The 144,179-nt window shown below is 34.6% G+C and overlaps 5 protein-coding genes across 13 annotated transcripts; 1 reads left to right on the top strand and 4 right to left on the bottom strand.

Annotated features, from left to right (window-relative positions):
- Positions 1-5,293: 5,293 nt before the first annotated feature.
- Positions 5,294-36,896, bottom strand: LOC111051568. 3 transcript variants are annotated; one of them, XM_022338102.2, is made up of 9 exons: positions 36,189-36,896; positions 24,979-25,091; positions 22,997-23,259; positions 19,631-21,734; positions 15,917-15,973; positions 13,105-13,254; positions 11,865-11,977; positions 8,447-8,682; positions 5,294-5,678 (listed from the first exon to the last, which is right to left on the bottom strand). In XM_022338102.2, exons 1-9 carry the CDS (start codon positions 36,371-36,373, stop codon positions 5,633-5,635), a joined length of 3,267 nt encoding a protein of 1,088 aa, XP_022193794.2. In that variant the 5' UTR covers positions 36,374-36,896; the 3' UTR covers positions 5,294-5,632. The 3 variants fall into 3 exon arrangements, with proteins under 3 accessions (XP_022193794.2, XP_039294791.1, XP_039294792.1); XM_039438857.1 differs by lacking the exon at positions 15,917-15,973 and adding an exon at positions 14,577-14,633; XM_039438858.1 differs by lacking the exon at positions 22,997-23,259 and having other exon boundaries at positions 36,189-36,325.
- Positions 36,897-37,733: 837 nt separating this feature from the next.
- Positions 37,734-40,792, top strand: LOC111062141 (ferritin, heavy subunit). The gene is made up of 3 exons (XM_022349841.2): positions 37,734-38,155; positions 38,922-39,143; positions 40,341-40,792. The coding sequence occupies exons 1-3, from the start codon at positions 37,976-37,978 to the stop codon at positions 40,539-40,541; spliced, it is 603 nt and encodes a 200-aa protein (XP_022205533.2). The 5' UTR covers positions 37,734-37,975; the 3' UTR covers positions 40,542-40,792.
- A 64-nt stretch (positions 40,793-40,856) lies between these two features.
- LOC111051567 (DNA topoisomerase 3-beta-1) lies at positions 40,857-65,176 on the bottom strand. Its single transcript, XM_039438856.1, has 14 exons — positions 64,899-65,176; positions 64,139-64,281; positions 63,767-63,964; positions 62,111-62,278; positions 58,809-58,937; positions 57,586-57,704; positions 56,091-56,291; positions 54,755-54,959; positions 52,478-52,663; positions 50,899-51,108; positions 49,311-49,528; positions 46,504-46,621; positions 45,152-45,417; positions 40,857-43,064 (listed from the first exon to the last, which is right to left on the bottom strand). Exons 1-14 carry the CDS (start codon positions 64,987-64,989, stop codon positions 42,728-42,730), a joined length of 2,589 nt encoding a protein of 862 aa, XP_039294790.1. The 5' UTR covers positions 64,990-65,176; the 3' UTR covers positions 40,857-42,727.
- Positions 65,177-67,341: 2,165 nt separating this feature from the next.
- LOC111051566 (nose resistant to fluoxetine protein 6) lies at positions 67,342-135,087 on the bottom strand. Of its 7 annotated transcripts, XM_039438848.1 has the most exons (16): positions 93,675-93,966; positions 93,119-93,523; positions 84,661-84,867; positions 82,548-82,717; positions 79,599-79,810; positions 78,580-78,662; positions 77,005-77,198; positions 76,154-76,317; positions 75,238-75,406; positions 73,996-74,189; positions 73,249-73,372; positions 71,770-71,959; positions 70,612-70,754; positions 69,166-69,274; positions 68,443-68,466; positions 67,358-67,562 (listed from the first exon to the last, which is right to left on the bottom strand). In XM_039438848.1, exons 2-16 carry the CDS (start codon positions 93,210-93,212, stop codon positions 67,447-67,449), a joined length of 2,193 nt encoding a protein of 730 aa, XP_039294782.1. In that variant the 5' UTR covers positions 93,213-93,523; positions 93,675-93,966; the 3' UTR covers positions 67,358-67,446. The 7 variants fall into 7 exon arrangements, with proteins under 7 accessions (XP_039294783.1, XP_039294788.1, XP_039294787.1 ...); XM_039438849.1 differs by having other exon boundaries at positions 67,342-67,562; positions 93,119-93,965; XM_039438852.1 differs by lacking the exons at positions 75,238-75,406; positions 76,154-76,317; positions 77,005-77,198; ... (4 more) ...; positions 93,119-93,523; positions 93,675-93,966 and adding exons at positions 121,526-121,694; positions 123,165-123,328; positions 124,897-125,090; ... (3 more) ...; positions 131,637-131,843; positions 134,733-135,087.
- On the bottom strand, positions 102,031-114,490 carry LOC120353811 (O-acyltransferase like protein-like). Its single transcript, XM_039438855.1, has 5 exons — positions 114,370-114,490; positions 112,545-112,734; positions 110,406-110,548; positions 103,860-103,968; positions 102,031-102,224 (listed from the first exon to the last, which is right to left on the bottom strand). Exons 1-5 carry the CDS (start codon positions 114,472-114,474, stop codon positions 102,133-102,135), a joined length of 639 nt encoding a protein of 212 aa, XP_039294789.1. The 5' UTR covers positions 114,475-114,490; the 3' UTR covers positions 102,031-102,132.
- Positions 135,088-144,179: the final 9,092 nt, after the last annotated feature.

Below are 144,179 nucleotides of genomic sequence, written 5' to 3'. Positions count from 1 at the left end.
AAGAGGAGCGTCTGGATTAAATTCAGCTACTGAACTTCTCAAAACTCATTTAGCTACTATTACTATGTGCTCCACACGTACGGTACTATTACTATGTATGTTCTCCGGACTTCGGATACAAACGAATACACCGTATCTATATTATCCTGTATTCATAAATACAGGTGAGTGGTAACATATATGTTATATCCTATACTATTAAACGAGCAACTTCTGTTTATATGTTTAGATGTTCAGATGTTTGGATGTTTGTATTTCACCGGATCTCGAAAACGGCTCTAACGATTCTCACGAAATGCAGAACATATAGTAGGTTTATAATTATTAAGATTCGATTTCCTTAGGTCTCATCCCTGGAAAAACTAAAAAAATAATTATTATTCCTTGGGAAAACAACTGATAATAATTATTTTGTTCAGCGAGTTCATGTGTGTGGGACTGTGTCAAAATTATGACTCAGCTGTTGAACTTTTGTAATCATTCAACCAGGAACTTAGCGCCGGTTGCAAAAAAGCCGGGTTATTTTCAATCCTGATTAATTCCAGTAGATTCATCTTTTTGAAATGGTCTTCTCTGATTTGGTTCACGTGAACTTAATCGGGATTAAAATTTAACCGGCTTTTGTGCAACTGGGCCTTTGTGAGGGGAATTTTTGCATTATTCTGGGAATTAATATCAATTTACTGTGATTAGATAGAACATTTCTGTATGAATGTTCTTATGATTTCTTCTTTCGTAATAAACAGTTTACGGTTTTGTACTCCAGAGCGAAGCTCGGTCCCCGATATTTATACCTAAGTTGGTAAATAATTTATGTAGCCTATATATAAGTCGGTGTCTGACCTTTAGTTGAATGATAGCTTTAAGGTAATTCGTGGCTGCATGGGAAGGATAGGTTTATTTATATTGGAATTCATTTATGATGAATTGCAATCGATTTGCAGTTTTCTTTTTCTCCTATATATTTTTTGTACCTGATCATTTCTTTATAATAATCTTTAATTATTATAAACTTGATTCAGTACATTAACTTAGTAAGTTGAACAGTAACTTGACTTTGTACCAACAAAATACCGGTATCCCAAATGTGGAGTAAGAGAATGCTAAAGGATAGGATAGTATACATGGATGATAGATGAAACAACCTATACGCTCATAGCTACTCATATACATGTAAATTTGGCTAAAAATACATATCTTTCACGATCCATCCCTGTATAACTCACCTAAATGAAGCAAGCACCGTGTTAGTAAAATCATAGAGGAAAGATAGCATTAGAAGATATCTCATAATATAAGGCGTTTATAAGTTCCAAATTTCAAGCTGATTTTTTGTTAACTCAAGCCGATTACTGTCGTCTACAGTCCATTATTGTTTTGTCCGAGTGAGAGTGTAAGAACGGCACAGTATGAGAGACTACCAGCATCACATAGATTACGAAAGAGAACTACGTGGACTATCAGCTTCAGTTAACAGTAAATTTGGAACATAAACACACCTACCATGGGATATCTACTTATGCTCTCTTTTCTCAATGGTAAAATACACACGTACAGGGTGGGTGACAAGTCCGAGAACGGGTTAATATCTCATACACAAAGGTAATTTGATAGTGGGTGTGATTGGGGATCCTACTCGAATTGAAAATACTACTTTACTATGACTTAAAAAATCTGGTCCACCATCTTGGATCAGATTTTTGAACTCATAGTAAAGTAGTTTTTTTTTTTAATTTGAGTAGGATCCCCAATCACACCCACTGTCAAATAACCTTTTCGCCACACAGAAAGCAGCTGTTTTCCAGTCCCTACGTAGATCTGAAAGACATTGTTTGCAAACGACTCTCGTCTGACGTCAGAACAGGTTTCTTTCCGGCCGCTAACATGGAACTAAGAAAGGTGAGACTGCTATTCTACCTTTTTTGAAAATGTGTTTGGACAACTGTGTCATATGGTGCATTGTGTTCAGAAGGGTGAGATCGGAAATTTCCACCCCACTTTGAGTACCCTACGAAGTCTGGTTCTTGAGATATGAGACATCAAAATTTCCCCCCCCCCCTTCATAAAACATTCTTATTCAATTTATTATTCTTATATAGCTGATGCCAAAAAGTTAGGCGGCTTCATGGGTCACATGGTGTAACCTACTCACAGCTGATGCAATTCATCTATTTATTGTCTCTTTTGATTTAAAAATCAGCTGTTGGAACACACAAGAGACCCACGAAACCGCCTAACTTTTTGGCGTCAGCTATACCTGTAGTGTGGCGAAAAATATTGTACGCGACTCTCTCAGAAAGGTGTTTACGGTATTCGGATAACATTATTCCCGGGCGAGGCAAGCCTCGCCCGGGAAACTATCCTCATACCGTAAACACTAACTTTCTGTGCTTGTAGCGTAATATACTATTGTGTGTGAGATATTAAGCCGTTCTCGGACTTTTCACCCACCCTGTATAAATAAGCATAGGATATATGTATTAGCAACAAATACGCATGGTCACATAAATTACAGATGCATATCATGGTCAGAAGGTGCACGGTCAAATGTCAGAATTATTTAGAAGTGCATATATTTGCAGCCATTTTGAACTTTCAGCCTCTGAGTTCCGGCTTTTAGACCGGGGGCTGATATCGGCCACTGTAGTTGAATTCACTACAAACTGTCATTACTGATTGAATGAGAAACGTTGATATTATTCATATGGAATGCTGACATTTTCAAGTGAATCTCCCAGCAGCTGAAATTAGAAATGTCCTAGTCTCGTTTAATATGTGGAGACATCGGGGGTTGATCTTTGAACTTGACTAAAATAATTCAGGGTTCTCGAAGATAGGGTCGTATGGTGTGATTCACGTGAAACTGTCAGTATATTAAGCGGCTAGCTATCTCTGACTTATACGAGGCAGTTGCCAAAGTTCTATGTCACTCAAGCTCAGTGGTGTGGTCGATCAATCACCAACCATTTTTCAATTAAAAATAAAAAACTTGATCAAATTATTATAGTTTATATTATTGCCGTATATAGTCTCACATACGGCAGTTGCTAATGCTCTATCTCACTCAAGCTCAGTGGTGTGTTCGATCAATCACCAACATTTCCGGATTGAAATTTGAAAAAATTGGATTAAATTATTGTAAAAATCGAGTATTTTAATAGGGCTACTTGAATGTTTAATTATAGAGAATCACTTGTGTGTCAAGTGGAAGAGGGGGTTCTAATTGCCACAACTTCACTCTAAACACTTGTAATGTTTTAAAGTGCAAAAGTAAAAATAAAGGTATTTATCTATCGAGTACCTAGATTTTGTATAAATATAATATTTTAAATCAAACAAGACTATCACACTAAATTGTGATACACTTAGATATTATTATGATTCAACAAAATAATATTTAATTAGATCTCAATTTGAATTATTTTAAGAAAACGGTGTTGGTTTACAGAAATATATAGAAACATCAAATAACAATATGATAGTATTTATTAAACAATCTCACAAACTGATAAAGTATACAGCATCATATTTTTAAAATTATGTCTTTGATGAATGAATAATATTATGATTAATCAGTTAAATAAATAATATAAATATTTCATCGATATTTTTACAAATAGTATTAATTTATTAATAACGTGAGTATTAATTTATAGGATTTTCATTTACAATAATTTGGATTTTAAAAATCACAGTTTCATTAAAAAAATTAGTACGTTTCAGTCAAGTGGTTTAGGATGATGGTAAAATAGGTAGGCCTACTAAAAACTATTATTGATTGAAAATATTATTATAGTAACAGTTCATATTAGTCTTAATATTTTGAGCAGAATATATTATATCTTCTACATGAGGTTAATGCTTTTAATGCATGTGTGCGTTAAAAAAAGTTAAATGGATTTGAAAAATAATAAAACAGAAAAATTTAAAATATGTTAGGAGTAACAAATACGACGAGATAATATATTATTTTTAGAAAATTTTATGATTTTTTAATGAGAATGAAACATGAATGATTTATGGCATGAATAGAATGATAGATGATGGAATTTTCTAAATTGGAATTAAAACAAGTAAAGGATTTGCAACGTCAAACCTAAAACTACACAGTTCATATTATATTGAGCAAGGGATAATATTATTAATAATTATGCAGGCTAGGAAGATCTAGGATATCATTTGATAAATCAATAATATTTTGGATTTTGGAGAGAATTTTAGGATCAATTCTCTATCGAGCAAACTCCTATGGTAGGGTGCACAACAGTTCAATTAATTTCACTTAGCGGTTGAACAAAATCAATTTAAGAAATAATTTTATCGAAATGAATTTTATCAAGGAGAAATATCACTTTACACAGAAGTTAGCCTATTGAATTCAAAATTATTTTGTGATATTTTTTCTCCAAAATAAGAATGTGGAAAAAGAAAAATGTCAACAACGCCTTCCTATAATTTTCACTGACTTTATAACGTGAATCTCACTATAGATAGAATCAACTAAGTTGAATAAATAAAGCTAATCGACTTGATAGAAAATAAGTACTAATGTATATGTTTAACTAAATGGACGTGAATTTCTATAATAATTTTTCTAATAATGTAATTGTTGAACAAATTTCAAAGGTTTCTGTATTTCACAAGTTCTCATACAAATGCAAGCTGGTTTAATTTGATTTCAACTTAGAAATATTTTATGGTTTTAATCTTAAATATATTACTGAATTTATTTGAACTATAGAAACTAGATTGAATTTATTTGGATATCTGATCGTCAAGCTAGTTTTGATAGATGGATTGATTGAGAGAGAGAGAGAGAGAGAGAGAGTATTCCAAGTAAAGTTATATTTTCAGATAAAGAAGAAACTTCTTTTCAAGTTATTATAATAGTAGTCTATTGGTAGAAAACTTGCAATTTCATTAATTTTTCAATCTATTAAATTTTTGAAACGAGAATAAATAGTTTTATACATCGGTTTGACAATAATTGGGACTTCTAAAAGTATTCTTTATCAAAAAGAAGACTCAATTAAATCTCTAATTTTTCTACCCCCAATTATAGTACAAAAATATTCTTGGAGATCAACCAGTGATACAGTTATACATAAAGGTTATACCAGTTATACAAAGTAACTGAAAGTTTCATCATTCAATTTCAATAATTTTTTTACTATTAATAGAAACAAAGACTTTACGACATAAAAATTGAAAATGTTCTACAATTTTTCAACACAAGAAGGTACACTTGACTGATATTTGTACAAGCCACGGCCTAATTTTACACAAGCAGTAAAAAATTGTTAAAAACAAACAAGCAAACAATTTTCAAAAAATATTACAATCACAAGGCATCATTATCAACAAACAGTACAAGTCCTATAATTTATTCTGCTTTCTTCAAGTAAAAATCTAAAAATTCTACATTCAGACCAGTCTACTCTCACCACTTCATTATGAAATAATCCTACTAATCTACACATTATAATAGGGCTTTAGCACAATATTTTATCATAGTAAACCACAAATCTGGTTGAGAAGTCAACTTTGAGTTGAATAGAAGGCACTTTGGAATTTCTTCCCTTTTGCAAAGGAAAGAAAAAGTTGAATGAATTTTTTTCCAAAAAAATTGTCATCACGATTGTCCACTCGATTTACCGTTGTACCTTGGTAGACCAGTCCTGCAATAAAAACATCATAAATTATTAGACAAATTCTAATAGATTTTTTATGGTCTATAATATATAATTGGAGGGAGTAGGGTTGTGTTAGTACGTTTGTTCGCATCACAACATGTCAACTTGTGGATTGCATACTGGAATAACGGGAATGATTTAGATCTCCAAATTTTGCATATAGATTTTAAAAATATCAATCTCGTGCACCTCGAAGCCCAAATTTCAATTTTCCCTCTAGATTTTTCAGAGTCAATGTTCAAATTTCATTCATGGGACATGAAATTTCATACTGCATACATTGTTGTAAAATCTATTTGTATAAAGGAAGCTCATAGAGAAATTGATACGCTGGTAGCAAAGTGTAGCTATATGTGTTTCGATACAGGAAGCTCATGTTTCTATACAGGAGTTTTGATACAAATGCTGGCAGCCTATGTATCAATGATACTGATAAGATGTTACATGACATACACAGATAACAGGCCAAAGCAACATAATATTGGGGGTGTGGAGATATTAATAACAATCGGTAACTAAGTAACCTTAACAAATTTTTCTACTCTATGCCCTCTAACACAGATAATGTATTATTAATAGTCTACAGAAGATGAATTCGCGGACAAGACCGGGTAGAATGCTAGTAAGTAATAAAATTAACAATGGTCAGTGATTATTTTGTAAAATAGCATGATCAGTGCTGATTTGATAACAGACTGACAACGGAAACCAACAATTGTGAACAAACAAAGCAAAAATATGACTCTATTCCCCACTCTATTAACTCAAGATTACGCTTCAATTACTATTCCACAGGGCAGTTCCAAAACACTTTTAATACTTGATGATTTTTCTAATAGGTTTTCATCATATGTGCATCCTCGACTTGATACTAATCTAACAATAGCTAATACAACTAAATCTTGAAGGAAGTCATACTCAATTCTCAATTTAGTACTATCATAGAGAAATGATACCATATGAAACGGAGTGATATGTGGTCTAGTGGATAGAGTGCTTGCGTAGCAGCATAGAGATCCCGGGTTCAAACCCTCTCTTTACCGAAAGTTTTTTAACCAGATCACTCTCGTGTTATCGGATGGGCACATTAAACTGTCACGGCTCAAGAATGACAGTCGTAAGGCCCATTGACGGCTTAAATTATATATTTAGGCGGTGGGACCTTCCCGCAAGGGACTCCCCACCAACAAAAGCCATACGAGTTTACTTTGTTTTGATATCATATGAAGATATCCCATCGTAGAACATTCATGTTCCAAATTTCACTGTTAACTCAAGCCGATAGTCATACTAGAATCTTTTCTTGATGCTATGTGACGCTGGTAATCTCTCATACTAACTAATAGATAGTAGTCGACAGTAATCGACTCGAATTAACATAAATCGGCTTCAAATTTGGAACATAAACAACATATTCTTCTACTAGGTGAGGCATAATAACGAGCGATTTTTGAAAGACTGTTGAATAAAAAAATGGTAAAAAATATGTTTATATCACAATATTAAAATACATGAAAAATCATTTCCTGCAACAGTGAAATGTGTGTTATTTTTTGAAAATAACTCCGGTAAGATGGTGTCCGTTTAGACGCACACATTCCTCGAGCCGAGCTGAGCGATGAGGGCTTCTCAACGTTCAATGTTATCAGGTGTGCGGTGCGCACAGTTTTCGGTCTCCCTGTTTTCTTCCTTGTCGTTGACGCAGTCTCTTCAAAGTTCTCACCCACTTTTTAATCGCACATGCAGACGGCACCAGTGGCGGTTCTAGGCCTAGGCTGGGTAGGCGGCCGCCTACCCAGTTTTTATGAGATTTTTTTTAAATTTTTCATGTAAACCTAAAAATGTTAAATAAACAATTTTTATATTTATTAATACATCTTCATTTAATACCTATATGCTTTGACGTCTTTTTTACATGAATTACTTAAGTAGCCCTACCCTAGGTCTATGAATAGACCTACAGTATGATAAGTTTTGCCTACCCAGTTTTTTATGTCTAGAACCGCCACTGGACGGCACCGGCAAATTCGAAACGTTTGCGGAATACACGAGCTGCTAACTGGTATGAACTACCATTTTGATAAAATGCTTTGACAGCGTACGCACGATGCTGTGGGGTCCAGCGCTCCATTCTGACTAAATACTATTTCGCTCCAAAAGTAACTGACGCTATCCCCTCCACCTCCATCCAACGCAGCTTGGTTCACGCGCTTTTTTAAATCGCTCGTTAATATGCCTCACCTTGTATATTTTCTCTATGGTACTATCAACCTCACAAAATTAGACGGAACCTGGTCTGGCTTAGTAACTTAGCCGTAGCTTGTGTTATCTCCAGATGTTATTATTAAGCTCAGATAAATAAAATAGGTGTAATTGATCAGGAAGAGAGATTATATTAAAAAAAAAACCTGTTGTATTTTATAAGTGTTTAGAGGAATAGGCTCATTAGGTTAACTGTTTGTCTCTTTTTTGTGTAGTTGAGAAGTTGATATTGTGGTAATTATTTATATTAAATAAAACGACTAAAAAATAGTCAGAAACCACAGATTTAATTGATAGTTAAAAAGAAACTGAGTTTATCAGAGATTGACAATAGTGTAACAACCGAAACCGGTATTTCTAACTATCGATTAAATCTGTGGTTTTTGACAATTTCTTAGTCTTTTTATTTAAAATTAACTTTTTGTGTTATATTTTTTATTCGGTTATAATTTTTTTGAAATAATTCAATAATTATGTTCAAGTGAACTTACTTGATTTTGGGCGCAGGTAGCCTGGACACAGGACGCGGAATAGCGGTGGGAGGGCGGATGCCACTCGGCTTGGTCGGCGCAGTCGCACTAGGCGCTTGCAGTCGCGACAAGGGGGGCGCCATACCTGACGGAGCATGTTGTTGTTGCTGCTGTTGTTGTGGCAGGAAAGATGTTGTCGTGTTGTGCAGCGATTGTCTGCTCACCACTGTGGGTCGTTTCAGGCCGAAGGTGGATTGCTGTACAAACGAAAAGGAATGGTATATTGAAAGCAATTTATTTATTTTTATATACATTGATACATACAATATCATTCTAAACCATGAATGATTGGGAAAGGGACAACAGGCTTAAAGCCCAAAACTGTTCCTTTCCCAAATTTAGATAGAAATTGTCCAAAAACAGGTTATAATTTGGAGAATATAGATGGGGAACACCAAAAAGGTAAGTATTAGATTGATTAGCAACTAAATATAGTATTTTCCAGTTATCAGTAATGGTTTTGTGAAATATTTTAATTTAATTTCCTTTTCAACTTATATAAATTCTAAATTCCATTTTTATATACAGAGAGAGTCATATGGGAACGCTTCAATAAGTTGGAGACTTATTTTGGACTCAAATTTGGACAAAACTTATGAAATGATAAACATAACATTAAATAAAAATACTACGGACCGGTTTGGGTTGTTACACCATTGTCTCTGATAAACTAAAACTAAATACAAGAGCAGCAGAATGTCTAGCTGGGCCAATGACAGGCGTTCATGCCCTTAACCAATAGCAGTACTCGCCTACTAGTATAAATTCTGTTGCTCTTGTATTTAGTTTTAGTTTATCAGAGATTGACAATGGTGTAACAACCGAAACCGGTCTTTCTAAGTATCAATAAATCTGTGGTTTTTGACAATTTTTAGTATTTTTATTTAATATGAATAATTACCACACTATCAACTTCTCAACTACACAAAAAGATAAACATAAACTATTTTTAGACAATTTCTATCCAAATTTGGGAAAGGAACAGTTTTGGGCTTTAAGCCTGTTGTTCGATTCCCAATCATTCAAAGTTGAGAATTATATTGTATCTATCAATAGTTCCATAGTGGAGTAGGTCAATTTCCACACAGAAAAAACTAAACGAGTAGAGGACACATTATAAGATTTTTTTGTAACTAACTATTATATGTAATATTGTAATTTATCTAATATTTTGTGTAATTGATGTTGTAGTTTTAGTTTTTTTGGGAAATAAACATTTATTTATTTAAAAAAATTGATTGATTCAACTATTAATAGCTATTAATCAACTAAATGACCAACTTGAAACTCGTTTTCATTAGAACGTTTCATTATACTTGTTTCTTGGTTGATAATAGAGAGGACATTATTGTCCAAACTTTAAATACACCAGCTTAAACTTCAAATTGTTGTTAAACAAATAACCAGTAAAAACAATATAGAATAGTGTTCAGTCCACTTTGTTATTCAGGGATACTTTTATTCATAGTTGAAATATTAAAAAAAGTATTAAAAGGGTGCTATAATTAACCATTTTCATTGTAGTTGATACTTAGCACTATTATTATTAGCGTATAGCTTTGAATGGTGGGGAGACCCAAGGGTAGTTCCACCTCGCCGTATATAGTCCAAAGTTCCCTAATGGGAAACCGGACACTAAGGTTAGAGTAAGCACAATACTTTAAATCAGGGCTCTCCAACCTACGGCCCGCGAATAGATTTTGTCCGGCCCGCCGAGAGTTATTGCTGCAGATTTTTAAAAATATCTATTTATACACGTTTTTGACAACTGTGAGTTCAGTACTCTTCTCTTACTAGCCACTCCATTTCTTAATAAGTCCGACTGAGTCATTGTCAATATTGTAGAACCGCTCCATAATTGTGTAATTCTTAATAAGTGTAAAATAAGGTGTAAACAAGCAGCGATCAATCATTGCGAGATATTAGCAAATGGTCTGCACGGACTGTACATGTCTCTCCCAGTAAAAGACTCTAAAAACATAAAAAACCATGCTCAAGCTATGTTTTCTCTTTTTGGATCTACCTACAAGTGTGAGCAGACATTTTCAAAAATGAAGTTTGTTAAATCCAAATACAGATCTACCTTGTCAGATGAACATTTGAAAACAATTTTAATGATCAGAACCACAAGGTCTGATCCTGAATGAGCGGACATTCTAAGTGGAAAAGAAATGCAATCTTCTCACTAAAAATAAGTATTCTCTTTTAGCTTGGTAACTTTCTGTAAATTCGTGTATTGTCAAGTTGTCTTATTACTATTAAAAAAATTATTATCATTTTGTTTAACTTGCTAAATTTATGCATTGTCAAGTTTTCTTATGACCTTTCTACACTCAATAAATTGGACTTTGCATTGGAATGAAATGAATTGGTTTGTTCCTTCCTGTGTTTAAATTAAACCTACTTGAAACTCCTCATATTATTTAAATGGAAATATAATAATTTTACACCTCACAATTTCCCGTCGTGTGTGTCCCCACAAGTCAAATTCCACGTACATCCTTGTTATTGGCCCTCTTAGCCTCCCAAGAATTAACAATGTGGCCCTTGGATAAAAAGGTTGGAGACCCCTGCTTTAAATATACACTTTTCACTTTAGCACTTTTGAAATTAGCACTAACAAGGATTTACTAAATGTACATCCCAACCCCAATCATATCCGATGTAAGTTATGTGGATTCCATGACTTGTGCATGGTTAATGAGGTGATAATGAAAAAAGGCCAAACAGAATGGGAATGACCGGTGCATCGATAGCAGACTGAAGTTGCGATTCTCCAGACCACTAGGCTACAATTCGTTTAATAATTTGGGAGAAGAGCAGTTTTGGGTTAGGTCTTCCACTCTCACCGGGAGTGCCTAAGAACTCGAGTTTCAATTTATCTAGTGTATGAACATAACCTGAAAGGTTCTGTTTAATTAAATTTTCAAGTTAAAAGGAAAGGTTAGAGGATCAGGTTTTAGCTTTCAAATGACAATATGTTAATATTATTTGAAATTTGTTGAAGATTTTGAAAATTTGAAATACTCGCTTTTTTGAGACATAGCACTTACGATGATACATACGAATGACACCCTTCTCACACAGTCATATCTATAAGACTTGTAATATATTGCAAATTGAATACAAATTCAAATCAAATCAAACTGTTTATTTCCTCAAAAACACAATACATGTTATAGACAGCAATAAAACTTAAAATATTCACAGAATTATAATATAACAGAGTATAAACCTAGTATGTTGACAATCATATCATCGAGTTGGATAATTAAGTAGTGGTCAATGGAAGATAAATCAGGCTGTTAATAGCAATCAATCAAAAAAAATTGAAATAAAAAATGTAATAAATTGTATACCGTAATAAATGTGTACTAACCTTGGTACGAGCCAGTGACATCCCAGAAGGTAGCTGTTCTACAGATCTAGCATGCTGCATACTTAGACCTCCTGTTCTATAGCTCGATAATGGCTTCAGCTGAAGACGAGACACTGCAAATTGGAAATAAATGAGTCTGTTAATTATGGAAATGAGTAAATTGAGGCCCGGTTTCTAGGAAAGTAATTATAAATCTAATGGATCATTGAATCTACGTTTAATTTGAAGATTTTATTAGCTTTAATATGTGTTAGAAACCGACTCTAGAATAACATATAGTCACAGTTGGAGATTATTATTGGATTTTCGTTTAAAAATAATTATTAACATAATTATAGTCAATATATAAATTACAACAGGAGGATCATGTTGCAATGAACATACAATTTGATACCACGGATAAAAGAGATAGCGTTACACCCTTCAAGACGGATTCCCACATATCAGTAAGAGAGTCCGTGTCCGGTTCAGTGAAAATATTCTTCCCATGAGTCCTAATAAGACTATTCATACTCATTCAGTCAAGCTAAGTGGGAATAGTCCCATTGGAACTCATGGGAGAATTTTTTTCACTGAGCCGGATGAGGACACTGATATTGATTTGTGGGAATCCGCCTGGTCGTGGGTTCGAACCCCACCAGGCATGGACAATAACAAGTGTTGTTTGAAGTTGTGTTTTTTCTCATAATAGTGACTAGTTTATCCCACATTTTCAAAGTGCCGCTTGATATTATTCAAGAAATGAAAAATAGGTTATGTATCATAGTAATGAAACGTAGCAATTGAATTATAAGCAACGATGCAATTGCCCAAATATTTTTGGACAGAAAATTGTGTGGTGGAGTGGAAAATAAAAAGTGACTTAATTCTATTTCGATCTCATAATCTAAATTTGGGAGAGTAATATTAAGGGGTTAGCCTGCTTTTTCGCTTCCAATATAATTTTAATGATAAGTGATTTTGTATTAATGAATAGATAAATATTTAAGGGAGTGTGCACACAGAGACCGATCATTGGTCAGAGCTGTTTTAAGAGGATATGGATGATATATCCTTTGAAGACCGCTGGAACACTCTCTGTGTACACACACCCCAAATGCTTAAGTGAATGTGACAACTTTAGAACGTTCACCTTCACTGGAACGAAAATTGCTTGTAAAACAACAATTTCTAGTTGAAGGCATTTCGTTAAATTAGAAGCTGAGCCATGGTTACTGGTTACTGGCAACATTATACTTACCATTACGGAGATTATTATTCAAAGCAGTCGGACTGGATCTTTCTGACGAAGGACTGCATCTCTCGGAATGATCAGAGTGGTTTCCATCGTCCGACATTGTTTGCTTACGGAAAACCGTCTGATTTCCTTTCGTCAAATCACCGTCTCCAGCTGGAAAAACACAACAGTCACCAAATTAATTGATTCATTTGAATACAAGCACAAATCATAAACATTGATTTGGAGAGGACAAATATGTTCCTCTCCCATATGATGATTAATGAAAGTTTACAAAAATTGGGTTATGATTCAAGTTGATTTATACTCCACCAAGATCCCAATAAACATACAAAAGACATAATTATTATAGCCTACATGCAATGAAAATTGAAAATCTTAGCACCATTTTTAATACAACATGTTTCGTACTCTTTATAGTCATTTTCAAGTGTACACTGTAATGACTCTAAATAATAAACTGAGTTGAAATAAATATTAAAAAGATTGTTTGATTTTTTCATTTTTAGTCGACATATACAAGTAGCAATGGATGAACAAATTAATATCATTGCCTACAAGTCTCATAAACAGAAAACCAATTTTTTGTTTAAATTATAGAAAAACATCATTTAAAATCAATTAATGGCAACAATCTTCAAAATGTGAGAGAAGGGAATTGAATTTGAAGCAAGTGAACGGTAATCAATGTCTAGATAACTCAAGAAAATATATTATGTTCTAAATTTTTTTTGGAAGTGCACCTCACCTAGACCTTACACCTTACATACAATAGTACCTGCCAATGTCAATATTAGCAGAACATTAATACGGACAGACCTTTGTTTTTGTAAAAACTTCTCACTAACTTGCACCTACTAATCTATCAGTAGATGATTGAGTCATAATTAACAGTTGAAATGAGCTCACCATATTAGTCAATTATATGGTGTGAGTATGCATAACTTTACAGCATAATTAATTTTAGGAGCATATCCCACCGTCTATCTACTGCGTAGGCTACTGCCTATTCCAATAAAGCTTGATCTTATGAAATATTATAGAACAATTAAACCGCTTTCTTCAATAATACTCTGATGTGGTATATTTTTACATTTGAAGCAGTACTCACAAGTTCATTGAATGTGGAAATTTACTGCTGTAATGAATGAATCCTACATTCATATTTGTTCAATGAAAATCATTATACAGTATTGGAAATATAAAATAGGCGCCAGCCCGAAACTACTTATCTTCCTAAATTTAGTTCATTAAAATTGTCCAAAGTAGGGTTATCTTCACTCATCAACAATTTTATCTTTACAATACTCAATAGCATAGGACTAAATTCTAATTCACATATTATCGTCCAAGAGTTTAAGAGGGATGCATGAGCAATAATTTAAAATATATTTTTCCAGCATTTTAGTGGAAATATTTTAAATATTTAGTGAAAATACCGCAAATATTTAGTGAAAAAATAAAGAATTACTCACAGTCACTGCCACCCCAAGCTATTTTTCTCAATGCTGGATTGTTTTGTAGACTAAGACCTGTAAATGGAAAGATAATGAAATTTCAACAAATAGGCGGCAGGAAAGTGATGAGATAAAATTGTAGGTACTAATCTAATCTCTATGCAATATTCTATTATCCAATCATTGGAAGCGGATGAGGTTACGCTGATAAGCTACCGACATAGAGAAAAAACCAGTTAATTTACCATTAAATTATTCGTCTATGCTATCGATAAGTTAAGACACGTGTCGTACTCTTTATAGTCATTTTCAAGTGTACACTGTAATGACTCTAAATAATAGAACTGAGTTGAAATAAATATTAAAAAGATTGTTTGATTTTTTTCATTTTTAGTCGACATATACAAGTAGCAATGGATGAACAAATTAATATCATTGCCTACAAGTCTCATAAACAGAAAACCAATTTTTTGTTTAAATTATAGAAAAACATCATTTAAAATCAATTAATGGCAACAATCTTCAAAATGTGAGAGAAGGAATTGAATTTGAAGCAAGTGAACGGTAATCAATGTCTAGATAACTCAAGAAAATATATTATGTTCTAAATTTTTTTGGAAGTGCACCTCACCTAGACCTTACACCTTACATACAATAGTACCTGCCAATGTCAATATTAACAGAACATTAATACGGACAGACCTTTGTTTTTGTAAAAACTTCTCACTAACTTGCACCTACTAATCTATCAGTAGATGATTGAGTCATAATTAACAGTTGAAATGAGCTCACCATATTAGTCAATTATATGGTGTGAGTATGCATAACTTTACAGCATAATTAATTTTAGGAGCATATCCCACCGTCTATCTACTGCGTAGGCTACTGCCTATTCCAATAAAGCTTGATCTTATGAAATATTATAGAACAATTAAACCGCTTTCTTCAATAATACTCTGATGTGGTATATTTTTACATTTGAAGCAGTACTCACAAGTTCATTGAATGTGGAAATTTACTGCTGTAATGAATGAATCTTATATTCATATTTGTTCAATGAAACACATTATACAATATTGGAAATATAAAATAGGCGCCAGCCCAAAACTTCTTATCTTCCTAAATTTAGTTCATTAAAATTGTCCAAAGTAGGGTTATCTTCACTCATCAACAATTTTCTCTTTTCAATACTAAATAGCATAGGACTAAATTCTAATTCACATATTATCGTCCAAGAGTTTAAGAGGGATGCATGAGCAATAATTTAAAATATATTTTTCCAGCAATTTAGTGGAAATATTTTAAATATTTAGTGAAAATACCGCAAATATTTAGTGAAAAAATAAAGGACTACTCACAGTCACTGCCACCCCAAGCTATTTTTCTCAATGCTGGATTGTTTTGTAGACTAAGACCTGTAAATGAAAAGATAATGAAATTTCAACAAATAGGCGGCAGGAAAGTGATGAGATAAAATTGTAGGTACTAATCTAATCTCTATACAATATTCTATTATCCAATCATTGGAAGCGGATGAGGTTACGCTGATAAGCTACCGACATAGAGAAAAAACCAGTTAATTTACCATTAAATTATTCGTCTATACTATCGATAAGTTAAGACACGTGTCTGCTACTCCCGTTGTAATGGTGACCACTTCAAGAGACGAACTCTTCCAAATACCATTTGAGTTTAAAAATCAAATCTGTTCTCCCATCTTTCTTCAATACCATTATAATAACGTAGACCTCACTGTAGCCACGCACAAGCCTGCAGCTCATGTGAGCATCATCCTCAGTATAAAAAATTTAACATTTCAAGTCTCTTCAATTATTTATTTAGTAATCTCCTTGTATATCTTCTTATCCATGTTTCGGATGGACACGTCAAGCCGTCGGTCTCGGCTGCCTAAAAAGCAGTCGTTAGGTCATGTCAGAGGCCCTGAAATTGATCAGTTGCGACCTGAAAACTCTGACACCAGACCTGAGCCAGCCAGGTCACTCGATATTATTATTATTATTATAGTATAAAAATAGCTTACATCATTGAATGTTAACGAATCCTAACTTATATTCTGAATGAAACAAGTTGAAACATGAACAATGGACAAAATATCCGTGCGAAATTCCAATCTTTCCATGCAAGCCCATATGAATAATTAATCAATTATTGATATATCCAATTTGACAACACAGTCCATGCAGAGTTATCTAATTGATAAAACAATATAAAAATCTTGAAGCACCCTTTATTTTTTAGAAAAACTTTAAAATAGTTCAACAACTAGTTTATTTTTAAAAAATAAAGGGTGCTTCAAGATTCTTATATTGTTTTATTAATTTAAAAAGTAGCCCATGTGAATGAAGTGTTTTTATCTATTTGAATATATCCAGTCATATGGGCTTGCATGAATCGATTGAAATTTCGCAACTTGCTTCATTCAGACTAAAATTACTTATTTAGTCAAGTTTGTAGCGTGAATATTGATGTTGCGGAACTTTTCCATAATATTGAAGATACTTGAAATGTCAAAAATCCACTCTATTCTAATAAAAGTTATTACTTCACAAGAGGAGCATACTTAGCACACACGGAAACATGCTCCAGTGGAATAATAATTTTTATTGAAAAAAAGTGGAATTTTTGACAACATTTCAAGTCTCTTCAATTATTTATTTAGTAATCTCCTTGTATATTTTCTTGTACTAAATGTAATCGTTGTTCTCTAAATAATTGATCACTGGAAATTACACTATTAGGCCTATTCGATAGCTTTCAACATGGATTCAACATGTTTCTCAAAGCTAACACAGAAAACTAATTGGACATTAATATTTATTTATTTATTTACATTTCATAATCCACAAATCAAAAACACTTCACTCATATGGGCTACTTTTGTACAAATTAATAAAAACAATATGAAAACTTGTAGTACCCTTTATTATTTTAAAGTTTGTGATAATAAAGGGTAGGCTACTACATGTTTTCATACTGTTTTATTAATTTCTAAAAATCAAATACCTGATTAGAAAAGCTTAGAAATATCGAAAATTATGTTCATATCACCTAAAGAGTATGACTAATGGGAAGGATATTATTAATGGTATTTTAGTTTTAGGTGGAATCCAAACCACCAAGAAATCATTTTTAGACTCACAACTGTCAGTTATAGATAATTATACTAATTATCAGCCACCGACCTCCTTTTAAGCTTTTGGATATGGACTTGTCATTGATTCTATAATATAAAGTTGCTAGAGATGGCCTCAAACAGTAAAACTTTGAAGGGGAGGAGAACCAATAGGTTATCTAAGGGCTGGTTTCCGAGCTCGGGATTTAGCTAAGTTCTAGACTTTAAACAGCTGGAGTCAGAAAAATGCTTTTTCCTACAGATACCCTGAAAAGTGACCATTTGTGCACTGATTGCAGGCTGCAAAGAATCACTTTTCCGCACTAGTGCGCAAAGTGAGTACTTTGCGTACTCCAGATTTGCAGCATGACAACGCAAAATAGTTAGTAGGTTATATGGAGCACCAGTGCAGCAAAATCAAAATGAAGTTGGTAACAGTGACTGCTGTGGCTGCTATAGTGAGCAGAGGTGCAACCAAGCACAACGCGCTAATTATTAAGTAGATATTATAATGGAGGACAAGGACAGCACAGTGCCACCACAGCACACACCACACAGCTGCCCCCCGCCATTCAAACACACATACATTATTCAGGCAATTTTAGCCATAATTACCCACTTTTCATATTCAATGGTAACTGTAGGAAAAATTTAATGTGAAATACGTGCGCAAAGTTCGTTTGCTGCACTCAAGAAACCATTCCGCCCTCGCCTACGGCTCGGGCGTAAACGTTTCTTTCGATGCAGCAAACTGTCACTTTGCGCACTAGTTGCACAATAGTTATTTGTGCAACTAGTGCGCAAAGTAACAGTTTGCTGCACCGAAAGAAACGTTTACGCCCGAGCCGTAGGCGAGGGCGGAATGGTTTGTTGAGTGCAGCAGAGGAACTTTGTGCACGTATTTCACATTAAATTTTTCCTACAGTTACCATTGAATATGAGAAGTGGGTAATTATGGATAAAATTGCCTGAAATCCATCAAATGTTTTTCTGTGTAATTTTATTATTGATAAAAACCTTAATCCTAAAATCCTAAAGTCCTCGTTGTCCTTGGTTATAATATATATTGAATAATAATTAGCGCGTTGTGCTTCGTTGCACCTCTGCTCACTATAGCAGCCACAGCAGTCACTGTTACCAACTTCATTTTGATTTTGCTGCACTGTTGCTCCATATAACCTACAAAGTATTTTGCGTTGTCATGCTGCAAATCTGGAGTACGCAAAGTACTCACTTTGCGCACTAGTGCGGAAAAGTGATTCTTTGCGTTCTGTAATCAGTGCAGCAATGGCCACTTTTCAACGTAACTGTAGGAAAATAACTATTCCGAAACGGGGCGTAGTCGCAGTCCACGTTTAAAATGAATTTCGAAAACTAGAAAATTGAACACAAAATAAAATAAAGAGAAAATAGTGTTAAGTTTCAGCTATTTTGAATTATTTAGGAATGTTTTATTTCGTCAAGGAAAAACGTTTCCAAATATAGAAGTTAGAAAATAAAGATTATCATAAAAACTGCGACTACGCCCCGTTTCGGAAAGCCAATTTTCTGACTGCATGTGTTTAAAGTCAAGAATTTAACTGAATCCCTAGCTCGGAAACCGGCCCTTAGTTGAACGATTAGATATAGTTGGGTAAACTACAACACAGTAACTAGCCAAAACTACCCAATGGAGTTGGGTAAATCAATCTCCAAAATCAAATTGTGTTTGAGAGAGAACAAAGGGTTCGCATCATACAGTCCAACACAGAAAACCAGAGGTAACTAGCCTATGGATTCGTAGTTTTTTGTAACACTTCAGTTGATGTAATTGATAACATGACTCATACTAATAAATTACTCCCATTACTCGTACTCATTAATCGTTATTGATAACTTAGGTTGATAACTAAATTGATAACTAATTTGATAACTAAAAATTGTTTCGGTGTTTACTTACTCTCTTCCTGTAACCTTGCTATACTCTGTATCTCGCCAACACTGCGCATATGCGTGCTAGACGAAGAGAAACTGCTATCCGAGGCTGTACTCATTCCATCCTCCTCTGGTCCACTCTCCACACTCCCTCCTCCACCTCCTACCCCATTATTCAAAGTCTCAGCCGACTTACAAAACGTACTACTCAGCGCCTGTTTCCGAAACGTCGAATTCAGCGGGCTTGCACCACCTTCCCCCCTTTTTGGGCCCTTTTTCGTAAAACTGTCTTCCCCCCTAGATTTGCAAAACGTGCCGTCAAGGGGGGGCACCGAGCTGGCACGCGGGGAGGGGGAATCTTCCACTGAAACCGGACTGATCTCTTCGCAGGAATCTTCTGAACAACCGTTGGTGAAGATTTTGGATTTCTGAAGTTGTACCCCTCGGGAAGGGGTTGAAAATGAGACCGGCTCCCCCAGGAAATCCTCGTTATGGGGAGGGGTGATTTGACTCAGGTTTTGGGAGGGTGGCGCCCCATGGGGACCCTCTTCTAAACGGTCCCTTAACGCTTGGATTCGTTCAGAATGTTTCAAACATTCCTGGTATTTGGCATTCAAATTATTCACGATAACATTTTCAGTGCTGGATGATTTCATTTGTGCTCCTATTGTAGATTTCCGTTTATCAATGGTTAGATAGGGATTCACCTCAGAATTATTCACTTTTTCACTTGTATTAGGATTTTCGATTCTTCCATTTGACTCCACCTCAATACTTCTACTTCTCTCAATTGTTCTATTGGGATCAACCTCAAAATTATCCAAATTCGGATCACTAGTACCATTACCTATTTTTCCTAAATTTGACGACCTTCTCCTATCGAAGGTTCCATTAGGATTAACCTGAAAATTAGCTTCTTCCGAAGTAGTTGAATCAGCTAGATTTGAAGACCTCCTCCTATCGTAAGTGGCGTTAGGATTAACCTCAACATTCGACTCTTCTGAAGTAGTAGAATACCTCCCATGTTCTAAACTTGTCCTCCCTTTCTCAATTGTAAGATTCGGGTTAACCTCTGACAACCTTCCTTTCTCAACTGTCACATTAGGATTAACCTCAAAATTTCTTCTGCTCTCAATAGTTCTATCAGGATCAACCTCGGGTTCACTTCTACCTAAACTTATCCTCCTTTTCTCAGTTGTTAAACTCGGGTTAACCTCGGACAATCTCCTCTGCTCAACCGGCGTTTTATCAACTGTTAGATTAGGGCTAACATCCTCATCCAATGAGGTTTGACCAGTGTTTCTCAACCTGCCCGCTCCAAAACTTGACCGTTTCTTATCAACTGTCGTATTGGGGTTAGCATCAAACGTGGTTTCTGAATCACCCAGTAGTGAAGTTGAAGATTGCATCATACTGGGGAAACTGATGTTCATGATATCATCATTTTTATCCTTGAGAGAATTTGAGAACATGTCTCCATTCATCCCCTTTACTACTTCATCCAAGTCATCACCTTCATGATTATGATGATTATTCGCGGTAAACCGGGAATTTTTAACAAGCGGTGTAGACTCGGAGAGCGGTTTTTTGAGGAATTTTGAGTTTTGACAGAAAGGGGAAGGCTCTGGGGAATGGTTCCGACCAAATTTTGAACTGTAACCAAGAGCTGAAGGTTCAGGTGACTGACCCCTAGTGAATTTTGAGTTAACTGACACTTCATCCTGACCGAATTTCAAGTTTTGAGTCACAGTTGAAGGCTCGGGGATAAATTTTGAATTCTGCGGTGTACCTGAAGGGTCGGGCAGTTGATTTTTGTCAACAGTTGTGTTTTGTTCAAAATTTGTCACTTGATTCCTTGATAATTTCGAGCTAAAACCAAAATCCGAAAATCTAGAAAGTTTAGGGTTGTAAGTGATGGGAGGGTCTGGGAGACAATTTTTGGCGAATTTTGAGTTTTGACGGGTGGGGGGTGAGAGTTCGGGACCTTCGTCTAGAGTGAAGGTGGAGTTTAGTGGGCCGTCAGAAGCGATACAGAGAGTAGAATTGTTTTTTTCGTAGGTCACATTCAGAGGTTCTAGTGATTGAGGCGGAGTTGAGGAGGATGATTGACGACGTTCCATTGATGCTTTCTGCAAAAAACACATCAATCAATCAACAATTAATGGTAACAATGAATATAACAATTGTTACAATGAATATAACAATTGTAACAATGAATGAAAACACAATTGTAACAATGCATTTTAAGTGCAATCATAGGCCTGAATGAAAAATATAGAGACTAGAGTTATTGGTGTTGATCCCTTTTCCTCATACATGAATCTCTACCGTACTAAAATACAGATTTTCAGGTTACTCATTTAGGGATACTCTACGGCCATTTTTTACAGTTACAGTAAACTAATTTTTTACAGTTTGTAATCCTTTGAAATGTGAAAATGCATGGAAATTGATGTGAAGCGAAATTAAATTTAAATAATTTTACAATTGAATTCACACGCACATTTCCTGATATAAGTGTTTCAATCAGAGTACAATAACCGTTTCAGTCGTCTCTTTAAAGAGTAAGAGCTGAGTCTGAATCTGCTCTTGAAAAAGGGTACATGTTCATGAGTTTTTTATGTTCTTCATAATAGAAATAATACAATAAGAAATAGAAATAATGTCCTGCCACTAACGACAGGACATGCATGATAAGCATGAGTATACACATGTCATATATTGTTGTGTCATAACAGCGTAAGGCTTCGAACACAATTTTTTTCTTCGGTTTTTGTATCTTCTATTTTTTTTATTCCCTCACAACTCTATTGAGGCTAGATTATGTTTGTATCATTATAATTTATAAATTTCCAGTGCTTTTTTTATTGTTAAAGGTTTTTCATTTTATGTTAGAAACCTCTCGCTGATGGCAAAACATGCATGATGAACATGTGTGTGTAAGCATGATAAACATATGCATGTACACACATGTTTATCATTCATGTACTACCTTTAGTGGCCAGCCTTAGTGGCTAGCCGAACATTCTATAACCTTCCACCCACATATTTACAAAACAAATTTACAACGTTGAACAGAATGGCCCATAAGTCAGTTGACTCGCTGTTATGTCGTTAACTTTATATTAATTGTTCATCGAATAATAATGAACACACTATCACGAACAGCCATCAAACATAACCTCAAACTAAACTGTAGTAAACATCTGTGGTTTATTTATTCATTCAGAATTACACAACTCACAGAAAAATACCACAGGCTTACGTCCAAAACGGTTCCAATTCTAATATTTACAACAGCTTGGTTTGTAACAGCAGCTGACCTTAAAAAAAATTGCTAGCGTCAACTGACTTATGGGCCACCCTGTAGTTTAGTACATTAGTATCTTACTTCGTAGTCAAGCTGCTGAGATTCTGTTAGATTGTTGATATCAATAATTCCCAGACTAGATTCCATGGCGCTTTCGTCAGCTGTGGAATAGCTGAGGTGGGCCAAATGGGGTCCGCCAAAAGGATGCATGTAGGGCGACGATCTAGCGGTACAGTCCGGGCGAAAAGTCGACGACTCCTGCAATGTGATGAAGGGAGACAGAGGAGGCTGCACTCGTGACTTTTTGGGTCGAGTGTAAGTCCTACTGTCATAGGTCCGCCTGCCTGTTAGGTACAAATTAGTGGATTAGTTGTTATTTACAATCTATATTAATACTGTTACTAGGTATTTATAGTTATTTTAGGTAGTATTATGGTATTTTAAATATATTTATAGTATTAAAAGTTATTTTAATTAATATATAATGAATACGTCCAACTGATATTTATACAACTATTTGATTTCTGAAAAAAGTTACATTTCATATACAGAGTTCCGAAAAGTAAACAACGATCATAGGTAGATCTTTCAAAAGAATTCTGAGTCTTGATGATAACGACTCACAATAATAGTTTTTGAAACGTTACATACATTATTAGAGGATTTGTTCTCATTATACAAATTAGTAAGAGAATGATATAGGCATACTCTCTCTAATTTTAAACTATTTTGTATTTGTTATATACTTCTCAATATAAAGAATAATATACAATTATAGAATTATAATATACAAATAAAGAATGATATTTGAAATAAATGATACAATCTTCAACTAATAGGAACGTAGTAATATAGATTTACTAGTAGTTCTTTGAACAGTAGACCTCACGCAGTATTCTCATCCACAAGTACCTGATTGGAACTATAGACCTTATGGAAATACAGCAATAGACTGGCTTCTCCACACATCTGTGTAATCACTTCTCAGCTGATTTATTATGAATAATTCTATAGTCTGATTTTTACTCTAATATTGGCGTATGAAGGAGACTCTTTTTCCTTTTATACTATCATTGAAATGCAAAATTTCCAAAAACCTTGTATATACGTCAACGCAATTAAAAATAAACATAACTGTCAAATTTCATGAAAATCTATTAACGCGTTTCGCCGTAAATGCGCAAACATATAAACATTTAAACATTAAGAGAAATGCCAAATCGTCGACTTGAATCTTAGACCTTACTTCGCTCGGTCGATCAATTTCATAAAAACAATATGCTGAGAGATGAAATCCAGGATTCACTTAAACTGACTCATTTTCAGCATTGGAAAAATATTCCAAAACCAAGTAGGAACCTATTCTAAATATTCCAAAAATTATATTTACCCATATTAGTATACCTATATTTTTACCCATTATACATTTAACAATAGGTTTTAATTGAGAAGTTAGCGTCGTAGTTTATTGTTTAGAATATTTTACTTATTTATTTTTTGGCTCAGGGTGATGGCCAAATAAGCTCCAGGCTTGTGCGTGGGTAATGAAGCGGATGATCATGATTGAACCTACAGTTTTAGGTGGGTTCCGAAACCACCGGAGATAGTACCAAATTTAAATACTACAATATAGCCTATTATTTATACCATTAAGATTTGAGGGAGTCATCAAATACTTTTAGATTAAAAACCTGAACCAAGATCACATATTACTCATGTGATTAACAGTGAGTCATTCTAGTCCAAAACACGTAATTTCACTCTAACATTATCAAAATTTATTGACGTTAACTAATACAGTTACGTCTTTTGTTATGTTTGTGTTTTTATAGTTTAGTTTTATCATACAGTTTAGGTTTTTGGTTTATTAAACTAGGGGTTATCTATTGCGGTTATCTAGTTTATTTTAGTATTTCTACTATGTACTGCAAGAGTTTTATACAGAGTATGCACAATAGTTTAGTTGTAATACAATCTATACTCATTACTCAAGTACATCATTCAAGTTTCGGAGGTAATTGATAGTTGAAGTTTAAGATGAAATGTACTGATAAGATACTCACTCTGATTGATGACACTCGACACATCATCTGACATCAGAGCAGACATTGATTCCAAAGTATGATTGTCAAGTCTGGTTTGCTCTCCTGAATTGCTTCGCTCCGAAACATACAACCTGAAAATAAGAAAAATTGAAATGAATTATCGGAAAAATATTATACATGGGAATTCAAGAAGGGTATTGAGAAAAGTATGTCAAATTTGAAATACAATATCAAATACAACTCTGACAATAAAATAACATTTCAGAGGCCCGGGAAAGATATTTATCTCGGCCACTCCTGTGTTTCTGATGGACACGTTAATCGTCGATTAACGGCTGCCTAGAAAGCAGTCGTTAGTTCAATTTCCCTGAAATTGATCAGTTGCGACCTGAAAACTCTTATACCAGACCTGAGCCAGCCAGGTCACTCGATATTATTATTCTGATACAATTTCTAATCTGATATTACTTATTCAAGATTTGAAAATGGTTTATTAAATTATAAAGTTTCTAATATTGTAAAATAAAAATAAATATAAGTTACTTTGAGTTGGTACCCTTCAATAGTATCGATCTATTTTCACTTCTCAAAAAAACAATAACTTCTGATAAGTATAAAGAACTATTTAATTTACAATTGAAAAATACCCCTGAATATTGATAATCAGTTTCTAATTAGTACAAACATAGTGAATAATAAGAACTGTTGGATAGAATCAAAATGGAGTTCTGAGAAACATCATCCAATTATGTCTCTCTCCTTCTCTCTCACTCTCTCTCAACCCGGTCGTGTGTTGACGGAAAAGATATTATTTTATATCCTAGGAATCGACAATTATTTGTTGAAACACCGCCGATTTATGAAGTTACATTACAATTTTATATTCTCATTATATTAATATTGCATTCAATCTTTATTCTCATTGATCAATTTTTTATACTTTGTAAAATTCGTTGAATAATTAGCATTACCGTCATTTAATGTAAATTAGTGTATAAGCCAGTAAATATTGTAACATACATAAATAATTCTAATCTGATCTCTCTCTTCAACCAATAACAATTTGTGTTCCAATAAATGAAAGAAACTAAACAGTAATTGAAGTTCTAATAGAGAAAATATTGACAGTAGGTTGTAAGTGAAATGAAAAACTGCACGACAAAGATATGATTGTGAGATAGATACATGATTGTGAGAGATAGAGATATCATCTTGGCATCAACCTATTTCATAGTCTGTCCTAGACAACATACCACATTCTCTCCGAATTGTCAGCATTCCTTATACAAAACACCATGCTGACACCATTCCTCCTATACTGACAGTTTTAAGTGAATCTCACTATAGTCAACTGTAATACATTCTCTGACCTCGCTGCATAAAAGATATTAGCATTGTACTGTAGTGAGATTCCAAACTGTCAGCATTGGTTAGATGGGAAGCATTGGTGATATTTAAAGGGAATGCTGACAGTTTAAAGTGAATATTTCTGTAGTCTCAACCCACAGCACAGCCCGATTCGCTGTTTGAATTTTCCTCTGCCTTACTCAATACTCTTTCTACACCTAATTGTATCAATCTCATCTGCATGTATCTTATTTGAATACGGTACATACTCAATCTAGATCTGGTTTTTATTAATTGATACTCTAACCTAACCTTTGTTTGATACGTAAAACCGAATACTCTGTTTGAATTTTCCTCTGCCTTACTCAATACTGTTTCTACACCTAATTGTATCAATCTCATCTACATGTATCTTATTTGAATACATACTCAATCTAGATCTGTTTTTTTTATTAATTAATACTCTAACCTAACCTTTGTATGGTACAAACCGCATATAATGTGGTCCTGTATAATGCTTTCGAATAATATAATTTATTCTTCAAGAGATTAAAATACATAAGAATTGTCCGTAAAAAACTGATTTTAATCATTAAAAATTCGACCTACTCTTAAATTTCTGTACTGATGATGAAATTTTTTTAAAATATAACCTGATTAAAAATTCGACTTGCTCTTAAATTTCTGTATAGATGATAGAATGTTATAAAAATATAACCTTAGTCCAGTGTAACATAAGGAAATTGTTCTTATTATTCAGTTTCCATACCTATTTCTTAAAAATTTTATAAAAATATAACCTGATTAAAAATCGACCTACTCTCAAATTTCTGTATAGATGATAGAATTTTATAAAAATATAACCTTAGTCTCAGTGTAACATAAGGAAATTGTTCATATTATTCAGTTTCCATACCTATTTATTAAAAATTTTATAAAAATATAACCTGATTAAAAATTCGACCTACTCTTAAATTTCTGTATGAATGATAGAATTTTATAAAAATATAAACTTAGGAAATTAAGGAAATTGTTCAGATTATTCAGTTTCCATACATATTTCTTTATTGAGCGTAGTATTTCAAAACTATACAGATAGAGAAGTATGAAACGCAACAAAGAAGGAAGTGGTTTAAATATTATCATGGTCATAGAGAATTATAATACTTCTTTTTCGAGTCAATGATTACAGTTATCATACAAAATATTATAGTTATTTAGAGAACACATGAGGTTAAGATAACGATTCACATATCATTGACTCTCCTAATATACTTCTCCTTTCATTCTCTGATGTATTTTTGTGTGACATGTTCAAGAAATGTGAATTTCTCGTCTGAATAGTATGCTTACAAATTCGTTGAAACTATTATTATAATATTGATAATTGCAGCTTCTATACATAAAACATGAAACTCTTCAAGTCAGCTAATATTGAGATCCCTTTCCTTCTAATATTTATTATTTATTCATGTGAAAAACTCTACTACATTAGGACCTCTCCACCGGACCCGGCCATAAGGTTGGTCATACGAGGAGCAATAAAATACGTTTTTTCGGTAAAAACAGCCGTAAAAACATACTATATTACAAGTACACACACACACTCAATATACACAGTGCTGCTTTAACGTAATTACAGTACAAAGTTCAACAAGAAAAAAAAGAATGCGCACAGTACTGATAAGTCAGTTTTCATGTTGAAACATGAATTTGGGGCTTATCGATTCACACACATGCGCATACACTGGACACAGAGTCGAATAACCCGAGGAGTCGGATATGAAGGGTTCTACTGTATTCTTCCAATTCTTTCTCTTGTTTCGTACTCCTTTTTCTTCTCTAATTCGTTCTCCTTTTTCTTCCAGTTTCTAATTTTTTCTTATGGCTTTTACTTTTCTCCTTATCAATTCACATTCTCATTTCTATAAATATTTTCCCCTTCTAATAACTTCCATTGCATCTATCCTTTCTACATTGTATTTTGTTACTTCTTTATAATATAAATTATATTTTTCTTTTTCTTCTGTTTTCTCTTCATTTTTCTACCTTTTTTATTAAGTTTTCTTCTATCTTCACCTTATTTTGTCAATCTTAATGATTCTCTAGAATGGCTAGAATCTTAATTTTCTATCTCTATTGATTCCAATTTCTATTCATTTTTCTACTTTTTTCATTTAGTTTTCTTCAATAGGCCTATTATTCTTATGCCAATCTCAATGATTCTCTAGAATTTCTAGAATCTTCTTCATCTTCTCCTATTGATTACAATTATTGCAATTTATCTTCTTCTATATATATAAAAGCGAAATGGCACTAACTCACTGACTGACTGACTGACTGACTCACTCACTCGCAGAACTAAAAATCTACCGGACCAAAAACGTTCAAATTTGGTAGGTATGTTCAGTTGGCCCTTTAGAGGCGCACTAAGAAATCTTTTGGCAATATTTTAACTCTAAGGGTGGTTTTTAAGGGTTTAAAGTTCGTCTTTTAGCATGTATATTATTCTTATTCTCTTAATTATTATTGAAAAATGTCCATACCATATGTTAATATAGAACTATAATCCAGAGAGAGTACCTCTTCGAAACAGTTGTTAACTGGAAACTAAATTAATAATTTTGTCAGGTTGGCATTAAGTTGAGTTGACTTTGTTGGGTTGGCACCAAGTTGAAGATTGAAATGCATTTACCGCGGAAAAATTGATTGGGCACTGCTACTTCAATCAGAGCTATTCCTGTGAATATTATATTACTGGCCGCCAGCCTCGCTCCGCTCGCCATATCCGTTTAGCCAGACGTTTAGTCTGGACCCCCGACTGGATCGTCCTACAAATGAAAAATGCAGGCGAGCGAATCGAGCCTGCTGATCTCATTCTTGGATGATCCAGTTGGGGGTCCAGGGGGCGGAGCCCCCTGGCTAGACGGATACTGCGAGCGAAGCGAGCTTGACGGCTAGTTTGTCATAAAATAACAATCAATTGGACCAAATGCAGTTAAGTATAAATAAATACATGAACATAGTATTGCTCAATCATAGTTCTCTCAATATAACGTTAAATGTGGAATAAAAATTAAGAAAATTTTGCAAAATGTACATAAAAATTAGTCTTACTACTTCTTTTGATACTCTTTTGTTCCGTTCTATTAATTTTTCTTACAGAAACATCATTCTCGCCTGCAAAATGCCCCTTCCCGTCCATGTGACGTAAGATACTATTTTTCAGTAAAAACAGCCGTAAAAACACACTACATAACAAGTACACACACACACACACACACACACACACACACACACACACACTCAATATACACAATGCTGCTTCAACGTAATTACAGTACAAAGTTCAACAAAGAAACGAAAGAATGCGCACAGTACTGATAAGTCAGTTTTCATGTTGAAACATGAATTACTTGGGGCTTTTCCATCCACACACATGCGCATACACTGGGCACAGAGTCGGATAACCTGAGCCGAGGAGTCGGATATGAAGGGTTCTACTGTATTCTTCCAATTCTTTCTCTTGTTTCGTACTCCTTTTTCTTCTCTAATACGTTCTCCTTTTTCTTCCAGTTTCTAATTTTTTCTTATGGCTTTTACTTTTCTCCTTATCAATTCACATTCTCATTTCTATAAATATTTTCCCCTTCTAATAACTTCCATTGCATCTATCCTTTCTAAATTGTATTTTGTTACTTCTTTATAATATAAATTATATTTTTTCTTCTGTTCTCTCCATTTTTCTACCTTTTTTATCAAGTTTTCTTCTATCTTCACCTTATTTTGTCAATCTTAATGATTCTCTAGAATGCCTAGAATTTTAATTTTCTATCTCTATTGATTTCAATTTCTATTCATTTTTCTACTTTTTTTATTTAGTTTTCTTCTATAGGCATATTATTCTTATTATGCCAATCTTAATGATTCTCTAGAATGCCTAGAATCTTAATTTTCTATCTCTATTGATTTCAATTTCTATTCATTTTTCTACCTTTTTTATTTAGTTTTCTTCTATAGGCCTATTATTCTTATTATGCCAATCTTAATGATTCTCTAGAATTTCTAGAATCTTCATCTTCTCCTATTGATTACAATTTCAATTTATTTGTCATAAAATAACAATCAATTGGACCAAATACAGTTAAGTATAAATAAATACATTAACATAGTATTGCTCAAACATAATTCTCTCAATAGGTATAACGTTTAATGTGGAATAAAAATGTAGAAAATTTTGCAAAATGTCAAATGTACATATAAATTTGTCCTACTTCTTTTGATACTCATTTGTTCCGTTCTATTAATTTTTCTTACATCTTAACCATTATATCACACTTTTTCTTACTTCTCAACCATCACCTAACAATGTTTCTAACATATTTCCCAATCTATTGGTCTTTCTTGCTTTTCCACTTCATCTCCGTCTCTCTTTATTAACTGATCTTGCTACTTCACCTGCTCTTTCACTACTTCCATGCAAATTTTGGTGTTGCGTATCAAGTTGAGATGATACTGTATCATATTGTGTTGATACTGTATAATGTGTGTTGATACTGTATCATTTTGTGGTGATGCCATAGAGAAAAGGTAGCATGAGAAGATATCCCATAGTGTGGAGCTTTCTTTTCTCCTTCTCTCTCTTCTTATTTTTTCTTCTTCTTCTTCTTCTTCTTCTTCTTCTTCTTCGTCGTCTACCAGTTCTTCTTCCTCCTCAACAGTGAACTGCATGCATATATCCAGTTCAGATCTGGACAGTCAGTGACCGGTGCACCGGTTTAATCAGTGTTGTTTCCAATGTTTCACATCATTCCTTTCTCACAGTCTGACTCTCTCTATCACCGGTGACCGATACGGCAATAAGAGTGAGATGGTAGCAGGTCATGATGCCATAACACTGCAATAAGAGTGAAAGGTCAATGTCCTATTCATCAGATTGGAGACTCTCAGACTCAATGCTCCATCTATAGAAGTTGCTCAGCCTCCTTACAGAGCTACAGATAACTGAATTAATATTGTCGTGCACTAATGCTGTACTATTACTACTTCTAATTATTCTTCTCCATTATCCTTCTACTTCGTCTTCATAATCAATTTCTACACTCGTTCTTTCTTGTAACTTTGCTAAGTTATTCAATTCTATGTTATGTATATTATTGAGTTTGAAAATTCATTCATTTATTAAACTTTTCATCTTCTTCAGCATCTTTTTTCTCCTTCTCCTATTTGTACTAATTTTCTTTGTCATTATATCCTTTGCCTCTTCCACTTTTAGCTGATATTCTCGTTTTTCTTCTTCTTTCTTCACTTATCGTCTCTTCCTCGACTTTTCAATTCACCTTCTTCACCAAACTTTACCAATAATTTTTCTTCTTTTTGGCTTCTCCTTTCAAACATTTTCTGCTTTCCATTCTTATTTTTGTTCATTTTCTACTTCTTCGCGTATTTTTCTTCTTTCCTGTATCATTCCTACCTCTAAATCTCCTCACCTCCTTTTTTCTTCCTCTCGATCATCTACTTCCTCATCTCCTTACAAATTTTGTATTTTCCTTACTCTTCCTCAAGTTCTTTCTTCTCCCTCTTCGTTTTTCTCATGTGTCTTCCTCGTTCCTACACTTGCAATCTTCCAACTCCATCTTCTTCTACTTCTTTTCTTTGTTCTTCTACACAAAATCCTTCATAGTACTACATTCTAACATAGTAATATAAGAGTTATATATTACCATGCTTCTCTATTATACTATCATCATGTACATGGTGACCACGAGAAACATTTACATTTTAGAAATAGAAAAATTGTATTAATTTTCGAAGATACTATTTAACTTGAGTAAAATAATTGTGAGTATATGCCATTCACTTCACAAAGAGAAAATTACGACAGGAAGATGACGTCATTCATCCCTGAGGCAATTTTCTATTATATCAAGAAAGCTCTACCTCACTTGTTCCAGTGTATCCTCATCAACATCACCTTGGTACGTATCGCCGCTTTCAAGTCATCTAAAGTACGGGGTCTATGCCGATAAACTCGCTCTTTCAAATGTCCCCACAAATGAAAAATCACTTTAGATGACTTGAAAGCGGCGATACGTACTGAGGATACACTGGGACGAGTGTGGAAGATCTTTCAGAACAGAATAGAACATTGCCTCAGGGAAGAAGCAAATTCCTGAAAATTATTTTACTCAAGTTGAATAAATAGTAAGTAACTTATATTGAGAAATTAATATTGTTTTTATATTTTTACTTTCCTTGCCCTATTACCATAGGTAAGGAAAGTATTGCTTTCCGAAAAAATTAAGATACCCCAATTTCTAAATTTCTATACGTTTCAAGGTCCCCAGAGTCCAAAAAAGTGGTTTTTGGGTATTGGTCTGTATGTATGTGTGTGTGTGTGTGTGTGTGTGTGTGTGTGTGTGTGTGTGTGTGTGTGTGTGTGTGTGTGTGTGTGTGTGTGTGTGTGTGTGTATGAGTGTATGTGCCTTTGTGTACACGATATCTCATCTCCAAATCAACGGAATGACTTGATATTTGGAACTTAAGGTCCTTTCACTATAAGGATCCGACACGAACAATTTCGATCAAATGCAATTGAAGATGGCGGCTAAAATGGCGAAAATGTTGTCAAAAACAGGGTTTTTCGCGATTATCTCGAGAATGGTTCCAACGATTTTGATTAAATTCATACCTAAAATAGTCATTGATAAGCTATATCAACTGACACAAGTCCCATATCTGTAAAAATTTCAGGAGCTCCGCCCCATCCATGCAAATTTTGAGTTTAGATTTCCAATTATCAGGTCTCAGATATAATTTAAACGAAAAATTTCGAGTGGAAAAGATTGAGCATGAAAATCTCTTCAATTAATGTACAGTAACATTTTCACCTAAAATTGAAAATAAGCTTGAAATTTGAGAGAATGTGATTATTCAATTGCAAACTGTTGGCAACTGTTGATTCTATTAAATCATTCACTGTGAAGAGATAGCAGATCTCGTGTGTATCCAGCGTTATTGTCCTGTCACCAGCTGGCTCAATCTTTGAATAGTAGACTTGAGATGCGCGCGAACACTAGCGTCAGGTGATCAATTTTCATAACGGCAAGGAAAGTTGTGTGAGTGCACCACACCAGATTTAAAAAAAATGTTTCTCGCGGTCACCCTGTATATCTTCACTATAATATAATATATTGTATTATTGTGATTCTAACACTACCATTACTACTCTTTCTTCTACTTCCTCTTCTTCTTGTTATACTTCTTCTCTACAAACAGCATTAAACTGGTTATTGCACTGTTTGGTATGCGGAACGTAGACAGTCGATGTTGATGCGCTGTTTTCAAGGCCTCTCAATACACAGTCAACGCAATCAACCGTTTTATTGTCTATATACAGTACTAAGATTCACTTCAAACAATCATCATTTATTTCTGGATGACATTAATGCTTCCCTATCAATCAATGCTGACAGTCATACACGTGACTCTCACTACAGACACACAATAAACAATCGTGGGTTGAGTCACGCCGTGCTGGGTGTGTGCTGGAATGGGTGATCGTTCAATCAATTTAATTATCATATCCAATGCCATTTTGAATAGTGAATGGTGAATGCATATTTGATTATGGGGTTGGCATGCTCAATTTGCATTGGCGGAGTACGGTGTTTAAAATGGAGCAAATTCCATAAACTACAACGTTCAGTTATGACTAGCAGGTAACCCATGCTCCGCAAGGGTCTATTTTAAAACTTGACTTCATAAAATTTTGAAGAGTTTAAAATAGGCTTATAACCATCCTCGGTTAATTAAGAATCTATTTGCAAAATTTCAAGTTAATCAGTTGAGTAGTTCAGACGTGATGATGCGTCAAACATAATTTTCCTATCCCGTACGCCAGTTCTTCACTTTATTATAATAGGCCTATAGAAAACGAGTTAATTGAATTCTAACTTAGCATTCTGACTCAACAGTTAGGACCAAGCCACATAAAGCGTTCTTCAGACGAGTCGGTAGGGCAGTAAGCTCTTTGATTGGCTTATTGGGTTGGCGTTCAGGAATCAGTTGATAATCAGCCAAACGGAGAGCTTCCTGCCCTGCCGACTCGTCTGAAAAACGCTTCATGTGGTTTGGCCTTATAATCATATCTGATCACTCACATTAAATAAGTGACGAGCATACTTCTAATGCTAATAGATATTGCTTACACAATTTATTTCGTCACACCATAGACAAAGCAATTACATTGCCTTATCTGTAGTAACAAACTATCAAAGATTTAACACAAAACCAAATGATGGAATGTATTGTCCAAGATAAAACTTACTAATGTGATTAGAATAGATTTATTTATATAAGTTGGATTACAATATTTGCAGGTTTATCCTACATTTATAGACTGCTAGTTTATAGTATTAACACTAGTACAAAACTATAAACAATGGGAGTTTAGATTACAATAACGGCGGTTTCAACAGGTAACCGTCTATTCTTGGAAAATATGTATTTCCAAAAGCTAAAAAAAATATAAGATAGACCTATGGGTTTTGGTGAGTAGGTACTAAAATACGAGAAATAATTTTTGAAACTCGATTGATATACTATCAACGGTTGGTTGAAGAGTTTAAGAGAAATTATTGACTAGATAATTCTTCTAACTTACTACGGTATGTACTAGATTGCAGTCAAATATTAGGCCTACATGAGATAAGAGAAAATGTTGGTAGTCCACTTCCCCAAATCACTGTCATCTTGGTTGGTATACTACATCAAATCTTACATGAAGGAGAAACACTGACTTTCTCATCCAACACACACGGTACCGGTACCCGTTACTAAAACTCCCAACTTTTTTAAAGTCACCCAACTTGTTCTAGTAGACATATGAGTAGGTGTCATCTCAATGTCAGCTTTTCCCTATTTGTAACCGAGTAAACTTCAACTTCACATTTTTCATTGGTCGTAGCTAGTTTTTCGAGCCCCAGCCTCCGACCGAGCTTATAAGGAGATCTGCTCCCATTCTTGTCAGCAATTGTGGGATGGTGATAATAACCCTAATCTCAGAGTCTGCGTGAGAAAGAGAGAAATAGGGTGAAAGAAATGTCATGTTGTACACTCCGACTTAGGAAATGAGCGTGGGAATTGTATTATAGTTATCAAGAAGCCGACAGACAATTAGGTTGCTACAGTCTTTTTTCCATTTCAATACCATTTTTTCTCATCAAGAAAGACAACATTAGCACGCAAATGAAAGTGTGTGACTGAGTAAAACTCAAATAATTTGCAGGAGTCAGTTATCATGACCGCCTTTTTCTATATGCTGCCAAGATTTATGAATTATTTTAACCTACTTTTACCTGATTAGCACAGTGTAATTTCTGGAATAAACCCAATTTCTATAGCAGAAGAACTATTGTTACACATGTTGCCGCAGATAAACTTAATTAAGGCTAATCGGACTTATAATTATGCTCGAAATCTGCTTAAACGTATAAAGTATACAAATATATACCTATGTAGAATATTCCAAAAAACTGTAAACGATAATCAGTATAAGGCTTAGTATTGATTTTTTTAAATTGAAATATAGGCCTATTTGTGAATGGAAACACTATAGGCCTGAAATAGGCTATATAAACATAACCTCAATTATTGAGGTTTTAGTTTTTCATGGAATGTTTCGAGGTTATTCTCTAATATTTTTAAGGAGTGGAATCTAGTTCTCAAACAAAAAATGGGAAAACTTGCAATAATAAATAGCTTGAAATGAATATTAACAAAGGATAATGAAAGTTAGGTCTATGTTGAAAATTGACTCAACTGTTCAAAGTCCACAGTTGGCCTAATTAGTTTTAGTGAAAATAAATTTATGATCTCACCACGTTCCTGTTTCGCTGGAAAGTTCCATGGCATTCGAGTCCAAAATCTCGTCATCTTCTTCTGTGAAATACAACTTACTTTTATTTTGTTTTGACTTGATTCTATTCTCCAAAGATTTGGACAATTGTTCAATTCTTTTGCGATAGTCGTTCGCCTGAGATGAGGTGTAGGATTCAGCACTCATTTTACAAATTTCTTAAATATATTAACACTAAATAATTTATCAAGATTTATAAGTATAAACGTTCATTATCACTTGTCACCTGTTGCGAACTAGCATAGTAATATTACTTGATGAAACTTGCATTTTATGAAAACAATAAAATTGAAATTTGAAAGAATAAACACTCAACAAGCATTGAACACCATAATTTGAATTGTTCACTCAAGCACACGTCAAAAACAAGCACGATGGATAAGATTAGACAATTTAACGGTTCATTTAGCCAAATTAAACGCCTACGTCCCAATATCAATTGACAACAAAGTATGATTACTGCTGTGTTTTGAAATTTAGTTTCAAATTTTCTTGTAGCACCAGTCACTTGCACAAATTTGTTCCACAATATCTATTGTTTGTTCAGAAAATATTATAATTAATTTAACCTATTACACTTTATGCAATAACTTTCAGGCACTGAAATGATTGAGATTCTTTTGTTGACTAATTTTCTGGCAGCACTTTCAGTTCAGGAACGTAGCCTTGGTGCTTGTGTTCGAGTGTTCGTTGCAAGAAGTTCGATACTGAACATCGAGATATGGGTAATGTCGACTACAACATAACTATCGAGTATCGAATTATCGGCGGAATTTTTGAAATAGTAGGGCCCGGTTGCACAAAAGCCGGTTAAATTTTAACCAGAATCATGAGAGCCCTCCTTAGCCCCAGGGGCGTAAAATACATCACAAACGAACAAAATAAATACTTTGAAATCTCTTTGAACTTCCTGGTTATTTTTTGCCTGACTTCGAATACCTTGAGTTAGTTTTTCATTATATCAGTAGGCTAGCCTAGGTTTTTTTGCTCAGGGTGATCTCCTCATGAGCCCCAAGCTTGTGCGTGTGTGATGGAATAAGGATAAAAATACGGAAGATATGTGTAAACCTACATCTATAGGTGGGTTCCAAACCATCGAGAAGCAAATTAAAAATTTTATTTGGCGGTTTCTATTCTCCATTTTTTGCTTTCTCTTCCTCCTACCCTTATATACCAATAAAATAATTGATTTATAGGCTATTATTAACATTAGTTTTTATTGAATACCTAATCATTCAAATTCAATAATATGAAAGCTTAAAAGTTTAGTAATTACAAATTCTTCAATTTAATGAATTTTTAACGTAGTAACTTACTTGTTTTTTCAAAATAATATAAAAATCTTGAGACGTGTGTATGTCTAGTTTGAACCCTTAAGGTAGGCGCACACAGACCGTCATCGGACGGACGGCTTCGCATCGGATGATTAGATTTGATGCATTGTTTTCTAATAATAAATCTAATAATCCGATCCGTCCAATGCGTGCCGTCCGTCTGATGACGATCTGTGTGCGTCTACCTTAAAGCAGAAAATGCCAGGTGATATGAAAAAATGTAAACATTAGTTTTCCATTGTCATTTTGAAAATCCAATGTTTTCTTCAGAAATTCAGTTAGCTTAGTTAAAATAAATTTACACAATATTTAAGTTACCTATTATTATATTTATTCCTTGCAATAGGCCTAGTTTTGATAAGCAAAATAAAAACCCAACTGAAGAGCTGAAAATAATATTTTTCTCTTTTAAATCATGTTGCTGCTGGTGAAGGTTTTTGGAGGTTGTGTTGTTAATTTTGGAAAAATCCTTCAACAAAAACGTTTCAAAAGTTGTACAAGTTTGGGTAGAAGCAATTACCATCCAGACTGCGAACAACTCATTAACAAGCAAATAAATTTAGAGCTTAGAGCTGCATATTTCTATTGCAGCTTGGTAAGTTCCCCATTTTTTCAACTGTCAAAATTTAAACTTTAAAGTATTCAATAGTATCAATACCAATTTCTTTGATATGAATATTACATGTTTTTTTATATTTATGTAATTTTGTAGAGAGCAAGTTTTTCATTGCATCAAAAAACTTGAAGATGCCAAACCAACTACCATATTTTTAAAAATACTAACTGTAGCTACCGTATATTATCAGTGTTACACTATTTAAATGAAAGATTGATAAAAAAGCTGTTTTCTTGTTCTATTGAGTACTACACTGTTACTATTTTGTTTTATTAGATACCGTACCGTACATAAGTAGTTGAAATGTAAATTTTACTTTTGGTTGTTACAATAATATTGAAAGACAAAATTGGTGCAGTATCACGTTTTATCAATGCATATAAATAGTTGTGACAATATGCAAAGTATTTAGTAGTCTATGTATTCTAGAAGAATATTACCTTCCTTAACTCCTTTACAGAAATCATTTACAAAAGTCCGGTTGCACAAAGCCTCATAAATTTAAGCAATGCTTAAATGCCACCAGGGAACTAATAAGAGAAGAATTTTTTTGGAAAGCCTTCACTGACTAGTTCTATAGGAATATTATGATTAAAATTCAACAGGCTTTTGAACAGTTAGAGCTTATGTAAAAAAGAGTGTATAGCATTTAAAACTGGATGAAGAATATTGTCTTTTATGCTGATAAGATATTGAAAAAATAGTCTTTCTGTTAAAAGTTGTTGAAGAACGCAAATGTTTTCAGCAATATTACTTCGACCGCGATGATGTGGGATTGCCAGGGTTTTCAACATTTTTCAAACAGGAAGCGAGAGGGGAAATGGCGCATGCGCAGAAACTGATGCAGTTCCAACGCAAAAGGGGTGGAGACTTGAAGTTACTAGACATTGAGGCGCCCATTGACAAAATCTGGAGTCATTGTAAGTCAATTGCAGAAAGCTTGAAACTAGAGAAAACTATTACTGAGGTGGGTCTATTTCGTTTTTCATATTATTCATTCGTTAAATTGATAATCATTTTCAATATTATTAGTCTATAGTGAAATTTATTTCAAACTGTCAGAATTCGTAATAAAATAATGAGGTTTATTTTTAATATTATAGTACTCGCATCATTCAATTTAACTCCATTCGTTAAAAATATATACATCTGCAGGCTTGGTCATACATAACCAAACGTGCATTTGCATATATATATGCATCCAATGTGACCACACCCTAATATATAGCATTTAATGCTTCCTATTCATCCCAGAAAGGTATGACTCTTACTATAGATTGGAAGTATTCTGTTTTGTATTAACTGAGTGTGGTTCTTAATTGATTGACCCATTTAAAATTGAATATTGAATATCCATTTTGGGAGAATAAATTTATTCTATTCTATTCATGTAAGGGGATTTACAGTAACTGTAGTAGATGAGATACAAGGGATCAGTAAATTATTATTATTTTTGAAGGGACGGATTCAAGGATCCAAAGGGTCAAAGAACCCCACACGTCAACCGAAGCTTATTGTGTTCCCAATTAGTATGTTAGTTAGACAAACCAATACCTGTGTCCTTTACAAGAACCAGGAATTTTTTCCTATTCATCAGCTTGTTGCTTGTCGCAATCCAGTGTGATATGCTTGGCAGTCTCTTCAGACTGATTAGTCCTCGTGACCTAAGTGAGTTCCACTCCTGGCCTTCTTTGAAGGTCCTTCCGCTAAGGAAGGGGCGGCCAAGTTGCCTCTAAGGCGCCTGGCCACCCTGAACTCAGCCTCTTGACCTACATTTGTGCCTGGAGTTTCACCCATCTCTGGTCTCTTGGGTTTTTCTTTTTGCCCCTCCGCAACTGCCCTGATGGGGCAGATCCTGTGGGTTTGAAGGCAAGGCAACTTCTGTAGTTGCCTTGGGGTCCCTTTTAGTCGCCTCCTACGACAAGCAGGGATACTGTGGGTGAATTCTGGTTTTCAACACATTCTTGAGTATGTTCGACTAAAAGCTTCCCCAACCCACAGGGGGCATCAATAAATGAGTTATATTCTATAACATAGAACCATAGTACATAGGAACTATGTTTTCTAAATATTATTGTTATTCGTGATATAAATCAATATGGAAAACAATAATTAGTATGAACTTTTTGTTGTATATTGACTTTTTTCATCTCTATTTTCATAGTCACTAGAAAAAATAGCAGAAACAGCAGATTTGAACAAAGATTACTACACCAACGACTTTATAACCAGTCAATTTCTTCCCGAGCAATACAAGGATATCAAATTTTTGGCAAGTCTACTGGCAAGAATTGGAATTGCAGAAGGTAATGCGGGAGTTATACTTATCGATCAAGAATTAATGGGTAGAAAAAAACCTATTTGAAGAGTGGTCATTGATTTAATTCAGAAGAAAGAAAATTGTCTATTGTCAGAAAAATATGGGAGATGTTTCTCAAGAATACATGAATTTTGTAAAAATAACCGAAACCAAAACTTATAATAATGTTGGAATATAAAATGGATTGTATTCAGAATTTTGTGACAATGAATTTAATCATTCCGACAAAGAATGAATGAATTGTTATTTGCTGAATAAATGAATCTGACTGACTTTGAAAACCTTGGCTATCAAAATTGCAGATATAGCTTTATTAAACACTCTCAAGTGGTTTTGGAATATTATAATAGAGAAACAACATCAAATACAATAATTATTGTATTTAATTTGGCTGAATTTGTTACACCTAGGTTACAATATTGCAAACTGTATTGAGTAGTATACATACATGAAACCATCAATTGCATTATATCAAACAGCTTACCAAAACTTGATCGATAACTAATTTGAATAATAACTTAAAGAAACTTCGCACAATATCAATATCAATGATGACATAAATAATATAAATACGTTAATTTACAAGACATTCTTGATTAAGTTAGCACAACACAAGTCTTATTAGATAAGTAATATCAATCGTACACAATTTTTAATTGTCCTTTTCTCTACATTTTAGTTCATTCGGGACTCAGGTATCTTATTTTTGTTTGAAGCATTCAAACATGATTTAACATGAAGTTAGTACTGAAATCATAATCTGGCATTACGCAATAACTGCTTATTTCTTGTAAACCCGTTTTTGTATCTTGACTTTTACACTACCTAGTGTGAAAAAAATGCAAATTAACTGCTCGATTTTTTCTCAACACATAACCTAGTGACACATTTGGACTGTTGTATAAATCAGAATTGGAACCGTTTTGGGCTTCAGCTTGTGGCACCTTTCTGGGAGTTGTGTTATGTTAAATATGATTGAATAAATAAATTAATGATCCTTACGACCTTTTCAAGGTAGTATACGAATTCAAAACATTGGTAAACATGTTAATGTGTTTGAATGTGCAGTATGAGACAATGGGTTCATTACACAACAAAAATTTGCTATTTTCAATGTAATTTCACAAATAAGCAGTTAGCTGCGCTATCTTATATTTACACAATCTATAAATCGCACAATAATTAATAATTATATATTCATTCCACCACAATTAAACAAAATCTTTGTAGTTTTACAGTGAAAAATGTACTAATTGCCATCATTCAACGTAATTATACGGAATAAGCAGCACACTGCGCCATATTTCATTTACGGTACCCACTTCAAAAAAAAATCTATGAATTTAGTCATTCCCTAACAAATTACACAAAACAGGTGTCATTCTAGTGTAAAGGTGAATTCCCACATATCATTGCAGATGTCCGGTACAGTGGAAATATAATTCCTATAAACTCTAATGGGACTATTCATACTCGCTCCGCAGGGCTGGGTGAGGATAGTTCCATTAAAACTCGTAGGAATAATATCATCTCTGTACAGGTCGCTTTTACTGTCACTATATGTGGGAATCCAGCTTGAATGTACTTATAACACAAAAAAGTGTAAGACTAGTTTCTCACACATCAATTTTTGGACGTACGATGTGTGTGTCTGAACACATCAAGTGATTGCCAAGCTCCATGGAATAATCTGGTAGAATTTAGAAGGACGGCAAAAAATCGTTCGTCCAAAAATCAATGTGTGTGCAACTGGCTGAATTTTTCGATGTAATTACACGAAATAAGCAGCCAACAGCTTGTATTTACACAATCTATGAATTACAGTCATTTCACGACAAATTACACAAAATATGTGTAAATATTCACTTAAAAACAATATAAAAATCTTGAAGTACCCTTTACTTAAAAAAAATATATTTTATTTTATAACCTGACGATGGTGTGATCACCGAAACTAGTTGTTGAACTATTTTAAAGTTGTTTTTTTTTAATAAAGGGTATTTCAAGATTTTTATATTGTTTTTAATTAAAAAGTAGCCCATGTGAATGAAGTGTTTTTATATTCACTTATTACACACGAGGTTAGTACTCGAAGTAAGCAGCCAACTGCGCCATTTTGTATTTACAAAATATATGAACCACAAAATTAGAGTCATTTCACCACAAAATTAAACAAAATATGTGTAAATATTTACTTATTACACACAAAAAAGTGTATTTTTTCGAGGTGATTACACGAAATAAGCAGCCAACTGCGCCATCTTGTCTTTGGGGGGCCGCGGTTTGCGACTGCGACTCTTGCCCCCTCCCTGCGCCCCTCCACGGCCCCCCTGGCCACCTTGTCCCCCCACACTGGCCGGTTTCGACGCCACCGCCCTCTGCTTCTCGACCAGCGAACTGAACTCGGCCGAACAGAACACACAGCCGCTGGCCTCCGTCTGCTCGTTGCCAAGTTTCGTTTTCTCCGGCTTATACTCGACCGACACTGTCTGCGCGCCGCAGTCACACACCGCGTCCTCCACGCACACCTTCTGCGCATCATCGAACAGGTGGATGATCACGTCACAACTGCAACAAACAGAAAAAATTTAGAAATTTTCAAATTTAAAACAATATGGAACAATTCCAAAACATCCCTGATAATATTGTCTAATTTATTAAAAGAATAGCAGATAACTCGTGCTCCGCAATGGCCTAATTAAAAACTTGACAAACTGAAATCTTGAATAATTTAAAATAGGCCTATACCAATCCTCAGTGAAATAAGAATCGATATGCAAAAATTAAGATAATCAGTTGCGTAGTTCAGACGTGATGATGCGTCATTCGTGAATTTCCTATCCCGTACGTGTATATGATAAGCCAATTCTTTCCTCTATTATATTATAGATGAAAATGAATGAATTATAGCATTTATTCAAATGCTAATGGATAAGTCGTTCCATAATTATCAAAAAACTAATACAAACAAAATAATAGGCTTGTGCGTGGGTAATGAGAGAGAGGAATGATGCTGATGAGAGATGATGACTACTTTTTAGACAGTCAGGACCGACGGCTTATAGTCTTCTCCAAAAGACGGGGTGGTCGTACTATGTGATTGTGCTGTGGTCAAAAATGTTTGCCCCGTTCGAGATTCGAACTCGGGTTCTCTTGATTATTAGAATGGCGCGTTGTCAGTTACTCCAACGAGCCACCCACATTATAATTATAACATAGTAGGTTTATGATATAAAAATTCGATTGCACTAGATCTCATCCTTGGGAAAACTCGTTGAACGACATTAAAAGGATAATTCATCCTTGGCTGAAACAGCTGTGGATAGTAAAAAAGTGAGTGAGCGAGTGAGTATGTGAAAAATCAAAATATCGCATCCCCGAAATTCATAAGATTACATATAGCCAGCTGTAAAATATAAACACGATCATTTTAGAGAATTTTGTTCTGTTTATCAATAAACTAGTAGTTCTGTGAACAGTAGACCTCACGCAGTATTCTCATCCACAAGTACCTGATTGAAACTACAGTAACTATATTACCTATTACTTATAATCTCCTATAAGCTCCATTGTAAAATTCAAATATTTGGAATCTTCATGGCGGCGGCGGGAAAAAAATTCCAATGGCCATACTGTGGGTTATATAGTTACTGTAATTGAAACTATAGACCTTATGGAAATACAGCAATAGACTGGCTTCTCCACACATCTGTGTAATCACTTGTCAGCTGATTTATGATGAATAATTCTATAGTCTGATTTTTACTCTAATATTGGCGTATGAAGGAGGGTCATTTTCCTTTTATATTATCCTTGAAATGCAAAATTTCCAAAAACCTTGTACATACGTCAACGCGCAATTAAAAAAGGAACATACCTGTCAAATTTCATGAAAATCTATTACCGCGTTTCGCCGTAAATGTGCAACATATAAACATTTAAACATTAAGAGAAATGCCAAACCGTCGACTTGAATCTTAGACCTCACTTCGCTCGGTCAATAAAAATAACGAGCGAAGCTCGGTGCCCTGATATTATTCTTTGAACGGTTCAAGTTCTTTAGAAAACAAGACTGACTAATTCCTTCATCATTTATAAGGCGTGAAAGGATACATACTGAATATCACTATAATTGTATCATGTATGCCGATATGCTATAGGTATAGGTAGAATCACGAAAAGAAAATATCATGTGAAAGACATGTGGAGTATTTTAAATCGATTCGAATCACCTAGATTTACAATAGGTAAATTTAGGTGGTACTGATTCGAACCGGAGATTTCAATACAACAGCTCGCAGAATATCAGGCAGCAAATGAACGTCCTAAAAAAATAGATTAACCAAAGAAAAGCATTAACATAATCACTGCCATCCTTCAAGATCTACTAAGAAGTACCACAGTTTCCATAAATGGCGTAGCATGCTGAGAACGCCGAATGAGAGAACATCTTTGTGATATCAACTAGAAAAGTGAAGAGGCACTCCAACATTTTGATTATGGGAATAAACATAGTCAGATGAATACATGCCATTCTAAGATTCCATTGATATTCTACTAGTTCTATGATTTTTTCTTAGATCTCAAATAAAATGATATTTGAAGATTAACCGTTTCCCTGCGTCATCCTATATTTGTTCCTGTATTTGACTCACCGATTGCACCCCAACTTCCACTTGGGCCCCGAGCTGGGATCTAGCACTAGGACACCGCCCTCACACTCCCAACAGGCGCACACGCCGTTGGCATTGAGGCCGTGGGCACAGGTGGGGTGGGTGCACCCGTTGCAGCCTATACCTTTGCGCCCCATGTCCCTGAACGGCGGGTGGTTGTAGCAGTAGGGGCAGAGGGGGAAGCTCTTGCCTCGCGCCCCTGTCGACCACGAAACTAGCTCGAAGTCATCTAGTGGACATTTCAGCTCCTGTAAAGACAGAATAAATTGATAAATAGTTTGAAAATAATAAATTTTTAATGAAAAATATTTACCATAATATGGTAAATTTCATATTTTATGAAATAACGGTTTTATTCAGTCATAACTACCTGGATTGACAGTGACGTTTTTATCAATAAAGTAAGTAAAATTTACCTAAACTGTAAATTCTAGTTTTGACTGATGCCACACCGAATAGTCAATATTATTTGCCATTGCTACAGTAACATCAACTACAAACAGAAACTCTCAATCTTTATCCACCATGACAAATAAGGCAGCTATCTCTTGCAGAGTACTCTGTCATGAAATTATTACGTGTACATTTTACGAATTTTGTTTGTAATTGTACGGCATTTTACAAAAATACTATTTATCATACACAAAGTTACAATTTTTCCTCTCTTATTATTAAAATGGCAGAATTCATGGTAAATATTCTTCGTACTAAAAGAATATTGAGTTCTGTTCAAAAATGGATGTGTAACTGCTATTCCAAATTATCCATACTTAGGGTCGGTTTCCGAGCTCGGGATTTAGCTAAATTCTAGACTTTAAACAGCTGGAGTCAGAAAATTGGCTTCGAAAAACTGAAAAATTGAACACAAAATAAAGTAAAGGGAAAATAGTGTAAAGTTTCAGCTATTTTGAATTATTTTGGAATGTTTCATTTCGTCAAGGAAAAACGTTTCCAATTATAGAAATTGCTTATGTGATATATAGTACTTATGCATGTGAACATAAATTAAATCTTCATTTTATAACTATTATTTATAATATAAAGGATATCAGTTCGTTATTATATCTAATTATATAAATTTATGTATCTTGGTTTAAGTGCAGTAGCATATACTTATATTTATTTTTTGTAAAGCTTTTTTGTATTTTGTTTTTGGCAAAACATAAATAGAAATGAGAAAATAATGATTATCATAAAAACTTAGACTACACCGCGTTTCGGAAAGCCAATTTTCTGACTCCAGCTGTTTAAAGTCTAGAGCTTAGCTAAATCCCGAGCTCGGAAACGGCCCTTAATTGGCCACTCTGTATAAGAAAAATGTAAATGCTGCTTACCTTGAATGTTCTGACATTTCCATTTTGTGGCAAATTGTACGTTTCGTCGCAGTGAGAACAATGAAGTCGAGCAGGTTTTGCCTGCACATATTTCATGTAACGTCTGCATTTACCACACCTGAAATATTGAAATAGATAGAGATTACATAATATTTATGGATGAATAAAGTGAGCACCACACCTAAAAATATAACATGAAAATTAATTATTATAATAATAAATAAAAAGAGTCAATAGGTTCTCTAATAGGATAAATGATAATTACTAAATTGTATTCATATGTAACTTTAAATTGAAAAAGGACTTTAGTCTCTGTCTGGCTTGATAATGTGCAATACCAGCTCGAAACGCGTCGCCACACCAAAGAATGTGAGTGTTTTTTCACTAAAGTTATATAAGAATACATTAGTAATAATTCCAGTGAAAACAATATGGATAACCAACAACGAACTAAATGATAAGATCAAAATTCCTAGGGAAATACATTGGTATATTTGAACCAATTCTGGTCATATTTATATGAATGGAATTATTTTATCCGAAACTAGTCGTTTGTCGAGAAGAAATAAGTTTACTACGTAATTGTTCACTTATATGATGATAGTTACTCTAAATCACTCTACATGCTACTTACATAGGTAGCCTACTCTAAATAAAACAAGTTCAAACTTGGACAAAATTTCCGCGTTGCCAAATTGTACAAACATTTTCATCCAAATCAACAAGACTGGATACATTCAAATTTATTACTCTGCATCGAATTTATTGCCAAATTGGATATATTTGACAATATCCTAGAATAATGGACAATGTTGGAGTTATAGTGCGGTCTACGTTATAATGGCAGAGTTTGATTAGCAATGATATTGCTATCCTTGTCTATCATTCAACAGAGCAGATAACGCCATCTCTTTCTCGCTTTGCTCTGTTGCCAGTTCGTCTTTTAACAATGTAGAATGAATAAATAACAAAATATTTCATCGTAATTATGAAAATGCATTATTAAATTATTGAAAAATATCATTTCTTGCTAAATGAATTATAATTGATTATTTTAAACGAGAATGATCTGTTAATATTACATCAATAAACCTAATAAAACAATATAAAAATCTTGAAGCACCCTTTATTTTTTAAAAAATCTGGTGTGGCGCACTCACACAACTTTCCTTGCCGTTATGAAAATTGATCACCTGACGCTAGTGTTCCCGCGCATCTCAAGTCTACTATTCAAAGATTTGAGCCAGCTGGTGACAGGGCAATAACGCTGGAGACACACGAGTTCTGCTATCTCTTCATAGTGAATCATTTATTAGAATCAACAGTTGCCAACAGTTTGCAATTGGATAATCACATTTTCTCGAATTTCGAGCTTATTTTTAATTTTAGGTGAAAATGTTACTGAACATTAATTGTAGAGATTCTCATGCTCAATCTTTTCCAGTCAAAAATTTTTGTTTAAATTGTATCTGAAGCCTGATAATTGACAATCTAAAAACAAAACTTTGCATAGATGGGGCGGAGCTCCTGAAATTTTTACAGATATGGGACTTGTGGCAGTTGATAGAGCTTATCGATGACTATAAAACATGGTCGGCATTGAATAGGGTACGAACTCATCATGGTAGATGTGCCTATCTGATGCATAAGTGGGGGGAAGGCTGACTCCCCTTTCTGTGAGTGTGGAGCAGTCCAGACTGTGAGACACATAGTGGAGGAATGTCCCAGATCAGCATACACGTGTGCACATGAAGATTTCCTGGTGGCTAAACCAGCATCAATAGCCTACTTAAATACCCTGGAAGCATGCCTCTAATTTCCAGGTCAAAAGTGACTAAGATATTTTCATTCGATTTATATATGAATTTTCTATTGTTTTCTTTTTTTTCGAATTTTGTGATCATAAATGTGTTGTGTATACTGCCATACGCTAAATAAATAAATAAATAAATAAATAAATCGATGACTATTTTAGGTATAACTTTAATCAAAATCGTTAGAGCCGTTTTCGAGAAAATCGCAAAAAACCCTGTTTTTGACAACATTTTCACCATTTTAGCCGCCATCTTGAATCGCATTTGATCGAAATTGTTCCAAATTTCAAGTCAATCCGTTAATTGGGAGATGAGATATCGTGTACACAGACGCACACACACTCATACACACACACACACACACACACACACACACACACAACACACACACACACACACACACACACACACACACACACACACACAAACAAACACACACACATACAGACCAATACCCAAAAACCATTTTTTTGGACTCAGGGGACCTTGAAACGTATAGAAATTCAGAAATTGGGGTACCTTAATTTTTTTGGAAAGCAATACTTTCCTTACCTATGGTAATAGGGCAAGGAAAGTAAAAAAATAAAGGATGCTTCAAGATTTTTATATTGTTCTATTAATTTAAAAAGTAGCCCATTTGAATGAAGTGTTTTTATCAATAAACCTGTATCAGCTACCGTCTATAGAAGGCATTGACAAGACAGAGGTTCGGCAACGTTTTCCTCGTATCTTTCTTCACTGCCATTATAACGTGGACCTCACTATAGTTCAAGGTATAATTATACGAACTTGGAATAGGACAATATCCACATTTTTGGAAAATCTCAAAGAATAAACTTTTTTTATTCGGGATATTACGGTCCAACAAATGATAAGTCAAAACTATCATAGTACACTGTTGTGTAATTTCTCATTAAATCTGTATTTTAGTCTATTATTACTCTTAAATTATCAGTAAATTCTAAAACTCTTCAAAAAGAGTAAACTACTGACCTTGAATGGGCTTTTCCACTACTGGCAAGCGGCGAAAATGACACCTCGAACAATGTGTCCATGCCTTCAATGTTCTTCACAAAGAAGAGGAATTTCAGGCGGAATATTTCTACGGTGTGGTTGAGCACAGCATCAAAGTTAGCTTTGCCCAAAGCTATCAGATTCAGTTGTTCCTCCACTGCGCAACGCATTGTGGGTAGGACTAGCTCTGGATCAATCTGAAACAAAAATCACGGAGTAAAACATTCTGTACCTTCATAATTACAAACTATTTTCAACGGTCTAAACAGTTTCAACTAGTTTTTAACCGGCATAAGCTGTAATTACATCTAAAGGTGCGTTTTCGTTTGTGCGGAAATGCCGACCGCGACAGTAGGTTAAGGATCTCAGATTGGGTGGATTTGAATTTGTCTAAAAATTTTATTATGTTCAATTATGTTGATATGTTGATATAATGGGAAAGTTTCAGTTTATACTTTTACTTTTATATTTATAACAAATATCGAAATGTTATTGTTTTAGCACACTTGGAATTTGGACAATATGAATGTCTTCAGACAACAATGCCTGTCGTCGTCGTCGTCGACTGCGGAAGTTTACGAAAACCCAGCTTATCACACAAAAGCTGGATTCTCACATGATCACATCAAAATGGAAATGTAATTGCCATGAGTTCTAATTGGACAATTCCCACTCAGCTCGACCGAGCGAGTATGGATAGTGCCATTATAACTCATGAGAATGAGATTTACACTGTGCCGGATACGTTCACTGATCCTGATATGTGGGAATTCAACTTGAATCATCATCGTCAAGTCATGAGTCTGAATCCTCCTCCAGGCCAAAATCTCAAATTCCCAAGTTCATTAGTACAAAGATCCAATTGAATTCAACCACAGTAGAATTAAAACTTTGCATTGTTAGATTTTATAATTGTTTCTCTTTACATTGGTTTCGTTAAATGGGAATTTTCGTGTAGCTGGCCGCAAAATATTCAATCATTGAATAAACAGAGAGATCTACAGTAGAGATGTTTAATACAGTTTCTACAGTTGATTAATTGAATTTATCAGTTGGGACGTAATTTTTCTACAAAATTGTCATCTGTTTGTATTTTTCCAGTGGTTATTGTATTATGTTTTTTGTGCAATGAAATTTATTTAATTTGACACTGAATAATTTGATTCTTAATGAGATCTCAACATATTTTTTTAAATAAATTCAATACCATAGAGAACAGATAGCAAAAAAGATATTCCATGGTATAGGGCGTTTATATTCCAAATTTCAATGTAAACTCAAGCCGATAATCTTAGTAGTTTTTCGTCAAGCTATGTAAAGCTGGTAGTCTCTCATACTATGCCGTTCCTACACTCTCACCCGGCCAAAAACAGTAATAATAGACAGTAGACGGCAGCAATTGACTTGAGATAACAAAAATCGGCTTTAAAATTGGAACATAAACTACTTATACCATGGGATATCTTCTTATTCTATATTTTCTCTTTGTTAATACTTCAACAAAGTATGTATGTTAACAAAGTAACTGTTAATACTATAATATGATTTTAATAACCAATCAATTTACCTTCTGATATCCGTGAACGAGCACAATGCCGAGTGGTGTAGGAATGAGCTTCCTGCCGGCACCGACGGTGACATAGTTGCGCTGGCAGATGTTGTTGATGTGGACAGGAATGGACGCATCCGTGCCGATTCCGTGCTTCTCCATCAGAGTGATCACTTCCGCTTCCGTCAAATAGTCCGGCGGGCTGGTTTGGCATTCTACCAGTTTCACCTGCAAGAGAGAATAGGGGGGAAGAGTTAGAAGACAAAAAATTAATAGTCACATCCCACACATTCCTAATAGTTTATTCCTATTGGTCTTCTGTTTCTATTAGGGTCAAAACATGACGGAGCGGCTAATGTAGAGTATGAAGTTTTTTCAGTTGTCATTTATATGATAGTTTTTATGATATATGTATAGTATATATTATAGAATGTATGTAGCAAATTTAGCATAGCATAGAAGAAGATAGCTGAGTGTTGAGAAATTCATGTATCTGAATGACTTCGCTTCCTTCTACCTTCTGCCCTAAGTTCACCCCGGTCTATTATGAACTAACATGTATTAGATATCATATTACCTATCATCTATGTATTAGATGAACTAATAATTATGTAACCAAGAGTTTTCTTCTATTTCTTATAAATTACGTCCTAAGGACTCCAGATAATGAGTATAAGACAAGACAGGTCAATAATTTTACATAATACATAATCAAAACTAAGTTTACATATTCAACACTAACTAAATTAAACCTAGTCTTGGTTTCAAAGAAACTTTTGTACACTTTTCAGTTAGAGTTGTAACCTGCCTGGATACAGTGAGCAACCGTGTGATAGCAACGCGATGAGAGTTTCAACATCATTCCGTTGCTATCATTTCACTCCATCTACTCGCAAACAGCAACATCCAACTTTGTATGTAGTGGAAGAGCAACAACAGTTTGCTTCGCGTTGCTCTGTTTCAGATACCCGGTTACTCTGTATTTACGCAGCCCTAGTTTTATGGAATGACATTCACTTCATCAAGATCTCACTTGATCAAGAATCAGCCCCGGTGGGAAAATATAGTCAAGTCCACGTTATAATGGCAGAGTTTGTTTAGCAATGGTAAAAATGTAAATTCGTATGGCTTTTGTTGGTGGGGAGTCCCTTGCGGGAAGGTCCCACCGCCTGAATATATAATTCAAGCCGTCAATGGGCCTTACGACTGTCATACTTCAGCCGGGACCGACACAGTTTAACGTGCCCATCCGATAACACGGGAGTGATCTGGTTAAAAAACTTTTGGTATTGAGAGGGTTTGAACCCGGGATCTTTATGCAGCTACGCAAGCACTCTATCCACTAGACCACGGATCACTCCCGGCAATGGTATTGCTATCCTTGTCTATCATTCAACAAAGCGGATAGTGCTATCTCTTTCTCGCTTTGCTCTGTTGCAAGAGTTGATCAATCATCATTAAAAATTAACAGTCTTATGTGCAACCAGAGCAAAGTATTAAAAAAATGTATGATTTTTTCATCTGTTCTTTTTCCATTTCAACTCAATTTACAGAATTAACTTCGATACAGTCTAGATTGAATACAGCAACAACTCACATCCTGTATGTCGACGACATCACCCATACTGAAGTTAGGCACCACCTCATTCTTGGCGAAGGCCTGCCAGTGCATGACTGTGGTGTAGCCGGGGTCCAGCAGGGTTTTGCCTGTACATGAGAACCACTCAGTCGCTCCCACCTGGAATGTCGCCACTGTGCTCAGGTACTTGCAATCCTGCGACACCTGCCAAAAACAAATCACAAAAGATAAACAAAAGTTGAGAGACATATTCACAGAAGTGAGCTGGCAAAGAGCTGCAAGATTGTAATTTTTCTCAACACACAGCGAACGTTTTCCAACAACTCATTCTCATTCTATCCTTGATACCGGGTGACCCACAATAACGGGAATTTTTAAAAACGCCATAAAACAAAAGTGGGAAGGGCAACAATTATTTTATTTAAATTAATGTAAGGTTCAAGACTTGCAATTTGAGAACTATTAATCTATCACTTTTTGATAATTACTTCATTAAGATGGCTTCCTCCTGCACGAATACACTCTTGAAATCTGTGTTGAGATTCCTGAACGATTGCTGCAACATTTCAGCTGGGATATTATTAATTTCATTCTGAATTGTCTGTTATAATTCAACCACAGTTATTGGTCAAGTTGTGAAAACTTGATTTTGAGATAGCTCCACAAACAGAAAATCGCAGGTGGACAGATCCGCCATGGGACCAAGAAACGCAACCTAATCGTGAGATTATACGGTTACCTCACTCGCACAGATGCCATTAACTGCCTTGCAGAGTGGATTTCGCTTACAATTTGATCAATAATTTTGAATTAATTAAAAATTAAAACAAATTCAAAATCAAATCCGCGATATCCAAGATGAGATATTGCAGCAATCAATGAGGAATCGTCAACACAGATTTGAACAATGTATTCGATCAGGAGGAAGCCATTTAAATGAAGTAATTGTCAAAAAGTGATAGATGTTATTGATAATTTCCAAATAGCAAGCCTTGAACTTCACATTAGTTTGAATAAAATCAGTTTTGCCCTTTCCTCTAATATTTTATGGCGTTTTTAAAAGTTCCCAATATTCTGGGTCACTCTGCATATACGGTATGTATATATTTTTCTATACTGTCACGGTGAGATTTGAACAGCTTTGATAAGCAACTTTCTGTAATAATAAACTAAAAATACTCACCTTTTTTGGCTGTTAAAATAACAACAAAATCTATCATTTATTCATCTTCTAAGATCCAGATTCACAAACAGTTGTAAATGGTAAAAGCTGATAACCGGCGTTTCAGTCTTTTGACTGCTTGCTTCGATTTTTAATTTTATTATATTATTTATTGTATACTCTGACCTACTGAAAAATCTGCTCATTGTTCCCCTATAATTATTTGTTGTGCTCGTTTCTTGTTTTTATTTGTAAAATTATTTATTTATTCTATATGGCACACCTGAGCACATTTTTTTAGTGTAGCCATCCTATTGGTAAATTGATTTTTTCTTACCAGTGATTGGTTATTAACTGGTCATGTGACATTTTCTTCCGCAAGCCTAGCTTCTCAATTTCTGAGAAGGATGGAGAGAGTATAATAAGCATAAATAAAAAATAATATCATCGGCTGATGAAAAGCATACGGCGTGTTTTCGTATCGCATAAATCTTCAAACAGCTTTACAAATAGATTTATGAATACGAAAATATATAAAATAATTAATATATAAAAATAATATAGAAACAGTATTATAGAGTGTTTTAGTCATTTTGGTAGAATATAATTGAAAGTACAAAATTGAACAGAACAAAACCATAAAACATTACCATTAAAGTAAGGAGAGAGAGAGAGAGAGGAGGAGGAGGAGGAGGAGGAGTAGGAGGAGGAGGAGGAGGAGGAGAAGGAGGAGTAGGAGAAGAAGAAGAAGGAGGAGGAAGTAGTGAATGAAGGAGAAGTAGAACATTAAGAGGAGGAAAAGTAACTAATAGAACAACAAAAGATGCAAGAAAAATGCAGGACAATTATGAGGGAGCAAAGAAGATTGTGCAGAAAGAAGTCTGGCGAGAAACGGAGAAGAATAAGTGATGGAGGAGGAGAAGGAGGAGGTCGTGGAGGAAAAGATAAGGAGAGTAACAAAATAAATCAAAAGAACTGACAAGATTAGAATATGGAAGGAAACAAAGGAGAGTAGTAACAAGAGTAGGAGGAGAATGAAGAGAAGGAGAAGAGGAAGAGGAGGAGGAGGAGGAGGGGTGATGAGAACGAGGGGAGAAAAACACGACAAATCAAAAGTGTATACTTATACTGACCGAAGCGATGAAATGCCTAGTGATGTAGTCGTATATCTTCCATGCATCGCCGTCCAATTCATGGCGGGTGGCAGGTTTCATGGGGGTGATGGGAGGATGGTCCCCCGCGTCGTGCCCCTTCCGAGGTCGGTTCACTCCCTGCGCCAACACCCCCCGCACCTCAGCTCCCCAGTCGGGGTTTGATTGCTGTTGCAACAGCACGTGACTATACAGGAAAAAGCATAGATATCATCACTTTTGACATAAATTTCTAAAATATCTAAGATAGATAATAAAGCTGTATTCACTTTCTTGGTAAGGACTACTCATATTCGCCATTATAGTGGAACTTCCCAAGGTCACGTGACGTGTTTAGTGTTGGGGTCATGTGAAAAGCATTGGTTAGATAGGCGATTTATTTCAAGTTTCCATTCTGTACTTATTCTGTGGTACAACGACGTGGGAAGAGAAAACGAAAAATGTGGATCCATAGAATTAATCAGAAAAGGATAGAATACGGAGAGTTTAATCATCTGTTTTCTTATTTAATTGAAGACGAAGTAACATTTTTTAGCTACTTCCGCATGTTGCGAGTAATTTTTTTTAGCTTTTGTATGTCCTCAGACAATATATAGTAAAACTGAACACCACTCATCGCCGTGCGATTGAGTCATTAAATCTGAAGGGAGCCGTCGGCTTCAATGCTCCTCTCGGGATTCCTAACGGCATTTCCGATCTACGATGCGTACGATGCGGATAGGTATGCACACTCCAATTGAAAACAATGCATCAAATCTAATCGTCCGATCCGTGCCGTCCGTCCGATGACGATCGGTGTGCGCCTACCTTATTGTTTATTGCTTTGAAGAGACGGATTCAAGGATACAAAGGTTCAAGGAACCCCACACGTCAACCGAAGCTTATTGTGTTCCCAAGTAGTATGTTAGTTGGGCAAACCAATACTTTTGACGTGTCATATACTACCAAGCTTTGCTTGATTCTGTAGTGTTATATGACGAAAATTAAACTAAACTGAACTAAACTATACCTGTGTTCCTTACAAGAGCCAGGAGTTTTTCCCTATACTAAAATCCCATTCATTACCCGGTTGTTTGTTGCAATCCAACCTTTAAAGTGATTTTTTATGCAGTCCAAATAATTTTCAACCTTGATATAGTCTAGTACACCCCGATTTAGTACAAACCTCAAGAATCAAGAACCTCGTAATAGTACATTTTTTGAGCGGTCTCTCAAGATGTAATATATCGAAAATCCACTGTTAATAATGTTCGAATGTACTCAAATAATAAACAGACGTGTAAATCTTGAGATAACAGAATATTACCATAATACTCACACTAGATCAAAGTTATCAGGATAATGGGTGGTCTCGGTACGGGGGTAGCTGATATATCCCTGAGTGTACAATTTCTCAGCAATCTGCATAGCATGGTGAGGTCCCAGCCCAAGACCTGAACTGGCCACCCTCATCAGTTCCACTGTGTTCAGAGCTTGAGGACGACTTTTCGATTTCTCCTTCACTGTTACGTTCGTTACACTGCAACCAATTAAAAATATATTAATTCAAACTCGAGGTCATTATCACAGTAGGCAGCATGCATTATAAAATTATTTAAAATGCCTGAAATATTATAGTTTTGTAGTATTATCTATCACCAACTTTCATTCAAACTTAGTAACATGAACATGATATGATAGAGCCTCCTGAATAATTATTTATAAGCGAGATTAATGTTTAATGTTGATTAATTTGGCTAGGTCATCCATAGTGGGGTCCAGGTTATAATGACAGTGGATAGGGAAACAGCGTTGCCAATTATCAGCTTTGCCACTACCTTCTATAGAGGAAAGCTATGTCGGTATATTATTATGTAATATCACCTGTTCAATCTTGTTTAAAATCAACAATAATTACCTTTTATTCGGCAAGAATATATATTTTTAAATTATTAATGCATAAATACTAAAATTTCATAATTTGAAATAGAATATTTTATTGAATCATTGATTCATTTGAATAGCTTTGATTTTTAGAGTGAGTTTAGTTTTGTTTTTTGGTTTCTAAATTTCTAAATAATTCAATGTTTTCAAGTTTTGAATTACAGTTTGGTGCAATATTTTCATTCTTTCCGGTTTTCAATCTAATCAAATTCTAAATTTTGTTTGTTTATTTCTGGACTCGGAATTTTATTCAAAGCGAAACAACAAAACCTATCTTTTAGATAATGGCTTACTACTATCAAAATTCGGAAAGGAAACAGATTTGGGCTAGGCCTATTGGTCCTTTTCTGATCATGTTTTTGATCTGTTAAATGTGAATACATAAAATATTGACAATATTTCTAAATTGTTAAAAAACTATTTGGCTACGTTGCAGAGCTGGAAAAAGATAGCACTCTTTGCTTTTCGAGTTATAGATATGGGTAGCAACACCAGTGTTAATCAAATACTGACATTAAAATGTGGACGTCGCTATAATGAAATTTAACAGTCTGGTTGATTACATCTCCCTCCTCTCTCGTTGGTTTTCGTGGCAATCTTGTCGTTCAATGACAGGCTAAGTTGAATTTTGTAGATATCGTCAATTCCAATTTACTAAATATTTACAATTTATAAAAAAACCACCAGATAGGCAGGCCTACATAAATTCAGTAGAAGAAAGGTTCAAAATATACAAAAACTTTAACTATTTACGTTTTTTAACAAACAAATGAGATGTTCCACAATAGCATGTTTGTTATATAAATGTTATTGGTCCTACAGGTAAATAACAGGGCTAAATTTAGATTAAAAATTCTACAAGAATAAATAAAAATGCAACAGCAACTCACATGGCAGTAGTTTGTTCTCGAATTTTCTGCAGGAACATAGTGGCTACCTCTTTCTCGAAACAACGTACTCTGGCCCAGTCCAAAGTCACTTCTTTGCCATCAACTGTGTTCACTGAAATCTGCAAAACATCAACAATACGTCGAAGTATCTTTTTTAAAATACATTCATTTATTCTCTGTACAGATCTTGTTAATGTTTCATATGTTTGTTAATTTTTCATATGTTTTTATCATAAGTTATGAATTTCGTATGTTTTAGTATGCAATGGATCTTACAATACCTGGCAATACATTATGTGTACTTAAAGATTCAATAAATGATTAATCAATTAATACTTCATGATATATTTAAGCTATTAGGAGTAGTATTATTTGAATGTGTATCTCAGCCTAATATCTATTTATCTATTTAATCATTCAGAATATTACACAACTTACAGAAAAGTAGCACAGGCTTATAAGCCCAAAAAGGTTCCAATTCTAATTTATACAACAGTCCAAATGTAGCTAGGTTATGTGTCACTTAACATTCATCAATTACACACTCAATTTACAATTCAAAACACACAAAAATCATTTTTAAATTAAAAAAATACTTCTAAATTAAATTAAATCAATCACAATTAATTGGAAAATTCCAAACTTTGAAAAAACTATAAAATTTTGAGACCGAAAAGACAAACACACTATTTAGAACTATCTTCAAAATTATAGGCTATCTTGATCATTTAATTTTGGATCTTCCATTTCATTATTAGTGTGTTTCTTCAATCAACAGTAGAGCTACTTATAAAAAAATGACCAAGGACATTTCTGGTGGAAAAAATTAGTTCTATAAGCTTGATCTCATTGCAAAATATCATTCTCCAATAAATATCATTGGTAATATCACTATGATTGAAATGATAATGATGATGATTTATGATTGAGGGTAATGATTTTGGATTAATATTGAATTGAAAATAAAAAGACTGTAATTTTCTTCGTTGTCAAGAGCTGTATCCAATCAAATAGAGCAAATTCATATAGTATAATAGTCACATATCATTATAATTTTATAAACAGTTAGATAGAGATCGAATATTAAATTCATAAAGTATTAAACTCCCACATTATAAGTATGATTTTAGATATTAATAAGTGTTATTAGTTTACTAATGACACTAGGTAATGATTAGTTAGGTAATGACTAGTGTTATTGTTTGAATAAGCTGAATACCGACCTGTATAACCCAGAACGGTTCAGGTTTGAACGTTTGAATCTCATCGTGCCTCTGTACACAAAACCCAAGTGTGGGGGTCTGGCAAGGACCATAAGATATTAAAGATGCATCCAAGTCACCATATTTACCCTGTCAAAAACACAATTATAAATTAGTGAATCGTCTTACAATTAAATCTGAAAAAATAAAATTAAAAATTAGAAACAGATAAGTATGATTTTCTGCAAAATATACAAATCATTCAGATTCTAATTTTAAGAATAGGAAGTCAAGATCTCTGATAAAAATACACATTGTTACGTAATAATCATACTGAATTAATAGCTAACTTATTTTGTATAAATTTCATATTTTAGCGCCACACGCCCGCCAACAATGTAATTATTATTTTAATTGAGTCATTGTAATATTCTTTGTAGTACGCCTGCGCGGAACTATCACTCCCAGGACTCTAGTCGCATACCTCTGCCAGGAAGAGAGTTCGCCCGGAGTAGCTAGCTAGGCCTAGTACGAGTCGCTTGTTCGCCTCTGCTGAATGGAGTTGGTCACATCCTACCTCTTGTAAATGCTTCGATCAAACCTCTCTCCAAAGTCGCTACTCAGTATTTTCTTATTTGTTAAAACCTCATTTTTCTCTTATTTGTTAAAACCTCATTTAGTTAAACCTCGTTATTTTCGTTTACACCTTAAGACAAGTGTTACCAGTGAAAGTGTCCAGTGCTCGTGAACTATGCGTTTTCTTTCCATGGCCATGGACGCGAATAATTCAGGTAACCCATAGAAAACCATCGAACTTCAACAATGACTCAAGGTACTATGAACTATGATTATTATGTTATGCTTCATTTTTCATATTCATTGTTTTATTATATATCTCATTGCTTGAACTGATGTCAAGCTGGTCCTTCGGAAATTTAATTCATAGTTTTACTATTCAAATCATTATACTGTGCTCTAAAAACATTATTCTTTTTTCGTCCTCAAACCCAATAACAAACACATACTCACATTGTTCCAATGGTCCAATACAATCCATACGGTAGCTAAATTTAATATAGTGATAGTAATTTTGTCCTCCACATCAGCAACAACTATATCCAATTCATGGTTCCTCCACATGACGTTTAGTGTTTCTTCAGTATACTTAGCTATTTTTATGTGCAATAAAATGGCTTTAGCCTTTGCAATTATATTACTGCCATGAGTCATTTCTATAAGATATATTATTACATTACATGTATTTTAGAACACCACTCACTACAACTAGACGGTTGAGAAAGGTTGACCAAGCCACCAAAAATTTTCGGGAAATAAAGTAAGTTTCAAAGTCTCAACTCACACTTACGCGACTCAGGTTGAGAAGAGACTCGATTCTAGTCGAGAGCATGTGTTTTCAAATGGTGACGTCGCGGAGACTAGAATCGACTGGTCTGATTGTCACCATTTGGAAACATATGCTCTCGACTAGAGTCGAGTCTCTTATCGACCTGAGTCGCGTAAGTGTGAGTTGAGCCTAAGTGTTTTTCATCTATCTGTATTGTGTTTCCTGTTTAAATTTGTATTACATGCATTTTGATATACAATGTATTGTGCATACGAAGGTGTTTGCTACACCAGTTATGTTTTTCCAAAAGTGTGTATATAATGTCTGTTGATTGATCGAATAAAGTATTATTATATTCAACGTCTAATACGTTTCCTCACCTGTCTTCTTGAAGAAATTTCATCTACTTTAAAAAAAAATGAAATCTTCAAAAAATTCTATTCTATTTGTAGATATTTGTTATACAGGGTGGGGCAGAGCCGACTGACGAGTTTGAAAGGGTTATAAATAATGAACGGAGAAACTTAGAAAAAAATGGTTTGGTTTATTGAATTCAGCTCGAAAAATAGTTTTTAGTTTTAGTTTTTGAAAATTATATCGGTTAAATGGCGGCCATCAGCAGCTATACACTGATGTAGCCTATTTTTGAAATTTTCAAACGCATTTTGGCATATTGCCACTGGTAAGGCCTGAATCTCCTCCCTGATTTTCTCCTTAAGCTCTTCCAAAGTGTGTGGGCGATGTTTGAAAACATTTTCTTTGAGGTAGCCCCACAGGAAAAAGTCACAGACACTCAAATCGGGTGAGCGTGCCGGCCTCTTCACGTCCCCCCTCAGAGAGATAAGTCGCCCTGGGAACATTTCTCTCAACAAATCCATTGAAATACGCGCTGTGTGGGCTGTAGCCCCATCCTGCTGAAACCATATTTCCCCCAAGTCTTGTTCCTCAGCAAGTTCTTCCAATTTGGGTTGCAAAAACGTTTGTAACATTGTGACATAATGCTCGGAGGTGACAGTGACGGTGATGTTGTCATCTTCGAAGAAGTATGGCCCTATCACTCCAAATTGAGAAACGGCACACCAAACTGTCACTTTTGGTGAATTAAGTGGTCTTTCATGAAGTTGTCGAGGGTTATTTGCTGCCCAGTACCAGAAGTTTTGTTTGTTGACAGCTCCACACAGATGAAAATGAGCCTCGTCACTGCAGAAAAGAGTAACCATTGCCGGGATGCGTTGAAGCATTTCCTTGCAACAATTTTTACGGTTCAAAAAATCGGCGGCATTTAATTTTTGCACAATCATGATTTTATATGGATGAAAAAACAAATGTTCATGAAGAATCCTCCTAATTCAACGGCTGGACATCCCCAAAGCTATTGCATGCCTGCGTGCAGAACGCCTCGGTGATTGCTCGACTGCTGCTCTCACAATTTCAATATTTCCGGGAGTTCTCACTGTTCTTGGTGCGCCATGTCTTCTTTCTTGTCGTGTACTACCAGTTATCTCGAGTTGACGAACCCACGCTCTGATAGAGTTCACAGATGGGACGGGTTTGTGGACAGGAATGTTAAAATGTCGTCGAAACGCCCGTTGAGCTGCGATAATCAAATGTCGATTTTCGTAAAAAGCGCAAACAACATAACCGCGATGCTCTCCCGTCCAATTCATGATGAATACTAAAAACTATTCTCCCGGGACTGTACAATGACGCCCACCGAGCCTGCCTACTCCCACCACAGGCTGAGCAGTGCCCCCTCCAAACTCGTCAGTCTGCTCTGCCCCACCTTGTACATGTTGGAATTAGTGACGTGTAGGGTTAATAGATAACTTCTCACATGTTAACTAATCTAATCGGATATTGATAAAAGTAACTAGGCCTACATGAAGTATTTCGAAAGTTACAAAAAATCGAGACAACCTTCTTGAATGATATTTGATTTAAGAATGTGTTAATTTCAGAATAAACAAAGTTAGTTTACCTGAAAGAATTTAGTTTGGAATCGAGTGAAGGCACAGCCTATTCTGAGATCAAGCTCTTGTCTGGCATCCACACTGCGGGATTCGTTTTCATTAGGCTTGCCTAGGTTTTGCATGGCTGCCTTGATATCTTTCTCAGTGATGGCCGAAAAATGCGCTCTGTAGACCACCTGTAACAAAATTGCCAGAATTCTATAATAATCAATAGAATATAATATAATAAACTATAATAGAAAGAACGTTTATTGAATCAAAACAAGCAACCGTAAAACCAAATCCTGAAGAAGTTGCTTGACAAGCTACCATATAGACCTACAAAGATGTAAATTCAAATACACACAAGTAAAGTAATGATTATAATAAATATTTTGATTAATTAATATTGATAATTCATTGAGTGGAGAGTTTCATAACTGTTTAAAGCTAACTGCCAATTCTCTAAACCCCGGTTTCACGTAAGTCTGTTAAACTTAACCACGGACAATACACTGAATACAATAATTCTTCACCAAGACCAGCGGAGCTGTATAGGTTGTATCAAAAACTATAAGAATAAACTTTTCTTGAAGTAAGTAATGACTATGAACTTGAGTTTCCAAGATGGCATGGTCACTGTGATTTCGAACTCATGTAACCCATGGAAAGGGTTTTCTTTAAGCCAACACTTTAACTTTGCCCTGAAAGCCTGGAAACTCAAGGCTGTTAACTGTCTAGGCAGCTTGTTGAAAATCTTAAGAGCCACAGTAGAAAACGAGTCTATTGTCCTACGCAGTCGTCTTACTCAATCTACTAGTAACTTTTCCTGCTCAATTGACGTCACCTAAAGACTTCCATGCTAATGAGAACCAATGAACGATTTGGGCGACAATGCAGTGATGTCACATAGTTGCGGTTAAATTTAATAGAATTACCGTACGTGAAAACAAGCAAGAGAATGATAAGAATTATATCACGTCACTGTAACAGATTCATTAATACAGAGAGACTTGTTTCTGGTGTTACACAATAATTATCATACCCAAATATACCTTTTATTTGAGCAGTTAAATATGTTTTATTTATTGAGCAATTGAGCTGCTTTTATCGTTTGAAAAAAGAATAATGATTTCAGTATTGGGAAAACGTGTAAAATTTAAGAAAATGTATGGTGACGTCGTCTCTTTACTGTTAGATAGAACTTGTACTAGGTTGCTGGATAAATGTTTGTATATAATTCCCAAAAACCTCAGATCACAAGCATTGGATTGAACTTCTTCAAGTGTTAATTGGTGGATTAGTACTTATAGCACTTCTTGAAACACCAAGCCATAAATTCTACCAACAATTAAACATGAACTACTTTGTCATAAATTTAAATGTTCATCCAGCTCCTAGATAATTTTTGATCTATGGAGTGGCCGTGGTCGAGTGGTTTGGACGTTGGCTTTCTAAATCAGACGTCTCGTGTTCGAATCCCTGCGACGTGAGATCTTTTTCCCGGGCCACTCCCGTGTTGTGGATGAACACGTTAAACCATCGGACCCGGCTGCCTAAAAGCATTCAAGTCATGTCAAAAGCCCTGGAATTGATCAGCGGCGACCTCAAATCTCTGACATCAGCCAGGTCACAAGGCATTTACTTTAAAATTATATTAAACTTGAATAAATATTGATACTCACATCATCATTGTACGGTGACCGCCTCATAGTCCCCTCAACGGCGTTCATAACCTCAAAACAAATGTTTTCGCCTTCCTTGTCACAATCCAGCCACAGAATCAGGTAGTCACAACCTCTGCCTTCTTGTGCCAAAAAATGCGGCATTTTTAGTTTCGTTACAGCTTCTTTCTTTTCTGTAGGACAGGAAAACAGCTCAACCTGGAATATATGAGACAATTATCATATGCTGAACTGAAAACTAACTAAAATACTGTAATTTTTATTAAACCGGATTTGAAAACAAAAACAGTGTTTTTCAATGACGGAAACAAACGGTTATTTCTATAATAAATTATAGTGTATTATGTTTTAAATACAAAGTAAGGAACTGACCGGATCAACTCTATCCCAATTGTTGTATTTGCCAATGAAATCCAAACTCATGACATGGCCGCAAACTGACGTCATTTTGAAGTTGACCTGTTCGCCTCTGAATTGACCGCTCCATTCGTGTACCGAACAAGCGCCGTTGATACCTATAATAAAAAAATGATTGATAAATGTTACATTAGATTTTTATTGCAGATGATGCCCACATGAACTTTTTGCTCATGCGATGGTGATTTGATGAGATGATCAAACGTCTATGCCGATTCGATAAGATTTGAACCCGCTACCAGATAGCACCAGCAGACTAAAGGGTTCAACGCCTTAGCCGTCTAGGCTATTCTGGCCAGTTAGATTAAATAGACGAATAGAATAGATCTGTCAAATTCAATAGATAAATTAGTAGATTTCAATAAACAGAGGAGATTTGTGTGGATTGGAATAGCCTACCCGTTGAGCCTAAAGCAAATTTAAGATGTTTTACAAAAATTTTACCGTAACTGAAAAAAAACAGAATAGCTAGTAGTAGTAGGCTAACCAAAGCATTAACATAGAGAGAATAATATCTACTCTTGTCAAACTTACTTGAATATCGGGATTCAAAATTTGTAAAAACAAACTTGATAACCAATCGTATGGGATAACCTCTATGACAGCTCGTCTCTCAAAATGACAAAGCAGTCAAATTAAGGGGAAAAGTTCAATTCAATTTAAACATGAACTGACTTTATAGAAATTTGGAGGTTCAAAATTCAAATTTGCTTACCTTTTCTTGATGAATTTCTTCCATTACTCAAAATATTAGCCAAAGAAGCAGCAAGAGATGGCTTTTCGGCCACCATCAAAGCCGACTTCATTTTGAACAAATTTCGACTCAACTAAGCTCTTTCTAATGTAATTTCAAATCTATATACCATAAGGACATGCTAATGAAGTTAATCAATCATTTATTTTCAAATATAACAAGAAATACTGTATTCTACTTGCAGCAAAGTTCCGGTAATGCTGGCATAGTTAAAAACAACCTAACCTAAAAATTAAGCAGCAGGAGCAAAACTGGCTCTGTTTGTGTTACGTTTACGTTACGTCACAGAGCACAGACACAGACAGTCTGCAGACGAACAAAGTACACTGTACGGTGCTGTTACCTTACGGCAGATTATGAAAAATAGCTGCTAGGTACTTCTAATTCAAAGTATTCCGCTAGATGGCTCAGCGACGGTATTTAGATGAAAAATGAAGATTTCTTCTTCTACCTACATACCGTGGTCTCAGCCACGACCTTGAGCTTGTTCTATTTGCCAGTTTCAAGTTCCAGTTCCACTTGCAGGAAGAGGTTATTTTCTCTGAGAGGCCTTTTTCTCTGTTTTCCAAAAAAATCTTCAAAAACACACTGCTTTTAAAAGCGCTCTTACTCTATAACAAATGAACTAATTTCAGTTATCAAAATAACTTATTCAGTGTGGAATTTTGTATTCTAAATATTGTATGAATGAAATAAAATTCTTTTAAACTTAACTTGAATAAGATAATTAAATTGTAGGTGGTATATTAATTATTAAGAAAAGACTATGGTTTTCCAGAATCATCATTTTTCACGTTTTTTTTTGGATGATGATAGTCTTGGAGAATGCAAAATTGAATAAATGAACTAAGTAGTGTCCAAAATACCTATAGGATACCTACATTATTCAACGTGTTGAATTCCCGTAATTTTCCAGAAGAAATATAATCATTTTATCGGATTCTCCAAAAGGAAATTCATCTTATTTTTCTGTTACGGTACTCAGAAATGACGATTGACTCATAAAATGAATCAATAATAATATCGAGTAACCTGGCCGGTTCAGGTCTGGTGTCAGAGTTTTCAGGTCGCACCTAATCAATTTTAGGGCCTCTGACATGACCTAACAACTGCTGTTATTAGACAGCCGGGTCCGACACCTTAACGTGTTCATCGAAAATAGAGTGGCCCAAGAAACATAACTTGCCCGGGCTGGGATTCCAACCCGGCCTCTGAATTATAAATCCAGCATCTAATCCACTCGACTAGACTACCTACTCCTTATAAAATCATTTTAAACATAATCCATTCTACACCCAGTTGGTTCACTCATAGAAAAATCTGGTGTGGCGCACTCACACAACTTTCCTTGCCGTTAAGAAAATTGATCACCTGACACTAGTGTTAACGCGCATCTCAAGTCTACTTATAAACAGAGATCTGAGCCAGCTGGTGACAGGACAATAACACTGGAGACATACGTGGTCTGCCATCTCTTCATAGTGAATCATTTAATAGAATCAACAATTGCCAACAGTTTGCTATAGTTTGCTATTGGATAATCACATTTTCTCGAATTTCGAGCTTATTTTCATTTTTAGGTGAAAATGTTACTGAACATTAATTGTAGAGATTTTCATGCTCAATCTTTTCCACTTGGAAGTTTTTGTTTAAATTTTATCTCAAGCCTGATAATTGGGAATCTAAAATCAAACTTTGCATAGATCCTGCTCCTGAAATTTTTACAGATATGGGACTTGTGGCAGTTCAGTTGATAGAGCTTATCAATGACTATTTTAGGTATGAATTTAATCAAGATCGTTGGAGCCGTTTTCGAGAAAAACGCGGAAAACACTGTTTTTGACAACATTTTCTCCATTTTAGCCGCCATATTGAATTGCATTTGATCGAAATTGTTCGTGTCGGATCCTTATATTGTAAGGACCTTAAGTTCCAAATTTCAAGTCTTTCCGTCGATTGGGAGATGAGATATCGTGTACACAGACGCACATACACTCTAAAGCTGCGTACACATATTCGCGCTTCCAACCCGCACCGAGCACGCTCCTCCCTCGTACCGCCCTCGTACCACCATCGAACCACAGTCGCTCCGCCCACGCCCCATCATGAACGTTATGGAAGATGTTAGATCTTCTCGCGTTCCCCGGTCGAACCACTCTTGCTCGCCGGTCGATCATCAATCGCTCTGCTGGAGTGACGTTCGGTTGCGGAGCAGAGCGAAAGTCTGTACGCACCTATACACACACACACACACACACACACACACACACACACACACACACACACACACACACACACACACACACACACACACACACATACATACATACAGACCAATACCCAAAAACCACTTTTTGGACTCAGGGGACCTTGACCTAGGGCAAGGAAAGTAAAAACATCAAGATACAGTCAGTAAATCAAGAAAAATCGCACATTTAATATTATTATTTACACAGTCAAAAAGTCTTCAACAGTCAGTTTTCAATTTATTTAAAATAATATGATTTATCTATTTTACTGTATTTAATTCTAAGTTGTTGTCTTGGAGGTGATTCTTTGCGTTATCCACTATGTGGTCATATGTTTTGTTATTTTCAGGATCTGTTTTAGGTATTTTGGAAGAGCCTGAAAAAGAAAAAATCGATTAATAAAAAGAAACGTTGAAGTTGAGACAATAATGATAATAATTAAGAGGATAGAAGATAGTTGACCAAAATAATCAACTCTAACATCTGTAGCCTACTCTGTTGAAGATAAATCATCAATTTAATTTATCAGACGTACTATAAGCCACTCAGGCTATCTATTTAATGATTAATACCAATGTAGCTCTTGATTATGACATCTTAAAGCTCAAATAATTTAATAATCATTCAAATTGAATTTATAACCTGAATAAATACTAAATTGGATAAGCGAAGATCATCAAGCATTTTAAAGTATGTATTTATTATTTACTAATCAGTATTTGAGTAAAATCGGACTCGATATGTGAGTAAGCTTCAGTACGGTATAACTACTCGTATCATATAGATATAAATCATTAATAGCTAAGAAATAGAATAATTGAAATTATTGACATAGGCTACTGCTGACAAAAATGTACATGATAGCTTCAAAATTTAGAAAAACTCATCCAACTCAAATTCAATTACAACACACAACAGACACATTGAAAACAATATAAAATACAACTGTGTAAATAGTGCAAACAAACAGAAAAACAACAATTGGCTAAATGGTGCAGTGTGCTGGAGATAAGAAAGGAGGAAGAATCTTGCCAAATCTACCTCTGGTTTTCCATATTTTAAGCAGGTATGGTGATGAAAAACAATAAATAGAGGGTGTGAAAAAGAGGGAAACATAATTTAAAAAGGGAGGGGATAGAAGAGAAAACAATGCTGGGCAAGTCCACTTATAACTCAAAACACAAACCAATTATCCAACCAATTCTCAATACATGACATGCTTTGTGTTTGGGTAGTTACTTTAGTCAATGATTTACCGTGGATAATAGCTGCAGTATCATCTGCAAAGGATAATAATTATAATAGTTGAGTAGATTAGTCTAAAATTAAAGAGATCATTCATGGAGTGTAAAAAAATGGCGAATAGTACCCCGAGAAAGTCGGACTGGTCATTCTAAATTGTCCATTAATGATTAATTACTAGTTCTTACTTGATTAGATTTTAAATTATTCAATGTGGGTCTTGTTAGACTCAGTGGAAATTGTCATATTGTATGAATAAATAATCAAATAAATGTAGACTTATTTGAATTCATAGAACTCTAGATTTTTATGAAACAAATGTGCTAATGTTGTATCCATATTAAATGCTTGGCAAATTTCAAGAACCAACACACAACTGCAATGAAATGAATCAATAGAATCGTTAGTATTCTCTAGAGATAATAGGCTACTCTAATACCTCAGAACAAATTTCTATACCAACTATTGACGTGGAAAATGCTTTGGGCTGTCTTCCATTATAATGCCTGATCTAATTAATGAGTAAAATCCAATGAATGAATTCCTGTAAACATTTATAGTTAATAATAATTATGAAGTTTACTACAATAGATGTTACTAACAAGTATATGAGACTGGTATTACTAACATTACAACTCTCATAACTGAAAGCTCCGACCTAATTGATTAATATGAGTTTTTCTCTTAAAAGGTTTAGAGGAAACTATTTTGTTATCTTGACTCTACTTTTCTCTCACCTTGATGCATCATCATCTTGTTGATTTGAATGAAAGGCGCCTCAAAAAACATAGAATACATAGGACCAATTAGAAGAATCAATAGTATTTCTCCAGCCAAATTTTTATACTGAAACATAGAAGAAAATAATACAGTTTTTCTTACAAATACATTCAAATACAAATATAAATTTACATTCAATTGATAGAAATTCAATATCTATTTAGCCTATTCAATTAATTGCTCCTTAGATAAGCGTATAGAAAGCTCCTTCATTCTTGTTAGACTTTTCTATAGGACATTTTATCTGAATTTGGCTGAGGAATAGCACAAGATTCATTGCTTCATTCATCTCAATAATTCCAATGAAGTGTAATTATCATAATTATAGACAAGAAAGTAAAGGATGAAGAATAAAGAGATATAACTCATTTTTGAACTCACTATTCATCCATTCAAAATCCTAATATTAAAAAAGTGTGTTTATCACCATGTTGCTGAGGATCTCTTATTACTGTAATGCAGGTCCATTAGATCTTCAATGGCTGACTGATTTGAATATGAGTACCTATTATGTATTTGATGTTGTATTCATTTATTTTTTGTATAGCTTGTTAATTATTATTCTCTTTTCTTATGACTATGACTGTACATATGCCCAACATTTTATTGTACCTTCTTACATCTTTCATATATAGCTTTGTAAATACGGTTCTGTACCTATGTGTTTTATATTATGTCTTCTAGCTAGAGAAGACACAATAGGTAATGATAATAATATAATATCGGGGCAACGAGCTTCGCTCGTTACTTTTATCTAGGCTATTGATAAATAGAACACAATTCTCTAAAATGATCGTGTTTATATTTTACAGCTGGCTATACGTCAACTTATGAATTTCGGGGATGCGATATTTTGATTTTCCACAGAATCACTCGCTCACTTTTTACTATCCACAGACGACAAAAGTCTCAGCTGTTTCAGCCAAGGATGAATTATCCTTTTGATGTCGTTCAGCGAGTTTTCCCAAGGATGATACCTAGTGCAATCAAGTTTTTATATCATAAACCTACTATATATTCCAAATTTCGTGAAAATCGTTAGAGCCGTTTTCGAGATCCGTTGAACATAAATAAACCAGATATAACCAGATATATAAAAATATAAACAGATATACAGAAATTGCTCGCTTAATATAATAGGATACATATCATTATTTTTATAGAAGATATTAATTAGTATGGTTGAACATATTTATTGATATAATTAATGATAAGTTATTCATTCACTCCCACCAAGTACTGTAGAGTGTAGATAGGCCTAGGTACATTAATTTGTGATTTATTTTTATAGGTATAGGGATACTTGAAAGATTTCTATTTAATATACCAGGCCTAGTGCCCTTTTTTGTTTCTTCAAGAAACAATGACTAATTCGGGCCAAATTTATCAATAAGTATACTTACTCCCTCCATCGTATTCATAGCCAGTACAGATCTCCTAACTGCCACACTACCAAACTGCAGTATTGGACCCACAAGGTACATGGTGTATGTTATCCTGCTGAAAGGATGGAACAGGGGCCAGCTCAGAAACTTTTTAACAAAACCTGTGAAAATAAACAAATTCTAGACATTAAAACAGTTGAATTACTGTAAAAAACAACAGTGGTTTAAACAAAAATAAAAATTTTGGTTCTGAAAGTTTAACCAATTCAGAAAACTTTTAACAAGACTTATTGTGAAAATAGTGTAAGTATTGTGAAGTTGAAAGATTTCAGACATAGAAACAGTCAAATTACTATAAAAGACATAAGTCATTTAAACAAAAATCACAAATCAAATAAACAGACTAAGAAATTGTCAAAAACCACAGGTTTATTGATAGTTAGAAGTTGTTATTACACCATTGTCAATCTCTGATAAACCAATTCAGGGTTTATCAGAGATTGACAATGGTGTAATAACCGAAACATCGGTCCTTCTAACTATCAATAAATCTGTGGTTTTTGACAATTTCTTAGTCTGTTTATTTAATATGAATAATTACCACAATATCAACTTCTCAACTACACAAAAAGGAAAAAACACAATTTTGGATCTGGAAGATTTTGACTCAAGAACTACTCAATGTGATCTATAGAAGTCAAGAGATTTAAGACAAGAAAATAGTCAATAGTCAATCACTAAAGAGAAGACAATGATTTACGGTACCATAAGAATCACAATGGTAGAGCGTATAGGAACGCAAATACTGTATTTAAAGCAGTTATTCAAACTTAAAAATAATGATGAAATTGTTGGACCGTTTATGAAACATTGGTTAGAAATATATAAATATTGAGAATGGATCTAGGATTTACGTCTGGTGTCATAATGGCAGAGTTTTCAGGTTGCACCTGACCAATTTCAGGATCTCTGACACGATCTATACGACTGTTTTTGGGCAGCTGGGACCGATGAATTATATTATAATAATTATTATATTATTAATATGTGTATCCGTAACACACAATGCTAGTTTCCAATGTAATGATAAATATGTGCTTATGAAAATTTCAAATCTTTTCTTTTAATCAAAATGTTTTTGAGTTTAATGTGGATAAAAACTACTTCATTGTTTACCTGCATGTCCCATTTCACAGGCGAATATGATCCAGCCCAGACAGACGACCCAGAGCGAACTGCTGAGTCCATTGTAGGCAGCATTCAGGTAGATATTGTTGGGGGCATTTCTGCTATTCAAGTAGAATGTGCTGGAAATCAACACCGAAAGGATTGCAAAATAAACGGCCCAGCCTGTCCTCACCTGCGCCTGTTCGGTAGGAAACAAATAGAATGAATAGAATTGAATGAATTTTTAACAAGATTATATTTCTAGATTATTGTAAAATCAATTCTGATTGATGTTGTTTTACATTAAAAAAACATTTAATAATTCTCGGCTTTAGTTAATTCACACTGTATCAAAGTAGATATTCAAATACATTACATTTTTTGTTGAGATTATTTGGAATGCATTTCTCTTCTGAGGCTGATGAAGCTCCTACTTAGGAGTAAAATGAACCAGAAAATTTCTGATCTAAAACTTTTAATAAACAAAAACTATGTGTATTTGAATATTTATTTTGAAACAAACTGTCACAACTAAGGCTGGTGAACCTCTTCCACAGGAGAAGAGGCAATTCACATTCCTTAACCACGAAAGTGATATAGTGTTTTAAAACATTCACTCTGGAACAAAGTGTTTTAACTTTAACAGAGAAATCAATAGTTATATTGTGATCAGATGAGACTAGATTTATGTAGATTACATTATATGCTAGGTTATAGTTTTCATAATAACTGATATTATAGCTTAGTTAGTATATAATAGTAAACACTGCTCCCATGCTAAGAAAATAGTGAAAATATTTTCTTAAACTTATTCAAGGTATTAAAATACATCTAAACATTTTCAATGTTCAACCTTTAGTTTATTCATACGAAAAATCGTGTTAAAAAACAACCAAGCCAAATCAATAGAATGGAAAATAGATTTGTATTCATATAGGTGCTGAGCGAACAGAGCAAATGGGAATCTGGTATGAGGACAAAATATCCATGTTTCCAAAATGTGCAAAATTCCAATCTTTTCATGTAAGCTCATATGACTGGGTTCAAATGTAACGGAAAGGAGAAAGGAGATGAATAAGAAGAGGTTAATAGTGAGGAGAGGGAGAAGAGAGAGAGAGAGAGAGAGAGAGAGAGAGAGAGAGAAATTACAAGGAGAGTAAAGCAGAGAAATAGGAGTGTATAGAGAATATTATTAGAATGGATGAAGAAGATAATACAAAATCATCGGTAATGGAAAAAAATATATATATAAGAATACAAAAATAAAATAAAGATAAGTACGAGTAGGATGGGAGAGAGAAAAAGTAAAAATAGTCAAAAACAAAGGATGATGAGGAGAAGAAGAAATTCAATCGAGGAGTGGTAGGGCGAAGTGAAAAAATAAGATATTGGAGTGAATAGAGAATAGATATTAGAGTAAGAGAATAGAAAGATGATAGAGAATAAATTATTCACCTAATAAAAATATCTATTACATTTTCGACTCACCTTTGACATTTTAGTCTTGTAGTTGATAATGATGTAACCAGTCATTATGCCAATCAACCAGGGAGCAAATCTCAAGTGAGTTGGAGTGTACTCTTTTTCATACATATCATTCCTAAAAGCCAATCTGCAATAGCAAGAGAAATTTTTCAGAATTGGAGATTGATAATAAATACAATTATTACAATAGAGGTTACACTCATTTATTCTATTAGATGAGAACATCATAATTACGTCCATATTAAAAATAAGTCCATATTAATAGATTGGATCTATCTGAAATATATTTCAAGAGAATCATGTTTCTGACTCTAGATAACGAAAACTAGGTACCTCCAGAGAGATAAGATTCGAGTCTATTACATATAATTACTAGTAGGCCTATCATTTTTAATTTTATTTGAGACAAACTAAAATAAATAATTGACAAGTGGATGATTCATTGCATGCGCATTACACAGATGTCTGGAGAAGCCGGTGAACTGGGTGACAGCAGATACTTGTGGATGAGAAAACTGCGTGAGGTCTACTATTCACAGAACTACTGGTAAATAGTTCGTGTTACAAAGAAAATAAAAACAGATACTAGTAAGTCCATCAAATGAAATCTTCAAGTAGCATCATAGAAATATTAATGAGAGATTTGAATCATATAATTTGAAAAATTAATGCAAAAATATGAATAGAAAATTTTGTATAAAATGAAATAGAAATTTAAAACTAAAATAAACTGTGAACATTTTTTGATACCTGTCGAACATATTCGTGGCAGGATAATTGTTGACATAGGACACCCAGGCTCGTAATAAAATGCCAATTATTATCAAAATTGGAATAAAGAATTTTGCGACGTATCTCCAGTGCTTCAGTAGCGGAAGAACTATCAGAGGCGAAATTATGTACAGTTGCATGTCTAGGGCCAGGTACCATGTTGTTGCAATGCACTGGAAAAACAAACAATAATATTATTAGATATTTTATGAAATCACTTCCACTTATATGAGCTACTTTATTCAAATTAATAAAAACAATTCCGTTTGAAACTTGTAGTAGGCCTACCCTTTTCATTGAAAACATTTTAACAACTAGTTTCGACCTACTTTGAACTTTAACTTGAAAATGGCCAAAGAAGTTCGAAACTAGTCGATAAAATGTTTTAAAGTTCTAAATGTTTTAAATAGAATAGAAAGGGTACTACAAGTTTCATATTGTTTTTATTAATTTGAATATTTTATATATTCAAATTTGGCATTATAGGTAGATATAAATGAGATACAACACATTGCTTTTACAGCCTGATATGACATACTTTCATGATTTTAGTTTTACAAAACTCAAGTTTCTGGTAATAGAAATCTATATCAAATTCAGGAACATGATGAGTTTCAATCTGGAGCTTGTTCTTCCGTTCGAATGTTTAATGTTTGTGACACAATAAGAAACAATGACAGAAAATAGAAATTGTCATTATTACAATGATGAAATGATTGAACAAACATTTTGTTGTGCAATATATTTCATTGTGTGCAATTCACTGTTGTAATCTGTGGTTGTCATTGGGATGTTTATCAATCTGTATAGCATGTGGTTGTAGGCGGCAAGTTTTTGTTTCTTTTCTAAGAATTAATTAGAAACAATCCATCACATCTATGGAAAGTGAATGAAGAGCATGCAATTTTGAAAAAGGAATAATATAGAGTGTGTTCTATAAGCCAGTTATACAGACATCGATTTCAGGACGTACGAGTTTTTATAAAACCATTCTTATAAATTCTATTAGATTAAACCGAAGTTGTCAAACAGACGATGTTTGTCAAGATCCGTTCAATCTGATTGATTTCATAAGTACGGCAAAAATCAATGTGTATATAACTGGCTCTACTCTGAATTCCCAATATTATGATTTTCAATTAATAATAATTATATGTAAATTAAAAATATGTAAATTTTCAAATAAATAAATAAATAAATATATCATTATGATTTACAAACCTGACGATCTGTCATAAGGTAGTTGTTGAGAAAGAGCGCATGCGCCCACCAGCTCTCAGCACAGGTATCCCTTGAGCCAAACACGTAGTACTTCCACAGTGGACCTTCAGACAGGAAACGCAGTATCGTCATTGTTAGCAGCATTATTATCAAGTAGCTCGGACCTATCCTGTTAGAGAATTTCATGGAAATTATTATTTATTATCAATAAATCACGATACATGGGAGTAAAATATGAGAAAATATTGAGAACTAGCCGGCAGGCTCACTTCGCTTGCCTAATCCGTCTAACCAGAGGGCTCCGCCCCCTGTACCACGGCTGTATCGTCCAGAGTTGAGACTCCCTTCGCTCGCCTGCATTCTTCCTTTGGGCTTGCTTCCTCTCGTCAAAAAGTCAAATACAGACTTTCAGATTCTTTCCAGTAGACTGAGATAATGCAGAACGGCAAGAACGCCGATTTTGGTCTAATCGCTAGCGAACTTTCAAAACTCTGTCCACAATAGCTATTTATGCATTATGAGCGTGAAACGCGAATTCATCCCTTGAGCAAATAGTTAATAGCGATAATTTGATGGAAATCATTATTTATTATCAATACATCACAATACATGGGAGTAAAACATTAGATAATTTACTGGGAATATGTTGTTTTACTTGTGAATGATTTATATTGAATAGGTAGTTGAAAGATGATATTCGCTTTTTCCCTCATAGCTCATAATAAAATATGAGTAAATCTTCTTCTTTCGACGCTCTACAGCCCTGGGTGGGCCTTGGCTTCCTGTATAATATGCTCCTTATTATATAATATGGCTTGGTCCTTACAATGATTCGATTCAGCTATGAAATGATTAATTATATTCAAATGGATATTTCAATTATAATCTAATGAACAAAGAAAGTTTTGATAAAAACCTTAAAATGTGATGCAGGTAGAATTTTGGTAGGTTGAACTTGCGTCCTTGTTTAACAAGCAAATGATAGAATCCGTTGTAGAGGAGAACTCCATTGATGAGCAGAAATGAATCCACTTGGAGCTCGCTCATTATGGCGAAAATGAAGGATGGAGATTCCGAATTCTGTAAGAAGAAAATAAAGTGGAATGACGCTTATAAAAGAAAGAGATGAGATTTTGATTGAGAGCTAGAGCATCAATCTATTATTCCTGATCAAACAAAATTGGTTAGAGAAATTGAATTTTGCTATTTATTTATTTTGAGATTCGTATAAGAGCACAAGGATAATATCCCATAGAGAAATTGAATTTTGCTATTTATTTTCAGATACATTTGAGGGCACAAGGATAATATCTCATAATATGCTCTCTTAACACATAATACAAGTAAACAATTGAAAATGGAATATTTTATACGAATATTGGAAGAAATGAAAAGTTTATACGGAAAGTCTCTCTGAAATATGCAGTAAAGAAAATTCAAACACAATTTTAGATAACAGAAAAATTCATTTGACAAGTTTATCTTATGACAAGACAAGCCATTAAAAAGTTAATTTTATGACAATTTTGGAAGCTCAAGAGTTGATAAATCATTTAATCATCCTCAAGATCTATTTACATAATTCAACTAAATTTAAATGAAATTGCTATCAATTACTAATAAGTCTACACTGTTGACAATATTGGTCGTTACAAATGCCTTTAGAATATTAGGAATGATACATACCCTATTACATTGTTATTTTGTACAATGAGTTATTGATAATATAATCGTAGAATAACAAAGAATTTGAGTTTTTCTACTAACCTCAACATAATAGTTGTAGTCGAAAAATGGATAAATGTTGAGGATTAGAATATGATGACCATACATTATACAGAGCGAAGTCAGCATTCTTATGCCATGTATAACTGCCAAAGGTGCCTCAGGATCTGATGGTTTTAGAAGATTTTTGCCATTTCGGTACAAAGAAAAGCAGTTCAGGAATCCCCAGTGTAAACCTGAATGTAAGATGAAGAATTCAATTAGAATCTTATTTATTACAACGTAATAAATATACACAGTGAAATAGGTGGCCTACTGATTGGATGAACATTTTCAATTCTGTTGTGTAATTAAAATCTAGCTTATAGCTAAGGGAAATAAATCACATATTTTGAAAAATTAATATTGTGATTGAATGGAAAGGGAATGTACATGAGGTGTTGATGTAAATTTTTTTGGTAAGTTATGTCTCATTCGGGAGGATCTGGGTGCTATGAGTTATGTACAGTGGAAGAGAATAGCAATGAACAGATCTGTATTCTTTTCATTTTCAGTATTTTATATATTTTTCTTTTGTATAAAAATCATATAAATTCACCATTCATTGCATCTGTTGTGGTGTGGTGTAGCTCTACAGTAGTATTTAATTTTTACTGGGATACAATTTTATTTTCAATATTCTTAATTTTTCTTGTAACCTTGTTGTAATATGTTGTTATGGAACTAATTTTTGGGAGAAATCCTGTATGCCTCCATGTTTTCATAAATGAATAAACGAATAAATCTGGATGGAAGGCTGCCAACCAATCAAACGATTGAACTGAGAGAAGAATATGTCTCATTTGCAAATAGGAATAATCCGATCTACATCATTTTAAGTAATATCTATGGAGATTTGAATACAGAGTTGACCCAATTAGAAGCTGAAGATGAATACAGATCTTAAAATTCACTCTTGAAACAATGATAATCATGAAGCTGCTCTATTCCACTAGTTTAGGTGTATATGAAGGCTTTGAGAGTGTCTGGGTCATAATACTATGTGGTCGCTGGTAAGTATAAGAAGGCAAGGAGAGCTTGGAGATCCAAGGATACAAATATTAAATAGAGGATGCATTTATTCAAATGTTTATTTATTTATTTATTTATTAGATAGAGCGAACAATACAATAGTCGGAAAAGAAAAAACAGGCTAATGCCCAAAACTTCTTCAATTTCTTGATTTTGTCACAAATCGTCCAAATATAATGTAGGTTATGTTCACTTCAATTTCAACACCAAATCTTCAATCTGAAACTATGAATCAGAATAAAACAAAGAATTTCAAATTTAGATAAGTAATGTTAATTAATATATAATTATTAAAAATATGGGAGGTACCGGGTTCGATTCCCGGGCTAGCAACTAATTTTTGGATAGTAGTTCTCATCGAATTTCCATCTAGCTGTTAGCCCTGTTGTCAATGTCTGCAGTAGCAGAGGTCTTCGGGGTGATTTACAGCATTTATTCAGGATTTTCGTTCAATAATAATTAGATACAAATATCTCGAGTTTCTGTGTGATATTTGCAGTTGAATTATATTTGAATTCATTGATGATGAAATTAATTTAAGCTTACCGGATTGTTTGGGGGAGGGGAGGTTGTAGATATCAGCAAAGGTCGCCAAAATACACATAGCTGCAATGAAGCCAACCAGCAAGCTGAAACATCAAATTCATTATTTTCCTGAAATTCAATTCTTAATTTAATACACAATTATTCTTAATACAAAAACAGTACACATTTCATAAACATCTTTCAAATTGAAGATAAAAGTTATTTACGAAAAAAAGGAGAAGAAGAAGCGACAGGAGGGGGAAAGGTGGAATAGGAGAAGAATTGTGAGAAAGATAAAGATGATAGGGAGAAGGAGGAGGTGGAGAGAGAGGAGGTCGAAGAGAAATGGGGAAAGAACAAGGAGAAGGGGGAGAAGGAAATGGTAAAGAAGAAGGAGAAGAAAGAAAAGGAGGAGGAGAAGGAGGAAAAGGAGGAGGAGAAGGAGAAAGAGAAGGAGTTTACAAAACAAATAGGAATATGTGGATCAGGAGGAGGAAGAGGAGAAGGAGATGGTGGAGAAGGAGGAGAAGAAGGAAGAGGAGGAAGAAATTTCTGAAGAACCAATTAGGAATAAGTGGATGAGGGGGTGGAGGAGTAGGAGAAGGGAGAGGAGGAGGAGGAGGAGGAGGAATAGAAGAGGGAGGAAGTAGTGGAGGAGGAGGAAGAGTGGGAAGAGAAGGATGAGTAGGAGGAGGGGGAGGAGGAAGATAAAGGTGAAAAGGACAAGGAGACAGAAAAGGAGAAGGAAAAGGAGGAGGAGAAGGAGTAGGGGAAGAAGGAGGAGAAGAATGAGGAGTGGGAAGAGGAGAAAAGAGGAAAAGGAAGAGCAGGAGGAGAAGGAGAAAGAAGACGAGGAGGAAGAGGAGGAGGAGGAAGAGGAGGAGGAGAAGGAGGAGAAGAATGAGGAGTGGGAAGAGGAGAAAAGAGGAAAAGGAAGAGCAGGAGGAGAAGGAGGAGAAGGACAAGAAGAAGGAAGAGTAAGTGAAGGAGAAGGAGATGATGGAGTTTTCCAAAACCAACAGTAAGTATAGGGTACTGACACAGTGAAAACATCGAGTGAATCAATGTTTTTGGGTTGGTCGTTGGTGGTGCAGCTGTACTTGTGCAGTTGCACGGAGAGGTTGTAGCGTGCAGTGACTTGCTGGTAGTGATGCTGCAAGTCGGACGAGCTGCATGAGGCTGGCAGGCAGACTCCGATCTGCAGGAACGGCTTCAAGAACGGAGGACCTCCTGCTATGTGGTCTGTCTCCTCCTGAAAATCATTGGAAGTAATGCTGAATAATCGTTAATAACACTCGCAGAATAAAATAATAGTTGAAAATAATCATAGTGAGTCAGAAACAAAGTGTCTACTGTATTTATTTATTAGTATTAAAGTATTAAAAGAATGAAAAAATGATAGTAAAAAATAAACATGAAAAATCAAAAACAAAGTTTTTATTGTATTTATTCATTAGTACAAAATCACTCATCATAGAAATGATATTGGAAAAGCAAAAACAGATGAACCCTTTAATATTGTTTCCACTCCCAAATCCTATACTATTAAACGAGCAACTTCTGTTTATATGTTTAGAAGTTTGGATGTTTGGATGTTTGGATGTTTAGAGATGTTTAGATGTTTAAATGTTTAGATTTTTATATGTTTGTATTTCACCGGGCCAAAAACGGCTCTAACGATTCTCACAAAATTCAGAACATAGTAGGTTTATAATATGAAGATTCAATTGCACTAGGTCTCATCCCTGGGAAAACTCGCTGAAGGACATTAAAACAATAATCATTATTCATCCTTGGAAAAACAGCTGATAATAATTATTTCGTCGTCTGTTGGTGATGGAAGTGAGTGAGCGAGTTCATGTATGTGGGACTGTGTGAAAAATTATGACTCAGCTGTTGAACTTTTGTAGTCATTCAATCAGGTACTTAGTGCCAGTTGCAAAAATGCCGGGTTATTTTCAATCCTGATTAATTCCAGTAGATCTTTTTGAAATGGTCTACTCTGATTTGGTTCACGTGAAGATAATCAGGATTAAAATTTAACCTACTTTTGTGCAACTGGGCCTTTGTGAGGGAAATTTTTGCATTCCTCTGGGAATTAATCTCAATATACTGTGATTAGATAGAACATTTCTGTATGTATGTTATTATAATTTCTTCTTTCGTAATAAATTTTATATGCTTTTAAACTCCAGAGCGAAGCTCGGTCCCCGATTTTTTAGATTATATGAGTTCGGAAAAGGGTCAGATAATGAAGCTGGATCCCCACACATAAGTGACTGTGAATAGTGGAATATAGTTCTCATGAATCATAATTGGACTATTTCCACTCAGCCCGGCCGAGCGAGTATGAACATTCCCATTAGAGCTTATGAGAAATAATTCTCACTGTTCACTGAATTCAGATTTGATCCATTCGAATACGTTACCATGAAGGCAACATAAACGTAGGCCTACAAATCATTGATTGAGTTTGAAATTAATTTCAATGAGAAATATTTTAGCGTAATTGGTTCAAATTCAAAGATCAAAATTCCTCAGCTCAAAAACCGGTGGACCGGTGGCTTGCTATGTTGTCGGTCTTCCCCTGGAAAAATTTATTGGAAAATCAATGAAAATCATCCATTGAACTACGTTACCAAAGAAATTATTGATTAAATATCATTGAGTGCCATAAAATCAATCCAAAAGGTTCTCAATTGGAGACTTAGTCAGGATATTATGAGAACTATTTATATTTCAATATGATAAACATATACTTTTTACAAAAAAGTTTAATTACCACAATAAAATTGATCAAAAATCAGGACTTACAGGTCAAGGGATGTTTCAGGAAAATGAGAAGTCATATCAATATAGGAAGGAGTGGGGCTATGATTATAGATTGTTGGAAAATTGGCCTTTATCTGTGCAATTCATTCTTACAAAAAGTGCTATTAGTTAAAATCATGATTTCTCAATCCATCCCGAAATGTGACGATGTATAGACAGACACACAACGTTTCCAAATTGTTCCTTATATCAATTAACTATTGACGTCATGTTGATATAAAACTGGACAAATCGTATGATTAGTAAGTCGAGGCCCTGAGGCCCCTCTGCACTCATTCACCATCATAATACTGGGGTAGCCATGCATGGAGATAGGACTGCTGTAATTGTGGGATTCATTTTAAACTGTAAGCATTGGTTAAATGTGAAGCACTGATTTTATTCATGAGGAATTCAAAGTTTAAAGTGTATCTCAATTTAACTAGCGGTTGACTGGTAACTGTATAATTACGAACCAAATAGCAGTCAAATTTTCCTATGTGGTATTCTGCCGTCAATGACGTCTATAGCAAAAGATCAATGATTTAGATGGTGTTTACATAATGTATTAATCAACTCTCTGCTATGCTAGATCCAAGGTTAAAAAAATAATGTTCCATCATTTAAACAACTGCTAACTAAACAACTGTCTTCCAAACACTTGGGTCACAAAGTGATGAACAACTTCAAGTAATGAGAACTCCATCTAATGAAAGTAATAAAAATTAATAAAAAGATATCAAAATGAATAATGGAAATGACATCAAATCGAAAGTAATAAAAATTAATCATAAGTATTGACTTCTTATTTATTTTGTGCTTAGGTCTACTATAGATTGGGAAAATCTTTACTGGAAAGTATTTATTACTCAAGGAGTAATCGAAAGTAATGAGTAGTTCTTCTTTATTTTGTGCTTGGGTCCACTAAAGATTAGGAAAATCATTACTAAAAGGTATTTATCACTTGAATAATCAAAAGAAATGACTTCTTATTAATTTGTGCTGAGGTCTACTATAGATTAGAAAAATCATTACTGAAAGGTATTTATTACTTAAATAATCAAGATTAATGGGTTTTTCTTCATGTTGTGCTTAGGTCTGCTATAGATTAGAAAATTATCACTAAAAGGTATTTATTAAATGAATGATTAAGTTTCACTATGTTTGTATAGTCTTACCCAGCTTGGAACAGTGTCGGGTAGCCTGTGAAGATTTTTCACGAATAGAACGCAATACTGGATTTTGAAGGGTGTGAGTTTTTCAGTCGTTAAACATTCATCGAAATTTCCCAAGTTCTGTAGATTTCCATGGAAAAGTCCGATAGGTATGCTGGCTGAAGAGTCTGCCACTGTAAAAACAGATGAGACTATCAGCTCCAGATTACAATAATTGAGAATGAAAAGTGATTCCACCAAGTTTAGAATTTATGTTGGCGATTCTTGGCGTTATTCTGAGCATGAATGAAACTATAGTCCGTACAAAATTACTTCTGACTTTGAGGAATATGCGTCGTAGAGAAATGGAGGGAGATCAACCAATTACAATGATTAATAGAGTCATAGGTAGAAGCGCAGTTGCCAACTTGTCAGTCGTCTGACTGATTTCAGACAGGAAACTTTGCATGTGTAGCATGAGCACATGAACAGTCACTAGAAGTTGGAGAACGCTGGCCGCTTCAAAACGGCAGCATCGCGTCTCTATATCCCTCCCGAAGTATGCTTTCTCTGCCCATCCCAAGTAAGAAGTGATTTTGTACAGAGTATAGTTCAAAGCATAAATTACGATCATCATGAGATGATTTGTACAAACTTGATTCAACAAAGTTGTTATAAGTTTTAGAATCTGTTCATTCGGTACCTAACAATCTCAACCTGTAGGTTCATCCAGCTCTCCTCATCATCTAATCCAAGTGAACTAAACCATAGAGTAAATATACTGTTTTATACCTGTTTAATTTGTTAGATACCTAGATCATTTGTTTCTGACTAAGCTAAATTTACGTAGTCAAATTTGATCTCTTCATACCTCCCACACCCAAAATTGTTTACCATCGCTTTTGGGAAAACATGACTACTCTACACAAACCTAAAATATCTTGCGTATTATGAGGTTCAAAATCACTTCGCGGTAGTTTGGAGCTCAACTAGAATTGGCTAAGATCCTGATAGTGAAATTCGCGCTTCAAAGTCAGTGGAAATGATAGAACGGCGAAGTTGCTACGTTTCTTTTTCCATCGCCTTCTATACAGTACACAAGTTACCAATGATTCAAATCATCCCGGTGTATCTGATATAATATTCTGGTAGTTAATTATGTTTATTCTATGTCTTGCCTGAGCCTATGCCTTAAAAGACTTGGCAAAGGTGCGGATGTAGAAAGGGGTGGAGCTATCTTCTTTGTTTAATGACAGACACATTTAGTGAGCATGACTTTATAACGTGAAGTGGAGTAGTTGTAATAGAATCATTACCCGTAGCCCAAAAGAATATAGCAGATCAATACATTTTTGAAAGATCATAGAAAAATCTTCCTATCCATGAAATCATCATCCCTCACCCTACATTGTATAACCACAGAAAAAAAGAAACATTGTTGATTACTCCGTGGTATAACACACGCACAAGCCTAGGGCTCATGTGGACATCAACCTCAGCAAGAAAACAATAAATTCACATACAGTCGAGTACGGCTTCCTATGTGCAATATTCTCAGATCTATATTAAGGATAAACTATATTAGTCTAAAGCTTTTTATTTATAACACTATTATTAGATATCAATCTTTATTATTTCTCATAAGATGTATCACTATTATAATATAATATAATTATTGTATAGAATTATTTTATTACTCCTTATGTCTTACGTCATGATGTCTTAAGTTTTATTTTACATAATAGCTACGCTGTGCTGCTTGAATTTGTGTGTAAATGCTTTTTAAATATTATAATCATGTATAATTTGGCGAAATAAACTGAATTCAATTCAATTCAAATGATGTGAAACAAAACTCGCAGATTTATAATCGTCTTTCTAGATCAATTCACAAGCGTAGGATTCAAGTTTTGAGAATAATTTCTCAAAGATTGACAAGTGTTTTTCCATATCAATTTACAAGCTTGACATTTAGGCCCGGTTGCACAAGAACCGGTTGAATTTGAACCACGAGAACCAATCAGAAAAGGCTTTTTTGATAAGACGGCTTCTCTGATTGGCTCTTATGGAATTAATCACGATTAAAATTTAGCCGGCTTTTGTGCAACCGGCACTTAGTATTGAAAATGACACTTACTCTGCAATCCCCACCTCTCGTAGTTGAGAATGGCATCCAGGTAGTGTTGACTTTGGTTACGACATGTGCCGCTAGGGGCTCTGTCGGGCACGAAAAGTCCAAACCTGTCATCTCGCATCATGTCGAAGTGACCATGCACTCCCATGCCTTTCAGTCGTGCCGGCAAGTTCCGGCCATTCTCGTCCATGTAGTGCCTCGATGCTGTTTCTGCAATGCAAAAGAGAGGAAAAAGTTAACCATAGGAATTACGTATACAATAATTAATAAATATAAATATGGAAGTATTAATAAAATACTGTAATCGATAATGTTCTTCATGACAAAACGTAAAAATACACACTGTGTATGTACTTCATTCAAGTTGTCTGTTTTTATTTAGGGCTACAAGTACTTGTTTTCAAGACTAGAAAATGGCATTAGTAGCCGAAACATGACGTGACGAAATAATTATAAGAGTACTCAGACTTATATCTTTATTCATATTGATTCAAGTTGTATGTTAAGAGTTGAAATATATTATTATCTATATCTTTTTCTATCATGATCAATCCTTCTTCAGGGGTACCCAGGGTCTACATGAGCTATCTTGTAAATACACTAAAATTGTAAGCAAATTAGAGATTAGATAAGGAAGTCAATGTACTGGAATTTGTACTGAAATGTAATGTAGAGTAATTTAAATTTCTTTTTTAGATTTATTGTATAATGTGAAAATTTCAAATTTTAATTTTAGATTCACTGTATAATGTAATAGATTTGATCTATACTGTTGTGAGTCAGAACAGGCAAGAGCCTCAACCTTGAATGAAGGGAGAACAAGGAAGAAGTCAATGTAAGGAGGATAGTGAATGTCAGAATCTTATGGTACCGGTAACACCGATTGGATAAGTGACATGCTCTCGGTTTTTCTCCCGTTGGAAGGGTGTTAGCTTGAGACCAGCCGGCTGACAGATAGTTATGAGCTCCAAAAGGATTCCTGGTGGTTGGGAACCCACTTAACACTTCCGATTTTGTTCATCCTGCCTCCCAATGAGCCTCATAAACCTCACACATTATGGAAGCACATGGGTAACTCTTTCAGCGCTGTTAACAGGGAGTTATGATCATTCAAATCACTTCTTGGTGATTCAGAGCCAACATGGAAATGTATCAAAACATTCGTCATTCACCTCTAATTACCCACGCACGAGTCTAGGAAAGTAAATTGTAAGGAATGTTTGGAGAAGGACAAGAGGAGGAAGAATAACAGGGACAAAGGAGAACGAGGGAGCAAAATTTAGAGGAATGTTAGAAGCAATGAGCATGAGAAAAAGATTAGAGGAACATCAAAACCAATGAGAAATTGATAACAATAAATTGATAGCGTCGGTTAACTCCAGTTCCAATTGGTCCAGAAAGGTAAAGTACCAATCAGAAATATTCTGGTAGCAGGTTCAACAATATTCTGATTGGTTCTCGACACATACTTGTCTTAAAATAAAATAAAATACTATGACATTTTAATTAGAATATTCCTTATTAGAATTAAATAGAATGATTGTCTTCAGTTTTCGTAGAGAGCGTTGGGCCTCAACATCATTGAACCCTCAAAATAATTTTGTCACTCTCAATATAAAAATCGTTTCTGAGTTCAGCTCTAAGTAATATGTAGTGTGTATAGAAAGGCTACCATGATTTTGACAAAAATTAAAATGTCAATGTCAGGAACAATGGCGTTATTATCAAATTATAGTCGCAGTTTCATTTTGGAAAACTTTTGGCGAATTCTAAATTTAAATGTCAGTAACCAAATTTGGAATCTATATTGTTTTATTACCTCCTGCTTTGATAAAATTTCCTCACATTTATTCACAAACTCATCCCATCAAATCCATCTAGACGTTTTGTTTCAATACAATAATAATTCAAAGCAATATCCTTGGAATGGATACGGTATATGATGGACTAATCGATTAGGAACCTGTTTTTTGATAAATATTATTAATGATGAGATGGCTCGTAGCAAAAAGAATGATAGTCCAGTTTTTTGTTTTATGGCTACTTTTTCAGCTCACTTTTCCTTGTTTTGACGTCACTTTCGTACGAAAATGCCATAAAAAATTACCAAAATGGGAGGCTTCCACACAAAAAGGTATAGAATCTACGTATAACAAGTTCAATGTCGGGACAAAAGATACAAGTTCAAACTTCTGAACAAGGAAATCGATTCAAAACTATTTCAAGGTACAGGAGGAAAATGTACCGCGAGGAGGTGTGATAGTGATTTGAAATTCAAATCTTGATAGAGTATTAAATTCAAATTCAAATTTAAATTCAACCAGAGTAATAATGTTGAAAGATTTGTTAATCTAATGAGAACAACTGAGGCTGCAATGAGTCACTTATTTACTTGTGACGTTTCATCTCTATAGAAATATCATAACACAATAAGGACAATTCATAGACAGGATGAACACTGCGGAAACGCGTTCTATGTACGTATGAACGCATGTATAAAGAAGTACCTATAGAAGTTGTAATTTTTTTAAGGTTGTTTGAATAGCAGATTGAGACACTCGAGTGCTGGGCTAATCCCTTGTTCAAGGATCGGAAATACAATATTGTATATGCTTATTAGTTTAAATCTTACTGGCGATACAAGTAAATAATACCATGGAAAAATATAGCATATAGCATACCTGTATACGTACAGCACAGATTTTTTATCTTTGATAGTTAATACTGATCAATATCTAAATATATGAAAGCGAAATGGCACTCACTCACTGACTGACTGACTGACTGACTCACTCACTCGCAGAACTAAAAATCTACCGGACCAAAAACGTTCAAATTTGGTAGGTATGTTCAGTTGGCCCTTCAGAGGCGCACTAAGAAATCTTTTGGCAATATTTTAACTCTAAGGGTTGTTTTTAAGGGTTTAAAGTTTGTCTTTTAGCATGTATATTCTTCTTCTCCCAATCTCTTAATTATAATTGAAATTCCATATCATATGTTACTATAGAACTATAATCTAGATAGAGTACCTCTTCGAAACAGTTGTTAACTGGCAACTAAATTAATAATTTTGTCAGGTTGGCATTAAGTTGAGTTGACTTTGTTAGGTTTGCATCAAGTTGAAGATTTAAATGCATTTATCGCGGAAAAATTGATTGGGCACTGCTACTTCAATCCTGGGAATATTATATTACTAGCCGTCAGGCTGGCTTCGCTCGCCATATCCGTTTAGCCAGACGTTTAGTCTGGACCCCCGACTGGATTGTCCTAACATATGATAAAAATGCTCAAATGAAAAATGCAGGGGAGCGAAGCGAGCCTGCTGATCTCATTCCTGGACGATCCAGTCGGGGGTCCAGGGGCGGAGCCCCCTGGCTAGACGGATATGGCGAGCGAAGCGAGCCTGACGGCTACTTCATAAATATAGATACTGATAAATTCACAGATTTTTTCAAATCTCAAATTTGTTGTCATTGATTTGCTGTCAATTGAAACAAGAAAGGTCACCAACTACTACTAAAGGCTATATTTGACTGTGTAGGAGGAACAGAGACAAAGAATGAAAATAATCTAGTAGGCTACCCTTCAATCTCACTTCATTAATACATTACAAGTATCTACCAATGATAGCCATTTTCAAATTCCATTATGCCATTTTTATGACATTTGAAAATTGCTCTCATTGGTCGAAATATTTTATGTATTGATAGAATTATAATATAAAATGATATTAGATAACATCAATTTAATTTAGGTGATTTTAGTATGTCTATAAAGATAAAGAGGAAAAAAGTAACACGAAATCAGTGATAATTACATCTAGTATTGTTGAGTGAAGGAGATTCATTGACACGCATTTCAATGAAATCCAACTACTGAGCCCAACAAAAAATCCAACAATGGAATATGATGTATAGATCAAATTCATTGATATGGATATGATAGATATCGATGGTTGTTAAAGGTTGCTGAAGGTTGTTAGAGGGCTGAAATCTACATAATATCGACTTGACTTATCGCACCTTAAAGAACCGCACACATAGGCCTATATAGATTTTTATTCATACGAAATTTTGCCGTCCTTATGAATTCTATCAGATTAAACGGAACTTGACAAACATCATCTGTTTAATCTAATAGAATTTATAAGGAGGCAAAAAATCGTACGAACAAAAATCGATGTGTGTGTAGTCTGCCGATGGTCTCAGAAATACCAAACTCATGAAATCCAAAATTATCAGTTATTGTCTTTTGCATAATCATTTCTGCCAAATTTCAAAACCTTGACCTTCTTTTTGACTTGGTGATCGCTCCCAAATTTGAAAGAAAGAATAATTTTTAATAATTCTTGGTTCCTAACAACTTTCAATCAGTCAGCGGAGCCTTTCTAATCACAGTGGCTGCCCAGGCTTCAACAGGCATTCATTAAATTAATTAATCTCACCGAAATTACTGGAGCTGACCATATTGAGATTCACATAGAACTGGCAGAATTCCCCATAAAGAACAGCAATGCTTCTCATTCAACCAGTTCTGACAGTTTAAAGTTGAAATACTGAAGCTGTATGTTGTGAGATTCACTTCAAACTGTCAGCATTTTTTGCATCAATTCGTCCCATTCAACAGTTTGATTCGAAGCTGTCAAGTAAACTATTCAAGCTTATAGAGACGGTTCGAGACGTAGTCCTTGGTTCAAAAATTGATTATCATTTTTATGAAATCCAGAGAAGACAGCCTTGTTGGAGCTTAGCGTTTTGATACCAATTACGGACAATTAGCCTTATTCTGGTGTATGAGATGAATAAAATATCACACGTTATTTTCATCTAGATCTGGACGTAACAAAAACTATGAGCCTCATGTCAACGGCATCAGAAAATAGAATCGAACGTTTTGATGCCAATATTACGGACAATTAGCCTTATTCTGGTGTATTTAATGAATAAAATATCACACGTTATTTTCATCTAGCTCTGGACGTACCAAAAAGTATATTAGTATATTAATATATATATATATATATATATATATATATATATATATATATATATATATATATATATATATGACATGAAGCCTCATGTCAACGGCATCAGAAAACTGAAAAAAGGATTTTTTATGCTCCAGCCTTCTATATCATATATTATATCTCTATCCAAAAAATGAACGTTAATACAAAATATCATATAAATATATGAATGAACTGGGCACCATTAAAGAGCTTGATATACTTTTACTCTGATTAGGTACTCTTGAACGTGATTACTTTTAGCGATGATTAACGGAAAATTGGGCTTCTGTTGTACTTTTTTATTTATGTAGATTAAAATATCATAATATTCTGGCTACAGGTGAATTCCCACATTTCAGAGTAAGTGTTCGGTACAGTAAGAATATTATCATAGAGTAAGGAAACTATATTATTTCGTTCATCTCTGATATTATTCTCATGAGTTCTAGTTCGAGGGACTATACGTACACGATTGAGTGTGAATATAGTCCCATTTAAACTTATATAATAGGAATAAAACTTAAAATAGGAATTATAATATTTCCATCAATTCAAAAGCTGTTATGTGGAAATCCGGCTTTGACCTGCATCTAGGAGCTACTCATTCTCCATTATTGTACTAGCAATATTGCCAAATATTCAACTAATTTTACACAATGAAGTATAGAGATTTGAGAGCTATTGTTGAACAATATGAAGATGAAATACAATAAGTATTATGTTCCATTTGTATTCACCTAAATAGATCGAAAAAGTTTATACGTATGCTATACATTCTTTTCAATTCAATTCAATTCAATTTATTTCCATAAAAAAATACATCAATAGAACATTTACATTACAATTCAATAATAAATATTTTCAGGAAATAAATATTCCCCCACATAGACTATTGGTCCGTGTGTGGGGGAAGAATTCCTATCTATGATAACTGTAAAATAAAAATTCTGCAGAATTCTACCTTAATATTATTCTCACTTAACTATTACAATATTGGAAATATGTTATACAAAGAAAAATAAATATAAATCATTAATAGTTTTTTTTAATAAACAGAGCATTATTCTCATTCTCATTCAGACAAGGGTATACTCTCCATATACTCTAATGAGGTGGAGAGTTGTAGTGGAGAAACCCAAAGGTACCTTGGCCGTATTACCATGTGTACTATGTATTTGTCTATTCTGTATTCTATCCTATTAAAAATGGTAGGCTCCCATACAAAAACGGTACAAGGTACAAGCTAGCCTATCAAATTTTGATTTCTTATCTTCAATTCCAAAGTCACTTCCAATTTATTAATCTCTAAATTAACCTATATAAAACTGAAACCCAATACTAGAAGCCGTGAATACTAGATACGTGAGGCGTTGAAGATTCTAGAAATGTAGGTGAGCACGCTTCAGTGAACAAGATCGTATGACAACAAGAAACCAAGATAGCATTGATAATAGATAGATGGATAGTACAGATAGTAAAGATAGATAATATATATAGATAGTATATGAATAGTAGATACATTTATAGATAGTAGATACATTTTATAGCGTCCTTTCTGAAAGATCTCGTTGTCAATGTCAGTAACTTTCAAGATGAAATTTCAAAAATACATTGGAAAGACAAAGTATGAAATAAAAATTGTAAATTTTAATAAATTGTGTTTTGTGTTTCATTGGATAAATGAATAAAAGTATCATATTATGTCAACAAAAAAACATGACAGTGTCCCTGTCAAAAGATCTTCTCGACAATGTGAATAAATATTTGCAAGATGAACTCACGAAAATAGGCTGCCAGTGAGTTTAAATGAAGCAATATAGTTTTGCAAATGAAGTTCTATTTATCATAAATTCATTATACTTGAAATCGTCCGAATTCAGTAAAAGAGTACAAATCAGTAATATACGGAGTGGAATTTCCCCCGTTTTTTCTCAACACAATAATGGATTTTCCATTGCCAATACCCAATACCGTCGTTGAATATCCGTTGGAAAATCACAGTCAAGTACTTGATGAAATAATAAAAGTATCCGTGCAAACTAGTTCTGAGTTCTGAGTCAAGGAAATCATAGCAATTTAAAGATTGCCGACAATTAGGCCCGAGCAAGTCTTCAATTTATCAGCCACTTGATCGTAAATATAACTTGTTATAGGATGCGACGATTAATAAGATATTTAAACACTCATTATCCATTTCATTGAGATTTATGTAGTTCAAATTTGTTCTTGTTGGTTTGTTTTTAATGAGAAGGTTTGGAGAATATCATTATGAGCGGCCAACTCTTCAATTATCAGGTACTAGATTATAGGTAGGAGCAAGAAAAGAAATCTTTCAGGAAAGCGTTACTGGTTTTATTCAGATTTATGATGCTGAAATTTGCAATGAATGAGTTTTTAAAAATGAGGAGGATTTGGAAAGATGTGAGAAATATAGTTAGGAGTGATCAAGTCTTTACGTGTTATAGGAAGGAAAGCCGAATGACGAGATAATTAAACATGCATTCTCCTTTCTAACAAGAACAACATACATGTATATTTTTCAACTTGTATAGTGTTCAAATTTGCCGTTGTAGGCCTGGTAAAATAGAGTATTTGGGAAGTCTTGAAAAAGTGTCAATACAGAACAAATATGATAAATATGCTGATTAGGGAAGGATAGAAAGTTATTGAAGAACATCTTGAACAAAGACTTGAAAAATCTAAAAACGTTTTTTTTTTGGATTAGGCCTACAACGGAAGCAAATTTCAACAATGTAAGTCTTGATAGAACGATAAATATTCATGTTTGATCGTCGTTAAATGAATATAATGTATAGTATGATATTATAATATCGCCTATAATGAATAACTTTGCATACATTTTTCCAATATAGGTTGCTGCCTTGATGATAATCTATCCTTGTTCTGATTTTATTTAAATTTCACCCGGCATTTGACCAAGGATTAACCCTGAACTTATTATCAAAACACATTCTACAAACTCAAATCTTGCAAAACATCCAATTATTAAATTATTAGTGAAAAACATTCTATTTTTCCCACATGAATTTATTCGAACACAATCGTCTGTCAATAAGCAAATTCAAGTACTCAGAAATCTGTTTTATGAGAACAGGAAGTAGGCTACATGAATAGAATTTATTAAATCATGCAAGTTATTTCATTACACCAAAATCACCTCAATATGAGGTAGAGCATGTCAACAAGAGTGTTCTCATCATTGGCCGATTTACATACGGGAAATAAGAATGTGATAAAAAAGCATCCTATCTGCCTGCACCCCTCCTTCACCCAATCAGACAATATAATCAATAGTATAATACGTGAATACGTATTTTGATACATGGAATACAATCACAGTTTGAAAAGTATAAAATTGAAGTCTTGTTTGAATAGTTAACGGTATATTGGATACTTCAATAATAAAATGAAATAGATAAAATAACTTACCACATTTTACAGTAGAGAAATATCCTAGAAGAACAACCAGCAGCATGAAACTTCTTCTTGGGCAACAATCAATCATTGTTGCCATTTCAGTCATCAATATTTCCTGAGTTATCAATCAACAAGCATTGCTCATACAAAAACTTGAAATTACAATTACACTTCCGAAGTAAAAATTTTGAAAACTTGAAGTGGCAATCACACTTTTCACCAACGAATATTATTCTTCGATGACCAATAATAGAGTTCACTTTTACTGAGTTATAGGGAAACTCGAATAATCTATTGGATTATCATTTTTGGAACTGTCAATCGTTGAAATCTCCCCAATTATGAGTGATTGAGCGATGAGTAGGGAATTGAGAAGAGGATAGAAACACAAATTACAACAATTAAAAAACAAAAAAACTGAAACAAACAATACAAAAGTGATACCCTATGTGTGGAACAGTAATTTGAAAAATACAGTCAATTCTAATCAAACATCCATCAACAGGAATCGAATCTTCAATCATAAAACATATTTATTCCAATAGAATATTCTATATTTGTAGGGTACCTATCAAATCGGATATTATTCCAAAATTTCTAGTCTCAAGTTTTTTTATTGGATATAAAAAACCGTGGTTGAAGTCGATCAAGACAATTTTATCAAAACAATCAACTGGAATTCAGAGACGATACAATAAAAATTCAAAAACAATTAAATTTCGGGAAAAATTAGAATTTAATTTCAATTTGTTGTCTATAAATCTATCGAACCGTTCCCTATCACACTCAAATCACTCACTAAGAGTGAATTGTTACACAGATGTTCATCCATTCAAAAATTTCCGCAAACTATTCTCTCTTCTTTATCCCTCTCTCACACACACACTCTCTCTCTCTCTCTACTTGCTTCACGCACTATTTGTATACACCCTCCTGATTCTCGCGCCCTCACGCACTCACACTCTCTCTCTCTCTCTCTTGCTCTCTCCTTTTCTCCTGCTCTTTCTACTTCTTCTCCTCCCCACTGTAGGCCTATCTATCTACCTGCTGTCCAACACCAGTGTTGGTGGAGAAAAGAGAAGGGGTAAACTAAAGTAGAGGAAACCTGTCTTATGAAAAACCCCACCCTATGAATCGTAATAAAATACGTAGCAGATTCTATAATAAATATATACTACCTATATTATAGTATATAGTGATGTAGTAGGTACTGTTTTTTTACTAAGATACTGTAGACAGAGAGCTCTGAAAGCTCACCAACCAAATATTCGAAAAACAAAACCGATTCGAAAAACTACTTAAAAACGATAAATTCTTCATTGGAACCAGTTTATCGACTGACGTTTTCGCGTGTCAGATTTCCCTGAATTCGATTGATTTTGTATTTTCAAGAGATTCGCGACAAACATTTTCAGGGTAGAAATAATAGTTTTATTATTTATTCAATGGAAAGTCAATTCAATGCAATTCACTCAGTACAGAGAAATTCCACCCCTTAGGAGGTGTAAGAGAAAATTATTGAGGGGAATAACTATGCAATTATGGCTCTTGGTCGTTATTTTGGAATTACTTGAATTTTGAAAATTCCTTTCATCTTGACTTATTTCTATGAATACCACCGATCTTGACAGAGGTTTTTGGGCTGACATTTATCGACAAATCAGTGTAATTCCAATTATAGAAAATCTCTAGTACCCTTATCATATTTTATATAGAACACGTACAAAATATGAGAAGGGTTCTATAAGAAGGTTTGAGAAGGTTTTTTATGGGAGAAAATCAAAAGGTTTTTCTGTAATTGAACATTGAAATAGCTCAATTAGTATACTCAATTGGACAATTGAGTTTCAATCACACACATGCGCCGTGTTGCTGGTTCTCTCGTTGGAAGGGTGTCCGCTTGAAGACAGCTCTGATAGCAGGCAGTTATAAGCTTCAAAATCAGTTCCCACAGGTTTGAAACTTACCTGAATTTCGCTCTCATCTTCCATAATCATCGTCTTAGGTTATTCGATCACAAGTCTATAGATTATGTGGAACATTATCTTTAGAGAAAACGTTATTCTTATTATAATTTAGGGCCGTTTGCACAGTCAAAGCTTAAACTGAATTTGAACAGCTGGTGGTTTAAACTCGAAATGAATCACATGATAACAAACGAGACTTGATACGGATTTAATCCATTTTAAAACTGAATTTAGTGTAAACTATAATTGTGCAAACGGCACTTAGAAAGTATGGAGACAATATATACTTGAAATTTATTTCAAAGAACAGAATTGGAAATTTTGAATGTCTTCGACCAAAGAAAAATTTTGTTTGTCAGTAAATTTTCACATTTTTAGCCCGTTATATTCTTTTTTGTCTGAGGATGAAGCCCTTGGCTTATCTTCTTAAAATTATTCTACTCTAATTATATTTTATAAACCCTTGGCTTATATATACAAGTGTGTTCTACAGAGTGAATATTTCTAATTGTGAGGAGAAATGGACCTAAATACACCTAAAGTTTCCTGTTTCTTTTTCAACCTCTTTCTCCCTTTCGAATATTGTTTTCCTCATCAAATGGATAAGTTATAACAACTATCTGTAAGCAGAGCTGAACTAAACCAGCCACCCTTCCAACAGTAGCACCGAGAGCACGTCGCTTATTTTCTAATCTGTGCGATTAGACAGTTTTACCTACGAGGAGAACCACTTCCCCTATAGATAGATAAAAGTTGCTCCGTGTAAAAAGTGAGTGAAAAAACCTGTTTTTCATGAGTTTTGCTAGAGTTGAGCACATCACAAATTTAATCGTGTTTACGCATGTGCGTTGTATATATACATATATGAATTCGACACATATATAGCCACAATATTGGTTACCTATATATTTACTTGTATTCTATAACTAAACGCATGGAAATGCTAGGTGATTAAATTTTTTTCTATTGCTTCCATATATATTCTGAGGTAGGGGTAATTATACACTGGTACTAGGACTCAATAACGTAACACTCGACGTATTAATGGTCAAGTTTACTGGTTAACCGTCAATGCTGTACTGATATTGAAATGATATCGTGTTGGTATTTTTTTTTAAATGCAGATCATTAGTAGAGATCTTAGAATAGAGTATGAGGAGCAAGTATGGAAATGTAAGGGGAAGTGAAGGGAATTGTATTGGTAGGGGAAAAAGAGAAGAGATAAAGATGAGTGAGGAGTTGGAGAAGAATGTAAGAAGCAGGAGGAGGAGGAATATAAGGAGGAGGAGGAGGAGGAGGAGAAGGAGGAAGAGAAGGAGGAGGAGAAGGTGGAGGAGGAAGAGGAGGAGAAGAAGGAGTAGGAGGGGGAGAAAAAGGAGGATGAGGAGAAAAAGAAGGAGGATGAAGAGGGGGAGGAGGAGAATAAGGAGGAGGAGGAGGAGGAGGGGAGGAGGTGGAGGTGGAGAAGGATCAGGAGAAGGAGGAGGAGCAGAAGTAGGAGGAGGAGAAAAAGGAGGATGAGGAGAAAAAGAAGGAGTAGAGAAAGAAGGAGGAGGTGGGGGAGAAGAAGTAGAAGAAGAAGAAGAAGAAGAAGAAGAAGAAGAAGAAGAGAAGAAGAAGAAGAAGAAGAAGAAGAAGAAGAAGAAGAAGAAGAAGAAGAAGAAGAAGAAGAAGAAGAAGAAGAAGAAGTAGAAGAGGAAGAAGAGGAAGAAGAGGAAGAAGAGGAAGAAGAAAAAGAAGAAGAAGAAGAAGAAGAGTAGGAGAATGAGGAGAAGGAGGAGCAGAAGGAGGAGGAGGAGAAAGAGGAAGAGTAGGAAAAGGAGGAGGAGGTGAAGGAGGAGGAGTAGGAGGACGAGAAAAAGGAGGAGAAGTAAAAGAATGAGTGGGAGAAGAATAAGAAGTTTGACTTGAAAGAGTACTAATGTACACTGTACTTCGGAGGCAGAATAAATTGCCCTAGTTTAATAAAGTAATTTGATTTAATATATGCGTGCACATACTGAGCATTAAGTAGGTAGTGTGAATAAAGAATTGGAGAGATTGAAAGATTGGGTGAATCAAGTTGGACAGAGAGGGGAAGGAAAAATTGGAGAAAAAACTTGATAATATATTAATGTTTATTAGTTTATTACTGTTATTATAACCAAATTGAGTGATAAGATGAATTCGTTAGTTGGCAGAGGCTATTGAGATCATAAAAATCTATAATTTGCAAAAATTGAGATTATGAAAGAGCTCAAGGGAATGCAGAGAGAGCAAGAGTTGGTGAGAAAGAGAGAGAGATAGTGTGACAGAGAAAGAGAGATAGTGTGACAGAGAGAGAGAGAGAATGTGTGTGTGAGGAATAAAGTGAGAGAGAGAGAGAAAGAGAGAGAGAGAGGGTTGATCGATTGATTGAGTACTTTATTTATGTATATTACAATATATACTGGCTTATACACTTATATACAATAGCTTACAATACAGCAAAATTATAGATGAATTCACATAATATAGACTAAGAAAATAATTATTGAACTGTATATGATATGAAAAAGTAATTTGTAATATAATAACTATAGATAATTATATTGTTATGCATCTACATAAATTGGCGGAGCTTTGGACATATCAATATCCATTCTTCGGAAAGAATATTAAAAATATCCTCCCCACTAACTCTCTACCAAAGAGAGTGAGAGAGAGAGAGAGAGTGAGAGAGAACAACGAGTGTTTGAGAGAGGATAAAAGCGAGATTGATTGAAGAAGTATACTCAATTACTATTTAATAATTATTACACAAAGACTTAGGAGATGTTGAAATGTCAAATCAATGGAGTGTAAACGGAGGGGGTGTTTCTTCTCTTCTATAATATTTGCTAAAGTTTACTGCTATCAAATCATCTACCGGTTTTTGAATCCTTGATTGGTTGGGAGCTTTTAGTGGATTCGTTCATTCAAATGCACAGATTATCATCATTATCTAATTGTCACCTATTCTAGCAACTACAGTAACTACGAGCCAGGAACTTCAATGAAAAATACTAATAAAATTCAACTTCAGGTTTATTGAACTCTAAATAGGTAGAAAGAATTAATAAAAGTCAGGTAAAATGTCAAATTTTCAAACAGAACAAAGTTATTCAGCAATCGATTCAGGTCAAGAAGACATACTCAATTTCTAATTTATACATTTTGGGAACCTTGCTGCATTTAAATTTGGGCCTCGGTCATTCTATGAAACTAAATTTAGAGCTTAATAGAAAAAACAACAAAAGTTCGGCACTCACCATTGGAACAATATTCAAACTTGGACTCTTCAGAAACGCTCACATACGATTTAATAAAACTCACTAAACTTGAACTCACACGCTGACACGCACAAAGAAATCCTGATTCTACACTTACTAACTATATGAAATTTGGTTTCCTATTCAACTAGATAAGAATTAGGTACTGATAACTGAAAAACTTAACAATTTGTCCCTCTGAATGGGAAATGGGTCCATTCAGAGGACCGAGGCTCGCACACCGTTACATGATGTTTTTCCGGTTACGTCGAGCTATGTAGCCTTTTCACTGAAAATCATTCCCCCTCCTTGAGCGTTGAGCATAACTTCCAGTGGAAAAGCCAAAGCTGCGAAAAGGTCAATGCTCGTACAATTTCCAAATACAGTGGCATTTCTACATGAAATTGGAACTGTACTTGAAAAATGCACGAAAATTGTTTTAATCTCAATAAGTTAGCAAATTCAATAGACATGGTCAAATATTCTCACACTAAAATCTGAAAGTACGAATCATTGTTCATTCCAGTTCAAAAGCCTGAAAAATAAGACACACAAAAAAACTACAATATACCCACTCAATTTCACACTATTACAGGAGAATAAGGAATGCACCATTTGTAATTCATTACATTCTATTTGAAACCTTATCAATTTGAACTTTTTAAATCTCATGAAAGAAAAAGAAAGTTTCCTTGAAGAAGTTTTAGAGTTTTCTATTTGTGAATTTTAATTTTCGCATGAGAACAGGTCAATTAATCAAGCAAATAGTAGTATAGTATAATTGTTGAACAAGAAAATCTATCCTTCAGGTAACTCAATGAGATGAATGAAAAGAAATAAATACAAAAGAAAACAAATACAATAAATGGAGCAATATTTTAAACTGATAAATAAGATTGAAAAAAAAAATAAGATTCCACCCAAGAATTGACTGACAGTGAGAAATGAAAGAAAAAGAGAGAAGAGGAGAGAAAAAGAGAGGAATGAGAGAGAGAGATAAAAGCGTGATGAAGATGAAAGCGGGATAGAGAGAGAGAGAGAGAGAGAGAGAGAGAGAGAGAGAGAGAGAGAGAGAGAGAGAAGAGAGAGAGATTAGAGATCAAAGTTCTCAATTCCTGTAACAGTATATTTTGGCATGAACTAACTACTAACTAAACATAAATCTGTGATTGTGGCTTATACCTTAATTTACAATAAATGACAGTATGGCTAATAATTCATTATTATTATCAACGAAATTTACAAACTATAAAAATTATCAATTAGAATATCGATAATATAATATTGTAATGTTACTAAATAAATCTGCGGTGTTACAACAAATAATTGTTGACTTCCGGATATAATATCTTTCCATGAACACACGACATGATATGTATATTCATAGAGAGATATAGAGAGAGAAAGACTGAGAGTTGCAAGAAGAGACAACAAGCAATAACTATGAATGGAACTGGTTGAGTCAGTAGCGGATCAAGTATTTAATCAAGAAAAAAGTAGGTAGAAGCTACAACTTTTCAAGTACTTGATTAAACGTTACTCTACTATGCAAATTACTGTATTTGTTATCGCCTAAGCAAACCAACCAGCATCTATTGGATCGATTGTCTTCAATAATTATGGATCCCAATTTTTAATCTGTTTCTTTCAGAACAGTTTTGCAATTATTGTCTAGAGGAGCTCAGTATTGATATTTGAGTTGCAAAATTATTGTCTGAATAGTAGTTGCATTACCAACAATGCTAGGCAAATAGAACTAGGTGTGAGAGTAGGTTATTCTGATCTTGAAAATAATAAAATAGCAGCAGCTTAATGTGAGTATATTTATGGATTGGAGTACCGTCCTGAGCTGAAACAGTGTTCAAATCCGCATCAATTCTATCAATTTTTCCGACCCAAATTCTAAATTAGGAGTACAATAATTTTATTATATTTTCAGAACTTTTAGAGCAAAATGTTGGTACCGTGTTCTATTAACTTTTCTGAAGAAACTTTCAAGTTGTAGCGATGCAATCCTAGTTGTAGCAATAGTTTTTATTAGAACTATTAATAAAATTTATTGAAAAATAACTAGAGCAGGAATAGAAATTATTCAGACACCAATAAAAAGGAGACACATTCTCCCCGTTATCTTGATATCAAGTTTTCATTTATTACGATAACTTAGCGCTGTAGGTGATTATGTAGTGAGATAGAATCAAATCCAATTCGGTAATAAAATGCAGTTCAATTTGAATCTGCCGAATATGATATCTTTCCATGAACACACGACATGATATGTATATTCATAGAGAGATATAGAGAGAGAAAGACTGAGAGTTGCAAGAAGAGACAACAAGCAATAACTATGAATGGAACTGGTTGAGTCAGTAGCGGATCAAGTATTTAATCAAGAAAAAAAGAGTAGCCAGAAGCTACAACTTTTCAAGTACTTGATTAAACGTTACTCTACTATGCAAATTACTGTATTTGTTATCGCCTAAGCAAACCAACCAGCATCTATTGGATCGATTGTCTTCAATAATTATGGATCCCAATTTTTAATCTGTTTCTTTCAGAACAGTTTTGCAATTATTGTCTAGAGGAGCTCAGTATTGATATTTGAGTTGCAAAATTATTGTCTGAATAGTAGTTGCATTACCAACAATGCTAGGCAAATAGAACTAGGTGTGAGAGTAGGTTATTCTGATCTTGAAAATAATAAAATAGCAGCAGCTTAATGTGAGTATATTTATGGATTGGAGTACCGTCCTGAGCTGAAACAGTGTTCAAATCCGCATCAATTCTATCAATTTTTCCGACCCAAATTCTAAATTAGGAGTACAATAATTTTATTATATTTTCAGAACTTTTAGAGCAAAATGTTGGTACCGTGTTCTATTAACTTTTCTGAAGAAACTTTCAAGTTGTAGCGATGCAATCCTAGTTGTAGCAATAGTTTTTATTAGAACTATTAATAAAATTTATTGAAAAATAACTAGAGCAGGAATAGAAATTATTCAGACACCAATAAAAAGGAGACACATTCTCCCCGTTATCTTGATATCAAGTTTTCATTTATTACGATAACTTAGCGCTGTAGGTGATTATGTAGTGAGATAGAATCAAATCCAATTCGGTAATAAAATGCAGTTCAATTTGAATCTGCCGAATATGATCAATGCTGTCACTAGGATCAGACAGAGATAGTAATTTTGGAGCGAGCTCCTTCTCCAAATAATGACCACAACCCATGATTCTGAGAGGAGTGATAAAATAATGTAAAACACATTTTTGCGATTTTTCAATTTTATAAAAAGAAAATGCATTCTCTTTCAATTATCCTCCAACCATGTAACTTCTGTAGTATTACTCGAATATCAAGAATGAGATTCTACAATATTAGTACAGTGGTTAATATTAATATAAATATTATGTTAATATTAATATTATTACACAATTTGACAACGCTGTTTTTCTTCGGATGGAGGGCCAAGTCTCAACTTATTTTATACAAACTATAACGTAATGTCTCCGTAATTTTCAAAAGAGAACTTAGAGAATTTCATCCGATTCTCCAGAAGGAAATCAATCTTATTTTCAAGTAATCAGAACTAATTGATTATTATAAAATGAATCACTATAGGCCTAAACATATTCTATTCTACCCAGTCGGTATTCAAATCATAGGATTCACTAATAGGAAAATATCAAGATACAGTCAATAAACCAAGGAAAATAATATATTTATGATTCACATAGTAAAAAAGTATTCAACAGTCAGTTTTTAACTATTTTTTATACTACTTAATTATTTTACTGTATCTAATTCTAAGTTGTTGTTGTCCACTATGTGGTCGTATTTTTTGTTACTTTCATCCGATTGAGGTATTTTTTTGGAACCTGAAAAATAAGAATTCTATCAATAGAGAGTGAACGTGGAAGCTAAAGCCGTGTCCACACTGAGCAAATGTTCGACATACATGTTCGGCAAACATGTTTGTTTAGGAACATTTCAAAAAGTTTGGACAATCATTGTTTGTCAAACAAAAAATTACTGTTTTTCCAAACAAGTTCAGTGTTCACAGCTGTAAAACATAAAACCTGTTCTTCCCACTTACAAATATTTTGTTTGATGACGCGTCCACACTGGCCACGGGCAAACATTGTTTGTCAAACATAATAAAATTTGCCCAAAATTTGTAAGCTTACTGCTTACAAACGCGTAAAGTTTCGTTACGTAGACACACTTCAGTAGGCAACTTGTAAAAATTATTATTCTGATAATTATTTATAGCTCAAAGAATAGAATTCAAATACAAATATAGAGTGAACGTGGAAGCTCAGACAAGGAGTAAGAATATTTGAAAAAATAGGACCGAAAAAGTTACCGCTCAATTGGTAACGTGCATTTGATAGCACGAATACTCCATCCAGTATTTGAGCAAAATCAGGCCTTAATTATTCAGTATAGCCTATTTTATCATCCATAACAAAGATATAATGTGAATAAATTTATTATAAAATATATTGGAATGATATCATGAACTGTTGATAATAGAAATAAACATCAACATAAGCTTCAAAATTTGAAAATTTTCGCCCAATTTCAATACAATTACAACACACAATAAAAACTTTGAAAACGAAAATCTATATATTATATAAAAGCGGAATGGCACTCACTCACTGACTGACTGACTAACTCATTCACTCACTCACTCGCAGAACCAAAAATCTACCGGACCAAAAACGTTCAAATTTGGTAGGTATTTCAGTTGGCCCTTTAGAGGCGCACTAAGAACGGATTTGGAAAAATTTCCAAAGGTTCCCCCCAAATCTGCGTTTTTCCAGCGTTTTTTTAGCGTTTTCTCAGCTTTATCGAGAACAAATGAACAGAAAATGTTGAAATTTAGTACAGAAGCTCAGCTAGGGTGGAATAATGTTGTGTTAGGAGGAATTTGCAATAACGTCAATGATACGCTCAAAATCTGCGTTTTTCCAGCGTTTTTTTGCTTTTTCTCAGATTTATCGAGAACAAATGAACAGAAATTGTTCAAATTTAGTACAGGAGCTTAGCTAGGGCGTAATAATGTTGTGTTGGAAGGAATTTGAAATAACGCTAAAGATACGCCCAAAATCTTGCGTTTTTTCCAGCTTTTTTTACGCTTTCTCAGCTTTGACTTTCTGATGGAAATATGGAATTTGCATGCTCAAATGAAAAATGCAGGCGAGCGAAGCGAGCCCGATGATCTCATTTTTGGACGATCCAGTCGGGGGTCCAGGGGGTGGAGCCTCCTGGCTAGACGGATATGACGAGCGACGCGAGCCTGACGGCTAGTATAGTGTAACTGCAAACAATAGTGCAAATAAACCTTCTGTGAGTTGTGAAAGTGATGTTCTGGTGGATGAACTGATAATAGTGCAATAATAAACAACATGATGTTGTGGTAGATGACCATATTAAATGGAAGTGACATTGATTATGAACTAATATTGTTTATTAAATGACTGGTATATAGAAAAATGTAACCTTACCTTGATGCATCATCATCTTGTTTATTTGAATGAAAGGCGCCTCAAAAAACATGGAATACATAGGAACAATTACAAGAATCAAAAGTATTTCTCCTGCCAAATTCTTGTACTGAAACAAACGAATTTGTGATTTTATTTCAATAAAGATTTACAAAATTTCATTCAATAGAACTCGATTATTCGATTTATTGCTGATTATAAATAACTATTATTTGTAAAAACTATTTGTAATTTTTTTTAAAATGACTATTGATGATTATTGCAAAGAGAATTATTTTATTTTTAATATCGTATACATTCCTATCAGACATTTTAATTGGATCTAAGGGAGTAGCTCAAGGTTTGTATTCCCCCCCCACAATAATTTCAATGATGTATACAGATAATGAAGGAAAAAGGGATAAGGAGTTAAGACTTTTTTTCAAATTTTAAATTTCCGTTGCTGGTGATTTTTCTCGAGTGCTAGATTAAACATCGTAATTCTCATGAAGTTGTAGCATTATTCAGGCTATAATTCAGCACGTTTTGTAAATTATACTTCAACATTTTCATGATTGTTCTCTCACGTTTTAAATATGATATTGTCATTTAGACACCAATATTTCCAGTTTCCCAGATTACACAGAAGCAAATAAAGACGTTGAAAAAGCGTTAAAGTTAGATAACTGACTGACTGCAGAATTCTCTGTTTGGTTTAGAGAGAATTTTCCATCTCCTTTCCTTGTTGAATGTATCCTTCTCCTTTACTAATGAGGGAAAATTGTGATGTTACCACTATGAAAACCTCTAAGAGGTAAAATATTTAATAAATAATAATATTTTTTCCTCTGTAATATTTCATTACAACATATGACACACACAGTAATACACAGAATGAAATTCATATAAGAAAAATAATACATAACTACTTTACAGTACATTACGAAGAATAATTAGGTTGCCCTAAGGTAAAAACGTGAACTTGTATGGCTTTTGTTGGTGGGGAGTCCCTTGCACGTGCATGTCGCTGGCCCGGCCACATTCGAATTTCACCAAACAAACTATGCCAAGATTTACTACCTATTTTCTACTATTTTCTACCTCCAATAACCGATTTTCTACCTCAAAGATAGCAGAGATATTGAATAAACTAAAGTGCCGGGCCAGGGACATGTTAGCCCGGCCATCTCTGAATTTCACCAAACAAACTATGCCAAGATTTACTACCTATTTTCTACTATTTTCTACCTCCAATAACAGATTTTCTACCTCAAGGATAACAGAGATATGAGCAAAAATATAGAAAGGTCAATGACCTCTCAGCCCGGCCATCTTTGAATTTGACCAAACCAAATATGCCAAGATTTACTACCTATTTTCTACTATTTTCTACCTCAAACCAAACTGAAATCTAACCATGCATAACGGAGATATTGGCGAAAATATGTATAGGTCATGTGCATGTCGCTGGCCCGGCCACATTCGAATTTAACCAAACAAACTATGCCAAGATTTACTACCTATTTTCTACTATTTTCTACCTCAAACCAAACTAAAATCGAATCACGCATAATGGAGATATTGGCTAAAATATGTAAAGGTCACGTGCATGTCGCTGGCCCGGCCACATTTGAATTTTACCAAACAAACTATGCCAAGATTTACTACCTATTTTCTACTATTTTCTACCTACAATAACCGATTTTCTACCTCAACCCAAACGGAGTTATAGGGTATTGTAAGTTTTCACCCACCCCCCTCGCACTTCACCACACACGAAAACTTGTTTCTAGTCTTGCCATGATTGAATTTCTGAAAAACTAAATGAGCCAATATGAAGTACACAAGCCCTGCTATCATATTCCACAAAGAACGGAATCGATAGCTCATCACTAGACAAAGTTATTGAGTGTTTAAAGATTACACCCCCCCCTCATAACAGCATGTCTCTGGCCCGGCCACATTTGAATTTGAACAAACCAACTATGCCAAGATTCTCTACTTATTTTCTACTATTTTCTACCTCCAATAAAAGATTATCTACCTCAACCCAAACGGAATTATAGGGTATTGTAAGTTTTCACCCACCCCCCTCGCCCATCACCACACACGAAAAAACGTTTCTAGTCTTGCCATGATTGAATTTCTGAAAAACTAAATGAGCCAATATGAAGTACACAAGCCCTGCTATCATATTCCACAAAGAACGGAATCGATAGCTCACCACTAGACAAAGTTATTGAGTGTTTAAAGATTACCCCCCCCCCCCCCCGCCCATAATAGCATGTCTCTGGCCCGGCCACATTTGAATTTAAACAAACCAACTATGCCAAGATTTTCTACCTATTTTCTACTATTTTCTACCTCCAATAAAAGATTTTCTACCTCAATCCTAACAGAGATATATGGGATTGTAAGTTTTCAGATAGTGCATGTAAGTGAAAGTGCATGTGACAATTCATCAGAACTGAACTCTTGATCCAAGTATGGGTGACGAGCATCTGCAAATCTAGTCTCAATATGAATTGGCCATTTTCTGCGTAACCGTATTTGTCTTCCAAAAATACCTCCCAAGCCTCCAAAGAAATGTTATCAGTTCTGTATTCTTTATTTTTAAACAAGTTAACTGCTTTCCAAAAATCTTTACTGCTCCTAATATTAGAAAGATTGGCTCTTATTCTTTCGTATGTGAGAGTAACGTATTGAAGATTTAAGAATTGAATACCTGCAGAATGAATGAAAGAGTTACAGAGAATCGACATCAATGGAGGGAGCATGTTCAAAGAATATCAGCTGAGAGAATATCATCAAAAGTCTATAAATTATCTGCCAGTGTATACAATTGGTTGTGATTATATATGTGTAGTTTAAATAATAATTAGTGTATCTTATGTTCACATAGTTTGCGATTCTCATCCATTGCGAATAAGGATGTTTTTCCCATTCTTCTTTCTGTTTGCAAAATGTGAACGATTTGTTTCGATTGTATAAAGGTATTTCAAATATTAATTTGTGCATCTTATGATCGAATAGTTTGCAATTTTCATCCATTGCAAATTAGGATGTTTTTTCTATTCTTTCAGTTTGCAAAATGTGTACAATTAGTTGTGATTATATATGTGTAGTTTAAATAATAATTAGTGTATCTTATGTTCACATAGTTTGCGGTTCTCATCCATTGCAAATAAGGATGTTTTTTCTATTCTTTCATTTTGCAAAATGTGAACGATTAGTTTCGATTGTATAAAGGTAGTTCAGATATTAATTTGTGTATCATATGTTCAGATAGTTTATGATTTCCATCAATTGCAAATAAAGATGTTTTTTCTATTCTTTCTGTTTGCAAAATGTGAACAATTAGTTTTGATTGTATAAAGGTAGTTTAAATATTAATTTGTATATCATATGTTTAGATAGTTTGCGATTTTCATCCATTGCAAATAAGGATGTTTTTTCCATTTTTTTTTCTGTTTGCAAAATGTGAACGATTAGTTTCGATTGTATAAAGGTATTTCAAATATTAATTTGTGCATCTTATGATCGAATAGTTTGCTATTTTCATCCATTGCAAATTAGGATGATTTTTCTATTCTTTCTGTTTGCAAAATGTGATCGATTAGTTTCGATTGTATAAAGGTATTTCAAATATTAATTTGTGCATCTTATGATCGAATAGTTTGCTATTTTCATCCATTGCAAATTGGGATGATTTTTCTATTCTTTCTGTTTGCAAAATGTGAACGAATAGTTTTGATTGTATATAGGTAGTTTAAATATTAATTTGTGTATCTTATGTTCAGATAGTTTGCGATTTTCATCCATTGCAAATTAGGATGATTTTTCTATTCTTTCTGTTTGCAAAATGTGAACGAAAAGTTTTGATTGTATGTAGGTAGTTTAAATATTAATTTGTGTATCTTATGTTCAGATAGTTTGCGATTTTCATCCATTGCAAATTAGGATGATTTTTCTATTCTTTCTGTTTGCAAAATGTGAACGAATAGTTTTGATTGTATATAGGTTGTTTAAATATTAATTTGTGTATCTTATGTTCAGATAGTTTGCGATTTTCATCCATTGCAAATAAGGATGTTTTTTCCATTCTCCTTTCTGTTTGCAGAATGTGAACAATTAGTTGTGATTGTATAAAGGTATTTCAAATATTAATTTGTGCATCTTATGATCGAATAGTTTGCTATTTTCATCCATTGCAAATTAGGATGATTTTTCTATTCTTTCTGTTTGCAAAATGTGAACGATTAGTTTCGATTGTATAAAGGTATTTCAAATATTAATTTGTGCATCTTATGATCGAATAGTTTGCTATTTTCATCCATTGCAAATTAGGATGATTTTTCTATTCTTTCTGTTTGCAAAATGTGAACGAATAGTTTTGATTGTATATAGGTAGTTTAAATATTAATTTGTGTATCTTATGATCAGATAGTTTGCGATTTTCATCCATTGCAAATTAGGATGATTTTTCTTATCTTTCTGTTTGCAAAATGCGAACGAATAGTTTTGATTGTATATAGGTAGTTTAAATATTAATTTGTGTATCTTATGTTCAGATAGTTTGCGATTTTCATCCATTGCAAATAAGGATGTTTTTTCCATTCTCCTTTTGTTTGCAGAATGTGAACAATTAGTTGTGATTTTATCAAGGTATTTCAAATATTAATTAGTGTATCATCTGTTCAATTATAGTTATTGATGAAATAAAGGTACGTCTTGCAATGCATTTTTCATGTAATTAGTTGTTTTATGTTCATTTCCTAACATTATTATTTGTTATATGGTATTTCATCAGTAACAATTCAAAACATAGATCAATACATGCTTATTTTTAAAATCAACCACTACCAATTATCTCAAGTTTCCCTACCAATATTCAAGGCACTGTTCCGGGGTACGAAATTAATCTACAAATGATTTTGAAACTGTCTGAGATTCCTTGGTTGAGATAGTATGTGTGAGGAACAAATTGGCGGCTGAGTAAGAAACAGAGGATTTTCGGACAGTTTGAAAATATTTCTAGAAACGTGTTTTCGTGTGTGGCGATGGCGAAGAGGTGGGTGAAAACTACAAACCCCTATAAATCCGTTTGGGTTGAGGTAGAAAATCCGTTAATGGAGGTATAAAAAAGTAGAAAATAGGAAGAAAATCTTGGCATAGTTGGTTTGTTTAAAATCAAATGTGGCCGGGCCAGCGACATACTGTATTGTGAGAGGGGGGAATCTTTAAATACTCAATAACTTTGTCTAGTGATGAGCTATCGATTCCGTTCTTCATATAATAGCAGGGCTTGTGTACTACATATTGACTCATTTAGTTTTTCAGAAATTCAATCATGACAAGGCTAGAAACGTTTTTTCCTGTGTGGTGATTGGCGAGGGGGGTGGGTGAAAACTTACAATACCCTATAATTCCGTTTGGGTTGAGGTAGATAATCTTTTATTGGAGGTAGAAAATAGTAGAAAATAAGTAGAGAATCTTGGCATAGTTGGTTTGTTCAAATTCAAATGTGGCCGGGCCAGAGACATGCTATTATGGGCGGGGGGGGTAATCTTTAAACACTCAATAACTTTGTCTAGTGATGAGCTATCGATTCCGTTCTTCATGGAATATAATAGCAGGGCTTGTGTACTTCATATTGGCTCATTTAGTTTTTCAGAAATTCAATCTTGGCAAGGCTAGAAAGGAGTTTTCGTGTGTGGTGATAGGCGAGGGGGGTGGGTGAAAACTTACAATACCCTATAACTCCGTTTGGGTTGAGGTAGAAAATCGGTTATTGGAGGTAGAAAATAGTAGAAAATAGGTAGTAAATCTTGGCATAGTTTGTTTGGTAAAATTCAAATGTGGCCGGGCCAGTGACATGCACGTGACCTTTACATATTTTAGCAAATATCTCCATTATGCGTGATTCGATTTTAGTTTGGTTTGAGGTAGAAAATAGTAGAAAATAGGTAGTAAATCTTGGCATAGTTTGTTTGGTTAAATTCGAATGTGGCCGGGCCAGCGACATGCACATGACCTATACATATTTTCGCCAATATCTCCGTTATGCATGGTTAGATTTCAGTTTGGTTTGAGGTAGAAAATAGTAGAAAATAGGTAGTAAATCTTGGCATAGTTTGTTTGGTGAAATTCAGAGATGGCCGGGCTAACATGTCCCTGGCCCGGCACTTTAGTTTATTCAATATCTCTGCTATCTTTGAGGTAGAAAATCGGTTATTGGAGGTAGAAAATAGTAGAAAATAGGTAGTAAATCTTGGCATAGTTTGTTTGGTGAAATTTGAATGTGGCCGGGCCAGCGACATGCACATGTCCCTGCGGGAAGGTCCCACCGCCTGAATATATAATTTAAGTCGTCAATGGGCCTTACGACTGTCATACTTCAGCCGGGACCTACGGTTAGAAAGCTGCATTGGGTCAACCAAAGTTGTAAAGATGAAAGATGTATTTTATTGTAGTATTGTTGAATAGTTTTTCAATTTGGTATACTAGTACCATTTTCCGTTTCTTTAAAAGAAGCAAGAAATATCGGCCAATTGGGCCTACACTTACAATCTCCATTGCGTTCATAGCCAGAACGGATCTCCTAACAGCCACACTACCAAACTGCAGTATGGGACCCACAAGGTACATGGTGTATGTTATCCTGCTAAAAGGCTGGAATAGGGGCCAGCTCAGGAACTTCCTAACGACACCTGTAAAAATCGAGAAAGGGTTGAAATAAGATAAGTGTGCATACTTCACTTTTGCCTCACAATTGTATTTTCAACTCTTGCTAGGCTGATTGAATCAAATAGCTGACAATCTAAATTTGGAATGTTCTATGAATTAAATTAAAATAGGACGTATTAAATAGACGAACAGTTTTGGGCAATGACCTGTTGTAATATTTTGTAGGTTTCATATTTGTACAATTATAAAGAAGTAGCTGGTAATCCGTGCTTTGCGAAGTGTAAAATGTAATCTACTTATGACCAGGAAACATAAAAAAGAACAATATTCATTTTGTCAAAATTACGTAGATAATCTTTATCAGAGTTGAAAATTATCAGCAAAAAAAGGAGTTTGATTAGTCTCGAACTCGCAGCTTTTGAGTCGAGACTAAGCTCAAATTATTGAACTGAATTATTTGATTGATAGCAATGGGAATATATGTCTTCAATCATCCTCTATAAATCAGGATTTTCATGTGTGCAAGTTATCAGTTCATAAGTGGTAATACTTCATTCGTGTATCTCCTATTCCGTACATGTCCAAACCAATTCTTTCCTTTAAAGTATTTCAAGCTGCATACAGAATCAAGCGCCACGAACACGCGCATTTCACTTTTTATCAGTTGATTATATCTGTATTCGTACAGAAACAGTGAGGTACAGATTTATTTTTTTTTATTTACAACAATAACAATATGGGAGCGTATGGGAAAATCCCGAAAATTGCTCCCTAATCAAAATATTACAATAATCACTTCACAAAGAAATTGAAAATTGAGAAAAAGAAACAAGGAAAAAACTATTTTATATTAGTGAAGAAAAAAAATGTTGTGAGAAACTAAAATATACTGAATACTAGAGACTATACTTTACTAGAAACCATATACAATCTGAGAATCAAGACAATAATACAATAATAAGAGAGAAATCAAGAAATTACAATAGTTATTTGTGCAACTAGTGCGCAAAGTGACAGTTTGCTGCACCGAAAGAAACGTTTACGCCCGAGCCGTAGGCGAGGGCGGAATGGTTTGTTGAGTGCAGCAGAGGAACTTTGCGCACGTATTTCACATTAAGTTTTTCCTACAGTTACCATTGAATATGAAAAGTGGGTAATTATGGGTAAAATTGCCTGAAATCCATCAAATGTTTTTCTGTGTAATTTTATTATTGATAAAAACCTTAATCCTAAAATCCTAAAGTCCTCGTTGTCCTTGGTTATAATATATAATGTAATAATTAGCGCGTTGTGCTTGGTTGCACCTCTGCTCACTATAGCAGCCACAGCAGTCACTGTTACCAACTTCATTTTGATTTTGCTGCACTGTTGCTCCATATAACCTACTAAGTATTTTGCGTTGCCATGTTGCAAATCTGGAGTGCAGAAAAATTTTTGCCGCACTAGAGCGGAAAAGTGATTCTTTGCGTTCTGTAATCAGTGCAGCAATGGCCACTTTTCAACGTAACTGTAGGAAAAAAACATTCCAAGAATGATGTGAATTATCTGCTGAGAATTACCAATAAGAATAAGGTGAATGATAACAGAGCTAAGAATAAAAAGAAGTCAATTACTCAATATGCTACTCTTTGTAAAAGCTTTAATAAGCGTAGCATCAGCTGATGAAAAGTGAAATGCTTGTGTTCGTGGTGCTCAAGTCTGTACGCACCTATAGATAAAGAACAACTTTTAGCTGGTTGACTCATGTTATTTCTATGCATATGGCATCAAGACGCTGTAGAGGGAGTGAATGGGTGAAACGGTACAGGGATCAGCTTGTGAGACCACGACTGTAGAGGAGCTAGAACGAGAGATTATAGATAGATATTGATAATGTCTACTGGAGGTTGCAATAATGACGTAAAACAGCACTACTTTCTAATGTTCATGATGAATTTGAGCTCGTCATGACAATTATTTAAAATCCTTGGTTTCAAAGAATAAATTTCTGAATATAATTAAATATGGATGATTATTTACCTGCATGTCCCATTTCACAGGCGAATATGATCCAGCCCAGACAGACGACCCAGAGCGAACTGCTGAGTCCATTGTAGGCAGCATTCAGGTAGATATTGTTGGGGGCATTTCTGCTATTCAAGTAGAAAGTGCTCGAAATCAACAGTGAGAGGATTGCGAAGTAAACGGCCCAGCCTGTTCTTGCCTGTGCCTATTCAATATAGTAAACAAATTTGAAACAAAACTAATTAATTACTATAGTAATTAAATTAAAATGGGTTTTTGTAAGTTATTGACCGAGCGAAGTGAGGTCTAAGATTCAAGTCGACGGTTTTGCATTTCTCTTTATATTCATATGTTCCGCATCACGGTGAAACGCGGTAATAGATTCTCATGGAATTTGACAGGTATGTTCCTTTTCAAATTGCGCGTCGACGTATATACAAGGTTTTTAAAAATTTTGCATTTTAAGGATAATATAAAAGAAAAAGGAGCCTCCTTTATTAGAGTAAAAATCAGACCATAGAATTATTCATCATAAATCAGCTGCCGAGTGGATTATTAATTATTGCATGCAATTCAATATCTCAATGTAATTTAGTAAAATATCAGCTGTTGTGTGGACTATTAATTTCATGCAGTGAGGCATGCTATTGATAACTCGAAGTAGCATAGTATTTTCTCCCGACTTTTCTCTGCTTTCAAATCGGTAAGCTTTGGATGATAGTAGCATAGCTGTTTACATCAAATTATTAGCATTGTCGATACAACAACCCAAACAGCCACTAGTCGTTTATACACCGATATCTCGCCGACACGACAAGACAGGACAGAATTTACTCTGATGGACAGTATTAGAGGAGACTGTGGTTTATAGCTGCGCGAGGTCTATTGTTCACAGAACTACTAGTTAATGAGGATTACAATATGTACTGGGTTATAGAATTGATATTGACTTGGGACATTCGATTAACTACATTTAGATGAAGCTATTCAATGAATTATGAAGCATTATCATTAAATAATTTATTGTGCTACTAAATTTGATGTTTTGAATTCCAGGTGAGGGCTTGAGAATTAATAAACGGTGAATGGCTATAAATCAAATTTGAATAGCAAATAATATCAAGTATATTATTGACTGATAATTGGATCTTCATGAAACAACAGAGTTCAAATTCTTAGAAAAGGCTCTAGGACGTGATTCCATTTCGCGAAAATTATTCATCAAATTTATATTTATCTGCATTATATTCAATAACAATCTTGGTGATAATTGATATTGATGATTGAGAAGAAGAGGGAAGAGATGAGATGGAATGAGAGAGAGAGAGAGGATAGGAGTGCAAAGGTGAGGAGTAGTGGAGGGAGGAGAGTAGATGAGATGAGAGGGGTGAACATGAGAGAAAAGAGAATTCAAGAATAACCTTTCCATTAACACTCTACTGAACCTTCCAAAACGAAATTAAAAATCAACAGAGAAGAATAGAGAATGAGTAGAAATCGCAGTATGCCTGATTAAATAAACGTAGAAATTTGAACATTAATCATGAACACAATTTTATCATGTTTTTCTATACAACAAGACAGAAATAAAGTAGGATTATAAGCAAAAATGTATATAAAACAGACTGAAATGAAACCAGGACGGACAAGAGAGAGAAGAGGAAAGGGAATGAAAATATAGGATGAGATTAAATAAAGAGGAAACGATAAGTGGAAGCAGGATAAGGAAGCAAAAAAGAAGGATACTAGGTATTATAAAGAGAAGAAGGAATATTATTGAGAATGAGGAATCAAATTTTAAATGGGGGAATTGAAAAAATATTTTTATTATATCGCTCACCTTGGACATTTTAGTCTTGCAGTTGATAATGATGTATCCAGTCATTATGCCGATTAGCCAGGGAGCAAACCTCAGGTGAGTTGGAGTGTACTCTTTCTCATACATGTCATTTCTAAATGCCAATCTGCAATAACAGAGAGAAAATTTGCAGGATATAGTGGTAACACTTGGTGACTTGGTAAAGATTCAATTATAAAACGATACGATACTTGAAAATAAATCTCTATAGAGTAGGCCTATTTGAAAAGTATTGACAATGTTGCAACCTTCGAAATTGTTTGTTGCAATTTGATTTGTGGTTTCGATATTAATAATTCGGCGAAGAAATTGAAATGGACATAGCCTACATAATGTTTGGACAATTTGAGACAACATTTAGAAATAGAAGGAGTTTTGGGCAATAGCTTTTTTTTTCATTCCAATGTGTGTTACTCAATGAAAAACAATGACAGAGACCAATAATTCTCATTATTTCAAAGTTTAAATGATTAAACAAATACAGTAATCTATTTGAACACTTACAATAGATGTATCACAAGGAAGAATCATTCAGACTATATAATATTTCCAAACTATCAGTACAAAACATCAGAGTTTCCAGCTAAAAATAGATTATTGAACTCTATAAGCTGCGTACAGATTTTAGCGCCACGAACAAGCTGATGCTACGCTCATATTATATCTACAATATCTCATTATAGCTCTCTCTCTTTCTTATGTCGAGTGAGTAAACGTGTGTCAGTTCGGCTCCGTCTTCTAACAGATATTTCGTAGGGTTATACAGTTCAATTCACTTCAAATTATACATCTAGTTATTCAGTTTCTCGAGCTTAATTCAATAGTGAAATTATATTTTTGATTAACTCACACTCTTTTTATTTATCTTGAAAAAACATTCCTAAATCTTCAGTTCACCTTCTCGCCTATAAAAGTGTAAATCCACCTAACGGTACACGATGGTTCGACCGAATAGAGGCACACCGAAGAATGAGGTCAATGCTCCGAAGCCAGCTATTTCTGGAGCATTGTCCGAAGAGACCCTCCTCATTATTCGACAGCAAATCGAAGAGTCTGTCCACAGTGCTGTATCAATGGCTGTGAAATCTATTTTCGAGGAACTTCAGGCATTGAAGGAGGAGAACAAACAGCTGCACGATAGAATTCGTGAGCTGGAGGTGTCTTGTCACCTGAAGGTCGACGACCTCGAGCAATATGGGCGCCGACATTCTATACGTATTTTTGGGATCCCGGAGAGTGACAAAGAAGACACGGACCTGCTGGCGCTCGATGTCTTTAACAAGAAGCTGAACGTGCCCGTGACTTTGGCGGATGTCAACCGCTCGCATCGCGTTGGAAGGCGTCAACCACCTCAACAAGGGCAAGCTAAACCCAAGGACCGACCCATCATAGTTCGACTCTGCAGCTACCGGACCAGGAAGATGATCTTCGACGCTAAGAGGAAGCTGAAGGGTTCCGGCGTCACCATTCGCGAGGATCTGACTGCGGAGCGCCTCAAGATCCTCAACGCTGCGGCCGACCGTCATGGGCATAGGAATGTCTGGTCATCGGACGGGAGGATCAAGATCTCTATCGGCGAGGGAGGATCCAAGAGGGTCCACACAGTCGAGAGGATGACCGACCTTCAAAAAATAAAGGTAAATTAAATCATTTCAGGATTCGATTACTAAGGTGCCCTTCACTACAAAAATAGGAAATTCGTATTAAAACATTTCACAATAGATATACCTTGGCATTTTTCATGAGCTGGCTTTCTGTTCTATAAATGAATCTTTCCACTGCTATTTATGATTATGTATGAGGCAATTATTTCAAACTAAGGAGATCCACATTTGTTAATACTGATTAATAATTTATCTTGATATTAATTCCCAAAACTACGTTCAATGCATCAACTACTATACTCCAGAGGGTACTTAGAGAATCATTATCTCTATTCTTACTAATAATTATTACATCTCTTACCAAAATTATTTCCATAATTAATAATTTTCGAAATGCTGAATTTCAAATAAATTGGATGATTAACATACGTTATAGATATGGATGTAATCTATAGGTAAAGATAGTAATCTCTTCTATATTAGGTGTACATAATGATATCTCCTACTGTTGCCACAGCTCGAGCAATAGAAGCAAATGTGTGAAGAATTATTGATAGAACGGAGGGGTGGGTAGTCTGTTCATATGCTTATATAGGGGCTGTGTTTCATTTAATGTTATCTTAGACATTCATCACTAAAATATTACAGTTCTCAATTTACTACTTTTATTGTTATTGCAACTCCCAATAGTTAATTATACTTCTAATACTATATAATATTTTTCACACTTCACCGTTCAATCCTATTTAAAACTCATCTAAAAAAATCTAGCACTTTCTCCATCGTCTCCTCTACTTCTTATTTTTCTTTCTAATTTCTCTTCTTGATCTTATATTTATAATGATTACTTGAATATTGTTGTTTGCGATGATGATTATTATTCTTTTCTATTGTTCTTCTTCTTCTTCTTCTTCGTCTTCTTCTTCTCTTCTTCTTCTTCTTCTCTTTCTTTTCTTTTCTTCTTCTTTTCTTCTTCTTCTTCTCTCCTTGATTAATTCAAGATCACAATACGATGTTCTATTTCTTATTCTATAGTTCAGTTTCATAAGTTCTTCTCAATTTGTGCACATTCCTTCTTTCTCTTCTTTTCTTCCCCATTGTTATCATTATTCTCCCTGTGATTTTTTCACTAGCTATCCAGCATGTTCAAATGTTTATTTCTCTTCTATATCTATTTATCTTCCTACCTTTTCTCTTTCTATCTGATTACCTTCTACTAGTATCCATATATTATATTATAATATCCATATATTTATCCATATAATATTCGATTCTTTCCCACATTGAATCATACTATTCCTCTTCAATTTTATGGGGATATTATTCATTATCAGTTGTATTATGTATCTTTTCTCAATTGATAACTTTCTTCAAAGATTTTTCGTTTTTCTGCTGGCTTTTTCTTCTCTTTTTCAGTTTTTACTGGATCCCATTTCGCTCTATCTCCACCATGAACACGATCTTCCACTACTGGATTCCATCTCTCTCTATCTCCACTTGGACTCGATTTTCCACCACTGGATTCCATCTCTCTCTGTCTCCACTTGGACTCGATCTTCCACTACTGGATTCCTTCTCGCTTACCTCCACTTGGACCCGATTCTTCCACTACTGGATACCTACTCACTCTATCTCCACTTGGACCAGATCTCCCACTACCAGTTCTTCCTCAATCTTCGTCTTATTCACCATTAGGATTATTCATCACCGGAACTCCACTCATCTACATCTTATTGTGTTTAGTGAATTTTGTTTTGAACTAGTGCTTTAAATAGTGAAGGGAGCCGAACTGTCAAGGCATGCTGAATGCACTCGAATCAAGAGACTTTTTCATTTAGGTTAAGTTTTATCAGTTTCATCCCCATTTTCCCCGTCATGTGTTGTTCTGAGGTCGGTTCACGATTGGTCTGCTGCTTCCATGATGCCTCTCACTGACACGTCAGCTCGCTCGCCCTCAAGTAGGTATGATTATTCAATAATAGTAATAATGACGCAGGTATGTTTCTAGCAAATAAGCTCCACTCTTTCAAAAAACTTTTCAAGGCTGCTCACCTTAACGTACAATCCCTCAGTTGCCACATTGATGAACTCAGAGCAATCTTCCGTTTTCAGGACTTCAATATAATCGGAATTTCCGAATCATTTTTGAAGCCTAGTATTTCATCAAATTTTGTTGCATTGCCTGGATATAATCTTTTCCGGAATGATAGATTAAATAAAGCTTGTGGGGGTGTAGCAATTTATGTGAAAGAAGGTATCAAAACAAAAGTTTTAATCACATCTAAACAAGAGTATTGTTCCAGACCAGAGTTTATGCTACTTGAATTATCCTTATCTAGTACTGATAAATTACTCGTTGGTATCTGTTATCGCCCACCAAAAATAGGTCATTTCACAGATTTCGAAAGTGCCTTGCTTTCTCTTATGCCTTGTTATAACCGTATACTAGTTATGGGGGATATGAACACCGACTTGAACATGACAAATCGTAACTTTGACTACTTTCAACTGACTACAATTTTCCAATGCCTAAACATGACTATTTTACCTCTCGATCCAACTCATCATACTAATGAATCAGACACACTCATTGACCTTCTCATTGTTAGTGATCCCAATGAGGTTGTTCAAGCAGGCCAAATCTCAGTCCCAGCTATTTCTAGACATGATTTGATCTACTGTGTACTTTCCCATAAGATACCCAAGCCAGAACAGAAAATTATCACTTATAGAGACTTCAAAAACTTTGATGAAGCCGCCTTCCTGACTGATGTGGCTCAGACCCCATGGCATCAAATTGAAGCATTACCTCAGTTGATGACATGGTCAAGACTTTCGAGAATTGGACTTTGACTTTGTATGACAAACATGCACCTTATGTGACAAGGAGGATTAATAGAAAACGACGAGTACCGTGGATGACTGAAGACATACTTAAGATGATGGGACGTAGAGACAAAGCACATAGAAAATTTAAAAAGACATTTGACTTGGACAGTTTGATAGAGTATAGGAGCCTTAGAAATAGGGTTAAACAGGAATTACGGAACTCAAAGATTAGGTACTTGAATTCGTTTATGACAAACAATAGACAAGACTCTAAATCACTTTGGCAGGGAATAAAAGAATTCGGGCTTGGCAAAGAGAAATCGAATCCACAAATTGACTTACCATTGAATAATATAAATGACCATTTCGTTTCACACTCTAACCAACGCGACGAAGTTGTCATTGCTAATCACATTGATGATCTTGAAGAGCAGGTTACAAACTTAGATTTACCAATCACTGATCAATTTCATTTCCATCCAATCTCAGAAGAAGACACTTTCAGAGCAATTCAACGTATTCATAGTAATGCTATGGGTGTAGACAAAATTCCTATTAAATTTATCAAGAAGATGTTATTTGCTGTTTTACCAACCATTACATACATTTTCAACAAGTCACTTGAAGAAGGCATTTTCCCTGAAAACTGGAAGTTTGCTCTGGTTCGCCCTCTAAATAAAGTTCCATCACCCAATAAAGTTGAGGATTTTAGACCAATCAGTATTTTACCTGCATTGTCCAAAGTGCTAGAAAGACTCATTCATGCTCAAGTTGTAAAATTTCTAGACAACAATAGTAAGCTTCATAACTTTCAATCAGGCTTTAGAAAATTCCATTCAACTGAGACAGCTCTGCTTCGTGTCACTGATGATATAAGGTTAGCTATGGACCAAAGAAAATGCACCATCCTCACCCTATTTGATTTTTCTAAAGCATTCGATACTGTTGATCATACAGTCCTTCTGAATAAGTTGGCTATTCTTGGTTTCAGTCACAACTCGTTAGTTTGGTTTAAATCCTATCTATTAGGTAGGAAACAATGTGTATCTGTCGGTGACAAAAAGTCAACTTGGAAAAACGTTATGCATGGAGTACCACAAGGTTCAATTTTAGGCCCTCTCCTCTTCACTTTGTATGCTAATGACCTTTCTTCCATTATCAAATTCTCCAGTTTCCATACTTATGCAGACGACCTTCAAATCTATTTAAGCTGTCCCATAACAAAAATTAATGAAACAGTTGGAATAATGAATCAGGATATCAATTCGATAGTGGAATGGACAAAGAAAAATGGCCTTAAGCTTAATCCCATCAAAACACAACCCATTATAATTGGATATTCTCGTCTTATAAACAATATTGACCTTGAATCGATTCACAAAATTAGTGTAGACGGTAATGACATTCCTTACTGTAGCTCAGTTAAAAATTTAGGCATTATTATGAATAATACTCTTGACTGGTCAGAACAAGTGAACAAAACTTGTAAAAAGGTATTCTCAGCCATGCATGCATTGAAGAAAATGCACGATATCCTCCCTAGAAACATTAAATTATTATTGGTTCAATCTCTCATCTTCCCACATTTAATGTATTGTAATTCTGTTCTTAACGATATGCAAGTCACTCTGAATGATAAACTACAGCGTTGCCAAAATTATTGTCTACGTTTCGTCTACTCTCTCCAACGCCATGATCATATCACCCCAGCCCACATTGCTAGTTCAACATTAAAGCTTCCCGATCAGAGGCTTTTTCGAATAGTCAAGCTTGTTAGAGATATCTTGATATACGGTAATCCGAACTATTTTAAAGATGATTTCAAATTTGTCTCTGAAGGTAGGAGGATAGATGCTTCACATACTAGAACCGGAGAAAGTACTTTAAGGATACCCAATCATCGAACTACTATTTTCACAAAATCCTTCTTAGTCAGTGCCTGTCGTGCATGGAATGCACTTCCTGTTTCTATCAGGTCCATCGAGAGCCGAGCGAGCTTCATCCTAACTTTAAAAAAACATCTTTTGGAACAAATGACTGAAACTGTCCGGCCCTAGAACGATCACATGACATCCATCCCCCACCCATCCACAAATACAAACCTTTAAACCATGTTATAGAACGAATTGTATATATAATATATATATTATATAAACTCATGTTATTCAATTATCCACTGCATAATGCTGTATATTACTGAAAGTTGATAACCCTGATCTACTTTCAGCCTACTTCATTTTATTAATCAATTATTGATCTTATCTACCTATATAATTATTTTACTCTATCAACTTTCTGTTTTTTTCTCTTTAATATTCATATTGATTAAAACTTTTACAATATTTCCATTAATAAATAAATCCTTAGTTAAATAACGAAATTAACGTTTTGGTAGAGAGTTAGTGGGGAGGATATTTTTAATATTCTTTCCGAAGAATGGACATTGATATGTCCAAAGCTCCGCCAATTTATGTAGATGCATAACAATATGATTATTATCTATAGTTATTGTATTACAAACTGCTTTTTCATATCATATACAGTTCAATAATTATTTTCTTAGTCTATATTATGTAAATTCATCTATAATTTTGCTGTATTGTAAGCTATTGTATATAAGTGTATAAGCCAGTATATATTGTAATCTACATAAATAAAGTACTAATAATTAATTACTAATTAATTATTTATCATGATTGCCGAACCTGACGATCTGTCATTAGGTAGTTGTTGAGAAAGAGCGCATGCGCCCACCAGCTCTCAGCACAGGTATCCCTTGAGCCAAACACGTAGTACTTCCACAGTGGACCTTCAGACAGGAAACGCAGTATCGTCATTGTTAACAGCATTATTATCAAGTAGCTCGGACCTATCCTGTAAGAGAAATTTATTAAAATCTTTATTATCTATTATCGATACATCACGAAACATAGGAGTAAAATATGAGAAAATATTGAGAACTATAGCCAGCAGGCTCGCTTCGCTTGCCTCATCCGTCTAGCCAGAGGACTCCGCCCCCTGGATCCCTGGCTGTATCATCCAGAATTGAAACTCGCTTCGCTTGCCTGCATTCATCATTCGAGGTTGCTTCATCCCATCAAATAGTCAAATACAGACTTTCAGGATCTTTCCAGTTGACTGAGAAAATGCAGAAAAACGCTGATTTTGGTCTAATCGCTGACAAACTTTCAAAATTCTCTCCTTAATAGCTATTTATGCATTAAGTTAAGAGCGTGAAACGCGACTTCATTCCTTGAGCAGAACAGTAATCGCGCGACACATAATTGAGCGCGATCATTTTGCAAGATCAATTAAAAAGTTTTACGCTCGAATTTCAACATATAATATTTTTCCTACAACTGCAGTATAATTTGCCTTACATAAAGTTATATGATTGACTCACCTAGAAGCTGGAACCTTGATCGATCGCCGCCATCATGAATGGCTGTATTGATGAATTGAATTAGTGATCTACCCCTGCCACCTGTAGATCACTGTTATCCGTTTTAACACTTCATCACCATTTACACTATTGTTATCATTATCCAATGACTGTTCAATTTAAATGTTGGGTTTCTCTATTATTAGGTATCATTATTTGGTTCTCCATCATGAGTTGACCGTTTCAATGGAACGACTGAGAAATGGAATGATTCAATTTGAATAGATATTGGAGTTTCTAATTGTAGTGGACAGTTAATATTGTAGTGGACAATACACCTATTGAGAGAGTCACAGCATATAAGTATCTTGAAGCATGGATTAATGAAGTGAACGGTCAGACCAGAGAGATCAAAGGACGAGTTGAAATAGCACGATAGGTGTTCATAAAAATGGAAAGATTTCTGTGTAGCCGAGATATTAAGCTGAAACTTAGAATACGCATGCTGCGTTGTTATGTGTTTTCTACATTGCTGTACGGCATGGAAGCATAGACTTTGAAAAAGTCAGACCTCAAAAACATCGAGACATTTGAAATGTGGTGCTATAGAAGGATGTGGAGAATACCATGGACAAATAGGGATGTACTGTTAATGATGGCAAAGGATTGTGGAGCTGTTGCGACTATAAAGAGAAGAAAATTGCAACATTTGGGCCATGTAATGAGGGGTGAAAAGTATGAGCTGTTGAGACTTATATTGCGAGAAGGATCATGGGAGAGAGAAGTGTGGGAAGAAGAAGGATATCCTGGCTGCGTAATTTAAGAGAATGGTATGGCTGCAACTCAAGGGAAATCAATAAAGTGAAAATTGTCGTGATGATTTCCAACCTTCGATAGGAGAAGGAACCAGAAGAAGAAGAAGGAGTTTTAATTTAATGAATGAATAAATTTCTGGTAAAAACCTTAAAATGTGATGCAGGTAGAATGTGAGTAAGTTGAACTTTCGTCCTTGTTTAACAAGCAAGTTATAGAATCCGGTGTAGAGGAGAACTCCATTGATGAGCAAGAATGAGTCCACTTGAAGCTCGCTTATAAAGGCAAGAATGTGAAATGGAGACTCGGAATTCTGTAACAGGAAAAAAAAGTGAAAAATATTTGTTATACAGGTACGGTATATTATATGCATATACATTCATAGGTCAAGTTTAAATAATAATTTTACCCTTAATAATTATGTTAAATACTAATAGACTCAAGTAAGTTCTGGAGCCACTGACAAGCCTCTTCTCCAGCAACATGAACTTCAGTCAGCCCTCCATGATATGAGTGCTGTGGAAACTCAGATATCAGGTGATTCATTCATTCATTGAATTTGACCACATTGGCACAGAGGATCAGAGGTGTATCCTCATGCTGTAATCAGCTCAGCACACCTTCACACCTGCGTCCTGGACCGGACATGGCCATACCACTCTCTACGTCTCAGCTGGGGACAATGTCATTAGGGTCATCCACAAGATATCTGTTCCTAACCTCTCCCTGCAACCAGGTGGAGGAAGGAGATTGAAGTTAGATTGGAAATTGGGAGATCAATTCATTTCCCAACAAAATCGGTTGGAGCAATCGAATTGACAAACTCAACTATTCAAGGTTTATTTTATGAAAATTTTGGAAGCTTGAGAGTTGTCATTCTAATGAATGAATGAATGAATGAATTCATTTGCCAAAAACAAAATACAAAAAAGCTTTACAAAAAATAAATATAAGTATATGCTACTGCACTTAAACCAAGATACATACATTTATTTATTCAATTAGATTTAATGACGAAATGATATCCTTTATATTATAAAGGTCTATATTAAAATGATCTATTGGCTTCATAATCAAACTCAATTTCAATGAATGAGCTATCAAATATACCAATACACTTTGGAATCGAAATCTTATACGATTGAACTTATAAGATTGTTCTATTCTATGACTGTAGACAAAATTTGCAGTTGCAGAAATCTCATGGATAGACTATTGGATAGAATAGACCCTACACTCTATATATTTCAATTTGTTTGGCAAAATGAAAGATGTGGCTCCTCGATCCATTCCGAGCTGCGAGGTATTAACAAACACACACGATGTATTTTACACGACATGCAGTCAATATATTATTAGTTGTAGAATAATTTATTAATTATTGACTGCATGTCGTGCGAAATAAATGAAAAAAGTGTGTCAATTGAGGACTGGTTTCCGAGTTCGGGATTTAGCTAAGTTCTAGACTTCAAACAGCTGGAGTCATAAAATTGGCTTCTTGAAACGGGGCATACAGTAGTCGCAGTCAACGTTCAAATTAAATTTCAAAAACTAAAGAATTGAACACAAAATAAAATAAATAGAGAATAGTGTAAAGTTTCAGCTATTTTGAATTATTAAGGAATGTTTCATTTCGTCAAGAGAAAACGTTTCCAATTATAGAAATGAGAAAATAAAGATTATCATAAAAACTGCGACTACGTCCCGTTTTGGATAGCCAATTTTCTGACTCCAGCTGTCAAGACTCCAGTCAAGAACTTAGCCAAATCTCGAGCTTGGAGAATGGCCCTTAATGTTCATTAGTTATGGATAATCATTAATAACTAATAATTATCAATATTCGCTCCCAGAATAGCACAAATTATGAGTTTTTATACTTACCTCAACATAATAGTTGCGGTCAAAAAATGGAAAAATGTTGAGAATTAGAATATGATGACCATACATTATGGAGAGCGAACTCAACATTCTTATACCATGTATCACTGCCAAAGGTGCCTCAGGATCTGATGTTTTCAATAGACTCTTGCCATTTTGGTACAATGAAAAGCAGTTCAGGAATGTCCAGTGAGAACCTGTATGAAGGATGAAGAATTCAATAAAAAATATGTTATACAATGATACACAGAAAACAACATCCACATTTTTATCCACCATATTTCACAAAAGAATTAATACAAACACAACGTAGGTAGCTCACTCAAGTACTTTGTATTTGCATTGATTGCTGATTCAATTTATTTACTTACCAGATTGTTGAGGAGTGGGAAAATTGTAGATATCAGCAAAGGTCGCCAAAATGCACATAGTTGCAATGAGACCAACAAGCAATCTGAAAAAATGAATAAATAATTAGTTTTTGTATCTATCAATAAAAACAGTACAAATTTTATAAACATTTGTTAATTTGTTCATTAGTGCGCCGGTTCAATAATCAAGAGAACCCGAGTCCGAATCTCGACCGGGGCAATTGTGATTTTGACAACAGCAACATCACATAGAATGTGATCCCGTCTTTTGAATGAGACGATAATTCGTCGGTCCCGACTACCTAAAAAGTAGTCCTCATCTCTCATCATCATCCCTCTTACTCGTTTTCCACGCACAAGCCTATGAGCTTATGTGGGCATCACCCTCAGTATTGTTATTATCATTATTATTAAAACACAAGAACAGTACAAATTTTAATAATATTTTACAAATTGAAGATAGAAGTTACTTGAAAAGAAGAGGAATAAGAATGAGATTGAGGAGGAGGAGGAATGAGAAGAGTGGGAAAGAGATGGCATGTGGAATAGGAGGAGGAGAATTAGGAAAAGGAAGAGGAGGATGCGGTCAAAAAGGTGATGAAGGAGGAGAAGGAAGTTAGAGAGGAGAAGGACGAGAAGGAAGTAAAAGATTACGAGGAGGTGCGGAGAAGGAGGAAATAGAAGAGGAGGAGGAGAAGGAAGAGGAGGAGAAGAAGGAGGAGAATAAGGAGGAGAAGGAGAAGGAGGAGGAGTAGGAGAAGGAATAGGAGAAGAGGATGGGAGTGAAGAAGGATGACAAGGGTGAGTGGGAGGAGGAGAAGAGGAGAAGGAGGAGAAGAAGGAGAAGGAGGAGAAGGAGGAGAAGGTGAAGAAGGAGGAGAAGGAGGAGAAGGAGGAGAAGAAGGAGAAGGAGGAGAAGGAGGAGAAGAAGGAGAAGAAGGAGAAGGAGGAGAAGGAGGAGAAGAAGGAGAAGGAGGAGAAGTAGGAGATGGTGGAGAAGGAGGGGAAGGAGGAGAAGGAGGAGGAGGAGAAGGAGGGTGAAGGTGTTAGAAGAGGAGTAAGTGAAGGAGGAGAAGGACAAGAAGAAGGAAGAGTAAGTGAAGGAGAAGGAGATGATGGAGTTTTCCAAAACCAACAATAAGTATAGGGTACTGACACAGTGAAAACATCGAGTGAATCGATGTTTTTGGGTTGGTCGTTGGTGGTGCAGCTGTACTTGTGCAGTTGCACGGAGAGGTTGTAGCGTGCAGTGACTTGCTGGTAGTGATGCTGCAAGTCGGACGAGTTGCATGAGGCTGGCAGGCAGACTCCGATCTGCAGGAATGGCTTCAAGAACGGAGGACCTCCTGCTATGTGGTCTGTCTCCTCCTGCAAAATTCATTCTAAAATCAATGAAAATCATCCAGTGAATTACCTACGTTACCAAATGTCTCATCGATAGAATTAATATAAAAGGGTTCAATAAAATTGATCCAAAAGTATCTAAACCCGACATTAATTTTAATATCATACCACTGATCTTCCTCTTATTCTCCTCTTTTCCTTTGTTGAGGTCCCTCAGTTTGCCACTTTTGTATGTTCTCTACAATATTTTTAGTTCTTGTAGTGTTATTATCCTGTTAATGTCACTTCTTATTCTCTTTTCTCTTTCCATACTTATCTCTCTTCTTGTTCTACATCTTCGGATTAATAATTTCCTTCTTCTTCCTCGTCTTCTTCTTCTTTTTCATCTTCTTTTTCTTCTTCTTCTTTTTCTTCTTCTTTCTTCTCCTCCTCCTCTTCCTCCTCCTCCCTCTCCTCCTCCTCCTCCTCCTCCTCCTCCTCCTCCTCCTCCTCCTCCTCCTCCTCCTCCTCCTCCTCCTTCTTTCCTTCTCCTCCTTTTTCTTCTTTTCATAAATTGAATTTTCTTCAAAACTTTTCCTGTCATCCTCTCATCTGAACGATTGACGTCACGTCTGGACCAAAACTGGCCAAATCGTATGATATACCTCCCCACTTCTTCTTCTTCTTCTTCTTCTTCTTCTTCTTCTTCTTCTTCTTCTTCTTTTTTTCCTCATCTCCTTATCATGGATTGAATTCTTTTCCAAATTGTTCCTCAAATCTGAACAATTGACGTCATGTCGATATAAAACTTGACAAATCGTATGATTACTAAAGACGAGGCTCCTGAGCCTTTCATCACTCATTGACCACTTTTTAATACATGAGGAGCAATGTAATAGCCTGGGCCTTCTAGAGGACAAGGAAATTGATTGTTATTAGGAGGAGTACAAAAAAAAGAAGAAGAAGAATATGAAAAAGAAGAAGTTAGAGTAGAAAAGAAGGAGACGAAACAGCAGAAGAAGGCTGAAATGAAATATTGTGAGTGGTTGAAGAAGTATGAGGAGAGAAAAGAAGGAGGATGGAAGAAGAATAGAAACCAAAATGAGAAGTAACAGAAGGATAACAACAATAACAAAAATTGGAGAAAGAGTAAAGATCATGCAAATAATTATTCAAATATTCCGGCTCCAGCTATTCTTGAAGGAAGGTTAAATGATAAATTTATTTTATCAATAAGTTCTATATAAGTATTGAGTCAAATATAAAATTAGATCATCACTGAAAAATTATTCATTATTCTGGTAGGCCTACTATAATTTGAATTCTAAAAAGGTGCGAAAAGAACGAGTCAATCGCAGATAAAATCGATGCCACTTAACAGCTGTGCAATAATAAAAACATTTGAAGTCACCGATAAAGATAAGAATAAAAATAAATTCATGGATATAGATATAAATACAGAAGTTGGATAGTGAGTTGAAATCTTCAATTGACCTGACGGTTCTGTTCATACCCTCATTATATATTATAATACTTGCAGGTAACCCATGCTCTGCAAAGCTCTGATTGAAAGCTTGACAATCTGAAAACTTGATCTACTGAAATCTTGAAGAATTCGAAACAGGTCTATAACCATCCTCGATAAATTTAGAATTTTATGCAAAATTTCAAGTTGATCAGATCTGTAATCCAGGCAGATCATCTCTCATTCTAAATTTCTCTCATAAAATTCTCACCTCATAAAATTCTCATCTCTCATAAAATTCTAAATTTATCGATGATGGTTATAGACCTGTTTCGAATTCTTCAAGATTTCAGTAGATCAAGTTTTCAGATTGAAAAGATTATCTCTCATAAAGCATCGTAATTCGTGCGTATTTCCTATCGCGTTTCATTGTCTGTTTTCTTTAGGGCTACTTTTAATATTATAAATAAAATAAAAATCTCAGTACGCTTTCGAATCATTTTATCACAACATGTTTCAGACATTAATGCCATTTTCACTTGTTTAAGCCAATTATTTTCTTTATTATATCATAGATTAAAGTCTTACCCAGCTTGGAACTGTGTTGGGTAGCTTGTGAAGATTTTTCACAAATAGAACACAATACTGGATTTTGAAGGGTGTGAGTTTTTCAGTCGCCAAGCATTCATCGAAGTTTCCCAAGCTCTGTAGATTTCCATGGAAAAGTCCGATAGGAATGCTGGCTGAAGAGTCTGCCACTACAAAAAAATGAAAAGATTATCTCTCAGATCAATCTTTGCAATTCATCCAAGTAAATCACAGATAAATTAAATAATCACAAAAAATTGTCTCTGGAGGGTGTGAGTTTTTCAGTCGCCAAGCATTCATCGAAATTTCCCAAGTTCTGTAGATTTCCATGGAAAAGTCCGATAGGTATTGTAGTGCTGTATTTTTAACGGCTTCACATATGTAGGGTGATTTGCCAAATCATGTAGTGCTGTATCCAAATGCCTCACGTTGGGCCGGCAAATCATGTAAAGCGTGATTTGAAGGCTTCACACATGTAGAGTGAATCTTGTACTAAATCAACGGTGTTGAGGTTATAAATTTTGTAATTGCGTGCGTGGACGCTGAGTGTACACCAGACTGATTGATTCACTACAAGATTCAATACAACTGTCGGAATCGCGGGAGGCCTAAACGCTCGCTCACCCTTGATTCTTCTAATGACAGATTGTATAGTGATGAAATTTTTATAAGCAGTGTAGCGATCGCTAAACACTGAAGACGGATATCTTAAAATTATTACCTGTGAAGAATGAGCATACAAAATCATACAGGTCGAGCAAAAATCCCGATGTAGATAATTTACGGGACTGCGTCTCTAATAAGTTCCGAAGGATTAATATACGGTATTTGAACCAAATATCGTTCGGAATATATTTCGAGAACAGAGTCTTGTCGGGTTTTAAGCTCTATTGTAGGAAATTATAGGATCTCTGGCTGCATCTGCTGTACTGTTGATGTATTCGCTCCTAAGTCGAGGTTGGTAACAGATAAAAGCTGATATATGAGCAGGTAAGGACAAAGATTAAATATCTCGATCTGACCCCACTCGCTACATCCATTTAGACCTGTTCCAATATCCAGCTTAATTCAATTATTCCAATGATCGTATTCGATCGGTTCTTGATGATATAGAACGTATCAGACACAATAATTGACAGGCTTAAGAAATAATCGAACTCAGAAAACGAATTAACAAAACTGGAATATATTATAATAAAATATATGATCATACAGTGCAGATTCAGAATTTGATTTACAGATTGATAATAATTTAGCATTGACAAAAAGAGTTAAAAATGTTCTTGTGCTTGCATGATACCATGCGTGATTCGACAGAATTTTACAATTGATAAAATTTAACAGTTTTGAAAAAAATAGTGAAAAATGAATTATAAAATATTTTTAAAATGCTCGGGGTCGTGGTTCTGGCAGCAGAGGATAGCTAATCAACTACAAATTCTTAGAAATTCTATATGAATAAATTCTAGGCTCTTAAATGCTAAAGCGCTTGTCGGCGTGGCCAATAATTTAACAAAGAAAAAATTTATGTTTTCTGCACTGAAATATTTTCGAAGCGTAGATTGGGGCCCCTTTAAACTTATAACTCACGTGAAATTCCTTGGCGGTCGTGGTTTTCTTCTTAGATCAAAAATCGTTTGATCGGCAGCGGGCCAGGCTTCGGTTTCAGCACGTGGGGATTTTAATTTAATATTTCCTTCACCAAATTAATTAAGGGATGATTTAACTTTAAACTTTTAATTTATCGATTGCTGAACATAGATGTACGAATAACAAATAGAATAGCCTAAAATATTGGCTCACAAATAAAACATATAAAATCGAACAAGAATTTTTTACGAATAGGTCTTGGTAACTATAAAGAGATCTGAACGGTGAGGATTTCAAAAGGGAAGTGAAGTCTTTTTCTCTAAGCTTCTTGGCTAGACCTTTCTTCTGAGAATCTCGGTGTAGTAAATTTGCATAAAAATTTGCCATTGGTAGAACGATTGTGACGTAGACGTGACGTCAGTGGCAGGCAGTAGAATATAATTCCTTTAATTACAATAATAATTCAATTTATATAATTCTTAAAACCACTTAAGCTCCTCGACATAGTTCCTCTTATACAATGTATGTGTGCTAGCGTATATGATAAGGCAGGTTTGTTGTCTGATAGTAGATTAACATAATTATGTTGTTTTCAAACGATCACCTTTTTGGTGCTATTTCTATGCACTATGATTGGCTTAGGCTTGCCAAAGAGATTCGATCACCATGTGGTTCAGTTGAAATAATAATTAATAATTAATATTCTTATACAATTTTTATTATGTCTGAGATTGTTATAATTAATTTCTGCCGTGTTTATCAATAATATACTGTTCATGCTATGACCTAATTAGTTACAATAAGACTTGACATTATAATATAATTTCTTAAATAATAAATAATTTCAACAACAATACAACATTTTATTTTTTATTCGAAATTATTGGTCCTTTATTGATAGTTTTATAATTTTTAGAAATGATATTATACTTTGCATGAAACCGGCATGACATTTGACAATACTTTGAATCAGTCAGCTGCGTTCGAGCCGCTTTAAACATCTGATCGGCAGTAAACAAAGTGTAAACCTCAAAATTCAATGAGCAATTCATAAATAATTCGTGCTTTATTTGCAGAATAATTATAATTTTATTGAATAATTTTCTAGAAAATATTCAGTACAGAACGGTACTCTTATCTAATATACAGTTACTGATAAGTAAGTTCTATCGCTCGGTCGCTAACTACTCCTTTAGCAAATTCTTTCCTTTTAAGAAGGTTAATCACAATTTTCTCTCTTCTCATGAGATCTATTTGAAAAATTCATCACAGTATGCTGGCTGAAGAGTCTGCCACTAGAAATGAAAAAAAAATGATTTTCAGTCTCAGATCAATCTTTGCAATTCATCCAAGTAAATCACAGATAAATTAAATAATCACAAAAAATTGTGTCAGGTTACACTTACTCTGCAATCCCCACCTCTCATAGTTGAGAATGGCATCCAGGTAGTGTTGACTTTGGTTACGACATGTGCCGCTAGGGGCTCTGTCGGGCACGAAAAGTCCAAACCTGTCATCTCGCATCATGTCGAAGTGACCATGCACTCCCATGCCTTTCAGTCGTGTCGGCAAGTTCCGGCCAGTCTCCTCCAGGTAGTGCCGTGAAGCTGTTTCTGTAATTAGAAGAGAGAAAAATTCATTCAAATTAGGATGACATACTTCGATCGATATTGTTTTCAATTTAACTAGTAGAAATAAAATTAAACTTCGTGTCCTTGATGCTGAATTCCCAGATATGAAGAAAAAAACGTGACATTTTTTCCGAAAAACGTGACATTTTTTCCAAAAAACGTCATAATTGTATTTTTATTAAATTCACTGACGTTCTGTAACCAATGTGGGTTTCGATAAAATCGACAAAACGTAGATATAAAGAGGTCGTATATTCCAGGTTTAAACGAACAGCTGATCTGTCTCCTTTTAAACTGAGATGGTGCATATGGTTCTTAAAAATTTAGGTTCTTTCATATCTCTTCAACAAAATCCCTCCCATTATCCATGTACAAGTCCAGGGTTCATATGGGAATCAACCTCAGCATAAAAAAGTGTGACGAAGGAGGGATGTTAATGATAATTGAAGAAATAGATAATGAGATGAGAGGGATAAAGAAGAGCTGTGGAAAAAGAGGAGGAAATGAGAGGAGAAATTCGATTTCAGAGGGCGAGAGAAAAGGACAACATGGGAAATAATTATGAAGAGTGACAATGAGATAAATAGATCGAAAATGACAGTAGAGGAAAGATAGTGGAGATAGGACAACAACAGGTAGAAGAGAGGCAGGGTCCAGGATATTAGGAATATTGACTCAGAATTATATAACCACAGTGGACAGGACAAGCAATGTTAATATAAAAATAACTCAGAGACATCAATATTATATTACATTCAAAATTAGAAATTTACTTGACAATTTTAAAGACCACTCATGTCAGAAGCTAAGGAGAGAGTATCTGTTCGTCTTGCTAGCTTGTTACTTCCCTAAATCAAGGGTTCTGATTGGTTATAGATTATATGGAAGTAAATTCAATTTGAAATGGAAATAGTCCCCATTCGTGAGTGCTCTAGACCTTTTGAAACAATTGGATAGTATACATTAGATACGGTGAAGCGATCTCTATCTGGATTGAGAAATATATAAAATTATAAATTTTCAGAGAAAAGATAACACCCCTAATTTCATTAGAAACATTCCACTGTACTGGTAGCTCTTATCATACCGTGTTCCCACTTCTAGATTGAATTCTTTATAGTATAGTAACCTGATGACTTTTTGAGCAAATATTCCATTTAGCTAAGATTTGATTATTTTGGGACGTGAGAGAGCTACTTATGAAATTACTCTTCAATCCAGAAGATAATCATCAGATACATGATTGTGAGATGGAACGATAAATGAAATCTCTTAGAAAAACTTTAATGACTTTATTGAGATTTATGATGTTTAAATTTGCTCTGGTTGAGTTTTTCAAAATAAGAAGGATTTAAAACATCCAAGAAATTTGATCAGAAGCGAGCAAATCTTCAATTATCATTTAGATACTTTATCAGCAATGTAACGTGTTAAAGGAAGGAACGACAATTGACGAGATCATTTGAACATGCATTATAAGTTTTGCTAACATTTATTTTGTTGAATTATTTTCTATTAAACATTTTTTTGGAAGGAATATTATTTAGGAAGTCCTCAAAGAGCGTCAATACAGAACAAATTGGATGAATATTTGTAGAGAAAGATAAGAAGTTATTGAAGAACACCTTGTACAATAACCTGAAATAATCTAGAAAATATTTTTTGCATAACTTTGCATACATTTTGCGTACATTGTGGCAAACAGTAGTGTGATAGAGGTCGCTGCCTTGAGAATGATCTATCCTTGTTCTGATTTGATTGACATTTCACCTGGCATTTGATAAAGGATCGTTCCTGAACTTATTATCGAAGCACGTCTACAAACTTATAAAATTATGAAATGATTTTGGATAATTGGTGAAAACATTTTGAATTCATAAATTGAATATAAAACTGTTTACTAAGAAGCGAGTTGATGTAGGCGTATTTGCTCCATGAGAATCAGTGACAAAAAGTACTTGAATGAAATCTATTAAAAAATGTAGGTAATCCATTTTATAAATACATACAAGAATCAACATTATAGACAAGAAATAAAAATTTGATCAAACAAAAAAAATTATCAGCCTGCACCCCTCTTACACACAATCAGACAGAATAAAATCATAGAGAGAAGAAAGCATGAGAAGATATCCCATGGTATAGGGCATTTATGTTCTAAATTTCACTGTTAACTCAAGCCGATAATCCTAGTAGTTTTTTTTGTGACTCTGGTAGTCTCTCATACCTACTTTGCCTTCTAAGGTTCCTTTTGCACAGTGACAGTTTAAACTAAATTTCATTTTAAACTGGATTAAATCCATATAGAGTACCGTTTGTTATAATGTGTTACATTTTGAGTTTAAGCCAACAGCTGATTAAATTCAGTTTAAGCTTTGACTGTGCAAACGGCCCTAAAGGTGCGAAGATTTACGCGCCGCGAACATAAGCAATTCACTTTCAATCAGCTGATGCCAAGCTTTTTATATCTGTATCTTACCGTTTCTGTAAAAATACAGATATAATCAGCTGATTAAAAGTGAATTGTTCATGTTCGCGGCGCGTATATCTGTACGCACCTTTATGAACTTTCAACCGGCCAAAACAGTAATGATAGAACGAAGTCGACAGTAATCGGCTTGAGTTGACCAATAATTGACTTTGAATTTGAAACATGAACAAATTAAACTATGGGATATTATCTTATGCTATATTTTCTCTATGATAAAATTCAACATGCATGTTTGGAGTTGATAGAATAATATTATTACATACATAATAAAATACACAACTGAATAGAACACAATCAAGATCCAAAACATGATCTTGAAAATAATGAATAAAAATTATATGATTCTCTTGAAATAAAATGAAATTGATACCGTAACTTACCACATTTTACTCTCAAAAACAATCCCTGAAGAACAACCAGCAGCAATAAACTTTTTCTTGGGCAACAATTAATCATTGTTGCCGTTCTTGTCATCAATATTTCCAGATTTATCAATCAACAAGCATAGCTCACACAGGAACTTGAAATAACACTTACACTTTCAAAAAACAATTTGAATTTATTTGAAAAATCTACTGGAATTCAGAGACGAAACAAAAGAATATTAAAACAATAGAATTTCAAAAAAATTGAATTTAACTTTAAATTGTTGTTTATAAATCTATTAAACCGTTCACTATCACACTCAAATCACTCACTAGACAGCGGAGAGTGAATTTTTACACACATGTCCTTAAATTACCTATTCAAAAATTTCTGCAATACATTAACTTTTCTCTTTCACACATTCTCCCTCTCTCTCTCTTATCTCTCCTCCGCTCCTGCTTCTTCTACTTCTTCCCCCTCTCTCCTCTTCTCTAGAGGCTATCCACCTGCTGTCCTACACCATGATTGGTTGGGGAAAGAGAAGGGCAACTAGAAGAGAGGAAACCTATCACATAGAAATCCTCAGTCTATGAAATATATATAAAATGAAGTATGTTACAATAAATAATATAGGCTACGCTATATAATTTATTTTTATTCAATTGATATATACTGATGTACAACTTATTCTAATACGATATTATAGGAGGAGGGCTCTAAAACCTCACCGACAAAATATTTTTGAAAAACAATTTCCAATCAATTCGAAAATTGATAACGATAATACATCAATGGAACGTAAATTCATCATTTTATCGAGTAAGGTCTCTGCGTGTTAAACTCTACTCAATTCCATTGATTTGTATTTTTTTCTTCACAAGTTTTTGTAATTCAAGTTTTTGTTAAATATATTGTCTGCAACTTTAGTGTCGCTCCTATCATTCCCTCCGTCATCGCTCCTTATCTCTCCAGTCATACTCCCGCATACCTCAGCATTTCATCTCTTTTCGAACATTGCCCATCCATATTTCCCTGCACCTACCTCGCTTCTGATGCTGCTTTGGAATCCATTCTAAGATCATGTGCCGTCTTTTCAAAAACGCTTTCTCTGGTTGGTTCTCGTAAAGTTAATCGCGGTTAAAATTTAACCGGCTTTTGTGCAACCGGGCCTCTGTATTTAATATCTGAAATTTCCAATACAATTTCAGGGAAGAGATTTATTATTTATGAAATAGAAATTCACTAACCTTTGCGCGGTGTAGTCTATCATGATGAATGATTGAGGGGACAAAATTAAATTATTATTAGCATGAATTTTTTACCAGAACTCACTTATATTATTTCAAATTTGAGAACGTACTGTATAAGGACAATATAACTCGTTTTTGAAAGGACAGAATCCAACATTTTTAATAGGCTACCTCCGACCAAAGACCAATTTTGTTTGTCAGTAAATTTTAAAATTTCTAACTCGTTATATTTATCAATTGTTTTAGGATGTTTTTGGAGTGTGCCCTCTGCCCAACAAAATGCACCATCGACGATCTGTGACAGGGAAATGCCTCTGACATTTCGGTGGCACAATACTAGACATGACGACTTTTGATTGCTTGAACACGAAAGAGTAAAAGTAAGTCTAAAGTTCTCGGCTAAGCGTATCTTACAGAGTGAATATTTCTTATTATGAGGGAATAATGGACCTAAATAGACCTTAAGATCCTTTCTTTTTCTTTTATCTTTCCTGTTCCTTTTTTCTGAAAATTGCATTTGTTTGCTTCATAAAATAATTTGGCCTAAACAATTGTATGTTAGCAGAGCTGGCCACCTTTCCAACGGTAGCACCGAGAGCACGTAGCTTATCTAATCAGAACGATAATAAGCAGTTTTACCTGCAAGGTAACGACCACTCCATCTATAAATCGATTAAAGTTGCTCCGTGTAAAAAGTGAGTTGAAAACCAGTTTTTGATGAGTTTTGCCGTAGTCCAGTCACTATATTACATTAGTGCTTACAATATAACTATATTGTAGTTCTGATTTTTCAATAATTACATTGTTTGGTAAATTATAAAAGAGAAGTTCAGAACCAATCTTTCATGCGAAATTTCCTTGTGCTAGATACAGAGGGGCCCAAAAACCTCGTATTTGAAAACCATCATTTCCAAGTTTTCAGCTATCTCCGCCAAATCCAAATCCAGTCATCGGACAGTTTTTTTAGATTATGGAATTCTGAATGAAATAATAAGATCATTCGGAACTCTCTATCAATGAGTACTGAGTTAGCCTAATATTTTTTTAAATTATTCAAATATAAAGAAAAAACAATTTCAATAAATTTTAGTTTTTATTGAACAATATCTTAAGATTGTCATCATTGAAAAATGTACCGTATTATTCATAATATAATTTTGTGCTCTACAACCTAAGACCAGATGAAGCGCTCTATATCTTCTCATAAATAATAGATTCCCAGGTATACCTGCTAACAATGCTCTGAACATTGAACACATAGATTCATTCTTTTGCTACTCGAACCATAATAATCAAGCAAGAATCAACATCATTAATAGTTTCTGTCACATTGTAATTCCAGTATGATCCTTCTTGTGCTTCACTCCCAAATGTCAACTTTTCATTAAGGCCCTTGGGTAATGAATGACGTTATAGGTGGAGGTGAGTGATCGATGAGTTAACAATTGATAATAGATGATGAATCATCGTTCAATTCATCTAGATTCATGATGCTTTATGTATTTTCCATTTTCAATGAACCTACATCTGGTTTTTCAATATTGTAGAATAAATTTTTTTATCCTACTTTTTACAACTTCAGATTATGCAGATGACAGAGAATTATTTAAGAACGTGGTTTGGAGTGACCACCCCGAACTCTTCAGAGCAACTGTCAACAAGGTCATCAGTACTATAGAATGATTGCCAATATTCGTTAACGGATAGGCACCATTGAAGATCCAAATTGTTTGACTTGTGATTACAAGGGTAGAAATAGAGAAAAGAATACTTTCTTCTCTTATCCCTGGCGAAATTTTGAGGCTCTATCTACAAAAAAACTTTCAGACCCTCTGAGCCTCTGTACGGTTATGAACGTTTCCTATCAATTAACCCTAGTAACCCTAGTAAAAGTTGATATTATAACACTTTAACCGTATCACCGGTCTCTGAGACCGGTACAAAAATTTTCCATTCCATTATTAACACACCTGACTTTCTGTTAGGCTTCTCCCACTCAGTAGCTGTTCAATGAATATCAAAGATCAATTAGCAGTCGTTTCAGTGTGATTAGATGGGTCATTCCGAACACAGCCTCAGTTCATTGGTTGATAAGCTACGGTCCATCGCACCGGATGATAGGGTTAGTGTTTCATCATCCCGGTATTCCCGGACTGTGATACCGGAGGATACGCTTTACGAAACTTTTTAATGGCTCATCATAGAGACCTCCGTATCAATTGATGCGTATTTAAATGAACGGTTCAAGACAAATTAGTTAGACTTTCAGAGTTCACAATAGGCTAGCTACACACACATTGATTTTTGATCGTACGAATTTATTTCTGTCCTTATAAATTCTACTAGATCAAACAGATGATGTTTGTCAAGTACCGTTTAATCTGATAAAATTCATAAGGACGGCAAAATATCGTACGAACAAAAATCTATGTATGTGTAACTAGCTTTACTCTCGAGTTGATTTTGTTTTTTAGTAAGAGCTAGGTAACAGATTTTTTTTGTTATAAAATATCATATATTTTCTTGAATTACGAATTGTATGAGACTCTATTCATCATTTTCTATGACATTGAGTGACCACTTGGTATATTGCTGATAAGTACTTGTAAATAGGTTGTTATCCATAACATTATTTAGATTATTTTAGTTCACTCTTAATATTGAATTTCTAATAAAATATAGGTAATAAAGGGAGTGTTCCATGGGATATGCTTTTTGTTATCCTTAAAAATCCTTGTTATCCATGTTGTCTCTGGACAAATTATACATGAAAAAGTACAAAATCTATGAAATTACAAAAAAAACCAACTAATGTTTTAACTTACCATGATTAAACCTCCGGTCTGAGAGACCGGGTGACACGGTTGGTGGTTGGGAGAATCATGATACTCATCCAACTGAAAAAGTTATATAAAAGTCATTTCCCACATAGAGAAATTATTAATATATGAGAATTATTGTATTCCGGTCTAAGTTTATCAGACAAAGTCCTCATGCAAGCCAAATAAAGGACCGTGATGGGCTCATGAGATTTGTATAAGAACTTTCATAAGGTGGTTTCTCATACAGTAATCAATTTGAAAATTTGACAAGTTTCTCAGACAATTACCGTGCCCCCATGAACAAGTCTCAACCTAGTTCAAGATCAATCCACTTTTAAGACAGAAAATGAAAGAGTCTTGACACAGACATCAATCCAATCTCCATAGTTAATCATATCAAGCTCAACAGAACTACTTGTTAGTCATACTTACTTGGAACCTTGGCCTGATAACTTACAGCCCTCATCACATAATAAACTGGTAGGTAAAACTGATATTATGTAAAAGGTTAGAAATTCACTGATATATTAATTTCCAAACATATATATTCATGCATATTGCTGGATTACCTACTTCAGACATGTGTATTATAGATAGATATAGTACTATACTAAAATACTTCAGACATTTATAGTTGAAGTGTATTAGGTATAATGTATAGGCTAGTCAGTAATCTGACCGATATAGGTATAGTATTACTGAAATTCCTGAGCAGTAATTGGTGGAAGGAGCTAGTTATACAGCATGTATTTTTAATACGCAAACTTGTCGAGTTATCGATTCAAATGTGGCATGACTTTGGCCTAGTAAAGTGCATCTGATCTGATGCACTTTTTTGCGGTGTGCATTCGTATGCACTCGTATGCAAGTTGGTGAAAAAACATGTTCTTGAATTGAATACGGCCTTGACCAGTTGTCTTGGTGAAACTGCATTATAAAATTCTGCATGTAGACATTTACCAAAAAAAATAAGGCGAGATTTGAGTAGTTATTACTATTCTGATTAAGTAGTTCGATCCTGAAAGGAATCTAGGGAAGAAGGAGGAAATTGAAGAAGAAGAAGAAGGAGAAGGGGAAGGAAAAGTAGGATAAGAACTGAAGAAGGAAGACAAGAGAGTGTGGAGAAGGTGAAGAAGGAGGAGAGGTTGAAGAAGAAGGAAGAGGAGCTGAAGAAAGAGAAACAGGAACAAGGAGAGAATCAGGATAAGGAGGGAAAAACGGAGATGATGGAGAAGAAGGAAGTGAAGGTGAAGAAGAAGAGAAAGAATAACCAATTCAAGAAAAGAGTGAGAGGATGGAGAAGAAGGAAGAGAAGGGAAGAAGAATAACAAGAACAAGAAGAGAGTAAGGGAAGGAGGAAAAAGGTGAAGAGGAAAGAGAAGAAGGAAGAGAAGGTGAAGAAGAATAACAAGAACAAGAAAAGAGTGAGGAGGAAGAGGAAAAGGAGGAAAGGATGGAGAAGAAGGAAGAGAAGGTTGAGCAGAAAAAGAATGATATTAAGAACAAGAAGAGAGTGAGAAGAAGGAGGAAAATGGAGAATAAAAATAAGAAGAAGAAAAAAAGAAGAGAAGAAGATGGGGAAGAATAAAAAGAACGAGAAGAGAATGAGGAGAAGGATGAAAAGTAGGATAGGATGAAGAAGAAGGAAATAGAGGAGAAGAAGAGCAAGAAGGAAAGAGTGATTGGTATTGACCTAATGCAGAGAGATCATTTAAATATCCGTGTACCTCCATCTGTGCTGTTTTTTATGTAATTGAATGCTTTTCTCGTTCATTTTTTTTCAAAATCCTTTTAGTTTTATTGCACGAAGGTCGGTTTTCAAGTTTATCTGATTCACGTGCCAATAATAAATTAGTTTTTTTTCTACCATGGAGATCAAATACTTCCATCTTTCAACCATACACATCAGGCGGATAAAAAATGTGTTTTAAAATTCTACAAGTAGGTAAGTCAAGTTCACTCACATTACAACAAATTTGAATTATAAAAAGCATTCAGCAAAAAATGCAATTTTAGAATTGAACAGCCTACTGACAGATATAATTATTTTCTATTACTTAATTTGAGGTATGGTATGATTGTGATTTTTAGTTATCTTGTTATCTTCTTATTTCCGTAACTAAATGGTTATTTCATGCTCTGTATATACTGTAAAAGGTGGAAAATAATAATTATTATTTAGCACTTCCCATTTCTCAAAATAGCATCGGAAAGATGGTTTCCTTCAGGGGTCCTAGACTTGTGCCTAAAAGTAATCAGAATAAAATTGACCGATTTAAGTTTATTGATCCCACAGATTTAGATTCCCGAATCCCCGGGAAGGGACTTTGAACCTATAAGCTAGTTCACATATATACATTATTATCAGTTAACGTCACCGACACAGTGATAGGCCTTATATAATTCCCCTAAGTTCTAATTGGACTATTTCCTCTCAGTCCAGCCAAACTTTCCTAAGGAACAAATGAATAGTCCTCTATTAGAACTGATGGGAATAATATTCTCACAGTACCGGACACTGATACTGATATGTGAGAATCTAGCTATGTTGACTCGTAGATTGTTTATTCTATGCTCCAGCAATCTAAGGCTGGTTACTAACAGCTTTGATTATGGATACGTTACAACCGGGCCCCATATACTAGGGAACTTGGATCGGCACACACTCTTGTCTACTATCTTCCGACGGCTGTTGCATGACGCAATGATTATAACAGCTGATTTTTTATTTCTGTGTGTGGCCAGCTCACAAATCTTCTACCATAAGGATTAGATGTAAACATTGAAGGACCGTAGGAAAGAGTCCTGAAGTCGGATTATAACCATAGGCCATAAACCTGGTCCTGAACATAGCGAACACAACTGAAAAAATTATCAAGTTCGTTGTACACATAAAAAAGTTATTGAATGTCAAAATTTGAGGCTCGATTTTTATTTATATAGATTAGGCTGGCCACTAACGGTAGGGCATGCATGTTTCACACACATGTTTCATCATGCATGCTTTGTCATCATAGTCCAGGCAAAGAATGCTCAAAAAAGGGTATAAAAGGAACAGATTGGAAGACAATTTTTGACCCCACAGTTCTATTTAGGGTAGTATAAGGAGGTGAACATATCAAAAGTCCCCACTGTGTTAAGGGCGTGAGGGTGGTTCAAGGGTACCATTTTTTGGTTACTAGCATATTAACCCGAGAACTAGTCTTTTGATATGTTTACCTCCTCACTACCCTAAACAGAACTGTGGGGTCAAAAATTGTCGTACAAACGTCTCCCTCTACATTTTTGTAATGTTATATAAAGTGAAAATAAAATACATTTATCCATTCATCTATATATCAGGCTATCTATCTATCTATAACCCTTCCTGGATTATCAGCGAGAGGCTACTAACATAGAATAAACAACAAATAATAACAATAGATAAACCACTAGAAAATTACGAATTAGTATGATATTATAGAAAAATGATTCAACCTCAAAAAGAGCAGCGAAGAAAAAGTAAACAACAAAAAATCAGAGATACAAAACCTTACCTGAGAAATTTGCTCGAAGCCTTTCGCTATGATGACGCAAAAAATGTATGATAACATGTTCATCATGCATGTCCTCATCGTTAGTAACCAGTGAGTATAGAATGAATACGAATAGTATGAATGTATTTTATACTCACTGTTAGCTTTGATTATGGATACGTTAAGTATTCTTAAGGGCCCCATACACTAGGGAACTGGAAGTTCCCTAGTGTATGGGGCCCTTAAGAATACTTAACGTATCCATAATCAAAGCTAACAGTGAGTATAAAATACATTCATACTATTCGTAATTCATTCTATACTCACTGGTTACTAACGATGAGGACATGCATGATGAACATGTTATCATACATTTTTTGCGTCATCATAGCGAAAGGCTTCGAGCAAATTTCTCAGGTAAGGTTTTGTATCTCTGATTTTTTGTTGTTTACTTTTTCTTCGCTGCTCTTTTTGAGGTTGAATCATTTTTCTATAATATCATACTAATTCGTAATTTTCTAGTGGTTTATCTATTGTTATTATTTGTTGTTTATTCTATGTTAGTAGCCTCTCGCTGATAATCCAGGAAGGGTATAGATGAATGGATAAATGTCTTTTATTTTCACTTTATATAACATTACAAAAATGTAGAGGGAGACGTTTGTACGACAATTTTTGACCCCACAGTTCTGTTTAGGGTAGTGAGAAGGTAAACATATCAAAAGACTAGTTCTCGGGTTAATATGCTAGTAACCAAAAAATGGTACCTTTGAGCCACCCCACCCCCTTAGCACAGAGGGGAGGGGTGGGGACTTTTGATATGTTCACCTCCTTATACTACCCTAAACAGAACTGTGGGAACAAAAATTGTCTTCCAATCTGTTCCTTTTATACCCTTTTTTGAGCGTTCATTGCCTGGACTATGATGACAAAGCATGCATGATGAAACATGTGTGTGAAACATGCATGCCCTACCGTTAGTGGCCAGCCTAATCTATATAAATAAAAATCGAGCCTCAAATTTTGACATTCAATAACTTTTTTATGTGTACAACGAACTTGATAATTTTTTCAGTTGTGTTCGCTATGTTCAGGACCAGGTTTATGGCCTATGGTTATAATCCGACTTCAGGACTCTTTCCTACGGTCCTTCAATGTTTACATCTAATCCTTATGGTAGAAGATTTGTGAGCTGGCCACACACAGAAATAAAAAATCAGCTGTTATAATCATTGCGTCATGCAACAGCCGTCGGAAGATAGTAGACAAGAGTGTGTGCTGCTCCATAACCGCCCATGTATTTTATTCTAAACGCCCCAACTAAAAACAAAATGACTGTTCTGTGTGTAACCATCCAGCAGTGTGGCCTCGGACTTACATGCTCTAAAGACATTGCTTTGGTTCGAATAATTGTGCTGTCTTCGGTGTTCAGAATTAACTGATTTTTAGTAAATTATTTATTTTGTTGTTGGAAAATCATCTACATAAATAAATTGCCGCATCGCACCTCCTTAGGTGTGCATCCAGCTGAAGTTTGTCATGAGATGCATTAAATTATTTGACGGTACGAAGTTCGCCGGGCCAGCTAGTCCAAATATGATGATTCAATAAGGCAGCATGTTCAGTTCCTTATGAAGTTATAGCTTTAAGGTAGCTAAACACACATCAATTTTTGCCGTATTTATAAATCCTACAAAAACTACTTTCTTCAAAGTCCCTATCTCACAGAACAAAGCTCAAACTATACAAGACAATCATAAGTCCAGTGTTACTCTATGTCTGAGACTTGGAAAATGACACGAAAGAAGAACAGAAGCTCATAGTGTTTGAAAATAAAGTGTGCGAAAGATATAATATGGACCCACGTACGAGCA

The sequence above is a fragment of the Nilaparvata lugens genome, chromosome 12 (assembly GCF_014356525.2).
Source record: "Nilaparvata lugens isolate BPH chromosome 12, ASM1435652v1, whole genome shotgun sequence".
NCBI lineage: Eukaryota > Metazoa > Arthropoda > Insecta > Hemiptera > Delphacidae > Nilaparvata > Nilaparvata lugens.
The sequence above is the reverse complement of the archived record's forward strand: the minus strand, read 5'-3'. Positions and strand labels throughout refer to the sequence as shown.

Coding starts and splice junctions, on each gene's coding strand:
- LOC111051568 (XM_022338102.2), bottom strand. CDS start 36,373: ATGAGTGCTGAATCCTACACCTCATCTCAGGCGAACGACTATCGCAAA. Junction 21,735..22,996: donor CTCAGCAGCTTGACTACGAA/GTAAGATACTAA, acceptor TGTTTTTTGCAG/AAAGCATCAATGGAACGTCG. Junction 13,255..15,916: donor AGCTTGGGGTGGCAGTGACT/GTGAGTAGTCCT, acceptor GTGTTTTTCCAG/CTGGAGACGGTGATTTGACG.
- LOC111062141 (XM_022349841.2), top strand. CDS start 37,976: ATGTTGCTGCTGGTGAAGGTTTTTGGAGGTTGTGTTGTTAATTTTGGA. Junction 38,156..38,921: donor CATATTTCTATTGCAGCTTG/GTAAGTTCCCCA, acceptor AAATGTTTTCAG/CAATATTACTTCGACCGCGA. Junction 39,144..40,340: donor TAGAGAAAACTATTACTGAG/GTGGGTCTATTT, acceptor CTATTTTCATAG/TCACTAGAAAAAATAGCAGA.
- LOC111051567 (XM_039438856.1), bottom strand. CDS start 64,989: ATGAAGTCGGCTTTGATGGTGGCCGAAAAGCCATCTCTTGCTGCTTCT. Junction 54,960..56,090: donor CCTGATAACTTTGATCTAGT/GTGAGTATTATG, acceptor TTTCCTGTATAG/TCACGTGCTGTTGCAACAGC. Junction 52,664..54,754: donor CTAGGCATTTCATCGCTTCG/GTCAGTATAAGT, acceptor TGTTTTTGGCAG/GTGTCGCAGGATTGCAAGTA.
- LOC120353811 (XM_039438855.1), bottom strand. CDS start 114,474: ATGTATGAGAAAGAGTACACTCCAACTCACCTGAGGTTTGCTCCCTGG. Junction 112,735..114,369: donor GCAAGACTAAAATGTCCAAG/GTGAGCGATATA, acceptor TATATTGAATAG/GCACAGGCAAGAACAGGCTG. Junction 110,549..112,544: donor CTGTGAAATGGGACATGCAG/GTAAATAATCAT, acceptor CGATTTTTACAG/GTGTCGTTAGGAAGTTCCTG.
- LOC111051566 (XM_039438852.1), bottom strand. CDS start 134,826: ATGACAAGAACGGCAACAATGATTAATTGTTGCCCAAGAAAAAGTTTA. Junction 69,275..70,611: donor CTATGAATACGATGGAGGGA/GTAAGTATACTT, acceptor TCTATGTTTCAG/TATAAAAATTTGGCTGGAGA. Junction 67,563..68,442: donor TACTGCAGCTATTATCCACG/GTAAATCATTGA, acceptor TTTCTTTTTCAG/GCTCTTCCAAAATACCTAAA.